Raw genomic sequence first — 144,179 nt, 5'->3', positions numbered from 1 at the left:
GTAACAGCTACTAAAGCAAAACTAAACATGCTCATAGAGGGCAACGTACTTCTAAATAGCTGCTAGCACTGAATTTTTAATATTTTCGATTGAATTTGTTTTGTTGATTTATTATACATAATATTTATTGCTTCACAAGTATTGTAAAATTAAAAAAAAAAATTAATGCGTGCTTTATTATTATTTTTATTTAACCAGACTGAGCCACAGCAACGTGTGGTTGAATACAGATTGTACAAATTTGTTAAATATTACTGTAATTTGCCCACACTAGTCACATACATTCTCATTTTCTTCACCATAATAAGAAAATTGTATAAAAGAAATCACATAATATGCTTTAATTGTGGAGTGATTCTGAAATTTAGTTTCTGTCTTTTTATTAAGTTTGAATATTTATTACATATTTTCATCCATTTTAACTTGCGATTTTCTATATAGTAACTTTGCTGCTAAAAATTACGATAGAGCTTAAACTATTCCAATAGACAAACATCTACACAGTGCCATATCGACAAAGTTGCTATCCCCGAACATTTTGCACAAAATGTTGCTAAAAATTGAGGTTGCACCTAAACCATTCCAAAAGACAAACATCTATACAGTACCAGACCTACAATGTTGCATTTGCCACACTCGCCCAGGCACATTCTTACAAGGGAAGGAAGAATAATTTGATCGTAACTTCTTATTCCAGTCCTTTAAAAGTAAGTTACAATGCTCTAGATCCTGAGTTGTAAACCCTTGACTAATAACGTAATTGGTCGACGGACATTTCGCCGGACAGGAATATGGCAAAACGGACATATCGCTCACTCCTTTTAACGACGTCATCAAAAAACTTGATTTTTCAGCTTACCTTACTACCTACCTCTACTGCTTACCCTAATTAATTCTCTGTGCACGCCACTGCACATACACACACGTGTGTATTGTATATATATCGCTCACTCCTTTAAACAGCGTCATATATAAATAAAAAAATGATTTTTCAGGATATCGTTTATAAAGTTCTAAAGTTTAAAAATATAATAAAATAAAATGTTTTAAAAATAAATATCAAGCCACTTATTTAACTTTTCACTTTGCAACAGATCTTTTTAGGTAAAATCTGAAGGTTTTTTTCCATTTGAAAAATATTTACTTTATTAAAAAATATAATTACACCATACATTTTCTTCAAAATGCAAAAACAACACCTTTTGCCCTGTAGTGGGTAAATATTATGTTAAAAATATGCCGCTTTCGCTGGGATATAGTACATTTTTAGGACATTCCGAAAAAATGGACAAATGAAAATTGACGATTTTTGATATATGACGTTGTTGAAAGGAGTAAGCGATATGATCGAATGAAATTGCCTATCTGTACTATGTGTTATAAAATTATATATCAAAATATGTAATGAGATAAAAAAATAACAACCTTTCTTAGCATTTATTTAATAATTTAGATTTTTTAATATCATTAAGCGTGATAAGTCACAAATTAATATAAAATAACAAGGATGCTTAAAAAAATCAAGTTTAAAATTTCAACACATTAAAATATAACTGTGTGGAATTGAAAGTCTTATTATTAAAATTTTGCTTTATGTATGATTGCACTCAAATTATGACTTAATTTTAAAGAGTAAAAAAAAACATCGATGTTTTCTGCTATGCGGATGACGCAGTTGTATTCGCAGAGACTGAAAGGTACCTGCAATTACTCACGCATTCCATCACGTCAAAAATACAATATGACTATATTCGCTACAAAGACTAAGAGCATGGTGTTCTCTCGGATCCCAGTGAGATGTAGCGTGACTGTGGATGGCATCTTATTAGAACAGGTGGAAAAGTTTAAATACCTGGGTGTGGACCTGTGTGGTCAAACGGATCTGCGACGTAGACAAACGTAGACTTTAGCACTGTAGACAAACGCACTAACCATTATACCACAGAGGTAGATTCTTGACTAGGTAATTGGCTAGGTAATAGTTTTACCAAACGACAAACAATTTGGCTTGATTCAATATAAGTCACTCTTTTGAGAGCAAAGTCGTGGATCATAGTGTATTTTCGCACGACATATAATACATTAACGTTTTGTCGGTGTATTTAGCGACGCATCGCCTGAATTTCATGCGACGATAACGATTTTCACTTTATGAAGATCGTCACACCGATACCGTGCCAAAGTGTTGGGAATTAAATCACTTTATTATTAACCCCAGTTTATACGTGTAAGGAATTTTAATACCATTATTTTTCCCCTGATAACTCGACGGTTTTATTGCGTCGGCGATAAAGGCGGCGGTGTTATCTTGAGGCTTGTGCTGTATCAGATGAGGGTTTTATCGCGGCCATTGTCACCTGGTCTCGGGGGATAATCTTCTCCTTATCGAGGTTTTGCGCAAAGTAATTGTGCGGGAACGTTATCAGAAATGGACTGTCATAAATTACGCCGGAATTAGGAAACGCCAATATGAAGAAGGCCTAACCCGGAAATTAAGAAAAAGTTAATTAATCAATATTTTCTTTAAATATTTTGTATGTTAAAAGCATTGTTAATTTTTTGATATGGAAATGTAATACTCTCCATCATTTAAAGTGAAAATACAAAAAGTGAAAGATGAATGATAAGGATAGTGTTTTTTTATATAATGACATGTTGATTATTTTACACATTAAAGACATTTTTTTAAGTACACTAAACCATATATAAACACCCTTAACATAAAATTTTGAAATAAGCATCGCATGTTTATTTATTATCATCCCTTAAACATTGAATTATAATAATTTAAGTGGAGATTTTTTAAATCTTAAAACAATCCTAAAAAACCCTTTTTACATGTAAAGCACCGACTGGATTTAATTATTAGAAAAATAATCATAAACGGTTTCTGTGTTACATTGTTAAATATATTTTATTTCAATACTTTGTGTTTGGTTGAAAAACAAGACCCTTTCAAGTCAACATGAAATATTTTCCAGCCGTTCAGAAAATTTGAAAAGGGTTGGAACAATTAGATTACTTTGAATGTTTTGTTCGTACATTACTCACTCTTAAGTTCGTTTTATACACTCATTCATTCATTAAAGGATTCGGGACGTTAATTACCGCCTAAATGTAACCGCATAAATATGGATCAAAAGAAAAAGCTCCGGGCATTCAGGAGATGGCATTAACAAAAGCCTTGATTAAATGTCGTTCCGTTAGCATTGCAATTAAAAGCCTTACATTTTGCAGGGTTCAGTCATTACTAATGCCATTTTTTCGCTTCCTCCTCCGTGGTAAATGGCCAGGGATGAAAGACAGCCACCCCACTCAGCCTTATACAAACGGAGACATAATAAATCTAAAACTAATTTGAGGCTTTTCATCCGCCGAAGATCCTCTGGTGTATGTCTGCGAGACAATTCCGGACAAAGCAACTCATTTTTTTCGATTCTACTGGCTTTATCAAACCGACACGAAGGTTGTCCATCTTTTGATGGAAAATTTCAAAAGGATATTATTTGCTCCTCGTTCTAAAGAATTTCACTCAGTTACTTGACCCCGAAATCTTTTTCAAAAATCCACACTTCTTATCTTTGAAGTTTTTTTCTTTGTATTCTTCTAAAATTAACCGTCCATGAAACTTCTCTATTTTTTTTGTTGTATTCTCGTATATAAAAAAACATTTTGATTTATTCATTAAATATTCATCACATTACAGAGAAAATGTTGTCAACAAAATAAAAACATAAGTGTATAGTCCAAAAAATAAATATTTTTTGTCCACGTGACATAATTATCATCTTTTGTAATTCATGTTTTTTTTATATCTTAATTTGTAATATATGTTTTTTTTAATGTTCAAGTACTATCTACCCTCTGATTGCAAACAGCTATACATGGTATCTAACGTTTTGATCAATATCACAAGTCTGTTTTTGGTGGGTTGGAATATATTGCTTTTTAGCAATAAACCCGCCTATGTACTTATTTATTTTCTTTACATGAATTTTAAATTAATAAATAAATTTTCTTATTTAGAATACGTCTTGCCTTATAACATTATTAATATTGAATTATCAATAAACAGCTACCGTTTTCTCTTATTCACATATTTATTATTTATTATAAATATATTTAACATTTTAAAAAAGTAATGTAAATAATTAATATTAACAACAATGCATAGAAAATTTCAACAATTATCTTTGTTTTTCTAAGAAAAATCTATTAATATTTTTTAAAGGATAAAATACTATAAAATACCTTAAAAAACTTTAAAAAAAACTTTTGTTATTCCTATAGAGTAACTCATGTATTATTATTAAACATATATAAGAGACGTAAAAAATCATGATGCTTAAATAAAACAATTAAATAATATCATACCTTTACACCCTTGGCACTATTTTATCATTATATAATATACTACTACTACTACTACTACTACCATTACGCCGTTTCCCCGCAGGGGTAGGCAGAGAGGATGGAACGCCACACTCTTCTGTCCTGACATACACTCCTCGCCTCCTTCACATCCATACATCTAGTCATACATGCCCTCCGATTACGCAGACTTTTGACACCGCCAGATTTTAGGTTCTGATTGATCTGATCGTGCCAAGTCTTTTTCGGTCGTCCACGTTCTGTTTTCCCTCTCACATTCGCCACATATATTTTCTTAGTCATTCTCTCGCTATCCATTCGCTCCACATGTCCATACCACCGCAAAGAGCTTTTTCTAATCTTTTCAATTATTCCTCGTTCAGCCTTACATTCCTTTCTTATATCTTCGTTTTTAATTCTGTCATACAATGATTTTCTACACATTCGTCTGAGGAAGCGCATTTCAACAGCATTCACTCTGCTTTCATCCTTCCTTTGCCAGCTCCATGTTTCGCTTCCATACATTAGTGTCGGTACTAGCACGCCGTTGTGAACCGCTAGCTTGGCTTCCATGGACATATTCTTATTCCCAATCACTCTGTTAAAAGCACCATTTATTATATTCCCTGCATTCACTCTTCTCTCAATATCCTTATCCACTTTTCCATCCCTTGTGAACATGCTTCCTAGATATAAAATTTTTTTTTTTAAATTTTTTTTTTATAAAATATACAATACATATAAATACAAACATGATATGTATTACAGATCTTATGAATATGAAATATTCAGTTTTATATGTATTATAGAATATGAAAGTGTTTTGCAATTACATTAACGAACAATTTGAAGAATAACACATTTACATAAATCAAACTCCATGCATGTTTTTAAAAATGTATTAATTTGTGTGACAGCTTTTTTCGGGTATTAAAGTTTTATTTATGAATATTATTTTTTGACATTTCATCAAAGATGAAGAAGAATATGGAAATCTGGGCATTTACGGGGCTTACGACCGTCATAGGCTGGTTTGAGTGATCACTTTACACACGTGTAACATTCACCAATTCTACCCATTATTGACAACCACACTACTCAAATTTATTTATGAAAATGGTATGGTTTATTTATAATGCTTTAAGAAGGTAAAACACTTGCCATGAATAAATCATAAAAGTTTATATAATTATTCAAGTAATTAGTTATTGATTTAATAAAAATAATTGTGCCGTATTTATGTTCTTACAAATACATGGACATACATAAAAGACTGGAGATATGTACAACTAAAATTATATTAACAGAAGCATGACTAACAATATAAATAAAGCATAAAATCACTGTTTATCTTTTTTATCTTTACTATTATATAATATCTACAGGATTCGAAGCAAATAGCTTATTCCTGAGGTTAAATTTATATTTTATGAGTTTAATGATATTATTGAGAAAGAAACTGTCTGGATCGAAACAGATCGACATTGTTATAAAAGAAAACTTTGTTTTAAAGTAAATTAAACTATCCTCACCCAAATATTCCTTAAAGTATGCATACTCTTAAGGAAGGTTTTTAAAAGACCCCAGTTATATTCATAGAAACATTGCATGTAATATGGAACTTGCTACAAACGACAGTAGTACGTTCACAGAATGACTGCGAAAATGGTGGAGTGAGTGATTGGAAGACATTTTATAATTGCTGTCCTACTTCCACAATGTTGTGGCACGCAGTAGTTATAATGAAGTAAATTAGATGATTAAAATAATCATAAACAACACACAATGACATGGTTAGCTCGACCATTTGATGACCATCAATCGCGGGAAAATTGATCAAAACAATTAATTGATGATCACACGGTTTGAATATTTTAAAAACAAAAAAATACAGAGAATTGCTGAAATACATAATGAAAGATTAAAAAAAATATTAAAGAAAAGTTTTCTCAAATTAATATCGAGTTTTCGATTGGGACGTTTTAATGGAGTTTTTTTGAAAGAGGAATATTTGTGTTTTTATTATTTACACAAAGATTTCATTTTCATACTATTTCTGTGAGCCTAAGCGGCTCATTATTAGAAATAGGTATTAAATTGGGGTAGAGTTTGTTAGAACCGAGAAACTCTGACTTAAGAGACCGCGACCCTAACCACGGGACCACAACCCGACACTTTCTCTGTTTATTGGGACCTGGTAAGTAAAAGTAAAGTTATTTTGAAAATTAGTTATTATATCAAGTCTGGCTGCTCGTCTTGGAACTATTATCATGAAAAAAAATATTTCTACGAAATAGATATTAAAGCTCGTCTAGACTTTAGGGGATAAATTGAAGAGAAAATCTAAAGGTCATGCATGGCATTAACACTCCAGTGGTTAAGGGAATGTTGTATTGAATTATATGCTTTGTAAGGTGGTCAAAAGCAAGCAAAGGGGAAAGCAAATAAAATAAATAAACCTCTAGCCTGAAGAAAAGTCCGAATAATATAATGAACTTCAATCAACAAAAATTAAACCAAAATTCTCTTTGATATCACGTATCAGTGAGCACGCACTTTTTGGTCACCCTTGTTTCCAGCCAAATTTTCCAAGCGTGAATCCTCATCAAAAATTTTCAGGAAAATGGACTTTCTGAAACGGGGTACTTATTTATAAGTTTAAATGTGATGAAATTTTAATTGCCCTCCAGTTTGGTAAAACGTTTCAATTAGCCGGTTGAATTTATTGATTCGTGAAATAAAATTAGGAACTCCGAAAGATGATCGCTAAGTGAATTGAGAAACTAGAGAAGAAAGATGAAGAAACGACTACATTTTTCGCTTGCAGAGAGTTAAAAAACATTTTTAGAAAAGTATAGTCTGATATGGCAATTCAATCAATTTCGTGAAAGTGATTCAAAATGAACCATATCCTCATTCACTTATTCCTTTAAATTTACTCAAAAATATCCTTTGTAGAGACTTCCATAATCAATGTACTTGCAAAATCCTTATGAGCTAAATGTAATGGGACTTTTGCAGAAGATGTCATTACTATTAAAACAAAAATGATTTATTTCCATGTTACTTAAACCTCAAAATAATTATTTTTGTTATGATGTTATTTAGATGTGAGCACGGAAATCTGAGGATTCAAAGTGCTAACGACATATCAATGACGTACATACGTGTTTCATCTTTCTGCCCATGATTGATAATCATACGTTTAAGAAACGAAAATTTTCATTAAAATAACATTTACAATAATTAAAGAAAACACTTCGTTTTTTACCACTTGAGTTTTATTATAGACTACATGTTTCAGAAGTTAAACTTCCATCATTCAGGTCTGTATAATAACTAAAATATAAAATATAAAATTTTTCTATAAATAAGGAGAGGGGAAAGTAAGGGGAAGGGGTTAGTCAAGGAACGGAGTTTGAAAACAAAGGAAAAATTGAAAGCAATGAAAAAAAATTGAAAAATTTACTCTCATAAATTAAAATTATTACACCTTGTTCCATATAAAGGCCAAATTATGAATTATCTTGAAAATTTAGAAATACAAAAAAACCTGAATTCTAATAATAATTTATTAAATAATATATTGTTTCAAAATTCTTCGCCATTGCTTTCAATTTTTCCTTTGTTTTCAAACTCCGTTCCTTGACTAACCCCTTCCCCTTACTTTCCCCTCTCCTTATTTATAGAAAAATTTTATATTTTATATTTTAGTTATTATACAGACCTGAATGATGGAAGTTTAACTTCTGAAACATGTAGTCTATAATAAAACTCAAGTGGTAAAAAACGAAGTGTTTTCTTTAATTATTGCAACATGTCTTACCACAAAGTTAATGCCGAAACAATAAATAAAATAACATTTGCAAAATACCTGTCTTGATTATTTGAATATAAGCACGACTTGTTTAAAAAACTACAGCTATTTTCTATTATCACCCCTCTTTAGTCATCACAATAATTAATATAATTTTTACTTTTAACATTTGTTTTTAAAAGACATTAACTAGAATTATTGGTAACTTAGTACTTAAATATCTTATTATTCTATCGCACATATGTGTCAAATACTAAAAAAGGCTTAATTCAAAATCAAAACATTTTTTAAATGCGGGATATTTTTACATTAATCTCGAAGTAATATTTTGGTGCAGATTTCCTATTTGAAATTTAATTTAGTTTCGTTTGAATCTGGGCAACACTCCAAATAACTCGGTCGATACTTTAAGGAAGTAAAAAAACAAATCTTGAATAATTTTTTCAAACAAACTAACTAAAGTTAAACCGGTGAATAAGAAGTGGAACGTGTAAGTCATTAACCTATTCGAATATTATTACTTAATAAGATAATATTGTATGACACAAATATATTTTAACTTACAAATATATATATTTTTCAATGTTGTCCTGGAATATCAATATTGTAAGAATCCATATATATTTAATTACTGATATCTCAAAATAACTCGAAAAGAATACGGATATTTGCTCATTTACCGGGCTTACGAACTGCCATTGGCTGCTTTCAGTGATCCACGTGCAATAACAGTCACCATTCTTTTTTTCTTTGATTCACTCTTCATTTCATCCACAATATAATAAAGATTACGTATTTTTCAATTACATAACTTTTTTAATATCAACAAAGATGAAGAAGAATATGGAAATCTGGGTATTAACGGGGCTTACGACCGTCATAGGCTGGTTTAATTATTACTTTACACACGTGTAACATTTAGTAATTCTACCCACGATTGACAACCACACTAATAAAATTCTGAGATGTTCTATATGATTCAATTTTGAAAAATTGTGCTTGAATTGTGCGTGAGATGAAAGAAACTTTTTACTAAGCAGAAACTCTTTCAATTATTGTTTTATAATTACTTACATGCTTCTTTTGTTTCTCAACTTTTGCATTAAAACAAAGAAAACATGCGTCGTGCTATTCTCCCCATTATTGAATATCCATATTGCATTAATTATTGAAACCGAGTTAATATAATATTTATCATCTATAGCAATGTTCCGCAAACACCAAAGAAAAAAACAGTTAATTTAAAATTGATTTTTTATTAAATTGAATAAAATCTGAAAACAAATATAACATTTGATGTTTAACGAGAAATGTGAGCCTACTTAACTGAGTACAGGTGGTAAAAATTTGAAGCAATTGTTGGAAAGGCTGCTCTCACCTCTTCGTTGATCGTCCTCAGGCGTTCTCTTTTTTTATTATTTAATGGTAGTTAGAGTCGAAAATCCTAATTCGCAAGCTCTTTGCGCAATAAAGTACCTCGCTCGCAAATATTTCCGCTATTTTTAGGTGTGTCGTCTATACAAAACTAGACTTTTTTTCCGCGGCACAAAAAATAATCACCACGGCACAACAGTGTGCCGCGGCACACACTTTGCGAAACACTGATCTAAAGGATGAATAATCATATATCAGTGAATAAATACTACAATAATTTATTATTTAAAATATTCTCAATAGCGTTTCTCCATTTTGGTACGCATGTTTTTTTTCGCTTCATCCAAATTGAATTAAAAACATTGATGGATATCAAATCGTAACACCATTCATATCATCCAAGCATGGGTATCATCTAGCATGTTCTGCGCAACCAAAACATAATATATTGAAATGATCTATTTATAATCACCGTGTGTTAACAATACAAGGCGTATTCTCGAGGCAAAAGCCCTAAGTGTAATTTATCTTGGGAACCAATATATTTATATTGATCACACTGCTACTTTGGGGTATCATTAATCAGAATAATGTGTAATTGCCTGCAGATCATGACCTTGCGGTAGATACACAATAGCTAATATTCCTTTATCTATTACAGACTATATTCACCACGACAGTACTACGTATATAACAAAAAATATATACATACTAAAGAATTACCAGTATCAGTTTTAGGGTTTTTTTTCTTCGTAAACGAAACGTTACAAAAAAATCTCATTTCATTATTTTAAAAAATAACACTCTTATGACTTGTCGCCTTCTACTATTAATGCTATTTGTTTATGATGACTTCTTCTTCAGTTGGTTACTTTTTAAAGTTATTTTATAAAATGTTTATAATAGATTTAGAGGCTTGTCCACATTAATTCATTGTTAAAAATAAAGATGAATTATAATATCAGTACATATGTTTGCTTCTAATTATGATAAATATTTATGTATTTTTACATAAATAAAAACATGTGTTTATCACTAAACGTATGCATGTTTATATTTATATATGTATTTATTATTTATTTTCATATAATTTAATCATTTTTATATTATTTATTAACTTATTTTTTAGTTAGATTTGTATTAGATTATTTATTTATTATAATTTACTTTTTTTCTACTCTGCTACTCAATTTCTATTAAAATTACTTAACAAAATAAAATTTTAGTAGTTTTTTTGTCAGAATAATATCTCAACATGAGAGTGACTATTCAAACGAGCCGTCATTATTTAAAAAAAAAATGTGTGCCAATTTGCTACTTTCTCAAGACATTCCAGTGAAAATCAGTAGTTCTTTTAAATTTCAAACTAAGTTTAAGCCAAGGACCATTCAAAAACCAATAAGACATTATAAAAACTGACAAAAATCTTAAAAGCTATAAACAGACACTAGACTTTTTGTCGAAGCATAAAAACGATTGACCTTGATCTCAGAGAAAATAACGGTCGAGTGTTCCTAAAAAAAATAAAGCAATAAGCAGAGAAACTCGTTTATATTTTATATACTAAATCTCATTTTTAGGACATTTAATACTTACTTTGTACCTTGATTAAATATTTATTTATTTTAATTTCAAACTTGAGGTGAAGTGTGCAAACCTCTAAGGGTAATTTTGCTGTAAAAACAATTTAAAAAAATAACATTGAATAAAAATGTCAAAATCAAATAACAGTTTATTTAATATTCTAGATTATTACGAACATCGATATGTCACTCCAAAAGATACATTAATCTTAAAGCATAGAATAAAATATTGAAAATTTACAATGATAAGAAAACAATTTTAATTTGTATGTTTTATTAGATTTTTTCCTTAATATTATAATAAAATGCAAAATTTTCAACCTAGAATCTGTGAACAACCGAGAAAGATATTTTTTTGTTGTTGTATTATCGATAAACAGAGCCACGATTCATACATTACAAATAAAATGTAGGTACAATTCAAACCTTAATTTTTACGCCTTAAGCTTTACATATTTAAAATTTCCTTTTATACTCCAATAGACACAATACAAGTCACAATTACTGTATTCCTCGATATAATACTTTTTATTAGACACTTAATAATTTTCAATAGAGTGCTCTCAGCCCCATAAATTAAATAAAAAGAAACAATGAGATTTACAGTATCGAACCGATTAATTGAAACAAATCTTTTTTGTCGTATTTTCAACACCCTCTAAAAAGATGTTTTTGGAATGTTTCTCATATTATGGACCAGGGCTGCTTCTTTCAGTGACTAAAATGATGAATAGCGAGAAGTATCACCCAATTCTTCTGGAAAATATACTACCAGAGATACAAAAACGAAGGTCAAATGGTAATGGAATATTTCAGTAGATTTAACTCCCCCAAATCCAAAAAACGATAAAATCTTTCACACAAAAACAATGAATTGTGTTGGACTGGTCAAGAATTTTGCCAAACATAAACTTAATTGAAAATCTATCGACACTCTGTAAGAATTGACTCTCCAAAATTGATTGCGCTACGGTGGAAAAGCTCATTTTGTCCATAATTCAAGTACGGTTTCAAGACAAAAAAATGGCATCTACGTGCCAAAACCTTATACAATAGATGCCAAGAAGAGTAAAATCTTTGATTGAAACCAAATGAGATCACATAAAATATTAATTTGTTATATAACTAATAAACAAAATATTTTACAAAACTGTGAAAATACAACAATAAATATTTGTTTCAATTAATCTGTTCGATACTGTATATAAACTAACACGTTTGTTGTATGTTGCAAAGAATGTTCAGACAAAAAGCAAAAAGCATTACGTCACAGGGGTGTACATAAAACGTTTTTTACTACCTCGGACATAAACACAGTAAAAATGAGATTTTTAAAATTTAATGTAATTGTATTACGTCCATTCAGTCGTTTTTTGCGAGAAATCACGGCTGTAAATTCAGAACATGACAGCTCAGTGTGATGTCATCCCCGAATGGCGGGAGAGTTCTCTTGTCCAGTAATAAAAGGCATTAAGGACTCTCCTCCATAACTCCGAGCTTAGTTTGAGACCTACTTAATGATCAATGGTACTATTACTATGAAGACTGGAGAACGCGAATAGCCATAAAGTAACAGTTTTTAAGAGGACTCGTTTTGTTGTCCAAATCTATGGTTAAGTTGAGTAAGCTTTATATGCATCGGAGACCCTTATAATAATATTTTTATGATTATTCCATACTAGGAGATCCCTTAAAACAAGATTTAAATTTTTTTTATCAATATTTTAAATTGTTATGTTATTCAAAATATTATTTTAAAATTTAAACACATGTATAATACCACTTTTTGAGTTTTATTTCATTACACATGACTAGTTTCGAAAACTACAGTTGTTCTCATCGACAGGTCAATTATTAAAACTAACGAGCAAAAAAAAATTTTCAGGCATACTTGTATATAGGTAGAGGTTGGTGGGGTAATCATTAGAGGGGGGCCTTAAGGGGCGGGACTTTTTGTAATGGGAACAAAGATGATCATTGTGACTTATTTTGGAAAAGCATATTATTAAATAATGCTTTTTCAGAGTTTATTTTTTTATACATTTTTTTTTAATTTTCTTAATTGTTCATCAATATGTCATTCTACAAATTTAATGGCGAATCAATTTTACATTTTGAGTGTGTCCAAATACTTGTTCACAAAATCTGGATTATCTCCAATTACAGGAGTTATTTTCATATTATTTTTTGACATCTCATCAAAAATGAAGAAGAATATGGAAGTCTGGGCATTTGCGGGGCTGACGACCGTCATAGCCTGGTTTAAGTGATAACTTTCCACACGTAATTTTAAATTATCTGGTCAAATTATAAGCTTAAATAATAATAATGAAAATGATATTTTCTGGCGTTTCTCATGTGTGATTATAATCCAGGATTCGGACCTCATATACTATTAAAAGAAATTCTGCTCAATAAAATGGTTCTTTTTATCTCACCAATAGATGTCTCTAGTGAAGTTCTAGTGATTCGAGAATGATGTTTCAAAATTGGTTCATATATATATATATATATATATATATATATATATATATATATATATATATATATATATATATATATATATATATATATATATATATATATATATATATATATATATATATATATATATATATATATAGAACTTCCAAGAATTTGAATAGTGTGGCTGTCAATAATGGGTAGAATTGGTGAATGTTACACGTGTGTAAAGTGATCACTTGAACCAACCTATGACGGTCGTCAGCCCCGTAAATTCCCACACTTCTATATTCTTCTTCATCTTTGATGAGATGTAAAAAAAAAATAAAAAAAAATAAAAATATGAAATTATAATTCGCAATATATTTTTTGTATACAAATATTTCTTCACAAATCTCGGTTTCTTCATTTGAGAGTTATTCATATTGACATCTCAACATAGAAGATGAAGAATACAGAAGTCTCAGTATTTACGGAGCTTTCTCTTTAAGTTATCTGAAAACTTATATTATAAAAGCATTCAACATCAATGAAAATATGCATCTCTTTTTATAGTTTGAAATAATTTATCTGTTTTCTTGGACGCTGTGCCGTCCGCACGTCTTATCGGAATTCTCTTGTTTGGCGCCTGAAGGACTGGTTCATCTCATTTTACTTGTCGCCGGCAGTTTTTCAAGTTTTGGTCAAGTTTCGCAAATCTGATCGTCATTTTTCGTTAGTTCTATATCTTGTTCCTCTATTTTCGCGGAATTTTGATTTTTTTTTTATTGATTTATTTTTACAAAATAATAATAATAAAACCCTTACCGCACCCAATGGTGCATAGGGCACTGTTTCACATAAACGCAGTGTTATCTCGATCGATTACACATGAAGGAAAGGTGATCAGCCCTCCACTTCAGGTACCAGTCCAGTGTAATATTGAATAAATATTAGAGTGAAAAAAATCACTTATAGTGTAATATTGAATAAATATTAGAGTGAAAAAATCCCATATATTTATCAAACCCCCCTGGGAATCAAACCCGGGACCTCCAGAACGGTAGCCGTGCATGCTGACCATTACACTACGGAGGTGGACAAAATACATATTTAAATAATACAAAATAGTTGGTAAATATACAATACATTTCAAATATAACGTTTCTACCTCTCGAATAAAGTAGTTTAGAGAAGGAGTTCATTTTTCAAATATTTTATTTTATTTTTATAAACAAAGTAAATTATAATTATAATTAAAAATTAACAAAATAAATAAAAATAAAAAAGTTAATTTTAAAAAAATACCTACATACGTATAATGGTTAAACGTTGCTGTGGTTTTACATTTATGCAATATTAGAAAATGTAGTCTGTTTTACATCTGAAATCTATTAAATTATTATATGATATTGGGTAATGTCACCGGCACCTCGATAGTTATGCGCACGAAACCAATATGGTGATGCATTAGCCCGACAGTTTTCTTGGAAAACCAACGTGGTATCACCGGGTGGCACATGTATGTTAAACAGTTTATATTATAACAAACTCATTTGTGGTATGAGGAAAGAATGTAAGGTTTAAATAAGAATTATCGATAAAATGAAGAATGGTGTGTTTATAGCAGTTTGGGTTTGTGAATTAAATGAGTGAAAATAAAACAGTGAAACAAATTTATGAGGTGAATCTAGTTGTTTATAAAAGCAGAAAATTACCAAAAAACTTGCTCAAGTTATCAAATATTTTAAATACGATTCAGAATAAGCAAAACAAATGTTATAATATGAGGAGATAAATGAATGTGGAAGAGGGTATTGTTAGCTAAGACAGAGTTGTATGGCATTCTATTCTCTCTACTTGCCTTAACTGAAAAGCGGTACGATAGTTAGTTTGTTGGTAAGAAGGAATTATTCACCAATTTTCACTTTTAGTTAGTTACTTTCGTTAGCTTTTCAAATCTGCTTCGTACACCCCTTTATTAATGTTTTGCTTAAGATGACTTAAAATAAATATAATTTTATTTGCAAAAATACAATGCTATTTAATTTATAAAAGATGTTTAAACAAGGACTATCCACTTATGCCTTTATGCGATGAGACATTCTTTAGTTTCGCTTTACAAGAGAAGAAGAATACTGACAACTTTATTATTTAATCATTTGAAATAAACATTTCTTGGGTCCTGTCACATAAATCCTAATTTTATTCCTCGAGAACGAGTCTACTTAGGATATTATAATCAGTTGCATTTCAAGTTGAGGGTTGAAAAGGTCTAAGCGTTTTAAAATCTCATAAATTAAAAACAAAACTTATTATTATTAAGTTCATAAAATATGTCAAAGACCACTAGTTTGGAAATGTGGAACGAATAAGTGAGGAACGAACTGTATAAAAATTTTATGAAGCAAATGTTTCGAACCAAAGGAAGAACGAGGAAAACTTGGAATGATCAAGTATTGCAAGCACTTGAAAGTGTTTTTAATTTAAATTTTGCATGGTAAATACCACTGTTTCTCGAAATCTTTTATGATATGTATTTCGATGAATTCCACTCATCATTTTCAAACATCAACAAAAAAATGGTGTTTTAAAATGATGCGGAATGCATTAAGACACATATCATGATAAATTTTAAGAAATAATGATATAAACCAAAAAATAAATTAAATCAGATATGGGTAGATAACACAAAGTGACTGCCAAATCAATTCATGAAAATACTTGAATGTGGTCAGGACAGGAGTCAGAATAATTGGTGGGTGTGTATGTCGCGATGCATGAATGTGGAAGAAGTGAAATTAGTTTGCAAACACAAAGTGGTGTGGCTTTCTTTTCTCTCTGCCTATCCCTGCGTGGAAGTGGCCTGATAGTTATCAAATTTAAATTTAATTATCAATTTTAACTAAAAAGAAATAATTACGACTTGATTGGATAATATTGAGAAGATAAGTTGTTTCTAGAACAAGTAACTCAAATTCAATTAAAAAATTGATCAGTAAAATGAATTCAATTAAGTTTTTTATATTTTTTGACAAAATTCTTTTTCACAAAAAAACTCCGAATTGGACCGTTCTTCCTTAAAACAATTTCCACGCTGTGAGACATAAATAAAAACGAGATTTCTTCAATTTGACGAATCTCTTGAATAAATTGAATTTTTCGTAGATTCGCTGGCGTCTCCGAATTCAAATTGTATCTTGCTCTTGTCATTACAATAAATAATTTACTTTCTTTAAAATCTCTTTAAACAATTATGCAAACGAATTCATAACATTCTCGCTGCGTATTTATGATAGATTATTCAACCGGTAATTGAATTCTAGTTACTTACGGCGCCGTAGGGCTCTTGTAACGCAAGGTACATTAAAAGCTTCAGAGTTATGAAGCAACATTCTTAGCGTAGTTGCGATGTTGCGCCCCACGCATTTTCCTTGAAAACTACCCCTTCCAAGTATGCCAAATAAAAGTCTTTTAACCCCTTAAGCTGGGAAAGCCTCGTTAACACGCGCTCCTTCAGAACTTTTTTGCATTCAAACACAAATGAAATTTCATTACATTCGGGTTATTTTTGAAGCAAAGTTTTGTCATGAGTTTAAGAAGGTGTTTTCTTATGTTATAATAATTTAAGATGCATAAAAATAACAAATAAACAACTGTTATTTTTTCACTCATTAAATAGGGATTTGGCATTTTAATGTTACATAGGTATGAAACATGGCACCTTACAAAGACCCAGAGCATATGTATACTCAACATTGAAAATTTGAGCGTGTGGTGGTTTGACTTCTTAAAGAACAATGAAATTTTCTAATTACAAGAAATATTTACTAAGAGACTCAATACAAACATGATTCGGTGTAGGATGCAGCAACCCATGGTCACAACTGGTATCAAGAAAGACGATTAAGATGGCTAAGACGTGTTCTTCACATGTCTCCTGAGAGCCGCCATCAAGCTTGACCCTTTTACAAGGAGAATAAGGTTCCCGCTGACCAGGATGTCCACTGATTACTATTTGTCGGTAGTTATCGTCGGAACAACGGGATTTGGACCTAACTTTGGTGGTTGCAAAGAAGCTGGCTGCCGACAGGAGTGTATGCGTATAGTATATGAACTATTTTATTTATTGTTTCGGCATTTACTTTGCGGTAAGACATGTTGAAATTATTAAAGAAACCAGTTGTTTTTTTACCACTTGAGGTTATTTATGACAACTAGATTCGGAAGCTAAGCTACCATCTTTAGGTTTAAAATACATCTTAGTTTACATTTAGACCTGAAGGTGGTAGCTAAGCTTCCGAAATTAGTTGTCATAAATAAACTCAAGTGCTAAAAAAACAAGTCTTTTTTTTTAAAAATTGTATATGAACTACATAAAACGTGAAGTTTTACTGCGAATTAAAAATAATAATAAATAACTGAAAACATTGTAAAATGAATGGTATTATTGCAAAAAAACTTTGTTCATATATGATTCATCTCAAATATGTTATAATTTAGTAGCGAAGACAAAATAATCTATATGATTAAGTTAATAAAATAATTACTAAAGCATCGGGATTCTTTACAAAAGAAGATACGTATGAAATAATCACAAGTAAGCATTTTTATTATATCTACTGGTATTCCACTACACGACAAATTTATTTTTTATTATATTTTTGATTTAACATATTGAGTACTAATTAAAATAAAGTTAATTTTTTAATAAAATATAGAATTTCTAAAGCATTGGATTTTTTTGCACAAAGAAGCTTTACCCATAAGAATATATATATTTAGACAGAATGTTTTAATTTAATACCGAAGACTACTTATGAAAAAAACCGTTCTATTATACGTATCTATTGATATTGCAGTACATGATCGAATATTTTTGATTAAATATGTTTAGTACACAATCAAATAAATTGAACCTTTTATCATTCAAATAATTTCAAAAAAAATTTTTTAATGTTTTTTGCAGATACTTTGTGGCACATTTTATAAAATTAATAAAATTCAACAACTTTGTTTTAATCAGTTTTTTATTATTAGTACACTTTAACCAACCGGTTTCGACAAGAACCTTGAACAAAACATGAAATCTTTAGAAATGAAGTTTATTTACCTTGCAAGAAAATTTATTTATACAGAATATCCAATTACACGGTAAGGAAAATCAAACGAGTGATTCTTTTCCGCCCGCGATCGTAACTCACCCGCCGGTCTCGAAATTCTGTCACCTCGTGTCACCTCATTTGTGTTAATAACTCCGTTGTGGGTTTACGGGAACCCTTCTTCCGTACACCCCGTTCGGTGTGTACTCTGCACTGTTTGCCGTATGCCCGCCTACCTGATGAGGAGTGACACATTTGCGAGAAGTGTGATATAATGATACCCGCATAAACCACTTTCCTCGTTGCTTGTCACATCCGCCCCGCCGTAATTCCGGGTTTACAAGCCACTGACTATATTCGCCCGCTGATTATGATACTAAAGATTGCAATGAACGTAAATCGGCCGGGGCGGATGCCCGATTTGTGAATATTCGGGTTAATGCTCTAATAACTACCCGCCAACTGCGACCAGCAAGATCATAAACAATTTTCGAATTTGTCAGGGTGTCTAATAGACGAACATCAATTATTGTTGATTTTCGAATTTGTAGTGTAGAGTTCGATTGAATACTAAAACTAAATTACTGACCATCATGCCACATCCCCGCAAGGGTATCCAAAAAAAAATAACGCCACACCACTCTTTGCAAACAATATTCGCCACATCCACATAATTCATAATTCTCCTCGTGAATGTAAAAGAGGCAACTATGGATCTGATGACTTTCAATTATTTGGAATATTTGATAGTGCTAATTTTTTTTACATCCTCTTCTGGTCCTATATTCAACTTAATTCACCTAATAAATTTATTTTACAGTTTTTTCTCATTCATTCGTTACTAAAGTCCAAATCGTCTCAATACACCATTCATAATTTCATCGATAGGGCTTATCTAGCATTCACGGTTTTGCCTTTCATTCGTCTAAGACAATGCATTTTTACTGTATTCAATCTACGTTCATCTTCTTGCCAATTCCTTACATGAGGGTTGATTTAACAAGAGTCTTCTTGTGTAATTTTTAATTTGTTTTTTTAATATATACGCCTTAAATGTTTGTTTGTAATGTATATATTAATTATTGAATAAATTGAATTGAATTGAATTGAATTGAATTGAAATTCCAGGATATTATTGTACACTGTTCAGCTTAGCTTTTGTTATTCGTTATTGGCTTTTATTTGCTTTAATTTCAAGTAAGAGTATTTTTTTAACTAAATTTAGCTTACAAATTTGATGGTTCCCTTTAGAGAAACAACATGTTTTAGCATACATGTTATTTCTCATGTGAGGTATGACATCAACATACTCAGAATATTCGTATAAACTTACTTTTGTAGGTACATTAAGTGAACAGGGTTGTGACAAGTTCTTTTATTAGGCCTTTCAGACCCCTTCTCAGAAATGTTTCTTTACACGTGTCATGTAGTTCTATAATTGAAAAAAGGTACCTTCAAATGGAAATAAACTAAAATATCCTGTACATAAAAAAATGAGTACTTGTCTTCAACGTTTGATTAACAAACGTTCCCCAATAAAACTATATTTTACAACAATTTGTGTGTGTGAATCCTTGTTCACGGATCTGGGTTTCTTCACTCAGGGGCTATTATCACATTAATTGATTCGGCAGTCACTTTGTGGTAAAATCTATCCATTTTTAATTACTTAGTGAATACCACTATTTCTTAAAATCTACAGTAGATTTTAAGAAATAGTGGTATTTACTAAGTAAAGCTATTCTTACATTTGATATTTCAACAAAGATGAAGAATATGGGACCTTTAGTATTTACAGGGCATATGAACTATCATAGGCTGGTCAAGTGATCACTTTCTACACACGTAATATTCACCATATACCAATGAATGTAAACCACACAATTTAATTTTTTGGAACTCAAACATATATCATAAATCTCATGTCGCTTCATAATAGAATTTGAGGTGGCATCTGGAGTTGTTTTGAGACAGCTTTTTACAAGCGGAGACCCTTTTATTTAAATGTATTTAAGATTTTTACTAGTTTATTTTACATACTAGGAGAGCATGAAAAACCATTTTTTTAAATAATCAGAATTTTATTAAGTGATTTTCTAATTTTGTAATATTTTTACAAAATCCACGTCTTAAGTGTAATGTTTATCACGTTTACCTACCGTACTTCAGGCTTGATGTTCGATTCCCAGAGGAGAGAGTTTAGAGAAGAGGGGAGAGTTAAGAGGAAACGACGTTTCCATTTAATATTTATGTAATATTACCCTAAATGAGTTCTGAAGCGCAGGATTGATCATGTCCTTATTATGTAAGAATCGATCATAAAAAACACTGCATCTAAACGATTCAGTGGCTAATGCACCATTAGTGAGAATAGCTGTTGCAATAATAATAAACTTTTTCAAATATTCTGAAAATGATGAAAAAATTCAAAAATTTATGGAAAATTAAATTTGAATTTTTGAAGAGTTTGTGTCAGAGATTTTCGGTTCGAACCCACTCTTCCACAATTTGATAACAATTTTTGTAAATAATAAAAACACAAATATTTCTCTTTTCTTTAAAAAAATTAAGATTGTAGATTATTTTAAGTGGTTCCTTAAACCATAAACATAAAAACATTAAGTATTTTTTATAACTGGAGTTAGGATCAAGCATTTAGTATGTGTGGACTGGTGTGTGAACGAAGAGGCGTGTGTCGGCAATGCGTCTTGGGCCAGAATAAGTTTTATAGGTATTATGCGAACAACCTCTGCTTTTACTGTCCGCATTTTCCTCAGTAGGCTTTATGTTGATTTATTCCCTGGATTTATATGGAGGCACTTGACGACCCTTATTCCGCTACGCATCAAAACTATTTGGTTACAAGAATTGCGAAAAAAAAAATCAAGGACAACATGATTTATTTTATTAAGCTTATAATAAAAATAATAAATTATTCTAGGGCTTTCTTGGATGTTCTAGTCTGACAACTGCTTCACGCTCTGTTTCATGTAAATTTATTGTACGTCAGAGATATACAAACTCTTTTTTCTGTATAAAAACGACAAATTTAAGGAAATATATGTATGTATTTAACCTGTGTTTTTACTTGTTACTGTAAGTTTGTTGTGTTCTCCTCTAGTTGATGAAAAACCTCATAACAATTTATATTGGACTGTATTTCAATAAATGTTTTATATATTTTATTGATTGTGAATCACAAATAAATAAAATGAATTTTTCAAAGCATTTACCCTATTAAAAAATGATAACCTTAAAGACAGGTTTTTAAGTATTTTTGTTATTCATACAATTATGTTTCGGCAATTTGGCTTCAAATATGAATATAAATTATTAATTACAATAACCATACATCAATATTATACCGACATCTTAATAAAGACACAAAACTAAATGAGATAAAATATTGAAATGTGGGTATTAACAAGGTTAACGACCTATCATTGGCTGGTTTGAGAGGTCGCTTTGCGCACTTTGCAACACTAATCATTTTAATTAAAGTTAAAACCATATTACCTTATATTTTAGCACGTTGTCATTAGGGCCTTTCTAAATCATATTACGTCAAAATTGGCGTCTTTATATAAATGAATTATTCGTTTCGTTTTTTCGAAATAAAATAAAAAATGCACATATTTTAATCTTTTTTTTACCATCATATCATTATTCCTTGTTGTTCTGTTCCTCCCCATTAAACTTCTTACCGAATCCTTCTTCTTTTGCCATTTTTTTTTTCATAAATTTACAGTTTAATTAATATATATTTCATGTTGTACTATTTTACTATCCGTACTTTAATTATTAGTAAATTTTTAAAAAAATCATATCCATTTTAAAGAATTTCAGCCCTCAATGGTAGATGAAAGTAACGTTGTGTCGCTTTGCACTTTCAAATATGGTAAGTTTCGCGCAATGTCATTATCGATGTTACTTAAATTTCGAAGGTTGTGATACAAAAGTTTTCTAAACAAATTTTGATACTGGCACCTTTGGTTGGAAGTTATAAGTAAAGTAATATATTTTATTTATTTATTCAAGAGATGATATAGATTTTTCAACATACTTAATTCTGTTACATTGGCTGCCTTCATGCTGTAGTATAAAGTGCGCACGGTTACCGTGATGGAGATCCCGGGTTCGATTCCAAAGGAAGGATTATAATAGACAACTGTGATTTTTAAGCTCTTATACTTTTTTATTTTCACCTTGGAGTGGCAACTGGAGTGTAGAACTGGTCACTTTGCCTTTGTGTTATTAACTACTAGGATAAAATCTTCTCGATGCTTTTCAGTGCTCTAAACACCATAAGTTTAGAAGGAGACATTTATTTATTAATATTTATACAGCATTTTAAGTGTGTCCAAATACTTGTTCACAAAATCTGGATAATTTCCAATTAAAGGAGTTATTTTCATATTATTTTTTGACATCTCATCAAAGACGAAGAAGAATATGGAAGTACAGGCAATTAGGCTGGTTCAAGTGATCAATTTACACACGTGTAACATTGTGGTATTTTCTGATTATATTATATTATGTGATTATAATCCAGGATTCGGATCTCACATACTAATAAAAGAGTTTCTGCTCAATAAAAAAGCTTCTTTTCATCTCACCGATAGATGTCTCTAGTGAAGTTCTAATGATTCAAGAACAAGGTTTCTAAACTGGTTCATATATACAGAACTTCCAAGAATTTGAGTAGTGTGGTTGTCAATAATGGGTAGAATTGGTGAATGTTACACATGTGTCAAGTGATCACTTAAACCAGCTAATGACGGTCGTCAGCCCCGTAAATGCCCAGACTTCCATATTCTTCTTCATCTTTGAAGAGATGTCAAAAAATTGTTTATTTATAAATTGAGATACTTTTTATAGATGCTTTTCTTATTCACCCATCAATAATTGAGTACATTTTAATTTCACAATATTGCAAAAGAACATAGAATTCATGTATTTTTTTAATTGGGCACTAATGGAATCAAGACCAGTGAGATATACATATACTGACAACTCTATAGATATACATAACTTGTTCATTTTTTTAAAAATAATCCCTACAAAAGATAAAAACAGCAATCCGACAGAAAATTTATAGGTTATGAAGTACGAAAATTGTCTTTTTTTCCTTTAAGGGACGCAACAAAATCGGAATAAAGCCATTTCGCTCTTCGGAAACCAGCCCGAGGCATAACGTAAAAAAGGGTTGCCACCCTCGTAATGCAAGGGATGATATGAAAGTTACAGACCTTCAAAGGGTGATTTTCTTAGACATGCTTTTATTTTATACATACATAAGATATTTTTTCTCAATGTCGCAAAACTCGAGGATATTATGATTTAAGATTAAACTTTTTTTTTTAAACTATTTTTTACTTATATCTTATTTAAAATATATTTTCATTTCAATTGATATTCTCTTACCCCGATAAAACTTGCTTTTATCTATTTTTACTCTTTGAAGTAAAAAAAAATATGTTTAATTTTTTGACATTTGACTATTTACATATTATCTTACCTCATTTCTTATAAAGTTTTTTTTTTAAATTTTTTTATTGAATTATTTTTGTTTGTTAATCGCGTGGTGATTTGTTTCGTTAAAATCTTGACAACTGATTTTGTATCTTAGTTGGAAATACCATATATTAAGAGCTTTGTGAATAACATTTTTTTTGTACCCATATGATTATAATTTTCTAAATAATAAAACATATGGTCTTGATATTAAGCCTTATCGGACAAACCTAATTTTCAAGTAAAATATTTTAGATAAGCGCTTTGGTGTTATGTAGACGCTCGCCTGCGAAACCGATTTTCACCTGTTGCAAAAATAATTTCAAGAAACATTTATTTACTAGGTCCTGGATAAAAACATTTTTTTTTAACATTGCCTTTCCTATGCTTACTAATCTCCCTACAAACAAGCCACTAAAAGTAGAGTCTTTACGGGTTAGTAAAAAGTATTATCAAATAAATATTTTCGATATTGTTACGAAAATCTTATTTAATTATCATGCAATCTTGTTTCAATAAATGGTAAATAACTCTCTCTTTATTATTTATTATTCACTTTGTATAATACCATTTTTAGTGTTATATAACCATACCACAATGTTAACGACGCTTTTGATATACAATACAATGGTAAACGTTTTAATGATTTTTAAAACTAGCTAATACTAACTGACTAAATTTGTATATTTAAAATAATCATATTTTTACCTCAAAACCAACGTTTTCCTTTAGAGATATCAAAAAATAAAATAAAAATATTTTGTCATAAATTTACGTCGAAAATTTTGGTTTATTTAAAATAAGAAAGCCACAATCCCCATCATTCCTACATTTTCGAATAACAACATGTTAAGTTCCATACTATTCTTCATGAATGCACTCCGCATAAATCGTTGTTTTGTATATTCATGCAAGTTTCGTATTTCCTTGCTTGGAAATTTCAATATAAATGCATCATGGCTTTTGCGGCTACCCACGCCTCCCGCCCGCGCATCCGCCAAGTAGGATTTTACCGACTTAGTGACATAAAATTTTCATTCACTCATAGTTACGATCATTCTCTCGTCGTAAACCAAACCAAATTACAGCAAGTAACGCACATCTTCATACTCAACGAGGATTGAGAGGAACCCACATGTAGAAATTATTATATCATTTATTATTCATATTTAAAGTAGATGTTTTTATGAAAATGCTTAAATACTCGTGAAAAATAAATGTGCCACTTAACTATATTTTAAGAAATTTACTATTTATGTTTTACAAAATATAAATTGTATTTTTAATAATTTAACTTTTCAATGTTGTGAATCAAATAATCTGGATTCGGATCTTGCAACCAAGTAAACAGGTCTTTGCTAAACAAAAGCTTTTTAAATACAATTATAGGTGGCTGATGTGAATTGAATTATGGAACGTCAAGAGATTATAAATTAATGATTTCCAAAATAGTACTATTGCGGTTGTCAATCTTTGATAGAATGGTGAATGTAACACATGTCGCTCACTCCTTTCAACAACGTCAAATATAAAAAATCGTCAATTTTCAGTTGTGCAAGTTTTTGGAATGCTCAGAAAATGTACTATATCCCAGTAAAAGCGGCCAATTTTTAACTAAATATTTACCCGCTACAGGGCAAAAATTGTTGTTTTTTCATTTTGATGAAAAGGTTTTGTTTAATTATTTGTTTTTAAATATACCTACTTAATATTTCTCAAATGTAGAAAAACCATTCAGGTTTTACCTAAAAAGGTTTGTTGTATAGTAAAAAGTTTTATAAGTGGCTTGATATTTATTTTTTTTACATTTTATTATATTTTTAAACTTTAAAAACAATCTCCTGAAAAATCAAGTTTTTTATTTATGACGTTGTTGAAAGGCGTGCGCGATGTGTAAAGTGATCTTAACCAGCCTATGCCAGGCTACGAAAACCAAGACTTTTATATTTTTCTTCATCTTTGTTGAGATGTCGTTAAACTATGTATCTTTAAACCAATGTAATATTGAATGAAATACTTGATGTTATATAAAAAAGCAATGCAAAATTAAACAAAAATGAAATTTTATATAATATCAAAATTTTATTCTAAGTTGAAATTGATGTTATATTTATTATTAAAAGAAATAAAAGTGTCAATTTAAATTACTTGAAAAATCCAGTAACCTTTTTCTTTTCAATAAAAACATTTGGAAATAACAAAATATCACAAACACCATATATTTTTGTATCAATGGAATTGAATTTTTCACATTTAAGATGTTATTTTTTATCACGACGGAATTTAATCTGTCACACAAAATCTAAAATTCGATATTTAGTATCAAAGTAAATATCATCAATCAATCATAAAAATCGCCTTCAGTCTTTTGAACGATTCAGAAATCTTTTAACTTGAATAAGTACTTTTCCAAGTACTATTTTATTCCTTTACAAATAATATTCGCCGTCCATCTATCTCCCACTTTCTGAGATCTCTTTGTGGCGTCCATTAGAAAAGGAGGTAGCGAAGGGACGGGACCTTTTCCTTTGACAGTTCGTACTATGCCTTACCTACACATACTCTACACTCCAAACGAAATATTCCTTGGGAAATACTTTAAATCGTTCCGATATTTCGAGGAGGACGCTACAAGGCGGTGTGATGGCATTTTAATATGAGGCATTTATGTACCTTCACTTATATGTATGTTACGTACGATCAGGTCTGAAAATCTTCTGAAATGTTAACGATAATACGTATCTGTGTAATACCATATTTTCACTCATACGTTCTTAGTCGAAATATTCCTTTAGAAATAATTTAAATCGTTCTGATATTTTGAAGAGATTAGTACAATGTGGTGTGTTGAAATTTTTATGTGAGATATGTGCCGTCACACATATGTATGTCACGTACAATTAGGTCTGAAAAACTTGTTTAATCTTGTGTATCTGTGTAAAATAAGTCTGTGTAATATAAGTCGAAATATTCCTTAAAAAATATTTTAAATCGTTCTGATATTTCGAGGACGCTACAAAGAGGTATAATGGCATTTTAATATGACATGATGTGCCTTCACTTATATTTATGTACGTTACGTACAATTAGGTATGAAAAACTTCAGAAATGTAAACGATAATACGTTCCTATGCAATACCATATTTTCACTCATACGTTAATTTTTATTTCTCACAAAACTCCTTTTTTTCGAAGACATAACGTATGCATTACAAACAACCTGACCTTCTTTAAAAGTTATTTCCAGATGGGTTTGAAAATATGACACAACCTTGCATTTGCTATGACACAGGTGAAAACCTGATTTTAAAAAAAAATAAAAAAATCATCACAATGGGAGCACCATCTATTGAGCATAACAGTGACACACGGAATACTTAATATTTCTCATTGTGATCAGCGTGCTTCTTGACAGATGTTGTAATTTAGTTTTTTTTTTAATTTGTGAATTGCATTGTTATTATTTTTTTATATTTATACTTTTTTAATCTAACCCTTATCCGCACCCAATGGTGCATAGGGTACTCCATCGTATTGACGCAGTGTTATTTTGATCGTTACTTACATGAAGGCAAAGTAATCACTTCTATGCTTTAGGGAAGGTAAATGTTAAATAAATATTATAGTGTAAAATCACATATTTCTTTTTACTTCCCCCCCCTGGGAATCGAACCTGGTACTTCCGGCACGGAAGCCAAACACGCTGATGACATCACTACTGAAGCGGACTTTTTGAAATTGTACATATTCAAAATGTGTGTTTTCTTTTGTCTTTCTTTTATATTCAACAAGGCTGAGCTACAGCAAAGTGTGGCTGGGGACAGCTAGTATATGATTTATGTTACATATCTATATATTTTTTTTTAAATATTAAGTAGTAAAATTATTCACATTTAACCTTTTTTTTCAAATACATCATTCAATTTCCTTGATATAATATTTACAAAGCTGATATAACCATTTTGTTAACGGGTAAAAGCAGGGTGTAATTGGATGAAAAACGAGTGGAAATATACTGAGACTTTATGTCAATATTACATTTATTTCATTTATAAAATCTGAGTATATTATACACGAGTATATTTATATACATACATATGTTAATATCTACTCAAGCACTTCTAGCACTCAGATTTGTAACATAAATTTAAATAATCAAGATTTATCGCTGAAAACACAACATTTCACGTAACTTACATATTTTTAGCTTATTCACATCAAAGAATTTCGAAAATGTTTATCGAAAAAAAAACATTTGAGAAATGAATAAATTATTAACTTGTTTTCCAAATCAAGTCTAAAATCAGTATCAAGTAGGTAAATTTTATATACGAGTAGGAATAAGTATAAAAATTTAAGACTTTTATGATATATTTTGTCCGCCTACGTAGTGTAATTGGTCAACACGCTCGGCTGCCGTTCTGGAGGTCCCGGGTTCGATTCCCAAGGGGGGTAAAATAAATGTGAGTGATTTTTTTCACTGTCACATTTATTCAATATTACCCTGGACTGGTACCTGAAGCAAATTCCTTCATGTGTAAACGATCAAGATAACACTGCGTTTATATGACGCAGTGCCCTATGCACCATTGGGGTGCGGATAAGGGTTTTATTTTTATTATTATGATATCACTTTTGAGTATATTAGTGTAAACACGACTATTATATGAAAACAATTGTCGTTTTCGAAACCAGTCGTAAATAAAAATAAAACTCGATAAAAAGGATTATTCATGTGTTTAATTTTAATAAAATAATCATGTCATTCCTCAAAGTTAATGCCGAATCAATAAATAAATAATATTTTACTTGGTCAATACCACGATATCTTAAAATCTACTGTGACACGTGTTTCGATGCATTCCGCATCATTTTCAAACACCGTACGTAAATGATGCGGAACGCATCGAAACACGTGTCACAGTAGATTTTAAGAAATAGTGGTATTTACTAAGTAAAACATTAATTAAAAATGGATAAATTTTACTACAAAGTGACTGCCTAATCAATTAATGAAATTAAATAATTTAATCCTGGGCAACTGGGTTTCGTCGTAGCAGACATCAGACTGCTGGTCGTTTTACCAGTCTGTTGATGTTAGTTACAACGAAACCTGGTTGCTGGTCAAATAAAATTAACAGTTGATCTAAAAAACTAGATAGCTGTTATTTTATTCTTTAAATAAATATCAATTTAAATTTGAAACAATGTTTTTTATATGCATGGGGTTTAGATATGAATAATTCATTGGCAAACTTTGGGCTTTAGAACACGTGATCACAACTGGTCTTACAAGTAACAAGGGGATAGTATTCCTGCGTTAACTGGTGTGTTAATTAATGAATAATGAATATGCAGCACCTGTTTATAATGTTCGTTGCATATTATGCACCGGATATCCGTACACAAGCGTAAAATCAACATGATGCATCCATTGTTATTATTATAATTTAACATCGCCTGTACCCTAAGATAGAACACTAAATAACATAACTATCATATTCATACCCCTTAGATGTTTTCCTCCGTAATGTAATAGTCAGCACGCTCCGCTACCGTACTGGAGGTCCCAGGTTTGATTCCCAGGGGGGCCCAAACAAATGTAAGTGATTTTTTCACTGTAATATTTATTCAATATTAGCCTGGACTGGTACCTTAAGCGAAGGGCTGATTATTTCCTTCGTGTGTTAACGATCAAGATAACACTGCGTTTACGAGTATATCCGTCCGCCTCCGTGGTGTAATGGTCAGCGTGTTTAGCTACCGTGCTGGAGTTCCCGGGTTCGATTCCCAGGGGGGGGTGAAAATAAATATTGGTGATTTTACACTGTAAAATTTATTTGATATTACCCTGGACTGGTTCCTGAAGCGCAATAGTGATCACCTTGACTTCGTGTAAGTAATGATCAAGATAACACTGACTCAATTCGATGCAGTGCCCTATGCACCTTGGGTGCGGATAAGGGTTATAAGTAATAAGTTACGAGTATATGATGCAGTTGGTTATACACCATCGGGTGCAGATAAGGGTTTGAATGAATGAATGAGATTTTTAATAAGAATCTAGAAATCATTGATTTATTTTCGATATAAAAAATATGCAAAATAGTGAAATAACATAGAAACAGAAATAAATTCTTTCGAAAAAACATTTTTTAAATTGAAATTTCGATCTCACTCGCCTCCAAATAATACATTGCATCAACTCGATCGTTGACTACATGAAAGTAAGGTGATCAGTATTGCGCTCCTGATCCATTAATAAAATGAAAAATAATTAAAGGAAAACATTTCACAAAGAAAAATAATAATAAAAATAGAAATTGTAAATTACATGAAACTTTTTTTGTCAAATGGTAAATTTATCATATTTTTTCACATTCAAATTTCAATTGTCTTTCAAAAACAATAGTCACTTTACCCAATTAATTTGACGTTATTGTTACATTGATTAATTTTATTTTTAAGTTTAACGTGTGCCATAAAAATAAATTTATATTCAAGTCTGAGTTAAAAAACACCTCATTTAATTTCAAAATGATTTTTGGTTGATAATTCTTAAAATGCGTCTTTATTTTTCCTCCTTTAATAAACCACGAGCAAAAAAAATTTAATTGTTTCGTGAAACAATCAGTTTTAAATGAAGCACAATTTTGGATTTAAAAAAACATTTATATCCAATTATTTAAGTTGTTGCTTGTAAAATAATAAAACATGGCAGCTATTATAAAACTCAAAGGTTTGTTAAATATCGTTTTTTTTCAACCGTAAAATATTTAAATTATTTTGATTATTTAAAAGTCATTTATATGTTCTGTCTACAAAAGCATGGCCAATTTTAAAATGTTTAAACGAATAAATAAGTTATTTTTAATATTTAAGGCATTTATTTCATGGTTAGTTATTTTTGCTTTATTTTTTTTTACAAAAACTATGTATCGTTAGTATATTAGCACTCCCCAGTGAGTAGTTACTTACAAGTATACTTAAATCACTAATGTTTTTGTAAAAAAAGTTTATGAAAGTGTTTTAACAAAAATTTTATAAAACGTTAAAAAAACAAAATTTATTTATATATGGTTCACAAACAGTAAGAAATACATTACATGAAATGAAATACAGTGCAATACAAATCGAACACAACCAACTTACAGAAACAAGTGAAAGTACAAATTTAAATTAATTAAATTTTGGTCTTAAATAAAGAGTTATAATAATAAAACGTAATGAGATAAAAAAAATAAGTAAAAATAAAAAATCGAGAATAAACTAAGCTAAATAATGAAGGTGAAAAATTCAAGATTTAATTTCAACTCTATTTCACCAATCTGGTTAAAGACCTCTTGTATTTCTCAATACCATCATTAAAAATAAAAAATGTAAAAATTGCAAATTTTGAAACCAATTAAACCCATTGTCATAGTTTCAAGTATTTATTTACGTAGATACGTAGTTATATTGAGAATCGCTTGACACATTTATTAATTTATTTTCAGGAGAGGGGTTTGTCGGAAATTAATTACAGTCAAAACTTTCTGTCAAAGACAGAACAACGCTGATTGATGACACTCCCCCAAGTTATGAATATGCACAACAAAAATTGCCGCACCGTCGCGCGTCGCTTAGAGTAGTTCAGTTTCAGGTTTAGGTTCAGCGAATGGCGTATATTTTGATACATATGGAATACATTACAATTAATAAGTGATAGGATTTGTAAAAATCGTATTCTTTAATATATGATAATTTTGTTAACGTTTACATTCATCTTTAAATGTGTGGATGTATGCAAATAAATAGGACGAATTTTGAAGTAAAAGAGAGTAAAGCTAGTTTTTTCTTATAATTTATAATATATTTGAAGCACTAACATAGTGATCTTCCACTTTGTTTTAAACTCACTATTAATAATAAATTTAAAGTATATTTAAAGTGATTTTAAACAAAGTTATATATGTTAATAATAGTTTTTTCTCCTTTTTATTTTTTTTTTGCCAACCAAATAAAAAATTTAAAAACACTACAGGGCGAACCAAATAAAAATTAAAAAATATTTGCTAGTTTTTTGAGTTTATAAATGTAAACATATATCAATACTAAATTATTCGTTTTTACAAACGTTTTTCATGGCAGACAGCATGCTTTCGGACAGTTGCGGTCAGTTAGCATTTTCAATGTATTTGATTATTCGTTGTTTTGCATTTGTTTTCATTGCTTCACACGCATCGGGAAATTAAACGTATTAGAATTATATGCTTTCTTTTTCAGACCGTCTGTATTTAAAATAATTTGTCAATTAAAAATGTGAAACGCATAATAAATAAATATGATACAAAATGTATTACTTTACACTAGCAGACCGTACATTTTACCATATAAATTAAAAATTAAATACATAATTTATATTACTGTTTATAGAGATGAAAATATTTTTTTTCGTTTGTGTTTGAATTCATTTTTGTTATATAATTATTTTTCTTCGAGGAACAAAAATATATTTATTTTAAATATCTTGAAGCACTTAGCTATCTTTTCCATAATATTCATATAATAAAACAAACAAATTTCAATTTGGAGGCTAATTTAAGACAATATTAAAAATTCATTCCGAAACAGAAAACCGTTTTGTGTACGTTACTTTTATTATTTTACAAAATTAAAAGCTGTAAAAATATTTGAAATAGATGCCTTTTTTTCTGAAATAAATCTCGTTTTTATTTTTTTTTCTCATGGCCAACTACGTAAATCTAAAAATCTCCAAAAACAACAAGAAATCACCCAATTAAAAAATAAATAAATAAAACGTCAAAATAAAGAGGAATTTAGGCTGAAATTTATGAAATTGTTATAAAAATTCCTCGAAACACAAGTTATTTTAAATCAACATGCTATTTTTAGTGGAAAGCTAAATATTGTAAAGTATAAAACTCGATTGAAATGATAAAAACAAGAAGGAAACACTAAAAAAACGCTTAATATATATATTTTTTAATTCATAAAAACACATTTTTTTCTTGAATGTTTTTCGCAGATAGCTTGTGGCACATTTTATATAATTAAAAAACTTTGTTTGAACCAATTTTTTTAAAAAGTGTTTATAACAAAGAAATTTAATTTTATAAATAATGAAAACACATTTATATTTATTCAATGATCTTTTTATGTTATTCCAAAAACGTTAGTGTTTGGTGAATTGAAGTATATTGCATTGAACATTGAAGGATAAGGAAGGGGAAAACAAAGAAGTACGTGTAATAATAAAAAACAACAAAGTATTAATTCGTGGTAAATAATTAAGGTTAAAATTAATTTACCTTATATTAAATCGAATCAATTCAATTGAAATTGTTTGTACTACTTTAATGTTATTTCGATTCTTTACTCAATTATCAATGTCCTCAAAACCAAACGACACACCTGCTTCGTGAGTTACATACAATCCTAAATAAAAAATGAAAAACACTTATTTTTACCACTTGAGTTTATGTACAGTTTAAAATTAGACCTAAAGATGGAAGCGTAGCTTCCGAAACAAGTCGTTATAAAATAAATCAAGTTGTAAAAAAATTAGTGTTTTAAATTTTTCAGTGAAAATTACATCATGTCTTACCACAAAGTGAATGCCGAAACAACGAAGAAAACATACAATTTTGCATAAGGTTTGAAAATATACAATGCAAAGTTAGTATTCAATTAACACTTCAATAAAAATTTATACAGTTACCTTATAAAACAATAAATCAAGTTTATAATAGAGTGTTACTACCTTTCAAATGATTTTGATAAAAACTATTGTATTTTTATTTTGTTATTTAACACGAAAAATCTGATACTTGAGTGAAAAATCACTGACGTTTATTTTGATTCTTCTGCAAATCAAACCCGAAACCACCAACATGGTAGCTAAATATAAAGACTACTGTATTGCGGAAGCAGACTACATATACATATATTAAAGCAATCTCTAATTTACTAAGGTTATATCGATTTCTTTTCGGTAAAAATGTTAAAAAGATAATATTAAAACACCTCATTGTTTAATAAAAGTACCAAATCTGATTTATATTCAATCAAAATCCAAGGCTAAAACCTTCACGAGTTCAAAAGAATATTTTTACGTTCGTTTGTATTCAAAATCGCGAACAAAAACACACTACATTCGTCGAATAATAAATATTCCGTAACATTCCCTGAAAACTGAAAACCCTGAAAAACATTGAAATATAAACAGAGCAAGGTGGTGCTCTCTGCAGTAGACGCTATCATAAACAATGAATAAACACTCGTATCAATCACCAACAACATGCTCCTTCCGGTTGTATAAGAAAATAATAATACGTACAACTGTTCGCGGCAAATGCGAAAGGGTACGGGAATGGCAACGTATTTCATACCGCATTTGTGCTCCGCAGTAAAAATTCACGGAATGCCCAACAATTTAATATTGTTGCCGGACCTTTTTCTGTTAAGGAATTCGTAATTTTTAGATATGAGATTTAATATGAATCATTTTTTTTCCTCGTAAAAACCTTAAAGGATATATGTTAATTTGTAATATTTGAATAAAATCAAATTATTCATGTAGGAATATAATCCTCACAACATCGTCAACTTAATAATATTATCAATAATTAGAATACACATTTTTTTCAGTTTGTTGACATTTTTTTATTTTCTTTTTTACTTAATTAAAATTCATAAACATTTATTTTCACCCCCTTCGGAAATCAAACCCGGAGCCTCCAGCACGGTTTCTTAACATGCTAAGAGGTAGACAACAACACTTAAAAATTAAATGAAATTTATATGTAGATATTGATATATAAATATATATATATATATATTTCCAAAGCTTTCTAGGTATTTATTTTGTATATTAAAAGCATTGATAACTTTGTTGTATGATAATAAAAAAAATACTCTCTTTATCTTCCTTTGTTCACTTTGTGTAATATCACTTTTTTTAAATACTTATTCGTGACTACCGGTTTGTAAAATCATTCCATCATCAGGTCATTAAAATAAAACTGTTCTGAGAAATGATTAAAATTTAAAAATAATCGGAGCATTAACTACGCTTGTGATTTATCTTTGGCTAGTTTAAGTTATCAGTTTATATTGTTAATATACACCCACACACACACACATATATATATATATATATATATATATACATATATATATATATATATATATATATATATATATATATATATATATATATATATATATATATATATATATATATATATATATATATATATATATATATATATATATATATATATATATATATATATATATATATATATATATATAAATATATATATATATATATAAATATATTATCCGATTATCATATTCCTATCTCACAAGAATTCAGCTACCTTGTTATAACTATGATTGATATAATAAAGCCAAAATATATAAAAACTACAAACATGCCCATAGAAAATTGAAAAAAATACCTTTAGAAAAAAAATATTTCTTCTTATCATCCATTGCTCATTTTTTGTAATACAACTTTTATAAACATTTTTTCGTGACTACCGGTTTCAGAAAATCATTTCATCACCAGATAATTAAAATAAAATTATAAAGGTTTGACATTTGTATAACATTTTTTATAAATAATAATTTGAATTTTTAAATTTTAATCATTTCTCAGAACAGTTTTATTTTGATGACCTGATGATGGAATGATTTTACAAACCGGTAGTCACGAATAAGTATTTAAAAAAAGTGATATTACACAAAGTGAACAAAGGAAGATAAAGAGAGTATTTTTTTTATTATCATACAACAAAGTTATCAATGCTTTTAATATACAAAATAAATACCTAGAAAGCTTTGGAAATATAAGCCGAAAACTGGATTTACGTACAATATATAAACTTTGTTAGAAATAAAAACGTGTGAATTGAGTCGCAATAGGTCCTGATATCCTGAATTATAAATATATGGTGTTAGACCGGCTGGGTACCATTCTGAAAATTTATGAAATCAACCCTGCCTGTCTCTTTAACCTACCCCTGGCTTAGGGCTGTTGACGACCTTCCATCGACTGTACTCGGTCGCTATTTGAGATAAAAACAGACCTGGGAAGGTGTAATAGAGATGACAAAGGGTGAAATAGCTAGGGGATGGTTCGTGGTTACTACATCCCCACGCAACAAATGAAAATAAGGTAAATCATTAATAATTTATAAGTATTTTTGCTTTGTTTTACTAATTCATGAGAATTTGTGACATAAACCTAAATTAATTTTTAGAATTACTTAATTCGGACGCCCTTGGCTATGTTTCATTCTTTGATTAAGGGAATATTTTTATTTTAAGCGTCTCAACTTGAAATGAAACTTCTATAATTTTACAATGATTAAAGAAAACACTTCGTTTTTTATCACTTGAGTTTTATTATAGACTACATGTTTCAGAAGTTAAACTTCCATCATTCAGGTCTGTATAATAACTGTACAGTTATTATACAGCCCTGAATGATGGAAGTTTAACTTCTGAAACATTTAGTCTTTAACAAAACTCAAGTGGTAAAAAACGAAGTGTTTTCTTTGATCATTGTAACATGTCTTACCACAAAGTTAATGCCGAAACAATAAATAAAATATTGTATAATTTTCATTTGAGAGAAGATGAAAGTCTGAGTCTAGTGGGATGAGGAACTATAAAATTAACTACCATAGATGGCTTTTATGAACTTGCACATACTGTTTGAGGAGTGTTATCATATATTATACCTATACGTTTTTAAAAAAATGAGTAGGGTGGTTGGCAATCATTGGTAGAATTGGTGAATGTTATGCGTGCGTAAAGTGATTAACCAACTAGACCAGCCTGTGACGGTCGTAAGCCTTGTAAATACCAATACTTTCATATTCTTCTTCATCTTTGCTGAAATATAAAAAAAATAATACAAAAAATATCTCCTAATTGGAGATAATCCAGATTTGTGAACAAGTGTTTGGACACACTCAAAATGTTGTAAAATAAACATTAATTATCAACTCTTAACTGTACACTTTGTAACATTTATCAATTGTCGAATGATAAGGGGATTGTTATTTATCATTATTAAAACCTCAAAAAATATTATTTAGAAGTTGTTATCGAAATAAGTCGGGTTTACATGTCTAAACTCAAACGTGGTCTTGTACATAAAATTTAATTTTTTTATTTATTTATAAAATGAATTTATTTTTTTGAGGTCAACACTCAACAAAAATATTTAAATATTTATACAAATATATTTGGAAATTTAATATTTGTTTAAACATTTAGAGCCCATATGTTTGACATCTTTGAATACACATATATTTGTCTTGCTTGAGTATTTCCTTGTCGTTTTGTTCAATTTTAATTCCAATTTAACTCAATCGGATGTTTTACATTATATAAATACGTACATCAGTCAAAAAGGTCTATTAGAAATGAGTTCAAAGTAACGTAATAAATCTTTCTGAATAAGCATTCCTTTAATACGGATGCCTCACGAATAAATGAGTATAAATTAATTCTGCCTTAAAGGAAATTTCCGAACCAGCCCAATGCAATTAAATGGACCCCTGGTCGTTAGTGACCGTAGGGTGGATTACATACAAGACTCGAATAATTCTAGGAAGATCTATTTGCATTACAATCAAGGGTCGAGGAAATTAAACTTGAGATGCATGTCCTGCTCTATGTTCTTGTAAAGACAATTTGACAACCTGGCAATTTGAATTTTTTTTTAATTAAAACATTTGCAACATTTTGAGTGTGTCCAAATACTTGTTCACAAAATCTGGATTATCTCCAATTACATGAGTTATTTTCATATTATTTTTTGAAATCAAAGAGTAGTGAGTAATTTAAGTAGTGTGGATGTCAATAATGGGTACAATTGGTGAATGTTACACGTGTGTAAAGTGATCACTTAAATCAGCCTATGACGGTCGTCAGCCCTGTAAATGCCCAGACTTCCATATTCTTCTCTTCATCTTTTATGAGAAGTCAAAAAATAATTAAAACATTATTCAATATTAAAAACTTGTATTAAACTTTTAATTGATTTTTTTTCATATGATTAGTTTCAAAAGTCTGCCTCCATAGTGTAGTGGTAAGCGCGCTAGGCTACTTTGCTGGAGAATATCATATCAAAACGAGCAAAAAATCATTCGCTTATTGATAGAGGTATGCAGGGTAATAACTACATGGGCAGTCAAGGAGTGGGACTTAGTTTAATGGGAATATAGACAATAATGGTGAGGAATTTTGGAAACACGTAGTATTAATTAATATTTATCACCATTATTTTATGTATTAATAAAATTCATGATATGCCCTGTATACGTGACTGAGTGTAATAATTTGAATAACTGTGAGTTATTGGTTTCCATTATATCATTCGCGAACTCCGAAAAATAATTACTAGTAAGACCACGGCTTTCATTCAATTTTTTAGATATTTTGCAGTTTGGCTAAGGCAAATATTTTTTTATTGCAGTCTCCACAAGAAATTTTATTTACACCGCTTCAATCTTATTAATATTTATTCATTAAACTTTGATTTTGAATTACCAAGAATTTTATTTAATTATTATTAGTAAATAATATTATGAAAACATGATTGTATCAAGCTAAATAATATATTTTATATTTTAATGTTTTATTATTTATTGTATTAAATCCCCAAACCCAAGATGGCAAGTATTGGAACACTCTGGGATGAACCCTCTAAGCATAGCAGACTCTCCTAAGCAGCCTGTGGGTACGGTCGACTGGGAATTACAGACTACCACTGTTCATACGGGACTTTGCCTTTCCGCTCATAGGTAAAATAATAAATATTATTAATATTCTTAATAAATAAAGCATTCATATTGTTTTAAGTAGTTTTTACTTTTTTACAAAAATGTTAGTAACATTTGTTAATTTTATTTATTCAAACTTCATGTACAGAAAAAAATAAGTACATTAGCGGGCTTATTGCTAAAAAGCGATATCCTCTAAACAACCTAAAACAGACTAGTGATATTAGTCAAAACGTTTGATATCATATATTCTTTGCTACTGTTTGCAATCAGAGGGTAGATAGTACTTGAATATAATTAAAAAAAACATAAATTACAAATCGTTAGAAATGTTTAGAAAATTGATTAAAATTGCAAAAAATATTGTAACCATATTAAACAAATAAAAAATATACAAACCTTCAGTGTGAATACCTGCTTACTATAAAATTTATTCTTCAGACAATCAAGTGCATTAGAGGTCAAGTTAACAAGCCTGCGCGGCGCGCTGTCATAGTCTGTGCGCGCGATGTGTACTGAAGTTTTCAGGCAAGATCTTTTATACTACTTGAATTATGAGGACTACTAAGAATGTGTTTATTTTAATTAAAATTTTGTGAAAATAATGCAATATGACGTCTAATTTGAGCTGTAAAATGTGTCATTTGATGTATAAGGCGTACAATTTGATTTGTATAACCTCCAATTTGTTTTATAAAACTATTTTGAAGTGAAAAACCTGTAAAGAAAACGGTTACCGTAGAACGGGCTACTTGAACTTTGATGTGTAACTTGAGCCCAGTACAATTTATTTTATTTAGATCTGTATTTGGTATACAATAATGAACTTATCGACTTGATTCATTGTTTCCCTAACAAGTGACACTTATTGTCACGCTACGTTCATTATTGTACAACAAATACAGATTTAATTTTTTTTTATACTGGGCTCAGGTAACACATCAAAGTTCAAGTAGCCCCGTTTTACGGTACTTTCTCTGGATTTTAATATTACTAAGTAATGTTCGTAATTGTAACCGTCCTTAGCAGGAATTCAATCGCATTCTAAAATGTTATTATTCTACAATCTGTGAAAAAAGCCGTTGCAAAGATTTAAAACGGCGACTTTGTTTGTTTCCAATGCTCATTAAATTTAATGTTGTATACAGACCCGTATTGGGTTCGCTAAATGACGTCACAAAACTAATTTCGGGTTCTCTACACATTACCACCCCGTCCTTGGTTAGGGATGATCAAATCCAAGTAGCTTTAAATAATTCCTAATTTGATTATCGCGAGGAGCCGAAGGGAAAACAAGAAAAAATATAATAGAGGAAATTCGTATTCCGGTGGGTTTCATTAAATTTATTATGGGCCAACAAACGGCCGCTGTTTGGGGTGACCAACTTTTTATACCACGATCTCGCAGTATGAGTACGGTTTGCCTTGGGAAATAATCTGTCGACAGTGGAAATCCAAAACGCCTGAAGCGGCACATATTCAAGCACTATCAACTGTAAATAAGTAATTAGGATCATATGATGACTGTTTTGAATAGGCTGTTAATTTTATTTTTAAATTAATATTAAACGTTTTCATTTTTTATTAGTTGCTTTGTGGTAATATTTATTTATAGACACATGTTTCGATGCTTTCCTATTTATTTTCAATCTCCATATCTCCGTGTTTAAAAATAATGCGGAATCCATCGAAACACGTGTCACAAAAGATTTCAAGAAATAATTGTACTAATTATATGAAGTTCTAATTTAAGATCAATCAATCTATAAAATATAATATAATCAATCTTTAAATGACAAGGGAGGTAATTTTTTTCAGTACACGTTTGTAGTGTAGTGGATAGTGCTTTTGAACGCCAACATCTCAAAAACAAGTCGTTTTGTGGTAATATCTCTCCATTTTCAATTTTTATTTTACTTAAAGTGTAAAATAAAAACACTTAAGTTTTTTAGCACTTTAGTTTATTTTATTATAGCGACTAGTTTTGTAAGCTTTTTTTCCATCTTCAGGTCTGTATATAAACTTAAACATAAATAATTATCTATTCTACAAATAAGGAGGTTAGTCAAGGGTAGAGTTTGGAAACAAAGCAAAAATGGAAAGGAATCGTAAAGAATTTTGAAAAAATGTATTATTTGTTAAATAATTATTTATTTTATTCAGTAAACACCGTTTTTTGTCTAATCTATTGTGACGCGCGTTTTGATCACAATAAAATTTTAATCCTAAATATTAATTATATAGTACGAAAAGTCATAAACATCGACAATTTTTAAACAATAGAAATTCGTAAATACAAAAATAAAAACAAGCCATTTATTAAAACAATGTGACAATGACAAAACTCTCTCCCGTTTATCCATATTCCCATTGGTGAAGCATGAGTCACCACTTCTACCTCCTCTTCATCTTTAAACATCTTAATGGTAGGTACAACCCTAAAATTTGCACTTATCTTCACATATGGTATTCGATAACGATGCTGAATACACTGAAAAACGAGCCATAATAGATTTTTAGAAAAATTGTCATTGACATATTTTAAACAAACTTCAAACGAAATCGTATTTTTCTTTACTTTATCCTACAAGAAATATTAAATTGAACCATTATACGCAACCAACGGTGCAAAGGGTACAGCATTTGATGTATGCAGAATTAAGTTAAATATACGTTTATTACTGACGTAAAGACAGGATTTTACTAAATAAATAAATATAAAGTAGAAAAAGTACATTTCTATTTTACAGTACCTACTACACTACGAAGGTTTTTTTATGAAAAAAAAAATGTAAAAAAAATGTAAAAAACTACAACTAAGGTTAAAAATGCCTTTTCAACCCTTTTGGCTTTCCAACTTCGATGTTATTTTTTTGTTGAAGGTTAAACGTTATCGGAATAAATAAATATTTACTACGCTATATGCCAATATCATCTGGAGCACAAAGTTATGGGACGGGGAGGTACTTGTGATTCATATCACAAAATGCAATCATCAAAACTATTTAAGCCTTCGAATAAAGCCATGTGTAAAATGGTGAAATTCTACGCTGAAAAATCCTGAAATTAACAAAAAATTATTTCTAATAAAAAATGACTTGATAAACACTTTGAATAAACATATCAACTTTTATCAACATTTGAGTTATATGGTTATGAAACTTAAAATGAATGGTGAATTTTGTCTAATATACAAAATGATCACCTAAACACATAAAGCCAAGTCGAAAGCTCTGTAAATATCCTTATATCTACATTCCCACCATAACTTTATCATATGCTTTAAGATATCATCATTTATTGATTTAAATAAGATTATATTACCTTGCCGCCACCCCCATAGTGTGGTGGCCGACAGATTGGCCACAGTGCTGGAGGTTCGATTCCCTGAAGGAGTAAAAAAAATGTAACTGATTGTCTACTCCTATATTAATTTAATATTACCTTGAACTGGTGTCTGAAACGAAGAGTCAATCGTTTTCCCATTAGGGTGACAGACAATAAACGTTAGAGTGAAAATCTCACATTTTACTTGACCCACGTGTGAATCGAACTCAGGATGGCCTGTAAGGTGGCTAAACGAAGTAAGCACTACCACTCTAGAGGTAGATAATTTTTTTTATTACATAAATTATATCATAAATCGATTAGGTTCTTTTGTATAATTTTGTATTAATATACAATAATAAAGGAATATTATTTTTTGACATCTCATCAAAGATGAAGAAGTATATGGAAGTCTAAGCATTTACGGGGCTGACGACCGTCATCGGCTGGTTTAAGTGATCACTTTACACAATAGATGTCTCTAGTGAAGTTCTAGTGAATCAAGAACAAGGTTTCTAAATTGGTTCATATATATAGAACTTCCAAGATTTGAGTAGTGTGGTTGTCAATAATGGGTAGAATTGGTGAATGTTACACGTGAGTAAAGTGATCACTTAAACCAGCCGATGACGGTCGTCAGCCCCGTAAATGCCCAGACTTCCATATACTTCTTCATCTTTGATGAGATGTCAAAAAATAATATGAAAATAACTACTGTAATTGGAGATAATCCAGATTTTGTGAACAATTATTTGGACACACTCAAAATGTTGTAAATAAAGGAATAGAAAACCGAATTTCACCAAACAGTAAAAAAATGAGAATTATGCTATTATGCGGATTGCACGCGTGTTTATAACCGAGATCTCCTGTTTAGATATGGAACAACGCTGCGACATAAGGCCTTCTCAAATAGAGCTATCCGTTCTCTAAGTAAGGGTGTCCCTCACTTAAGTCGAGGATCCCTTGGTGTAGCGTTAGGTATCCCTTATCGCCGGGACCATCAAATGAGTCTGTCTAGTTTGGGGAAAACGACGAGATACATTCTTTGATAGCGACGGTTAAACGTAAATAAGTGATACAAATTTCTCTTAAGGCCGATCTTTGTTTATGTTTATCTGGAGAACGTACTTCGCGCACGTACTTGAAACTTGAAATTAAATAGGGAAGCCAGGCTTAGTACCGGGGAGTTGGGAGATAACACGGCACGTCTTAACGTGCCAAGTATTTGATAAACTTAACGTGATAGGAAATTCTGAAGATGCTTAAAATATAAGTCAGCCTAAATGGAGGCGTGTTTGTGAAATGCAAATAATTCGACGCCAAAGGTTTAATTTCCTTTGAAAAGTATATGCCTTTTTATTTGAAAAAATACTGCTTAACTTTCTAATATGTATTTATTTAAATGGTCACAAAATATTGATTGATATTGTGAATTTTACTAATATATTTATAGTTATACTGTTTGATACGGTTAGAAACAAGTGCTGGGCCCAACTACGTATTGTTTGGCTGCTGTGTTGAAGACCCCGGGTTCGATTCCCAGACGGGTTCAAAATAGATATTATTGATTTTTTACTCTAACATTTATTTGAAATTACCCTGTACTGGTAGATACATGAAGCGCAAAAGTGATCATCTTGCTTTCATATGAGTAACGATCAAGATAACACAACCTCAAAGGTAAGAAGAGGAAATAAATAATATAGCATAAAGTAAATGTCAAAAAATTATTTTTATTCTAGGTTATTCTTTATATTATTTTATTATTATTATTATTATTATTATTATTTTTATTTTTATTATTATTATTATTATTTTTATTGATGGTGAATAGGTGAATCCTTTGTAAACAATCTCCTTTACATTCATCGTTCTTTTTGTGCAATACCACTTTAAAAATAAAAATAAAAATATGTAAATGTCAAACAGTAACAATATAATTTTAATCTACATTTGACCTGACGATTTAATGATTATTCCGATACCAGTAGTCACGAAGTAGTGTTTTTTAATGTTTTTTAAAGTGGTATTACACAAAATGAACAATAAATGATATGGAGAGTGTTAAATTACTACACCACAAAGTTAACAATGCTTTTTTTATACACAATAGATTCTTTGTTAGTTTAATACATATCAGAAAAAGAATTAATGTTTAGTTTCTACATGTAAAAATAATTTTTCTTTGGTGAGAAAAAACATTGTTCGGAAAAGTATTAGGGACATGAAAAACAGAAGATATTTTCTGGAAATGCCTTGCTGACGGACGGATACCCCAGTCATACAAGGCACTGTATCAGAAGTGTTCTTCCCTTTGGCCAACATATAACAAGAAATGACTAAGCATAAAAATGGTCATAAACCGCTCGCATGGCGAGCGACGATTATTTATGTCGAAGCGTAACACGAAATAGAAACAATTCAGCGACTGAAAACGGTGGAATTGGGACAAATGTGTTGTATAATATAAACAAGTACTTCACATATGTAATGATGCGGACAATATACACACAATAAAGAATTGTGTAGAGGGGAATACTGAAAGTGGAATTAGTTCCGGTTCATATTTTCAGCGGATGACAGAATTGACTTTTTATTGACGTGACAAATATGATCATTTTCGTTTCGTATTAAAATTTTGGCAATAACTCAATTCCAGAGAAAACGAGAGCAGTTTTTTAGAGTAATTATTTTCTTACAAATACAATAAAAAAATGTATGTAAGCAGAATTCCGTGAAATTCTTTTTAAAGATTAAAAAATATTTTTTTTTTAGAACGCCTGAACTAATTATTTTATAACTTTCAATATCTTTGAACAATGAATACTCCTCTACTATATTAATTTCTTCTTGATACAGTTCCTCCTTTTCACTAAAATTTGACAACATTATCATTATTTTCAGTAAGTCCATATTCCCCATATATCATCACTTATGTATATGGTAAAGGTATCTTTACACTTACACATTATCTACACATGAAGTCTGAAAGCTTCTGCCATATTACAAGTACCAATGTAGAAACTCTAAGCTTGAATTGTCAAACTATATAATATCTCACAGCTACGTTATTGAGCTTTTTTCATTGATCCAGTTTCCTGCAAGTTTTATACAAAGTTTTAAAATGATTTCTGCATCGCCACAAAGATACTTTTTTTTTTCGTATATACTTTTTTAACTCTGTCGGCAATTTGGTTTCATTTCAGTATCAACAAGTATTGAGAAATGAGAATTTTTTGTAATTTCATACCGAGGCACCTATATTTGACTTTACTATACATTATTCTGAAAGGCCCCCCCACATTCCTGGGTCCAGTATAGAAACTACTGATTTCATTAATTGATTCGGCAGTCACTTTGTGGTAAAATCAATCCCTTTTTAATTTTAGTTTAACTTAGTAAAAATAGTGTTTGAAAATAATGCGAGATGCATCGAAACACGTGTAACAGTAGATTTTTAGAAATAGTGGCAATTACTAAGTTAAACTTAAATTAAACATAGAAACTATTGGTTTACTTTTGGACACATCGCTCACTTGTTTCAACAACGTCATTTTATAAAAAAAACTTGATTTATGAGGAGATCGTTTTTTAAGTTCAAGAATATAGTAAAATGTATTAAAAATAAATATGAAGCCACTTATTGAACTTTTTACAGATATTTTTAGGAAAAACCTGAAGGTTTTTCCTCCATTTGAAAAATTTTTAGTTCATTTAAAAAAATATTATAATAATTAAACAATACCTTTTCTTCAAAATGCAAAAACAACATTTTTTGCCCTATAGCGGGTAAATATTGAGTTAAAAATATGCATCTTTTGCTGGGATATAGTACATTTTTGGGCATTCTGAAAACATGCACAACTGAAAATTGACGATTTTTGATATATGACGTTGTTGAAAGGAGTGAGTGACAACAATTTAAAAAACTTTTCTTTTCTATATATATCGGCATATATTATTTTCTCTACATTCTATATATTAACCATACAGTTAACCCCCCTATAACGTGAGGATAGGTACTGCGTTATCTGAGCGAACGTTAAAGGGGGGTTAATGTTTCAAAATTGTGTTTTAATTTTAATTGACTTATTTCAGTCATTCCCCCTAGTTAAAATGTACAAATATAATTTAAAATATAAACCCCCTTTAACGTTCCCTTCGATAACGCGGTACCTATCTCTACATTGTAGGGAGTTTTTTTTTGTATATTACTGTAGGAAGTTCCCAATGTACATTTCGAACAATCGACTTTATTGTTCAATAAATACGGATATATCCAATGAATATAATGATTATTTTGTTATCAAAGTATTCCCTATTCCAATTTTACGTCGTACATAATATCAATAGCCTTTGAAGTTCATATTAGAGACACGCCATGTGAATTTTCAAAAGTTCTTGATTTCTGAGGTACCTTAATAAATATAACTTTCTACGCGTTAAGAATCCAGTCATTAAAATTAAATATTAATTTTAATGAAATTATGGATTAAACGTTCATAAAAGGTTTACAAAGTAATATAAATACAGTCATAAGTGCAGTCAATAAACTTCTTGCGGAACAATATTTTCTAATAACATAGTATTTAACACTTATTTAGCAAACACACGTCGCTCTTGGAACTGCAATTTTCAATGTCATCTTAATTTTGTAGACTCAGTGATCAAAACTTGGTAAGAATTCTCATTACCAAGTTTGGATCACTAAGTATCCTGAACTGACACTTGAAGAGAAGGTCTTCATGTAATTAACGATCTACATAATACTGCGTTGGTACCATGAAGTGCCTTATGCACTATTCTATGCGGATGAAGATTAAAATGTAAAAAAGGGTCGATGAAGTATGGGCAGAAGGTTAATCTCCTTGCTCCGAAATAAATGAGGTCGAATGGGGAACAGAAAAGTTGAGGTGATACTTCGAGCTACCTGAGACAGGGATACATACACTTAAGTGATTGTCGACTGTTTAAAAGAAGCACATTTATATCAAACAAAACTGAAATCTGATCCTCAGCTACAACAACCTCATAAACAGGAAATTTCTTTACTATACTATGAATATTTGGGACCAGAGATAAAAAAAGATGATCTTTAATACGCCATTGATTAAATAACCTTAAAAATCACAACATTTTGTCCAAATCCTTCTTCGCAAATTTTGTTAAACACCTAGGAGTTATTTTCATATGTAAAACACCGTAATTAAGAAATGTGCGGAACGCATCGAAACACGTGTCACAATTGATTTAACAAAAAAAGAAGTATTTACTATCAGGTATGCCAAATACTTGAATGTGGTCAGGTTAGGAGTCGTAACAATCGGCGGGTATGTATGAGGAGATGCATGAACGTGGAAGAGGCGAAGAATGTTTGCAAAGACAGAGTGGTGTGGCGTTCTATTATCTCTGCTTACCCCTGCGGTGAAGTGCCGTGATGGTTAGTTAGTTAGTTAGTAGTATTTACCAAGTAAAACTTCTTAAAAACAATTCTAGGCATTTTTTTATTAGGATAAATATGTTAATTACAAACCTCTTAATGGAAAGTACACGCGTCTTAGTAATTCTTCGCTTAGGCTTTTCAAAATTCACATATGTATTATTTAATTCAATAAATGCTTCAAGAACATTTTAAATGTCTAATTTGACATAAGGGTACGTCGGAATAAGATTTGAAGCATTTCACAAGAGTATCTTGAGAAACATTAATGGTATTCTGTTTTATCAAAATTATTTGTAGAATGCCTTCAGTTGACAGTACAAGAAAGGTATATAGTATACAGACTTAAAGATATAATATCCCCTTAGTATTTCGTATGAACGTCTTATGTATTTGTACTTTCTTGATCATTATTTTGGTGTATATGGAATTTAACTAAATAAGCTTTAGTCGAAATCTCGTATTATTATATTTGGAATTACAATTTGATTCCTAGATTCAAATGCAATCCGCCTTGGCGTACAAAATAATTAATTTCATTGATTGATTTTACTTTATGGTAATATGTAACCATTTTCGATTTTATTTGTTCTTGATGACTACTACTAGTTCTTAAAATCTATTGTGCACGGTACAAATCGAATATGGTGTTAAAAATTATACTTTATTGTGGTATTTACTAAGTATTATTTTTTTTTAATACAAAAAAAATGTCCGCCTCCGTGATGTAATCTGTGACGGTCAGGGTGATTAGCTACCGTGCTGAGGATTCCGGGTTCGATTCCCAGGAGGGGTGAAAATAAATATTAGTGATTTTACACTGTGATATTTATTTAAATCACCCGGACTGGTTCCTGAAGCGCAAGAGTGATAACTTTGCCATCATGTAAGTAATGATCAAGATAACACTGCGTCTATTCGATGCAGTGCCCTATGCACCGTTGGATGCGGATAAGGGTTATAAAAAATAAAACTTAGGGTAATATTTATTCTGCATAATTATTCTTCTAGGCATTATTATTACCCAATGGGGCATTAGAAACTGCATCAATTTAATGCTATATATAGTTAATCATAAATTCAATGAAGGCAAGGTGATCAGTCTCACGCTTCAGATCTAGAATTATCAATGTAAGTAAAAATAAAAAATATGTCTATCCATTTTTATCCTTGCAACTCCTTCTCAGAATATTGAAAAAAGCTGTGCATTTCAGACAAATTGGCTGATGAGTTCTAATACTTCGAATATCTACAAGTGCCATTGCTATATTTATTTGCCAGCTTGCAATCAGCGCACAAAATTAAGCTAGCCTTTTGCTCTTTGCCAAGGCTAGGAAAGCTCTTCTACTACCGACTTTTCGAAACTGCAAAAGTGAGATGATATTTTGACACCATCAAAATAACTAGATACAATTTTTTTAGAAAAATATTTATTAAAGTACTAAACGATATTTCAGTTCTTTAAAAAAAATATTCTTTTCTATGTTCGCTCCTTTAGTGGAAAATATGGCCTACATGAGACGTCTCCAAGTCACGCGCCATCTCCTTGGTTTCTTCCCAGATCAGTCCGGCATCCCAAATTTCCGCTGGGTATAGTTAGTGAATAGTCATCAGCAGTCTTCTAGGGCACTGGAATCCTCGGGGTTGGAAGAAGAAACATGAGAAGAAACATGATGAAACACGTCAATCTTCTCCTCATCAGGACTTCTTATATGAGAAGCTGTTAGATTCTTCTCCGTGCGTCCTCATTCCTGGCGAAGTCATACCACTTTTCACCCACTATTTGCCTCAGGCACCTATTTTCAAAACTTCCAGTTTTTTGTTCGAAGAAAATAATAACAAAAGTATTGAAAAGGAACCAATGTGTGGATGATACTTGATAGGGAAACGCTTCAATATTTCGTATTAATTAATGAATCTCACACAAACATCTTTGGAATAACATACATATTATACATACAATAGCAATATTCTGTATTTAGTAATAATGTGTTAACGATATTCGATATATAATGATAATATGTTATGTATGATATTCGATGTATGTTTATACAAGGCTACAAATTTAATATGATGACCTATCAAAATTCACAATTATGTTATTAGCTCTGAGGAGATAAACACATTCATGCTTTAATCCGTTACGACTGAGAGTCAGTTTTAATTTGTTCCACTATATTAACAATTTAATAGTGAATTGAGTTTCTAATAAATAGTTCAATATTTATATTCTTCAAACTCTCATTTGCACCCGATGGTGCATAGAACATTGCATGATATAAACGCAGTGTTATCTTCATCGTTAACACATGAAGAAAATGTGATCAGCCTTCCGCTTCCGGTAAAATCACTCGTCCAGGGTAATATTGAATATATTCGCTCACTCCTTTCAAGAACGTCATAAATCAAAAAAACTTGATTTTTCAGGAGAACGTTTTTAAAGTTTAAAAATATAACACAATGTATTAAAAATAAATATCAAGCTATTTATTGAACTTTTTACTATGCAACAGATCTTTCTAGTTAAAACCTGAAGGTTTTTTCTCCATTTGAAAAATGTTAAGTATATTTTTAAAAAATAATTAAACAATACCTTTTCTTCAAAATGCAAAAACAATATTTTCTGCCCTGTAGCGGGTAAATATAAAATTAAAAATATGCCTCTTTTGCTGGGATATAGTACGTTTTCTGGGCTTTCCGAAAACATGCACAACTAAAAATTGTCGATTTTTGATTTATGACGTTCTTGAAAGGAGTGAGCGAAATATAAGGGAGAAAAAAATCACTTATATTTATTTGACCCACTCCCTGGGAATTGAATCTGGGACCTCCAGTACTGTTACACTACGGAGGCCGACAAAATATTTTATAAAATACGAGTACACTATTACAATTCTAAAAACGGTGTACAAACAGTCTACATAGTGTAGGATAGTGAATGTTACACGTGTGGAACGTCATCACTTAACCAGTAGGGGAGAGTGCCCATGGATGGGACGTTTTTGATTTTGCCTCTCTAGTTCTTCTCTGTAAAATAAATCACAAAAAGTAAACGTGGTTTCTCTTTATTCAATCTTTTAGCTACAAATATGCCGTACTTTGTTTTCTAAAAAAATTAACCTAACTGCCTGAAAAATCGATTTCAAATCATGTCCTAAAATGTCCCATTCATAAACACCCTCCCATGAGAGGGACACCAGTATACCATGAATAGGACATTAATTAAAATGCTAGATTAATGGAATAATTCTATTTTAAAACAAAAATCATCTGTAGACACTTTCGTATAATACGTAGACACATGTAAAAGAAATTTTATTTAACATTTTTGCAACATTTTTGGCAATTTTTTTTTTTTCATGTGCCACAAAATTTACATTTAAGCCATTGCATAAAACTATATTGATATTCTCCTTCACATATGTGACACTTATTATCCTCCTGTCCTTTTGTTTTTGTCAGTGATACACCTTCTATTTCAAGTGATTTATCTGAACTGATCTCTGTCATCACTCATTGAAATATTTTGTTGAAAACTGAGTTTTTTTTTAAACTCTTTTAGCGTTAGGCTTATTTTATGGTCTATCTATAGGTTTTCATTTTCCATTCTTCAATAATTGTATTTTCAAAAACTTGTCCTTTTCTGAAGTGTCAGATATTATACTTGATTTCCCCTTACTGATTTATTTCTGTACTGTAGAACATATTCTTCCAGCTGAATTTAAATACGTGGAAAGTATTTTTTCTCGCTTCAGACTGAACTAACTAACTAAAAAAACTAACTTACTATCACGCCGCTTCCCCGCAGGGATAGGTAGAAAGAATATAACGCCACACCACTCTGTCTTTGCAAACATTCTTTTCGCCTCTTCCACGTTCATGCATCTCCTCACTCATACCCGCCGATTGTTACGACTCCAACCTGACCACTTGCAACTATTTGGCTTACCTGATCGTGCCATGTTTTTCTCAGTCTTTCTCTGCTCCTTTTTCCAATAACATTCGCCTAGTAAATTTGTTTAACCGTTTTATCCTCACTCATTCGTTCTACATGTCCAAACCATCTCAACACATTTTTCTTAATTTTATCGATTATGCTTATCTCAGCTTTGCATTCCTTCCTTATTTCACTATTCGAACATCTATCATACATCGTTTTGTCGCACATTCTTCTGAGAGATCGCATTTCGACTGCATTCAGTCTACTTTCATCCTTATTTTGCCAACTCCATGTTTCACTTCCATACATTAGAGTTAGAACCAGGACTCCGTTATGCACTGCCAGTTTAGCTTCCGCTGATAGGCTTTTTTATTTTCTATCAGCCTTTACTTGTTTGACATGTCTATAAAGAGAAGATTTTCCTATTGCATATGTCTTTGCAACCGACCTAATATTTTGCTTTTATTTAAAACCTCTTCTACAGCAGCTTCAATTAGAACGTTGGTGATTAATGGTTGGTGAACGATGCCGTGTTTTTGGCATTATAACCTAAAAACAATATAATGTTTACAATGCGTGTAATACAAACGAGTACAAACGATTTTTAATATAAATTAAAAGTATTCGCCATGAATGGGGCAATTTTCCCTTGAGTGGGACCGTCCCATTCATGATCACTGCGTGCGTCCCATTCAAGAAAATGCGTGATTTTTAGAAAAATAGATAAATCGATACATTTATTCTAAAGTAAATTTGATGAAACATATTTTATAATATCCTGAGAGAACCAACTGAAATAATTGTATTTATCAATTGCAGCACTTATCATAACCTATATGTACAAACAAAATCAAATTGCAATATATAATTTACTTTTTGACGCAAAAAAATTGTAACACGTCTTACTCGCTTTACTGTCAGTCGAGAACTAAGGTTTGAGGATTAATCTGTCTAATATCGTAGCGTTAATGTTGGGTAATTTTTAATTTTTTTTTGTAATAATAGTTTGGGCTGGAGGACGATTGTCCCATTCATCCTCTGTCCCACTCGTGGGCACTCTCCCCTACTTGAGAGATCTCACGCCCTGTAAATACCCGTATTTATATATTTTTCTTCATTTATGTTGAGATGTCAATACGCACAAATATTTATTTAAATAAGATATAAATTATCACATCTTTTTTTTATTTTACCAGTGACCGAGTTTCGTCGTTACCGACATTATCAGACGGACTAGATTTATTTTAGAGATTTTTTTTCGTTGTTATATAAAAGATCCATTTAATTCAGTATCAATAATGAAACTATGTTTTAACAACATTTTGACTCTCACACACTTAAATTATCACACTCTGTTACGAATAAAGATCAAGTCATCAATAATTTAGAAAATTTAGAAATACATATAAATTTTATTTCAGATAAAACTTAAATTAATAATATACTGTTTCAAAACACGTCACCATTATTATTAATATTTCTTTTACAAAAAATCTTGTTCCTTAACCCCCCCACCCTTCCCTTTATTTATTAACCTATATATACCCCTTAATATGTTTTTTATTTGTTAGTTTTAATTTTTATCAGAAGATGAAATCATCTGTAAGTTTTCTAAACTAGTCGTTTGTAAAAATAAAACTCATTAAAGTGGTATATTGAAGTGTTTAATTTTTAAAAAAATAATCAATATTTTGAGTGTGTCCAAATACTTGTTCACAATTCCGAATGGCCTAAAATTTGTGAATAATTAATTTTTATAATTATAAGTAAAGTGTCAAAAAATAATAAACTATGTTATTATTTAGTACGTGAAAAGAAAGTGCTTAGATCTGAAAGGGTCGATTTGAAATATGAAGCGAATAGCATAATTTTGTCGCCTACTTTCAAAATCCGCCAGATCCATGCAAGTCAATTTTCTAAAAAATTCAAAATTCACCGGGTAACACTTATGTTTTAAAATATTTGTCTATCTTTAGATAAAATATTATGAAATAAAAAATTTTAACATTATAAAGATTTTTTTTTCAGTATTTAAAAAAATACACGAGACACAAACTGATAATGACGTCATCTTAATTTTTGACCTATCTCCGCTCTCTGATTGGCCGATATAGGTCAAAAGGCAAGTTCCATGAATATAGCGGAATTTGAAATACAACGCTGTTTTTAAGTATTTTTAGCAGGGTTTTCAAGTTTATGAATATTTTAAACAATAAAACCCACAATTGGCATTCCGATAGAGTATTTATTTTTAAATCTTATAAAATTGGATCTGGCGGATTTTGAAAGTAGGTGACATAATTTGAATACATGTACGGTATGTAAGTTCATGATTTACAGACACGTTGTATATTAAATGCCCAATGTTTATCTCTAGACGCTTCCGTCGCCCTGTTACCCTAGTATAACAGTTCAGTGATCTGCACTACCGATACTGTATTAATTATAACAATAATTCACACACAAATGTCACATGATAGTCCACACTTCATTAAGATGAAAAAAAAAAGAGAATAAGATAACTAACAACGTATAAGTATTTTTTATATAAAAAGCAATGTTGACTTTATGGTGCTTTTGTCCGCCTCTGTAGTGTAATGGTCAGCACGCTCGGCTACCGTTCTGGAGGTCTCGGGTTCGATTCCCAGGGGGTCAAATAAATAAAAGTGTTTTTTTTACTCTAAAATTTTTCAATATTACTCTGGACTAGTACCTGAAGCGGAGGGCTGATCACGTTTCCTTCGTGTGTTAACGATCAAGATAACACTGTGTTTATACAATGCAGTGCCCTATGCACCATTCTGGAGGTCTCGGGTTCGATTCCCAGGGAGTCAAATAAATATAAGTGTTTTTTTCAATCCAATTTTTTTTTCATATTACCCTGGACTAGTATCTGAAGCGGAGGGCTGATCACGTTTCCTTCGTTTGTTAACGATCAAGATAACACTGTGTTTATAAAATGCAGTGCCCTATGCACCATTGGGGTGCTGATAAGGGTATGAATTTGAATTAACTTTGTGGTATGGTAATATAACACACATCATTCATCGTTCACTTTGTTTTATAAACACTAATCGAACCCGGGATTTCCAGCACGGTAGCTAAAGACGCTAACTATTCCACTTCGAACACTAATATTTGACAAATTTGCGTCTAAATATTGTTTAAAACCTAATTGATGTTGAGTCAAAAGCGGTTTAATATTACCGAGCTCATTTAGAATGAATGGCCTTAGTGGTTCAGTCATAACTATTTATTAATCTAATTCATCTGGCATTGCATATTGTTTTCCTGTCACACGGATGGCCAGAATTTAATCATGAACAATTTGTTCAGCCAATAATCCGTCACCATTAAATCGGTCATTCTATAGCACAATGCTTGCTGTGAAAAATAGATGAACTCAACGACTCAAAGAGCTTTTATTCGCTATTCTCTGAATTGTGATATAACTTTGTACATTATCGTAATAAACCATGTCAAACATTTCGCTTTATTGCGCTTCAACACTCATCGTAAATTAATTTTTGTTTTCGGAGATTAAAACTTTCCTTTTATGCAGGAAATACCAAACATATATTTCTGTTCATTTTATTTATTTATTGTGATCATTATTTGATTGTTATGATATCCATAAAAATCGCACACTGTATCGAGTTGAAAATATACGGTAAAATAATCGGTGCATAGGGCACTTCATTACAAGACCCAGTATTATCAATTTTGGTTGTTCAATTCAGCGCCTCAGAAAAAATACAGTAAATAAAAATCATTTTTATTTTTATTTCATCATCTTTATTTTCATTGCCATGGAATCGAATCTTAGACTTCTAGTTCGGAAATCAAACGTGCTCTACTTTACAATAGATTCGGATAAATTATTAAAAAAATTTTTTAAATAATTTGTATAAATAAATATATGTATACACATACACATAAATATATATAAACATATAGAATGGGACCATCTAGACTACCCCATATTTCATTGCACTGCCAACTCTTAGGTGGACTACTCCTGGGCAGACCACCAAAGAGATGGATTGATAGCTGGGAATCGACATCGCAGGATGCTAATCCCTCTTAAAAACACGTAGGAGAAGAATGTGAATATATATATATATATATATATATATATATATATATATATATATATATATATATATATATATATATATATATATATATATATATATATATAAATATATATACACACATATATATATATATATATATATATATATATATATATATATATATATATATATATATATATATATATATATATATATATATATATATATATATATATATATATATATATGTATATATACATATATAAATGTATATATACACATATATACTTATAAATATATTTATATACAGACATATACGTAAACAAAGTTATATTTACAGCTTATAACATCAAATAAGCTTATTGGAAGATAAAAAATCGAAAAATAATAATTTTGAAATAACTAGTGTCATTCATCATCGTTCTTTATTACTTCAATAATTCTCTAACAAGGAAACGGAAAAATAACCATACTGTCTTTATTCCTATTTTTCTCTTGCCCCGAGCCTCGAAGTACAATATTAAGCACCCTTAAATATTATAACCCGGTTTATTGTTTGCAAATAATTCATACAAAGATAAATTAGGTTTTATGTTACATATACGGTTCACATATAAAGAGTAATCTGCTTGGATCTCCGTAGAATCCAATTAGCTAAAGGAGCGACACTTAATATTTTCACAACACAGGCTTATTTTTATATCAAGTTTTGTCAAACTACTTCTCTTTTTCTTACTTAAACATCACAGCATATATATGTGTGAGGCGTCACGGGTTATGGTCCGTTTTTCAATCGAGGTTAAACTTCTATATTGTTCTAGTATGCTAGACCGCACTTAACAAGTACCCAAAGATACCTAACAATGGGATGGGTGGGTGGCACAAGATCTGAAAGAGTAGGGAATTTTAAGTTTGTTTTTTTTTTAAAACCCTTATCCGCACCCCAGTAGTGCATAGGGAACTGCGTCATATAAACGCAGTGTTATCTTGATCGTTTATACATGAAGGAAAGGTGATCAGCCCGCCGCTTCAAGTACCAGTCCAGGGTAATATTGAATAAATATTACAGTGAAAAAATACCACTATTTCGAAGTAAATACCACTATTTCTTAAAATCTTTGAAACACCGTATGTGAACACATACGGTGTTTGAAAATGATGCGGAATGCATCTAAACACGTGTCACAGTAGATTTTAAGAAAAAGTGGTATTTACTAAGTAAAATATTGATTAAAAAAATATAGATTTTACCACAAAATGACTGCCGAATCAATTAATGAAAATATAGAGAAGCCCTAAAAAGTGAAATGTTTGAAAATCCAAATTTACCATGAGTAAGAATTTAAGTTCTATTCTTTGTTGATTTTGGTGAAATACAAATAGTTTGTATTTTCACTTGTTTTTGAAAATATCTATAGTTCTCGGAACAAGCAGTGTTAACATTGATAAACATAAAAAAAGTGAGCTTAAACAGTTGTTTTATATCTTATATGTGTATTGAAATGGAATTTTTTCACAAAACAAATGCCGGAATTTATGCCTTTTGAAATTTAATAATGAATCGTGAAATATATAAAAATGTATATTTTACTTTTTTTTAAGCCATTGTGATATTACGATATAACAATAAATAGCGTAGTTTTTATTTAATTAATTTGGTTATTTGGTCAAGAATAATCGCAATTTTCATTCGGTTTTCTTCATTAAATCGATCAATATCGCACTTTCTATCATACTTTTGCTTCAAATCGAAACATGTTAATCAATACCCCTATTCCATTAACCGAAACGTTAAACCGTAGAATTGCTTTAGTAAACTTTACATCATTAGATAATCGATGATAAACCAAACTAACTCTAATTAACATTGAGTATATACCAATATATACTTAAGTTTTTGTAATGTATGGTGTGTACACATATTTGATATGGATCGTTAAATCATAATTTGTAAATAAAAGTAACAAATAAATTAACAAAAGAAAGATCTATTAAACAATTGAGTTTATCAATATTCAAAACAAGTTTAATTTTTTGCTGTCATATTAGAAATAAAAATTATATTGCATGAATTAAGTTGTTTAACTCGAAACAAAGCATTGGGAATATTTAACGACTTTATTTAATATATTTGTATAAAAAAACATGTAATTCCTACCTTATTTGTTGTTATCAGCAGGAACTCGTACAAAATGGACTCACTGAAACAAGAAAATATATTATGAAACATACAAAAAATAAATAAACCTTAATAATTCCCAACACATATAAAACCGACTGTACAGTTTTTGTTATATCACATAAGTTTTTCGTACAACATGACAAAATGGCTAACTTTTTCTCACCAAACTCAACTTTCTTTCACCAAAATTATTTGATTAAAAAACCTGCCCTGGGGGTGGAAGAAGCCGTCACGGGGGGTGTGTGGGATGGGAGGGAGCGAGAGGCGCGCGTCGCTCGCCTTGCCTCCAGTAGGCGTCCCGACGTCACCAGCAAAACATGCGTCGGCGCCGCGGCGGTGCGTAAACATTTTGTTTAATCAACGAACACCGCTCAAATAAATCATCGAAATATATTGTGCGAAACACGGATGCAAAGTGATATTAAATCCAGGATTAATCTTGTTGGAAAAATAAATTTACGACCGAATTAGAGCGTATCCTTAGAGTGTGACATTTCGGGTGAAATATTTTTTAAGAGAATTGTCATTAGTGTTACAGTAAACTAGACACTTAGTTTATTAAGAAAGAGAATAAATAAATAGTTTCAAGTGTAAACTATTGATTTTAATCAATAAAAAACAATAAATAAGTGTAGTTTATCATAAATATCAGTTGTATAGTTTAAAAAATTGTGTTAAATTACAATAAATTTCGAAAATTGCTTTCATACCATGTGATAAATAACAGTTAAAATATAAACAGTGTTATTGTAACTTATTACTATGTTTCTATAATATAAAGTTAACAACAATGTGTATTTATTTTCAATCTAAGATGATAGTGAAGTGATTTGACATTTTTATAAATTAGCCAATTGTGGCTTTAACAATTTTTAAAATCATGCAGAAGATTATTCTCCTCGTGGTGCTATATATAAGAACTTGTAAGTATCAAAAATAAGGTATTCATATAAACATTTTCATTAATTTATAAGTTTTTTTTTTGAAGAATGAGTTAATATATCGGCAGAGAGAAATATTTATTTATGGCACCGAATGCTATGTTAGACTATATATTAGGTACATTATACGTTTAAATTATTATTATTCAAGTAATGCTCTTTTTTTCGATGGAAAGATTCTTTAAACGTTTTTTCAACAAATTTATTTTATATTTAGTATACAAAAGCAATTAATTAATGTGAAAAAAGTCATGTCAAAAATAAAATTGAAAAGTTATCTGCTAAATGTTTTTTTTATTTGTCATTGATACAACATATAAATGATTTAAACAAAAATATTGTCAACCATGGTTCAACGAATAATTACATATTTCTTACATTTTATGGTGTCATTATATTTAAAAGGTCAATTTATTATGATAGTTATTTATTATTGCATTTTTCAATATTCATAATAATATTTGGTAAATTAAATACATAAATAAATAATCTGTATTTGTAAACAATCATTGCCTCTTCCGCATTCATGCATATCCTCAAACATACCCGATATTTTTTTTTTTTAATTTGTTAAATTTGTTTTACTCTTGATTATTGACTCATTTGCTCTACATGCTCATGCTTATCTTAGCCTTCGAAAATCTATCAAACAAAATTTTGCCGTACATAAAACTTCTACTAATATTATTACCATCACACCGTTCTACCGCAGGGTAGGTAGAGGGGATGGAACGCCACACTTTTCTATCATGACATACACTCTTAGTTTCCTTCACATCCATATTTGCCCTCCGATTTCGTTGACTATCGACACTAAAAAATTTTAGGTCCTGATTGATCTGGCTGTGCCAAGTCTTTTTCGGCCGTCCTCGTTCTGTTCTCCTGCCCTCATCTATTATACATCGTTTTGCAGTAAATTATGTATATATATATATATATATATATATATATATATATATATATATATATATATATATATATATATATATATATATATATATATATATATATATATATATATATATATATATATATATATATATATATATATATATATATATATATGTATATATATATATATATATATATATATATATATATATATATATATATATATATATATATATATATATATATATAAATACATAAATATATATATTATATATGTATATATATATATATATATATATATATATATATATATATATATATATATATATATATATATATATATATATATATATATATATATATATATATATGTATATTTATTTATATATATCGTGGGTGTACCGTCAAAAAACGTTTATTCGAAATTATGCAATTTTGACTTAAAAAGCGGGTATTTTATTAAGGCACAGCCTTTATTAAGCTTCAAATAAAAGAAACGATTCAAACAGGGATTTTAGAGTTATCGTTTTGTTGCCAGTAAACCCACGATATAAACCTCTTGCTAACCAATATATTGTTCAAAACACAAAATCAAAAACACATGTCAAAACTTTATATATTCGAGTATCTACACACTAAACCAAAAGTTATCGAAAAATCTTATTTATATTACTGTATTTTTTCATATAATATATGATAACAAAGAATGCCCCTGAGAAACTTTATAAGATAAGGTCATGTGTAAGTTTTCTAGGCTGAATTTATTTTAAAATATTAGATATTGAGAGCTTAGCTTCGAAATTTTTCGGCTTTTTTACCATACAACCATATAAGTTACTAGGGCATGGATGGCCAACATTTTCAGCAGCCGGGCCAGATTTAAGAAATGAGATTTCCTACCGGACGGTAAAACAAAATTAATTTTATTGTTCAAAGCAAACAAGATAAGTACTTACACACACACACATATATATATATATATATATATATATATATATATATATATATATATATATATATATATATATATATATATATATATATATGTATATATATATATATATATATATATATATATATATATATATATATATATGTATATATATATATATATATATATATATATATATATATATATGTATATATATATATATATATATATGTATATATATATATATATATATATATATATATATATATATATATATATATATATATATATATATATATATATATATATATATATATATATATATATATATATATATATATATATATATATATATATATATATATATATATATATATATATATATATATATATATATATATATATATATATATATATATATATATATATATATATATATATATATATATATAAATATGTGAAAATATATTTATTTGCTACTTTTCAATCTTAGTTGCATGTTTAGCCTCGTAATGCCGTTTAATGTTATACTTTTTCAAGAAACAGAATCACTGCATTTATAGTTTAAAGTCCATCTGTCTTAAAAACTTATCAGTTCATCTGTTTCTCTTCTCTTCTTTGGTCCAATGTTTTTACTAGTTGACGCCATTATGGGTCTTGAAATTGCCAGGATAGCGAAATACACCCATATATGGGATATTATGCGAACCACGTTTTGGTGGTTTTGTGGACACTTAAGGAAAAAATGTGTGATTTGCTCCGCGGGCCGCAAGTAGACAACCGGTGGGCCACATGCGGCCCGCGGGCCGTGGCTTGGCCACCCTTGCACTAGGGGAATCTTCCACTCTGTCCTACGGCATACTAGGTACATATTTGTCATATCTCTTGTGTTATCACTAGCTGATATTTTCTGTTTTCTTTCTTTCTTCGCGTCCTCGCTTTTGACAAAGTCTAACCACCCACTCTCCTTGTGAAACTTCCCTCAGGCGTATCTTTTCAAGGAATATTGCCTTTTTCTGTTTTAATCCTGACTTTCGTAAGTTGGCGAAATTTGATACGATGAATAACTAACCTACTTATCAAACAAAACTTGTTTTGATAGGCTGGTTTACATACGTATAATAAGGTTGAATTAGAGTTTGCAAAACCCTTTTTCAATTTTATCTTCTTTTTCTTTTTATTTATCACACAAATGCATGTCTCAAATAGGTGATCAGTTAATTTGATGAATATACATATATCATATATCATGTGAAAAATATTATACATATGAGTAACAAAATTTTGAGTATTACAACTATTTCTAATTTATTTAGTTATTTGTCTGACTTTATACTGTAGTGGTAAGAGCATTTTGCTACCGTACCGCAGGTCTCGGGTTCGATTTCTAGTGAGCTTAAAATAAATATATTCGATTTCTTTACTAAAATATATTTTTACGTCTTTCTGTACTGATACTTGAAGAGCAAAACTGATTTAATTAACAATCCACTCAGCATTACATCAATTCGATGGAGTGTCCTATGCACTATCGGGTAAAGATGAAGTTCAGTAGGAGTAGTCAGAAGTACTATCCGCCTCTGTTATGTAATGGTCAGCATACTCCACTACCGTTCTGGAGGTCCCGGGTTCGATTCCCAGGGGGGGGGGTCAAATAAATATGAATGATTTTTTTACTCAAATATTTATTCAATATTACCCTGGACTGGTATCTGAAGCGGAGAGCTGAACAAGTTTTTTTCATGTATTTACGATCAAAATAATACCGTGTTTATATGATGCAGTGCCCTATGCATCATTGAGTGCGGATTAGGGCTTGAATAAAAAAGGAGCACTAGTTATAGAAAATAACACAATAAAATGATAACAATCTACATATGTATGGTTTTAAACCAGCCCATGACAGGTCGTAAACCCTGTAAATATCGAGACTTTCATATTCTTCTTTATTTATGTTGAGATTTGTTGATATTATGTAATCATTCATTTTCATTTTAAAACTATAACTGTAAGGACACGCATACTCCTATTACTATATTGCGTTTTCCGATCAATATCCTTAAGTGGAACGTATCAATACAAGATAAATTATTCATTGTAATAAAGATCCATAACCCTTTTCCCCAAAGAATTTTATATCGCGTTGTTAGCTATACAAAACTGTATTTACCCAATTTTCTGGTCTTTAATCAGGCTTCTGCTCCACTTAAAAAAATGTCAACAGAAAAATGCGAAGTAAACGCGATCATATTTTTTTTTTATCAAAATTTATCTGCATGTTCTCGTATATATCCGCAATGGAGCAAAAAATGAAGTCGCGTACAGATTTTTAGAATATAATAAAGTTCGAATCCCTAAGGGCCTCAGACTTTCTACTCCAGCAATCCCATTATCCCTAAACCTGGTTTTGTGATATTTGTAGGTACTTATAAGAAATCAATATAAAGAACCTTGAGTACAAAAGTAAAAACAGGAATCTTAAAAAAATATAAAAAGAATATAAGTACATATTTGAATAATTTTAAATAGTATACAACATTTTGAGTGCGTCAAAATACTTGTTCATAAATCTGGATTATCTCCAATTATACGAGTTATTTTTCATATAATTTTTTGACATCTCAACATAGATGAAGACAAATATGGAAGTTTGGGCATTTACAGGGCTTAAAACCTGTCAAAAACTTGGTTGAGGGATCACTTTACATACATGTAACAATCACCAATGCTATCCAAGATTTACAATTACGTTACTCAAATTCATGCGCCCTTAAATAACCAGACTTCTATATTCTTCATCGTATATGTTATGTCAAAAAACTGTTTAAAAAGAACTCCTAAGTATAGATAATCCAGATTTGTGAACACGTTTACAGACACACTCAAAATGTTGGTAGTAAAATGTTTGCTGGCACTCTTTTTTTTTAATAATAAGAAATATTTGTGTATATATTATTAACACAAATATTTCAATTTCAAATTTTCAAATTTCAATTTCCGTGTGCTCATTATTAGAAATAGATATCAAATTGTGGTAGAGTGAGTTCGAACCGAGAAACTCTGACTTAAGAGTCCGCGACACTGACCACGGGACCACAACCCGACATTTTATAACAAAATAAAGGTGGTTTGCAGTAGTACGTAGTGCATTGAGGAAGTTATCTACATTCTGCAAAGGTTTGCACAAAGACATCTACTCAAAATTCTTCACAACTCATTGGAGCAAAATAAGAGTCGAGACAGAATCCATGATTTGAGGGGCACATGAGTTGAAGTATTCTCTGGTGAAAGCACAAAAGTAGTTTCATGGGTTTCTCTACATGAGGTAGACATTACTCGTGGTTGAAATTGTCCTGGGAATACATGGTTACAATAATAGCTTGAAGACTCGTCTATGAGCGGATTCAAATAAAATGTACCCAATTCCACTATCTATGAATTTAAAGAAAAAAAAACAACGTCATATAACAACAATAAAAATTCTTCGAAATATGAATCGTAATTAATTGATTTCAATATTTTTAAGAACTGAATATAATTTTAAAATTAAAATGTAACTTTGTTTTAAAATCACTTTGAATATTTTATTGTAACTTAATTATAATGTGTTCCGGTTTCGAAGCTAACCGCTTCTTTATCAAGACGCGGTTTGCTTCGAAACCGGTAGACATTATAATTAAGTTAAAATAAAATATTCATAGTGATTTTAGAGCAAAGTAACATTTTAATTATAAACTAAACATAAATTTGGATTTGTTTCATTTTCATAAGCGTCGAAAATTTTATGATTTTTTTTAATGGAATCATTTTGTATTGTACTTTAGTGAAAATAACCTTTAAAATGTTTTATTTCACATTATTTTTATACAAACAGTAATTTTATCTTAGGAAAAACAATTTTTTTATTTTACTAAACTTTAGGACGAATCAGTTAGAAGGTTTATTCAGTACTCTATACAAAAAAGCTTCCTTAAATTAAATCACAAAGCTTATATGGTATGTATAAAATGTGACTTAAATTTATTAAATGCGTGTAATTTGGAGGTAGAGATTTTTTACGAATAGTATTTTATCTGAAATATAATGCAGCAATTTTTTTGTTGTTCTCTTATTACGTTATAAAAATCACCCCTATTTGAAGCAAAATTTTTAGGAACCCGCTGATTAAATTAAATTTTAAATAATTCTGTTGATTGTTTTTATTTTTCACAAAATGAATGTTTTTTTACTCCTATCAGGTTTGGATGATTATGTGTTTATAAAAATATATTTGTTTGAATTCTCCTATAAGCTAGAGAGTTTATTAAATAGTTGGTAATTATATTAATAAAATAAATATTCACGTTTTCTTTGGAATCGTTAGCAATCTTTAAAATTGGAATGATATTACTAGAAAGAGACTTAAACTTAGAACTTTTAAACATTCAATTGTAAACAAGAATTAAGGCTAAGAGGACATTTTTACTCTAGGTATATACAGAGGAAAATAATAATTATAATATGTCAACATCTCCATCAAAGCATTTAGAATCAAAGATAACTTTCTAAGAAATAGGATGATAAACCAAAATGTATATTAATATTTCTCAGTACATTGAATTTTTTCTTGTATTTCACTGATTATATTTGAATATATGTCTAAATTTAGACCAAAGATGTTTTTTTGGGATACAAACCATGCCTTTCGAATGAAAAATAACCCACTAGACCCATATTCCAAGCCACATCAACGAAGGGAGATGGGGGGATGTAATTTCATTCATATCACGCATAGACATTTTATATATATCCGAGAATTTAGGCGCTGGCGTTGTCCGGAGTCCCTCGGGTCTTAACATAGGTTTACCGCTATTATTATATGGATATGTATATATTTTACTATAAAGAAGGTATCCCTAAATGCACGTATAGTTATAAAGAAAAAATATTTGATATTAAGTATTTAATATTTGATATTTTGTATGAAAAAGGTATCCCTACATGCAAGTGTAGTTTTATAGAAAAAATTGACATTTTGTAAAAGAAAAATATATCTTTATACAAAAGTCAAATCGTAATAATTTTATTTTAATGACCTGACGATGGCATGATTTTCCGAAACCGGTGGTCACAAATAAAATAAAATGGTATTACGCAAAGTAAACAATGGATGAAAAGGAGAGTGTTTTAAAATACTTGATTACTGAATTTAATCACAAAAACGTTACAACACACATTTTTCAGAAAAAAAGTTCAGCATATGCAATAAATTTATGTGAATAAATAAATTTATCTTCAATAAAAAATTATTCGATATCACCCAGGAAGCGTTGCTATTTTTTTTTATTGCATAGTCAACTGTTTTAGGCTATCGCGAGAAAGAAGGTAGAGTGTGGAATACGAGAAGGCTTTTCACGACCCCAAAACAAGATTTACCAAGAATTTTATAGCTTCCGTAGAATGTAAAATTATATAAAATATGTATACAAATGAATATATTATTCAACAAGAACCACTAATACCACCGAAAAATTTATCGAATAACGCCTTACAAAATGAATTAAGTACATTAAAGAAAAATATTCCCTTCACTTTTCGACCTGTAAATAAAAGTGACAAAAATATTTACATTTTTTTTAATTATACTGACAGAGTAAAACCTGTCATAGGCTGGTTAAGTGATCACTTTTCACTTGTTTTTTACCACTTGAGTTATATTTATTTTAACGACTGGTTTTGGATGCTAGAGATGATTTTGTTACCGGGACTGAATATAAAAAGGAATAAATTATAATTAGACCAGAAGATGGAAGCATCTGTAGCTTCCAAAATAAGTCGTTAGAATAAATATTACTTTATTAGTAAAAAACAAGTGTTTTCATTTACAATTTCATCATATCTTACCACGAAGTGAATGCCGAAACAATATATAACATTTCATTTGACACACTGTCAATATCCAAACTCTCATATTCTTCTTCATTAATGTTGAGATGTCAAAATACATAAAAATTACTCCTAAGTGGGATAAGAATAGATTTGAAAAAATAGACACACAATATTGTTGTGAAAAAACAATAAGTTAAATCCTGTTATCTGCATCTTATACTAAATAAAATTAATGAATTTGTAAAATAAATAAAAATAAGACAAAAAAATACGGCTCGTCCTTTAAATGGTGGGTACAATACTAAGTAATGGAACATATTACTTTTGTAATAAAATAAAAATATCAAAATAACAATGAAAAAAATATAAATATCGTAGCAGCGTAATTCTAGACAGTTTATGTTAGAATATCAGCTCTCTGATAAACGGAACACTGAGCTACAGTGTTGCCACACTTCCATTCTCCATTTATGCTCCATAAACAGTTATATTATTTATGATGGAGTTGGTGATATTCATCAGTCTCCCGGAAGCATGTGACTCTATGTCTTGTTAGCCTATACCAGTATGTGAACCGTAAACATACTACAAATGCTACAAAAAATATAAATGAATTTAATTTACTTCCTGAATTTTTTGGTTGAAATATATTTATTATCATTATTTTATTATTATTTGAAACAAGTGAAATTGGAATGTTCGAAACCAAACCACAAATAATCTTTGAATTATATTTTTTTTAATTTTGAAATAAGACATTTTTTAACATAAAGAAACATACTTTTTTTGACATCTCTACATAGATGAAGAAGAAATAATATGTAAGTTTGGGCATTTACAGGGCTTACGTACGTCGAAGGCTGGTTTAAGTGATCTCTTTACACGTGTAACATTGTACAATTCTACATGATTGACAATCACACTACTCAAATTCTTGAAACTAATAATGTGAAGAATAACCCTTTTTTAGACATAGGAGTATTTCAAAGATTTAATTTCTGAAACCTGGCCTAAATACAGGATTGTCCTAATAATATTCTGAAATATATCTAAAATACTCGCGAGCGTCACATCCCGACGGACCATATTCCATTGAAATGCCTTAAATTTCTCAGTCAATCGCATCAAATTAATAAAACCACAACATTTTTGCTTTTTCTTGAAAAATAAGCCTCGAAATGATTTATCAAAAATATATACTGCTAAATTATTTATTAAATATATTTCTTAATATTTCAACATATTACCAAAATTTCTTTGTAAATGTTTTTTTTCTATACCAAAAGGATACTTAATAATAAAGTATCCTTAGTATTTTCTAAACTAAAACTCCATTTTCAATAAATTAGTTTGCAGACTTAATGGGCAGACAACGGAAATTTATTAATAAAATGGAAATGAAGTATTTTCTACTATTGCAGTGGTATGTGAAATCATAGCATAGTGTTTTCCAATATTATTATAATTATATTTTTACTTTAATGTATATACACCTGCAAGATTTATAAGTTAAACTAAGTGCACGTAGATAAGAAAAAAGCTCATGTCGCGCTTTTAATATCGTTCGTAAAAAGGAAAATAATGTCTTAATAAAATAAAAATGTAAATTTAAAAAAAACCTTTGATATAATCAATCGGCCCTAAAAAATGACAACATTCATTATTATACGTGCTTAAGCGACAAACTGATATAAGCATTAAACTTTTGAACATGTTGTATACGAACCATACAATTTAATTAATTTATAAATATACGTTTCAAAATATAAATTCCTTACCCGGTTTCAAGTTTTAGGTAAAAGGATTCAAACAAGGTTATTCTATGTTAATCACAACGTTTTTATATGAAATAACCGTCTTTCCTCTATAATTAAAATGATATCAGTACTATTACTAAACTTTATTAGTGCCCTTGGAAAATACCTCTACTTAACCTAGTTTCAAAGTAAGGAGAATATTTATTATGTTATTATTTGAGGATATTGAGATACGAGCAATTTTATTATATGTTTTTAATTTACAATGTTTGATAACATAATTTAAGAATTAATTTATAATAAACGTAAATTTGAAGAAAAAAAATCCATATTTGAATGTTATGGTATTCACAAATAGATTGATTATTCGTTAATGAAAATAATAAAAGAAAAATGTTTGTGTTTTTATTTATTTTTTAAATACTTCAATTTCATACTATTTCTGTGAGCCTAAGCGGGTCATTATTAGAAATAGGTAACGAATTGTGGTAGAGTGGATTCGAACCGAGAAACTCTGATTTAAGAGTCTGTGGCACTAACCACGGGACCACAACCTGACACTGTGTATAGAAGTATTTTATTGATGTACCTGCAAATTTAAGAATAAAATACACATTTTTTAAGTAAATACCTACACATTTAACTATAGAAAATATCTTTTAGAGTATGAACCTACACGTTAATTATAAGCTTTCAAGTTTAACAAAAGAATATTTATTTTAAAATATGTACCTACATGTTTTACAATATATCTTTTAAATAGAGTGAAATTTTACTTCCTAATAATGTTTTACATTTTAGGAAGTAAAATTTCACTTTACTACCCTTACAAGATCCTTTTTACGAACCCCATAGTACTTTTATTGTAATCAATCGTGGTAATTGAACCTCAATCTATAAACCCTACGGCACCAAGAAGAGATTTACATTACATTTTTTTATACATCCTGCGTATTTTTCTAACGGGTCGTATCTACAGTTGACGATTTAAAATTGCAATAACACGACTTAATATATTATAAGAAAATATCTGAGAATACAGTAAACTCTAAAATATAGACAGCTCTCAGTTTGACTTTACCGCACAACCTTGTATTATACTTTTTCGTTCATGACATTGAACTTTTAAAGTACACTTATGGGGCATTTTAAACACGTCATTACTTTATTGGCCACCAGTACAACTTAAGTAATAAATCTTAAAAGTATTCTTGGAGACTTATATGGTTATTTTATTGTTAAACTTTTACACATCATTCAATTTTTACACGTTTCAACCATTTACGAGAACTTTTGAATTTATTTCTAAATACCTCGACAAATATTTAATATTAATTTCGGGAATTTCCAAACTTAATTACATTTCTTGAAAGCGCTTAATTTTACACACAGTTGTTTCGTGAAAATAACTTTGATATTTTAAGGGAATAAGTATTTATTTTTAAAATAAATTTTACTTCTTCCTAGTACAACAGTTAGTGTGTATAATGGTCGTACGTATGAGATTTATTTTTAGATTAAATTGCCATCTTACCATTATTACTACTACTACCACTATCATCACGCCGTTTTTCCGTAGGTGTAGGCAGAGAGGATGGAATGTCACATTTTTAATCTCATAATATACACTCCTTGCTTCCTTTACATCTATGTAGTTGTACATACCCTCCGATTACGCAGAGTTTTGATGTCACCAGATTTTAGGTTCCGATTGACCTGATCTTATCAATTATTTATCAAACATCTTCGTTGTGTTATCCCACTCACATTCGCCAATTTTTTTTGGTCATTCTCTCGTTATCCATTCGCTCCATATGTCCATCAACATATTTAGCGATGGAAGTTTAAAAAACTCTCAAAATGACTAAAAGGTATTTTCACTTGAGTGCGAACTTTGAGAGATAATAATCAATTAATTATAATTTATATTTAAAGCAGTTAGTTTGTGATTTACCATTTTATAATTAAAATATAATTTGGTTTTAAAATCACTGTTAATATATATTTGAAGTGATTTTAAAACGAAGTTATATTTTATTAATAAAATGGAAAATCACAAAGTTAGTGCTTAAAATATAAATTATACTCTCTAAGCGAGTACGGCTAAATAAGTAAAAAAAATGTAGTGAAATAAAAACAGAGTTATATTTTAATTATAATCCATTTATTATCCACTTGTAATTTAACATTTTTACTTGGTTAATACCACTGTCTCTTAAATTTTATTATGAAACATATTAAGATCAGTATCAAATATGACAATGACGGTAATTTTATGGGAAAGTGTTATTTATCAGAATTTTTTTTTTTTATGTTTCTTGTGAGCTGTACACATATTTTTTTTTAAATCCCATTACATATTCTTAAAAAGCAGTATCGTACTAGACTCTGATAAAATTAATAATAAAATTATTAAATAAAACACTTGTTTTTTTACAATTTGAGTTTATTTATGACTACTAAGTTTCCATCTTTAGGTCTAAATTTAACTAAAACGTAATAAATAAAAAAAAACTGTTCTTTAAATAATTGACTAACTCCCCCTCCCCTTAACTTACCCCTCTCCTTATTTATAGAACAGTTTTTTATTAATTATGTTTTAGTTATTATTTAGACCTGAAGATGGAAGCTTAGCTTCCGAAACTAGTAGTGATAAATAAACTCACAGTGGTAAAAAAATAAGTGTTATATTTAATAATTTTAACATGTTTTACCACAAAGTAAACGCCGAAAAAATAAATAAAATAATTTATATAAAAAAAAAATATTGACATCTCACATTTTTTGTCGTTAGCCCCGTTAATGCCCAGACTTCCATTTTCTTCTTCATCTTTGATGAGATGTAAAAAAATAATATAGAAAAATAACTCCTATAATTGGAGATAATCCAGATTTGTGAACAAGTATTTGGACACACTGAAGAGGTTGTAAATTAATTTTCATTTAACTCCCTTTAATGGCGTCATTAGTTTTGCTGGAATTTCCTATTATTTTATCCGTAACAAATTAAGACCCTGTTGGCACAGAATTATAGTAATTCGCATTCCCAGCAATGCAAATCACACCCGCTATGAATTCTCACCATTACCGCGCTTCACAGTAACTGCTAAATGGTTAAAATTCGTCGAAACTTTCGAATTCAACATTTCAATTAAATATTACCGAAACTTCTAAAGCCTCTGCAAGCTTCGACGGGAAGCAAATCGACCGCGGGAGATCCCGATATTGAGAAATTCACGGTACATTTCTCCAATTAGCTAACTTTATTGAAATTTTAATTAAGGGATCGGCGGAAAAAAGAGAAAATCCCGTTCGGCACTTAATCTAAACCATAAATCTGGCAAGTGTCATATACATACATTAAGGGAAAAGTAAAATGATGATAATATTGGAAAATACTATGCTATCATTTTGCATACTACAGCAATAGTAAAGTATACTTTATTTATATTTTATTAACGCGTTGACTGCAACGGCTTTTTTCAGAATTAATCGGTCTAAAAAGCCGATTTCATTTTATCATATTATATTCCTTAATGAAATTAGCCTCTTGATTTTGCATTTTTTTTAGTAATTATATTTTTTTGTTTACTGATTAATAAATTTTCTTTTCTTGATTGTTATTTGGAGATACTTTGTGGCGCATTTTATGAACTTTATAAAATAAAACAAACTTTGTTATAACCACTTTTTATTGGTACACTTTTTCCAACCAGTTTTGACAAGAACCTTGTCACCCTCAGGTTTTATGTACTAATTCTAAAACATTGAAATACTCATAGTTAGGTTATTATTTACTATGAGTATTTCAATGTTTTAGAATTAGTACATAAACCCTGAGGATGACAAGGTTCTTGTCGAAACCGATTGGAAAAAGTGTACCAATAAAAAGTGGTTAAATAAAAGTTGTTTTATTTTATAAAGTACAGAAGTCACCTATCCATATTCGCACTGATATAATACGAATCTATCCATATTAGCACCTATCCATATAAGCACTGATATAATCGTAGCTGGATGAATATGGCAAGTAAACACAGTACGAGATAACTCGTAGTCACCGTCCTAGCAAAGAACGCAATCTACGAGTTATCTCGTAGTTGGCTGTCTATGTGTTAATTACCTTCTATTGTGTGCCAATTTTGCCTGCAAACCATTTTTTTGAAAATGGAATTCTTGTAGAGAAAAATAATGAGAATATTTTATTATTTAGGAAACTTTTTGTAAAGAAAAAAAACATTGAAAAGTCACTTTTGTGATGTGCAATATCATTTTAAAAAATGGTTTCTGAATTATATATCCTTAGATGTTTTTTGTTGATCATTTTGTCAGGGTTGTCCGTAAAGCATCTATTACCACAGACTATTAAGGATTATTTTTTTAGGAAAACGTGAAAAATTATAATTGTCCGCCTCCATGATGTAATGATCAACACGCTCGGCTACCGTACTAGAGGTTCCGGGTTCGATTCCTAGGAGAAGGAGTCAAATAAAAATAATTGATTTCTTCTCTGTAATATTTATTAAATATTACCCTGGCTGGTACCTGAAGCGGAGGGCTGATCACCTTTCCTTCATGTATGAACGATCAAGATAACACTGCGTTTATTTGGTGCAGTGCCCTATGCATAATTGGGGTGCGGACAAGTGTTTGAAGAATATTATCTTAAAATGGGTTGTAGTAGAAAAACCAAATGCAAATCTTAAATCAATCATTTAAACCAGTGATTCCCAAAGTGGTCTATATCGACCCCCAGGGGTCTATGACAACTTGCAAGGGGTCTATGTTTTAATTTGAATTTAAAATATAAATGTATAAAACCTAACATGTGTGGTTCAAAGTGAGTAACAATACATATACCAGCTGTCAAAAATACATTTGAAGTTAATGAATTTGATAAAAATCAATACCAGGTAAGACAAGGGGTCTACGAGATAAAAGAGTTTGGGAACCTCTGATTTAAACCATATAAAACTACTTAAAACAGCAGTAACACACTAACGTACGTAACGATTAACGTACTAAACGTAAACGTCAAATGCTCGCTTTGAATTATCATAATATTTGTTTCCTTGAAATGGAAAAGGCAATTAATCACCTATGAACATCATGTAAACAATATTGTTTTGTTGACATGAGATTAATAATTTCTGAATACCGGCATGCATACAGAATGGTATTATGAGGGTGAGTGGGTAATCTCACGATGAACGACGAGCACCCATGAATTCAAAGTAACTCAGGGAAGCATGCTTATAATCGTACCTTGAACATGATAATAAATGTGGTAAGAGCAGCTCAATGAAAAGTCAAAACAATACTCGTTTATGTGAGAAGGGGATGGAAATGTTCCATTGCAAATTAAACTAGTATCAACAACTTTTTTAAAGTGAAATATGTTTTTATCATTTACACAATTATTTCAATTTCATACTATTTCTGTGAGCCTAAGCGGCTCATTATTAGAAATTGGTATCAAATTGTGGTAGAGTGGGATGGGACTACGGGACCACAGCTTCGGGTCTAAGTATAAAAGATAGAAGCATTTGTCGCTTCCGAAACTTCTGTAACCGAAAAGTCGTAAAAACCAAGTGTTTTCATTTACAACTTTTGTGAATAAGTATTGGGACAAAATGTTGCAATAAAAATAACTATTCACGTTTCTCAGTATGGAAAAATAATCAAAAACTTTCCACTTAGTAAAAAGTTACTAAATCCAACATAGATGACTGTTGTGAACTCATGTCCTGAGATTGATCATATATCTAGGAGTAAAAAAAAATAATAGTGTGGATGTCAATCATTGGTAGATTGGTGAATGTTTCACGCGTGCAAAGTGATCACTTAACCAGTCTATGACAGTTTGTAATCCCTGTAAATACCCAGACTGCCATATTCGTCTCCTGTATGTTGAGATGGCAAAAAATAAATTTATAAGTATTATCTTGTCCGTTTATTAAATAATTATCTAATTTTATATTCCTAACAAGGAGTATCAACCCAAAAGTATAGACGTAAGCATGCGATTAGCAAAAGAAGGATGAAAGTAGAATGAATGCAGTCAAATTCGATCTCTCAGATAAATTTGTGGCAAAACGATGTATGATAGATGTTCGAATGGTGGTTTAAGGAATGAATGCAAGGCTGAGATAAGCATTATTGATAAAATTGAGAAAGGTGTGTTGAGATGGTTTGGGCATGTAGAATAAATGAATGAAGAAAGGACTGTAAAAAAATTAGGAGCAATGGAGCAGAAGAAAACTGAAGATAACTTGGCATGATCAAACATTTGTTTCTTTTGTACCATAGTAACATTCGAATTAAATTAATTCATACTGTGAAATATAATATTTTATGTATGACACGCAGATTCCAGATTGTTATTTATTGCTTATTAGAAACGTGAACGATTTTTTGGAAAATACGGATTTTCTGAATCTAAAAATAAAAATGTATTTCATTTCTCATTTTACACGCTATCGAAAAAACTCATCAAGCATAAATTTCTTTGAAATCCTTGACAAATTTGAATTTCGTTTGATAACATTGATAGATTGAACTTTTTTCATACTGTCACGAACTTTTTATACTATTATAAATGTTGTGTCGTTTTTTCTTTATTCAACTCACATAGTTCTGTTCCAAAAATCCTAAAATGGTTATACTTTTTTAATATTATTTTCACTATATTGCTTTATTTTAAAAAAACCTTAAATGTCCAAAAAAAGTTATTTTAAATAGAGTTTTGGTAATTACGACGAAGCTTTAAAGTGTGTGAATTAGTTTATTAATCCGAATCCTGGATTTTAATGACATACCATTTATTTATTTTTATTTTAGCTTAAAATTTGACCAGTTGAATTTATTTATAAGATTTTGAGTGTGTTCACAAATCTGGATTATCTCCTTGTCATAATCATGTATGTGAATATAATCCAGGATTCGGACTTCAAATACAAATAAAAGAGTTTTTGCTCAAAAAGAAAGCTTCTTTCTCACCAATAGATGTCTCTTGTGAAATTCTGGTGAACTCAAACACAATGTTTTGAATTTGAACAATATGTTATATATAGAAATTCCAATAATTTGAGTAGTGTGGTTGTCAATCATGGGTAGAATTGGTAAATGTTACTTGTGTGTAGAGTGATCACTTTAAACAGCCTATAACGTTCGTATGCCCTGTAAATGCCCAGACTTTCATATTCTTCTTCATTTGTGTTGAGATATCAAAATTTAAAAAAAAAATCGATTTTAAAAAAACATTGTGAATGATTAAATCAATCATTGATAGGTCGTTAGCCTTGATAATTGACATACTTTTTCTTTTCATTTTTGTCTCTCATGAGACAAAAAAGCTCAAAAATCTTTTGACTTTTTTAAAATATTATTTCTTCCAAATTACTAAACAAATCAAATACATTTATCCTGTGTATTGACTTTGAAACTGCTATAGAATAAACCTTAAATCTGGTTAAGAACATATTTCAACTCTAATATATTCTCTAATGGCTCTCAGATTAATAAACGGAGTATAAAATTCACTACTTTTTAGATGGTTTGGTCAAATTGTATTACTTCGAATTCCATATTTTATGAAACTTAAGCGCATTAGCGGAACCCTGAAAGCTTTAATCATAAAGTAATCGATATAATTTGAATAAATGTAAAACTGACGAATAATTTTTTAAACATTCCAAAATAAAACAACTTTGTTTTAACCACTTTTTATTGGTACACTTTTTCCAACAGGTTTCAACATGAACCTTGATTTTTTTAAAGTTAATTTTTGAGTTGATTTCTTAAGTGGTATTACAAAAAATGAACGATGAACGAAAAAGAGAGTGTTGTGAGAATGTAATTTAAATCATAAGCCAGTGGTTTTTGCGCTGTACACTGTTTGTTGATGTAAATAAAAACCTAACAACCTTATATGACCCTTTGGAAGTTGTTTTGAATGTTCACAGACGTCTCCCTTAAAATAGGATCAAAGACTTAAAGTTGTTTAAACTAATTTTAAAAGTACATCGGAACTCTCACATCAAAGAATTTGACGTTTCATTTTTCGGAATTTCAAAAGCACCCAGGCCAGGAGACTTACGAGTGGAAGGAAAAATGATTTTTCAAACGGAATAATTTCCAACAAGTTCCACGAAATTTGTGTAACATAATCCGAAAAAACTCCCCAAGTTACCCACTTAGACATAGATTGAGTTCAGAAAACTCAATTTACTCCTGCTAGATATAGCACAACCTTTTAATAACACCCTATTTCATTATAAACTTTCCGTGATATTTTAATTCGCTGCATAATCAATTGGTGGAATTTTACTCATAGTGTAAATTAAAATTTACCTCTTTCAAAGCGATTTTAGTTGCCACTTTAAGTAAATTTTCTCAAAGGATTCCGAAAAATGTTACAAAGGACAAAGCCATCAAAAATATTTGGATATTATTTCTTGCAGAAAAGAAAAACTATAAAGAGTATAAATATATATCTTTTTATCTATATAACTGGCAAAAAAATTTACTAAAGTAAACTAAATTCTAAATTTAACCACTGAAATTAATCCATTATAAACGTAGTGGTTTTTCACAATTCATTTTAATTTATTTTTCAAACAAAATATAATTCAATCTTCGGATAAAATATCAAAAATCTTTCGTTTTTATGTGAAAGAAGTTATAAGTTTGAGCATCTAGGTCGTTAGCCCCGCAATGCTAAGACTTACATATTTTTCACACAACAACCATAAAATCATTAGAATTTTCACCAGTGACATCTATTGGTGAGATGAAGAAGCTTTTTTATTGAGCAGAAACTGTTATACTGAAATACTTATATGATAAATAACTCCTATAATTGTAGAAAATCCAGATTTGTGCACAAGTATTAGGTCACATTAAAAATGTTGTCAAAAATGGTTGAATGTATTGAACCATTTCAAACTGCAGGTCCGCTTGGGTATTCTTTTTATAATGTTAGTATAGAACTTTGTTATTTGTATTTGAAATAATTACAGCTAGTTACTAACTGCTGCATAAAGTTATCCTCACTAGCTGCACCCCCAACCAGCCCTTCCTGCAAACACCGAACTTTATATTTCCCTTAAGTCTGTCTGCGATATTCTATTCTCTGGAAGGATGACTTAAAGTTCCACCTTGTGTTTAGATTGCTTAATAATCTGCATAATTGCGTTGTCTAATGAACTCACAACGGGAAATTTACTTAGACATAAAGTTTATTTGAAGGTTACCTCGTTTGGAGAAACATACATAAATTATAACCGTAATGTGAATAACGAGCAAATGTGAAGGGTGTACACTCAAATATATGTGTCGCCTACTTTCAAAATCCATCAGATCCAATTTTATAAGATTTTAAAATAAGTATACTCTATAGGAGTGCCAAGGGTGTACTCTCAAATATATGTGTCGCCTACTTTCAAAATCCATCAGATCCAATTTTATAAGATTTTAAAATAAATATACTCTATAGGAGTGCCAAGGGTGTACACTCAAATATGTGTCACCTACTTTCAAAATCCATCAGATACAATTTTATAAGATTTTAAAATAAATATACTCTATAGGAGTGCCAAGGGTGTACTCTCAAATATATGTGTCGCTTATTTTCAAAATACATCAGATCCAATTTATAAGATTCTAAAATAAATTTACTCTATAGGAGTGCCAAGTCTAAGTTTTATTGTTAAAAATATTTATATACTTGAAAACGCTGCTAAAAAATACTTAAAAATAGCATTGTACTTCAAATTCCGCTATATTCATGAAACTTGCCTTCTGACACATATCGGCAAATTAGACAGCGAGGATAGGTCAACAAATAATATGACGTCATTATCGGTTTGTGTCTCGTTTTTTTTTTTTAATTCTGAAAAAAATCTAAAAAAATAGGAAAATTCTCTATTTTATAATATTTTATCTAAAGATAGACAAATCTTTGTAACGTAAATGTTACCCGGAGAATTCTGCATTTTTTTGTAAAATCGACTTACATGGATCTGGTGGATTTTTAAAGTAGGCGACACATATAAAGTCAGAATACGACCGGCTCCGGGGGAATCCACACGTGTTAAAATATGTATTGAAATTAAAAACATTTTTTTATAATTTTAAAAACATGGATACATGTATTTCGAAGAACAAGTTATTTTATCTATACAATAACGGTGTTTTAAGCAAAAATACAATAACGTTAAATTTTACCAAAGTTTAAGTAAATTACCTTAAATAAGTAATAATAATTAATTTAAATAAGTTACCTAAGTTTAAATTATATATCTTACCTTCACAAACATTCATTAAAAAAAAGCAATCTTTATCTTTTTATGACATATTTCTTAAACCAATGTGTATTGTAACATTGTAAGATGTCTTTAATCGGAATTACTGATAGACTGCAGGGCTGAGATAGGCGTTATCGATCAGGTGAAGAGGGGGGCATAAAGATATATAGAGGCATGTGGAGAAAAGAAATAATGATTGATCGTTAAAATAGATTTACGAAAGAGAGTGTGAGTGGAATATCGAGGGAGACAAAATAACATGGTATGATCAACTACAATAAATACTGAAATGTCAGAAGTCGGAAAAATGGACTTGTAATATTTGGATGTGGAAGAAGCTAAGCGTGTTTGCAAAGGTTCGCGATCGCTTTTACGGGTATACAGCGTTATGGTTAGTTAGTTAACTAGTTATATACGAAAACAAATTTGTTATGGTCTTATATATTCTTCTTCAAACCCTTATCCGCACCCCAGTGGTGCATAGGGCACTGCATATAAACGCAGTGTTATCGTGATCATTAATACATGAAGGAAAGGTGATCAGCCCTCCGCTTCAGGTACCAGTCCAGGGTGATATTGAATAAATATTAGAGTGAAAAAATCACTTGTATTTATTTGACCCCCCCTTGGAATCGAACCCGGGACCTCCAGAACGGTAGCCGAGCGTGTTACCGTTACACTATGGAGGCGGACAAAAGCGGACTGCCTTATATATATATATATATATATATATATATATATATATATATATATATATATATATATATATATATATATATATATATATATATATATATATATATATATATATATATATATATATATATATATATATATATATATATACATATATATATATATATATATGTTTATATATATATTTTTATATATATATATAAATATATATATATATATATATATATATATATGTATATATATATATATATATATATATATATATATATATACATATATATATATATATATATATATATATATATATATATATATATATATATGCACGAATAGTAACGTGTATGTGTGTGTGTGTGTGTGTGTTTAGGAATCTTTTGAATCAAAATATTTGTTCGAAACTCTGTTTCGTAAACTTTTAAGTGTAAGATATGTTGATGGTTTTGTTAATTAAAAAAAATTAACTTTATAACATATTTTCATAGTTAAGATACGAAATGAGATAATATTGAAATAATGGAAATAAAAAAATAATAAAAACAAAACAAATTGTAAAATACAAACGGCATTTCAGTTAACAATATATTTAATCGTTCACCCAAAGGGGTCTAATTATTTAAATATGTACATAATTAATACTTTGTCTGAATGAGGTTCAGGTTTATTAAAAACCGGCATACAATAAGTTTTTTTTATCAATCGTTGATTTGAAATAGTATTAAATCTGAAAAATAAGCTAACCTGTATGGTTAAACTTTCTTCGCTCTGTTGTAACCTTACAACCTTTTTTATTATTATTGAGTCATATCAAAGCTGCTACTATTAGATCCATACAATGTACACGTTGACTTCCGTGTCACAGCTGTGCGGAAGCTCGATCAATCTATTTTCCATTTGGTGCTGAGACGATCAGTTTTCGATTAAGTAATAAACATTTTATAAAATTAATGTCACTGCCTCTATAATGCCATGACCAAATATTTTCATCACAGTAAATAAATATGTAGTATCCAATTATTCAATATCTATTTCAATACACATTTTTTTTTAAATTTGATATTTTTGAGGAAGGTATTTTAAAACTTTTATTTAACTAATAATTCATATTTTAAAAAAATCTTTCGCAGATATTTTGTGGCACATTTTATGGAAGTTTTTGGTATCGCAATGGAAGGGTAATTAACTATAACCTCACTATGAGTATTTCCATGTTTTAGAATTAGTACATAAACCCTGAGGATTAATGTACTAATTATTGTCGAAACCGGTTGGAAAAAGTGTACCATTAAAAAGAAGTTAAAACAAAGTTATTTAATTTTATGTTTAGTATAAAAAAAATTAAACACTTGTTTAATTCCACTTATTAAGTTTTATTTCATTACACAATAAACTATATAAGTGTTTATTTTTTTTTAAATCAACACATCATTCCACTAAGTAAATTTCGAATCAATAAATAATATAAAAAATAATCTATTTTTTACGTTTAAACATAGACAAAGAAGAATTTGAAATTTCGGATAATGGATGTCTGTAAGCTTTTTAAACACCCAGACTTCTATATTCTTCTATAATCACGTATATTAAGATGTCAAAAATGTATATTGTTTATACTTAAAATAGAAGAAAATATTTTAATTAAAAATACTTTTGATGTTTTGATCCCTTTCAAATATAATACTCTCCTTATCATTCATCATACAATTTGTGTAATACAATTTTTTTTTTAAATCATTCCATCATCAGCTCAAATACAGATTGAAATTAAATGGTAACGGTCTGAAATATAAACACAAATAAAATTTTGAAAGAGAGAAAGAAGGCAAACGAATCACAATGAGAATATTTTTGATATGCCTACCATATATGCTAAATAATTACTAATTCAGCATTAATCCGGTATGGAACTTCATAGAAAAAAACTTAAAAAATAAAATTTTGTTTATTTTGTAGGTTATTATTTAAGAAAATTGTGAATTTTTAGTTAAATACATATCACGGTGGCGTTATAAATGTACATAGGTAGTTTATCTCACTAATTAACATCACTTAGGAAATAATTAGACGAGAGTGAAGCCATTAAACGACCGTTTTAGGCTCTTTTCTTACATACATACGAGTATATACGAGATAGGTACGGTATTAAGTAATTCACCATTTCGCATTAAGAATTCCGGATTTACGATTACGCTTAGCGATTTAGCTTTCATAAGCCTGCCTTTGAAATGTAAGATAAAATACGCGTGAATCAAAGTCGCAGAAATTAGGATAATACCATCAGAGGGATTTAACAATTTATAATTCTGAACGGAAAAGCTTCTTTTTTTATTGTTTGATATATATAGGAAGACTTTTTTGTATTCAGTAAAAAAATAATGAGTGGAAATTAAAAAATTTAAGTTTTATTTAGTATTTACCACTTTTAAAACTTATATAGGTACTAGATAAAACTCAAATGAAATATGGAGAGATTTTACCACAAAGTGACTGCCGAATCAATTAATGAAAATAATTTAAACAAATAAATTTGGGCTGAAGTCGAAAGCTAAAGTATCTTACCTCGAGATGAAAACAGTGTCAGCCCATTGATTATACATGAAAAGTACCGTTTTAACGATAAAGTGTTTTTATCTATTCACTAAAAAACAAATATTCAATGAATTTTTCGGTTTTATTTATATTCTGACAAAACAGGCAAAATTCGTTAAATAAAATTTAGAAGTAAATGTTAAATTACACATCGTAGTTAACGCGTTAACTTTCCTATGGAATTAGTGCCTTTGCACTTAAAATACACAAATAGAATACATTTTTAATGTTACTCTGGTTAACGAAAAAAATATATTACAAACAAAATTTCACAAATGTAATAATAACGTCAAATATTTTACGAAATAATTTGACAGTGTATTTCTTATAAACGAAGATATTTATATTCTTTTTCATATATTTTCAGATGTCAATATAAATACTAAACATTTCTATTTCTGTTGAGAAACTGATAAAAATCTTGATTAAAACCAATATGTAGGGTAAAATCTACCATTTGTGACCCAAAATTAAGAAACAGTAAAAAATTATTTTACCGATTGTTTTTTTATCATCTTTTTTATAAAAGTTTGCTTAGGACTTACTGATTGAAAAAATAATTATTGGAAATATAGAAGTATATTTATTTAACATAATTTCGTATTAATTTGATAAATTACGAGGACAACATTTTGATTCGATTGATATTTACTTTGTGAAAAAATAATCAGACTTTCTCTCAGAAGCTTTATGTGCTAAGAATTTAGTAAATGTAAATAATATTTTTTTTTTTATGAAAAGGTGAATTATTTTGAGAATAATAATTTAGATTTCCATTGATCAAAATAGAAATTATGTAGAAATTATTAACCTGATAAATCTACATCGAAATTTATTATGAAAAACACAGTTTTTTTATTTATTGATTCGGCAATTACTTTATAGTAATGTCTCTCCATTTTTAATTTAATTTAAATACTATTTAAATAAAAAACACGATTGATTTAAATGTAAAACGAGTTTTGACGCATAAAGTATTGGATCAGTTGTGCTTTTGGAACGTTGAAGGGTAACATTGAAGAAGATGATAAAAAAAAAGTTGAAGCTGTCTTATTTTTTATCAGTGGAAATATGGGCAATAGGGGGGAGGTTTAAGTCATTATCATATTGTTATATGTACGTGGTTTATTATTTATGAAATATTAATATTTTTTTATTATGAAAAAATGTTTGAGCTTAAAACTTTTCGTATTAATATATTTAGAATTTCAACGATGATGTTATTATATGTGTAGTTTTTACGTACTGGATACAAGAATTTGTAAATTCAAAAATAATATTGTTGAAAATTGATACGTATTCCCTGATTCATGTTATGAATTTTAGGGGAGTAATACCAATGTAAGAACTTTATTGTTATTTTTTAATAAAGCTGAATGCATCGAAACACGTGTTATATTTTTTTTATATTTACCGATTAAAACTTGAATAAAAAACAAAATACTCGATATTGAAAAGAAAACAGCTACAATGTGATTGAATGACTTAAAGTAAAATGTTAGTTCACAAGATTATTAGAGAAATGAATATTATATTACTAAAATACCTTTACCAGGTATTTTAAATTTTATGCAATGGTAAGGTTGCTTATTTTCCAAGTTTTTCTAGGTAATAAAATAAATAAATTGGAGAATCGCTTAATTGTATAATTTAATTAAGTGTAAAATCAATTAATTATTTTAAACGTACACGTACATATATATATTGAAAAAAAAAAGATGATTTTTTTTTAAAAATTTTATACTCATATAATCATTATTTATTGTTATTGTAAAAAAAGAACGGTCTTTATCGTTATTTGCATTTAAGTCTTGTCTTATCCCTAGAGTAAAGATACGGCAGAGAAAGAGAACCACAGCCTACATAAATCACGTATCTAATACTTCAAAATTATCTAAATCACCCCAGTTTGCAACTTCGCGTAGTTTGAGACAACAAATATTTATTCCAATATTATTAATCCAGCAAGATATAAATTATAAACCAATATTTAAAAAAAGACGTAGTCACCATCACGCCGCTCCCCCGAAGGTGTATGTACGCAGAGACAATACAACGCCACATTAATCAATCTTAGCACGCAATCTTCGTCTCTTCCATATTTATACATCTTATCATACATATACGTCTATTATTCCGACCAATATTTATTATTCTGACCTGACCACTTTTAGGTATTTGAAATACTCAATCATGCCATGCGATCAGTATCCTTGGCCACCTTTGTTTCTATTACCAACCACATGCGCCTCATAAATTTGTTTAATTAAGCTAACCAATATTATTTTTTGACATCTCATCAAAGATGAAGAAGAATATGGAAGTCTGGGCATTTACGGAGCTGACGACCGTCATAGGCTGGTTTATGTGATCACTTTAAACACGTGTAACATTCACCAATTCTACCCATTATTGACAACCACACTACTCAAATTCTTCGAAGTTCTATATATATGAACCAATTTAGAAACCTTGTTCTTGAATCACTAGAACTTCACAAGAGACATCTATTGGTGAGATGTAAAGAAGTATTTTTATGAACAAGTATTTGGACACACTCAAAATGTTGTATGCTAACCAATAATAAGATTTCACATAAACAAATTTTAGATAAATATCAATCTTTATTTTTATTTCTTCGCCTCATCCACATTCATTCATACCCGCCGATTATTCTAAATCCTGACTTAACCGTGACCTTAATATATTACCTTGACCTGTCTATGACAATTTTCACTATTAACCTGACATGATCTTATAAAAATTTTCTTGGTCTTACTGTGCTCCTATTTCCAAGTACATTAACATTAAAAATTTGTTTATTACATATTATAGTAAAATAAGTAAAGGAGTTCATAGTAAAGGCCTTACTTGTAATAATAGAATTCAGTTAGCGTCCGGAAGTGCTGAGAAACGGAGGTCAGTTCACGGCCATTTAAAAAAAATAAATGTATTGAATTTTTTCATTGATATTGTTGAATGTATTGAAATTTTTATTTGTTACAAAAACAAAAACAATTTTTTGTAACTGCAAACAGTTGGTAGAATTTCACATTGAATTGTTGGGTAATATGTGCAAAATTAAACACGGTTTTTGGATTGAATTCTTCTTTTATTTACATATACATATGATATGTGACGCATTTCGTCTTATTAAGATATTATCAAACACTTTTGACTATCAAACAAACTCTTGTGTTTGATAATATCTTTTATTTACGTATATGATATGTGACGAAACACGTCACATATCATATATGTAAATAAAAGTAGAATTCAATCCAATAACCGTGTTTAATTTTGGATATATTACCCAAGAAAATCAATGTTTTAAAAACAATCAATTATGTCAAATGTTACCTGAGTTTAAATAAAAAAATGGCGATTTATCAAATTCTGGGACATAATAGCAGAATTAGTCATTCAATTAATTAATAAAAGCATATGTTAGGTATGTGAATATATTTATCAATATCAAGATAAGATCAGAAATTAGTGGTCCTCACTCTAATTCTTTCGTTTTTTTCAGATTCTTCAGGAAATTACATCTACACCGAAGATCCCCCTATGTACCCAGATCACCAGAGTGAAGGGTTTGATGAAATAGAAGAGAATCTGGTCCATGCTGATCATGGACCATACTTCGACACATCTGTGTCCAAAAACGTCACAGCTCTAGTTGGCAAGACGTCATACTTAAACTGTAGGATAAGAAACCTTGGAAATAAGACAGTGAGTACAAAAAATATATCACATCGGTCACTCCGTTCAACAACGTCATACATCAAAAATCGTCAATTTTCAGTTTGGCATGTTTTCGAAATTCCCTGAAAATTTACTATATCCCAGCAAAAGCAGCATATTTTTAACTCAATATTTACCCGCTACAGGGCAGAAAGTGTTGTTTTTGCATTTTGAAGAAAAAGAATTGTTCAATTATTTTTTTGGAAATACTCAATATTTTTCTAATGAAGAAAAACCTTCAGGTTTTACCAAAAAAAATCTGTTGCACAGTAAAAAGTTCAAAAAGTGGCTTAATATTTATTTTAACTACATTGTATAATGTTTTTAAACTTTCAAAACGATCTCCTAAAATCAAGTTTTTTGAAATATGACGTTGTTGAAAGGAGTGAACGACATGTTTTATCATTTGTAGAGGTCCGCACCAAAACGTTACATTTCCATTATAAATGATTTTTAATAATCAGGAATAAATGGATATCCAGCACGGTAGCTTAATATTCTAACTACTATACTAAGGAGGCAAACAAAATTTAAAAATAGAGGAATTACTAATAATATTATTTTAATACTAAAAAACTCACCCTTTTCCGCTTTTCTTCGTCGCCATACAAAGGGATGTCAACACCTGCTTTTTCGAGAAATGCACTTGACACAGCACTATTTTCACTATGAACCTCATACACAACTTTTAACTATTTTTCCCACCCACACATTTTTTAATATATTTGGCTTGATTACATAGTAAACCTCATATAACACCACTGTTGTATATGACAAAATGTAATGTAAACGAATATGAAACTTTAAATTTAACACTGAATTTACGCGATACAGTTCCCTTTTCACCATAAAAAGTGTACAAGGGTTTCAAAAAGAAGAAGGGTTTACTTAACTTATTTTTAATTGCGCCTCCATGGTGTAGTGGTTAGTACATTTGGCTACCATGCTGGAGGTCCCGGGTTTGATTCCCAGGGGGATCAAATTTGATAAATTTTCTCACTAACATTTATTTAATTTTACACTGGAATGGAACCTGAAACCCAGAACTGATCACCTTGTTATTATTTAATATATGATCTTATTAACAAAACATAAATGTGATATAGTGCCCTATGCAAAAAAAGGTGTGTATGCGGGTCTGTAGTAGTATTTATTTTACCATAAGTATTTTCAATTTAAGTTTTACAAAGTTCATACCACTGCTTCATAAAATCTATTGTGCCACGTGTTTCGATGCATTCCGCATCGTTTTCACACGGTATTTGAAAATGATGCGAAATTCATTGAAACACGTGTCACAATAGATTTTAGGTAATAGAGACATTTACCAAGTAAAACTTATATTATAAATGGATTGATATTACAACAACGTGACTGCCAAATCATTTTTTAAGATCTATAGTGTTTATAGCGCATAAAAAATAAATTATAATATTTTAAAACTTCACTAACAGCGTTTAAACACAGCATTTCACTTTCCTAACAAAAAAATGCTTTAATTTTATTAAATGTATGTATTGAACAATGATGGCGCAATCTTTTTTAAAACTTTTAATTTTTATTATAACTTAACGTTCAAACACAACACGGTACACATTAACAAGATCACAGTAATTTGAAAACGACACGATCCGATATTTATTTTTATTGAAAATATTTTTTCAATTAATTATTAAATAAATATATGTTCATGACTTTCCCGACCGACCGTTCCTAACAAAGACACGTGAAAAACTACCTAATAATAAAACAACACAAGCAATTCTAAAAATAATTGCCGCAAGAAGGAATTTTGTAACAATATTGTGTTTACCAAAATCATCAAAAACAAAATTTCACATTTCTATCTGGTACGTGACTCCTAACAAGTAAGAATTGGCAAAACCTCGTAATGTTAAGGTATTTTTGTTTTATTACTTTTCGGCTCTTAATTCCGCATTGAGTACTCAAGTAGAGTTGAATTTGATGAATTTTAAGCAGTGTAATATTGATCGTTAAATACAAGAAGGAAAGGTGATCAAGCCGTTGCTTCAGTTACCAGTCTGGGATAATATAAAATAAATTGTTGAGTGTAAAATCACAAGTATTTATTTTGACCCCTCTAAGAATCGAAACCAGCATGGTAGCCTAACGCACTAACCACTGCGCTATGGAGGCAGGCAAATTTGATCAGTCAACGAATCGGATATTATAAAATCTCTCATTTTATTTCATATGTTTTAATGCAATATTGGATCAATATTTTTAATCAAAAAATTACTAACAAAATATTAGTTACATTAAGCAAGCGTTTATTGTTCACCTCCATGGTGAAATGGTTAGCGTATTTGGCTACCATGCTAAATATTCCGGGTTCGATTAAAGGGGTTTAAAATAAACACATCATATTCTTTGTAATATATCTTAATTATCATTCTTGAATGGCCTAGGACTAGTTACGTTGCCTTTTTACCTTATATTGCAGTTTTGTTTTCGATTGGTTGGAAAATACTGTTTCATAGCAATTAACCCCCTTATGTACATTTACAATTTACAAGATGTTTTATGAATATGCGAATACTCGTGTTTTTAGAATAGACACTTAGAAAACCTATATACCAATATTCCTTACTCTGACTACACAAAAAATGGAAAGAGATCAATGATTTATGACATGACTTAAAAATCAAGTTCTTTTTCTACATCTCTTATGATGTATGATACCTTTCAACCCTTTCCTTTTCCAGTTCATGTAGCTATTGTCTATTCCACAGTTTCCCAAAGTAGTCTGTATGGACCCCTAAGGGTATATATCAATTTGCAGGGGGTCAGCGAGAATAGAAAATAAGGGTGCACGAGGGTATACTTGAGAGGATCCCATTTATGCAGATCATTATTAGTATTTAAGCATCCTGTAACTGTCTTATAAGACCTAACACATTGTCTTTACATGATATTTATACATACTTATTTCGAAAATACTTCATATTTCATGAATTTTTCTGCTTTGCGTTTGTTAGGTTTATATGAAAGTATTTATATTTTTCTTATACAGGCAGTGACGCATCGGGCGGTGAGGACATTTGTATAGACTTCCACCAAAAACACAGTTTTCCAAAGACTTGTTTGATTCCTATAAAGGTTAAAGCTGAGATTTTAGGCATTCAAATCATAATTTGGCTGCGCTGAGGGCTAGACGCTCTTTCTTCACGTTCACGCTCACGCTCTTTTTTTTAGAATTTGACTTTCGTTATTAGAATATACATTGAAAATTTATTTTAACATTTATTATTTTCACTCCTTACCTTTCAATACATCTCTTATTTTCGAAACCAAATAAATTATTTATTTCTAAGAAAAAAAAATTCTACTTAAAATTGGTGTTTTATGAAAAAAAATTACCTTAATTAATTAATTAAATGTTACCTGGGATAAGAGGAAATAAATTTACAATTTATCGTAAATTGGTCCTCAACAAAACTCTGTGAGATGTTAAAAAAACACATTTGAAGTCAATAAGTGTAGCTAAATTCAATATTAGGCAAGCAAGGGGTCTACGGAAAACAAAACATTTGACAATCGGTCTACGCGGTGAAAAAGTTTGAGAAACCATGGTCTTGTCCAGTGGTTGGCAACCTACTACCCGTGGGAATTACAAACTACGACATTTCTAACTATCCACCATGAAAATATAATGATGATATTTTTTTAAAATTATTTATTAATAAAAAATAACATCAATTACAAAAGTAATGTGAATAAGTTTAAATGTTTTTTAATACTTAATAATTTAAGATAAATAACTAAAGGTCAATTCTTTGTACGGTTATAATCGAAAGTGAAATGGCGACCTTCCCTTACTGATGTGACACCGACAGTTCTCTCGCCAACATTCACTGATCAGTTCCGTGGGTCTATCAAACAATGATGTGTCTCCTTCAAAAACTGCTGTTAACAAATATCCACGTCGAAGCCAATAAATAAAACAACGAAATTTTACCAACTAACTCGTATAAATGAAATTTATACTTTATCTCTTAAAAGGTTGCTGATCACTGGTCTAGGCGTTAGTTTTCAAGTACAAAATGTTCCTAATGAATTTGTTTTGTTTGATTTAGGTTTCCTGGATACGCCACAGGGATTTACACTTACTGACTGTAGGGAGGTCCACCTACACATCCGACCAGAGATTTCAAAGTGTCCACAATCCACAAACAGAAGACTGGATTCTAAGGGTGAGATTTATTCGTACCGTAGAACAAATAAAAATACGTTGTACATTTTCTCTTGTTTATTGTATGTATTATATTAAAAAATTTAATTTGTAATAAAAAAATCAGTTAGCAGATAGAAATTATTGTGCCAGTTTATTTAAAATCTTAAATAATCCACTAGTTGCTTTTCAATTTCAATAAAACATTACATTCAAATACGCACGTGTTTTTATATCACAAACAAATTTTTTTTTTAAACAACGATTTTGAACTATGTGGCAGCGCCATCTGTTCAACGTAAAAGCAACACATGCAAATCTTAAAATTATTCATGACAAACATCTTTCTTCTTGACATTTGTTAGAATATTGTATTCCCATTGTGACAAAAAAAATTGAAAATGTAAAAATGTAAAAATCTTTTCTTTCTTTTCCACTCCATCCATATAGAGCCGCAATAGTGCGTGGCTAGGTACTGCTAGTAAAATATGTATTTTTTAATCACTATTCTGTTTTTGATACATAAACGAAGTTTAATATTAATTGTATTTACTTATTAAAGGATGTTTTGTATTTTAAAAGCATTGTTAACTTTGTGGTATGGTAATATATTACTCTCCTAATCATTCATCGTTCACTTTGGGCAACTTGAAAAAGTCTATAGTTGACCTTATGATGGAATAATTATTCTTAAAGCGGTAATAATAATAATAAAATTGGATAACTTATATAGCGCCATTTTCGTAAAAAAATACCTCAAGGGCGCTTCACTGTGAATGAATTGGGGAAAATATTATGGTGGAAATGATTTAGCAAACAAATGTGTTTTTAGTCTTTTTCTAAAGATCATCTCACTCTCACTATTTCTAACCATTGGTGGAAGAGCATTCCACGCCGTCGGTCCTGCAACAGCAAAGGCACGCTCGCCAAATTTAGTGCGTTGGTTGCGAGCTGGTAAGATAACTTTGCCCATTGCAGATGTTGTAGCCGATCGAGGCGTGAGACGTCTGTCAACCAATTCATCTGGAATACACAGCTCCTTAAGATACTCTGGAGCCATATTGTGTATTGATTTATACATGAGTAGGCAGAGTTTATACTCAACCCTTTCGGGAAAGCGTAACCAGTGGAGTTTGTGAAGTAGTGGGGTGATGTGACTGAATTTAGAAATTCCAAAAATTAGTCTCGCTGCTGCGTTTAACACTGATTGCAGTCGAGTCATTTTATTGTTTGGTAGACCCGTGTATATACCGTTACAATAATCGGTAGTCGTGAGATTTTAGGTGGTATTACATAAAGTAAACGATGAATGATAAGAAGATTGTTATCTGAGAATGGCTAACAAATGGCGAAAGCTATCATTTTGGTAAGAAAAACTGTAGAAAATTACCAAAAAATCATCAAATTTTTACTGGTAATTCTTCGCAGAGAGTGCTTACCGCGTTCTTTACTTTCATCGTTACTATTTAAACAAATTTATTGTTGCATTAATTTCTTCAACAACACGTGTTGTTTACTGAAGCCTTCCTCATAAAGCTTTAGAGTGAAGCGGGGAATGAGGAGGGACGCGGTGATGTTTACATTATTTATTGCAGGGCTGTCCAAACCAGATACGGTACCGAGCCAATCCAAATTACCAAATAGATTGCAGGGTCCCAAAAACAAAATCTTTAAATTTTCAAAGAAACAGTAAAAATACGGTGTCAACGTTATGAAACTAACTAACTAACTTACCATCACGCCGCTTCTCCATATAATAGAAAGCTACACAAATCTGTCTTTGCAAACAATTTTCGTCCATATTCATGCATTTCCTCATATATACGCGCCGATTATTTTGACTCCTAATCTGACTACATTCAAGAATTTTAAATTGTTGACCACGCCAAGTTTTACTCGGTGTTCCTTTGCTAAAAACCACAACCGCATCATAAATTTCAGACGAATGTGTAGCAAAACGTTATTTGATATGTCTTCGAATGGTGATATAAGGAAAGAATGGTAGGTTGAAGTAAGCATTATAGACAAAATTAAGAAAGGTGTGTTAAGATAGTTTGGACATGTGAATCGAATGAGTGAATAAAAAACAAATTGATGGATTATGATATGAAAATGATTGATAAAAAAAATAATAATGAAAACGTCGTACATAGGCTGAGTCTGAAGGGAGGAAAGTGGAATCGCCGTATTATTGCGCCTTCTTCTCGGTATTCTTGGGCTAAAGCATGGCCAAAATATTGGCCAGAACGTCTTCCTGAGCGATGGTCGCGTCAGAAAGCAGCTTGTTGAGCTCCCTTCATTGTGGATAGTCAACTGCAGACGGCGGGAGTGATGCTGGTCTTCTTGTTGTATCTGGTGGCATTGCCGGGCATCTCCAGCACTTTGACAGCCAGGTACTCCATGACGGCGGCGAGGTATACGGGCGCACAAGCCTCAACTTTCTCAACGTAGTAGATGTATAAGACGCGTTTAAGCGTTTCTCGCAAACAATGTGATTAGATTTTAAATTCATTAAGGAAACACTTGTTTTTATACCACTTGAGTTTATTAATGACTACTAGTTTAGACTACTGTTCAATAAATAAGGAGAGGGGTAAGTTAGGGAGAGGGGGTTAGTCACGGGGGCGGAGATTAAGAATAAAAGAAAAATGGAAAGCAAAGGTGTAGAATTTTGAAAAAATGTAATATTTAATAAATTACTATCAGAATTTAGGTTTTTTTTGGATTTCTAATTTTTCCAAACAACTCATCATTTTGCCTTTATGTAACTTACCCCTCTCCGTATTTATTAAACAGTTTTATTTTTATTTTATCTTGTAGTTATTATTCAGACCTGATGATGGAAGTTTAGCTTCCGAAACTAGTAGAAATTAATAAACTCAAGTGATATAAAAACAAGTGTTTCCTTAATCATTTAAACATGTCTTACCACAAAGTAAATGCCGAAACGATAAATAAATAGGTTTTAGATTAGTACAAAAACAAAAACCAAAACGTCGCAGGCCGCAAAAATATGTATAATCCACGGGTTACGCGTTGAATAGCCCTGATTCAATATATTTTTAGCAGGTAAAGTAGGTATATTAGTCACATCAAATTATTCCCACCTGTTCAGTACCTGTGTAAACAAGATTGTAAGAAATTTCCACAATTATTTAACAAAATAATATGAACAATATTTAACAGTTATGATTCGTGTTCCTGTATTCGCAACTTCTTTGCGGGTCACAATCCGTGTGATGATTGATTTACTTCTTTTGTGGTCAGTCTCCATCCTCCTCTATCATCCCCTTGTCTCTTCAACCATCCATGGTTGAGTAAAGAAGCTTTTTATTTAGCAGATACCTTCATTAAATGTATGTAAGATTCTTACCAAATAATTTTAGAACGCCTGAAAACATGTTTTTAAATTTTACCAGTCATTTTATTTACAATATTCCAGTATTTCCAAATTTTGGACACACTCTATGTTTGGAAATGAATCAAGAAGTTGGAAAAAAAGAACAAAAATAGACTGATTGCAGTCGTTATGCGTTCCCTTAGACGAACGTCTGGCAAAACGTTGTATAATAATTGTTCGAATGGTGATTTAAGGATAGAATACAAGGCTGAGTTAAGCATTGTCGATAAAATTTAGAAAGGTGTACTAATGTGGTTTGGGCATGAAAATCAAATGACTGAAGAAAAGATATTTTAAACAAACGTTTGAGGTGAATGTGGTTGGTAATAGAAGCAGAGGAAAATCGAGGAAAACTTGGCATTATCAAGTATTTCAAATATTTGAAAGTGGTCTGGTCAGGAGTTGGAATAATCGGCGTATACGTATAATAAGATGTACGAATGTAGAAGATGCGAAAATTATGTGCAAAGACATATTGGTGTGGCGTTCTATTCTCTCTGTCTACCCCTGGGGAAAAGTGGCGTGATGTTAAGTTAGTTAAGTCAATCAATTACGCCTATGAAAACTAATAAAGTATTCTGAATTCTCCGTTGTCTGCCTCCGTGGTGTAATGTTTAGCTACCGTGCTGAAGGTCCCGGGTTCGTTTCTCAGGTAGTAAAAAAAAAGTTTGTCATTTCACACTCTAATATTAATTAAATGTTACACTGGACTGGTACCTAAAGTGCAGGAACGATCACCTTGCCTTCATATAAGTAACGATCAAGATAATATTCAGTTAATACGATGTAAAGCCCTATACACCATTGGGTGTAAATAAGGGAAAAAGAAGAATAATATAAGAAAAAAATTGTTTCGGATTGAACCGTAGTTATTTTTTGGACACACTCAAAATATTGCAAACCAGTGTTATTTAAAACTCATTAGCTTAAATATAAGTAAAATCAAAAAGCTGTTCAGCATATTTTTACCCAAACCAAACTGTAAATTACTCCCAGTATATGATATTAGCTGCCCCGCACGGCCTAATTCCTTCGTTAGGTACATTCCTATCTACTCTCGGAGATGACTTGCACCCTAGCTGGATAGGGGTAGGCTAATTCAGTCAATAAGGCTGCCACGTGCCCCTGAAATATTACGCTTTGCCAACTATAAGGTCCGTAATTTTGGGTTTAGCCCTCAACCGTATGGGGGAATATTCTAATACGTATTTAATCGTGCATTCGGGGACTAGAATTTAAATAGTCCACCAAATTAACATAATTTTGCTTTTTTAAGTAAATTAATGAATGGCGCATAGATTGTGCCCCTGAAATATTACGCTTTGTCGAGTATTAGTTCCGTAATTTCGGGTTAAGCCCTCAATATTTTAGAATATTCTAGTAAGTAATAGTGCGTTCGGAGACTAGAATTTAAATATTCAACCAAATAACCGTGATTTTGCTGTTTTAAGTAAATCAATGAATGGTGCATTAAAATGTGCCCCTGAAATATTATGCTTTGCCAACTATAAGGTCCGTAATTTCGGGTTTAGCCCTCAACCGTATGGGGGAATATTCTAATACGTATTTAATCGTGCATTCGGGGACTAGAATTCAAATACTCAACCAAATTAACAAAATTTTGTTTTTTTTTTAGAAAATCAATAAATGGTGCATTAGTGCCCTTGAAATATAACGCTTTTACAAGTATAAGGTCCGTAATTTTGGGTTTAGCCCTCAATATATTAGAATATTCAAGTACATATTTAATAATGAATTCGGGGACTAGAATTTAAATATTCAACCAAATAACCATAATTTTGCTGTTTTAAGTAAATCAATGAATGTTACATTAAATGTGCCTATGGAAATTATGCTTTGCTAAGTATAAGGTCCGCAATTTCGGGTTTAGCCCTCAACCGTATAGGAGAATATTCTAATATGTATTTAATAGTACATTCGGGGACTAGAATTTAAGTTTTCAACCAATTGAAAATAATTTTGTTTTTTAAAGTGAATCAATGAATGGTACATCAGATGTGTCTCTAAAATATTATCCTTTGCCAACTATTAGGTTCGTAATTTCAAATTTAGCCCTTAACCATATAGAAATATATTCTGATACGTATTTATTTAATCGTGCATTTTTGTACTACAATTTAAATATTTAAAAAAACCAACAAAGTTTTGATTTTTTAAGTTAATTAATTACACATATGAAAAAAATATGTGTAATTCTCTGAATGTACTATTTTTTTGTTTTGTGTATAGGGTGCACATATTGACGCAATGTTATCTTGATCGTTAATTATATGAAGGCAAGGTGATCACTCCTGCGGTTCAGGGACCAGTAGTAATATTAAATAAATATTAGAGTGTTAAATCACTGATATTTATTCTCACCCCCCCTGGGAATCAAACCTGGGACCTCCAGCGCGGTAGCTAAACACGCTGACCATTACACCACAGAGGTGGGCTATCAGGTTGGTTATTAGTCAAAATAATTCATAAGTTTTTCTTGTTTTCATACATTCACCTTGCACAATATTTCCATACGTACGTTTCTATCTTGTATACTCATTCCCGTTTAGTTTCTGCTTACGAGTAATTTGTTCTCGATTCCAGGTCCTATCTCCGCAGCACCGAGACTCCGGAACATACGAGTGCCAAGTCAGCACCACTCCTCCCATGGGCCATATCATGTCATTACTCGTAGTGGGTGAGTACAACTATACTTACTATACATCCTTTCCAGTATAATCAGGACAAACTAATCTAGATTACAGGAGATAATCGAGATTTGTGAACAAGTATTTGGACACACTCAAAATGTTGTAAACAAACTAATAGTTTTTTTTTTAACTTTATATATAATCAACAACATTTGAGCATCCTAGGTCGATAGCCCCGGAATGTTAAGACTATCTTTTTCACAAAAAAAAACATAGAATCACTAGAATTTTCACCAGTGACATCTATTGGTGAGATGAAGAAGCTTTTTTATTTCTCTTATACTAAAATACTTATATGATAAGTAACTCCTATAATTGGAGAAAATCCAGATTTGTGAACAAGTATTTGGACACACTCAAAATTTTGTAAGCAAACTAATAGTTTTTTTTTACTTTATATATAATCAACAACAATTTGAGTGCGTACAAATACTTGTTCACAAATCTGGATAATCTCCAATTATAGGAGTTATTTTATCTATTTTTTTTTGAAATCTCAACGAAGGTGAAGGAAAATATGAATATCCCTAAGTATTTGGACACACTCAAAATGTTATTAAAAAATTATCTGGTCAAATTATAAGCTAAAATAATAAAAATTGAAATGATTTTTCCTGGCATTTCTCATGTGTGTTATCATAATCCAGTATTCAGACATCACATATCGTAGTCGTACAGGAGAAAGTGACGAACTAACAAAACTTAAGATGTTCAGGAGGGACATTTAAGTCACTTTTGCTTGGTAAGAAAATAAACATCAATGCAATTCATAAATAGTCATTTTTAACAAATCAATATATAATACTTCCGAGTTTAAAATCCTGTGGGATTTTTTTTAGGGCAATATTAAGCAAGTAAGATATCAAATAGTTATTGATCACGGTTTTGTAAAAAAATGCACTTGGTCACTTTCTCCTGTATGACTACGATATAAATATAAGGGTTTCTGCTCAAAAAAAATCTTCTTCGTCTCACAATTAGATGTCACTAGTGATAATTCTAGCGATTCTTAAACAATGCTTAGAAATAGGGTCTTATATATGGAAATTTCGAGAATTTGAGTATTGTGGTTGTCAATCATGCATTACTTAAACCAGCTTATGACGGTCATAAGCCCTGTAAATTCCCAGACTTCCATATTCTTCTTCATCTATGTTGAGTATTAAAAATTATATATAATCGTAATCTACCGTCCTGAAAGGTTATATACATATTCATTTGTATGTATATCTTCTTATTCTTCTTGATTTAGGCCTAGTGGCCTATTTTTAAGAGGGTTTAGCCTCCTGAGATGTTGATTCCCAGCTGTCAATCCATCTCTTTGGTGGTCTGCCCGGGAGCTGTATATATGTACCTATATATGAATGTGTATTTATCTGGTTAAAACTCAAAGATAAAATAAATACTCTTTAAATATAAAATATTGTTAGATCTAACAGAGGTGGATTTGCAACCCCCTGCATAATATAAATATTTGGTGATAAACGCATATAAAATCCGTAATATTAGAACTAACATTTGTTACATTAATTTGGACTTACATGTCTTATAAAAAATTGTCACCGCCATCGTTATTTTATTTAAGTGCCTCCTAGACTCAATTAATTATAAATTTAGGTACTACGAGTATATGTATTTACTCTTCAACATGGTCAATATATTTTTTTATTATATCAAGTTATTAAAAAAAAATTACTTTGCTTTAAAACTGTTCCAATATAATATTTTATAATAAATAAGAAATTAACTGATTGGGTCTAAATAAAAATGTAATGGAAAATAATCCTTTTTTTTATTTTTTTACTTCAAGGTAGTACCAACTTATTTATTTAGTTTTTACGAATGTTTGCACAGACAGATTGGTATGGCGTACTATTTTCTCTACCAACCCCTGCGGAAAAGCATCATGTCAGTTGGTTATTTTTTATTTGTTTTATATATTTTTCGTTGAGTTTATATTAAAAGATAACTTCTCTGACTACTAATAACATGTTCCTTGTTGTCGGTAAACACACTCTCGAGTTAATTTATCAAATAAACATTTGTCGCTAATGTGAAATTATGTAAAAGTATAAATGTTTTAATACGATAACAAAATAATTCGAAAGACAAAAGGGCTTCTGCAAAACTTAATTTTATGAAAATAATATCAAGAGAGACAAAAAGTGTATGGTTACGATAGGCGAATACCCGGTTTATTCGAAATTCGCACATTTAGGGGCAAAAGTTACCACGAGTGGAACAATTTAAAATAATAATACGCATCAAGAGATCCGCGTAAACTAAAGTCTAATGCCCTCCATTCCGTTTAAAGGCCCTATAATTGTGGGGGGCCAAATAAGAGCGAGCATTTTGGCATACGAAAAATCATAAAGACCTCTTAGGTTATAGCCCAGGCTAGATAAAAATGAATTTCGTGCTGTTAAATATATTTTATATCGTGAAAATTTTACGCGCAAACCGCAAACGGAAAAGTCCGACTGAAATAAACGGAGCTTTACATTTTACAAAGAAGAAAAAAAACACGAAACAATTTTTTTTCATGTAGGTACTTCTGATGGAAAAAATGTGTTTTTATCTCTAGATTACGGGACATTCGTAAAATTTACGACGGAAATCCAATCTGTATGGAGCACCAAGGCAATTTATCGAAATAACGTTATGACTAATGCATGCATCCTAATTTTTTACGGAAATTTATTTCTTTTAAAAATGCTTTTAATGCCTTTTTATTATACCTGTTTATTGTTTTTACATTTTTTCAATAGTTTTGGTAATTTTTTAAATCTTTTTTGTAACTTTATTATAATATTTGTGTTTCAGTCTTGTTAACCTCAGTCCCATGTCCCAAAATGAGAAATAGAAATTACTCATCGGGAATATTATACATATGACTTATGTGTGTCATATGTTTTGAAAAATAAATAAATAAAAATGCTTATTTTATATATATTTTTTTAAAGTTCCACTTATTTATAAAACTTTTTTGGTTATCGTTTTTAGTGAAATGTGAGTTTTTCTTATTGTTGTACATTTTACGATAGTCCTGTTTTAAGGTGCATTGAAACAAATCCTTTAGTCTAGGATTAAGTCCAATATAAAGTTTAAGAAGAAAATTTAATAATGTGTTTGATGCATTCAAGATGTAGTGTCATCGTACGCTTCACACATTACGAATGCGAGATATAATAATATCGCTATTGTTTACTTGTTTAGAGACGCGGTATTAAAGGGAGCATTTCGCTCACTCCTTTCAAGAACGTTATAAATCAACAAACTTGATTTTTCAGGAGAACGTTTTATAAGCTTAAAAATATAACACAATGTATTAAAAATGAATATCAAGCCACTTTTTGAACTTTTTACTGTGCAACAGATCTTTTTAGGTAAAACCTGAAGGTTTTTTCTCCATTTGAAAAATATTTAGTATATCTAAAAAAAAATTAAACAATACCTTTTCTTCGACATGCATATACAACACTTTCTGCCCTGTAGCGTAAATATTAAGTTAAAAATATGCCTTTTTTACTGTGATATAGTACATTTTCTGGGCATTCCGGAAACATGCACGACTAAAAATTGGCGATTTTTGATTTATGACGTTCTTGAAAGAAGTGAGTGATTTGTGCACATAAAAAAGGAGCTCAATACAAAGCAAACTCGTAAATAGTGGACCAAGCAAGTCCGAGGTATAACCGTACATCAACTGCAAGTCGCTTTAAACAATACCTAGGGTCACAAGGTGTGGAGACAGACAGTGAGCGCTAAACAATGCCCACGGTCACAGAGTGTAGAACAGGCAGTAGGTACTGTAGTATAGTGTAGTTATAGAAACGCATCAAAGGACTACGACAATCAGTAATGAGCTGGAGGACAAAGTAAGTACAAAGCTGTAAATTAACGCTTGCCCTATAATCTTATTGAAATCTAAGACTTCAATTATTAAGATGAACGTTGTGTTTTAAATTGATGTTATGTTTACTATTTTTTGACATCTCTGACATCTTTTTGAAGTCTGGGCATTTACGTGGGTGACGTCCGTCATAGGCTGGTTTAAGTGATCACTTTACTCACGTGTAACATTCACCAATTCTACCCATTATTGACAACCACACTACTCAAATTCTTGGTAGTTCTATGTATATGAACCAAATTAGAAACCTTGTTCTTGAATCACTAGAACTCCACTAAAGACATCTGCTGGTGAGATGTTAAGAAGCTTTTTACTAAACAGAAACTCTTATATTAGTATTATTATTATTATTATTGATTTTATGTATTTTCAATTTCAGTTTTAATTAATCAACTCCACTAATGTGGTATTTACTAGGTAAAACCTAAATTAAAAATTGATACATTTTACCACAAGGTGACTGCCGAATCAATTAATGATACCAGATAATTTAGGATTTCGCGGATATTGTCGTGTGAAGTACAATCGGGTCCTATATAGGATGACGTAACCAAAGGAACCAAGGTTAAAGGAAATGACTGCCGCATAGAACAGTATATGGAGGAGGATATTGGATTTAATTACTTTAGAAGATGATAAGGAGTATAGCAGAAATGTCTAAGCGCTCAGGATTGCAACCCTTACTCTTATGATCTCGTATAAAATCAAATAGCATTAATTTTTACTAGTCTTTTGAAAACATTTGATAAATGGAATAATTTATACACTTTTTGGAAATGTACATAGAACTACAAAATCGAAATTATTTTACAGAAACACATCAAACAAAAGCTAATACATATCCCTTTTGGATAAGAGTACTTCGATCATTTTGCAATATTGTTGTACAACCTGCTTCTATTTTCTATAATGTCATTAAATAACTAAACTAAGTATAAGAGAGCTTTTTCTAAAAATGGATAGTGGAGGTTGGCAGAATTAAAATAGATCATATCATTCGGCCATGTCATGTGTAATAGCATATCATTAACAATTCTCGTTTCATATAATTTTATGAATGACTATTAAAACATGTGCCCTTGGCACGGGAAAAGTTGGGGGGCATTTTTTTTATTTAAATTTGTAATTATGTATGTATATGTTGTAAAATGAATAAATAATTATATTTCAGCAACTTTTACGTCAGAATGTGTCAGAGTCATTAGGTGACTTTTTAGTCTTGCAACTGATCATGACACCGAAAAATGTGTGTCAATGTGTTAAAATGTTTGAAAATAGGAGGCTTCATTAAGTTTTCATCAAACCTTCCATTATATCCTCATCGGTAGGCAGCGATTCCATCTTGTTTATTATTTACGTTTATTTACCGTCGCTTTTCAGTGTTTTACGTTACGTAAAAGTTTTGTTTTTCTGCACAAAAAGCATTTTGTAACAACTGAAAATAATCCTTTGAAAGTAATAATACAATAACGATGAAATAATACTTTAAATTAAATAATACCTCGCTTATAATGTATTTCAAATTGATAACGTACATTAACAAATATAAATTGAAATCTGAATAGACTGACAATATTATAAAGTACTATTTATTTATATATACACAGGGGTGTGCATTCCACATAGACTGAAAAGCAGTGCCTATCCTAACTTACCCGAGTGACATTTAAAAATGCCTACCATACCTTACTTAATAATAGCTAGCTTACCGTACTACCTACCTCTTCTGACTGGCTTAATTTATTTCCTGTACACGCCACTGTACTTGTATATATCTGCTTCCGTAACTGTTGTATCGTAAATATCTATTAAAATATCAAAAAAAAATTAACAAACCTTTTTTTTGTAAGAAATATGAATTAAATTTTCTTTAAATTAATGCAGTAATTAATAACTTGGCATTTTACGTAAGATAAGCCTAATTAAATTTGAAAACCAATGCGTCAATATTCCGCATTTGGTATTTTGAACACTGGTCTAAGCATCATAAAATTAGACATACAATATTAAAAACGATTGCTTTCTGCTTTCTTTCTATTTCTTTAATCAGACTGAGGCACACCTACGCATGGTCAGGCACAGGCAATAGTCAACAAATTTATTATACAGTACCTGCGAGCATTTAAAGGTACGAAACGATACCTCTGTAATTTTGCGAGGATAGTCATAGGGTAAATAACCCATCAGGCCTCCTCTGCTTCCAAGGGTAAATGAAAATGATTAATAATATCACCACAACCTACTTCAATAAACGAAATGGTGGCCTACCATAAATTATGTTGTCGATTCCATTACGCTTTATTATGAATATAAACCCGCACGGCTTTGTGCGACGATCAATTATTACATAACAAAGGAGACCTATATTATTTAAAATCAGGACGAGGGGTCGTGTATAATATCTGTTTTGGTCATGTCTGCGTGACAAGGTACGTCTTTTGTAATCTCGTAAGAGCTACATTCAACCAGGCTTAAAAAATGGTAGATTTATCGTGCACCAAGATGTTTTTTCATCGTGTTATTATGAATGTATATTTTTACACAAAATTATATGATAGATGAAATATTTATAATAATAATAACAAATTTGGATAATTTATATGGTACTATTCTCGTAAAATACTATCTCTAGGGCGCTTCTATGACATATCTGTTAATACGTCTGTAATAATGAGATGATTAGATAATTTTATAGGACTAAAAGCACTTTTGAAACTATCCAAAATTATTTTAAAATATTATAAAATTATAATAGTTATACGAATTGAGATATAAACAAAGAATGCAAGGAATAGTTTTTTTATATAGATATCCACTAAAGCCTCCATTTTTGGTGTGTAAAATATATTACAAATACTCAGATCAATTTAAAATCAATATTTTAAAAATTCATTCTGCAGTCGATGGAAATTAAACCCTACGCCGATTTCGAAGTCAAGTAGATGCTTGTAGACGCCACAGCACCTACTTCTATTATTTTGTTTATTTAATTATTAATAATTTATGAAAAAATAAATAAGAGCAGGCCTTTTATTCATGTTATTTTTTACGATATCTCAATATACAATAGATGAGCGATAATATGATTTAAAGGCATTTATAGTGACAACGACCCGTCATAAGCCAAGTTAATTATTTTATGCACGTGTTACATTTACCATTTTACCGATGGTTTAATTCCTTAACTTTGTATTAGAGACATCTATAAAACAATTAGTTTTAAATAATAAGAAAAATAGGAACTTATTGTGAATATCTCTCTATTAAAAACAGTGTAATTTTAGGAATTTCTTTGTTGCATTAACATTTTGATTTTAAAAACAAAATTACAGTAATTGCAGCAAAATTAAAGGAAAAATATAAGTCCTTAATTGTTATAATTGACTGATAACGTGATTTGAAGGAATGACAAAAATAATCAGAAAGCGAATAGAAATAATACGTTTTTTATTGATTATCTGAAATGGTATTTGAGAAAAGTGAAATGAAATAAAAATAATTGAAGGCTCGTTTCAGAGACAAAATCCTTCGAGTGAGTTTACTCACAAAAAAACTGACTGCTCCATATATTTCAGCGAGTGATTCATACCTTTTTTTTACTTTTTGACGTAAAATTCTTTTTATTAAAGTTAGTCAATAAACTCTTTTATTTTAGAAAAAAACTCAATCAAAGTTTTTATCTTGAGTTATAACAAGGAATACAAAGAAATCTCTGTAAATGATGAATGACTTTTCTAACAATTTTTATAAAGACAATTGAGATTTTTCACCTTATAACATATAAATTATATGGTTTGGTAGAGGTTTTTGTTATAAATAATAACTTTTTTATTCAGTACTCACTTTGTGATAAAATCTACTAACTTTTAATTAAAAATATAATTTTTGAAAACCACTAATTTACATATCAGAAAAGTAGATTTTACAAAGTTAAACAAAAATACTGTGCTTAAAGCCTTGTGTTTAAGCTTATTCTTTGTTTCAACATTGCATACAAAGTTATACTCTAAACACGTGAACACCAATCTACCCATGATTGGAAACCACGCCATTCATATGTCGTTTTATATTTGTCCACTAATTGACACCTTCCTTCACATACGAGTTCTTGGCACCATCTTCGGATTAGTTGAGTAAGTTTTTTTTTATTGTGTAAAGACCATCATGAAATGTGTAAGTTTCTCCCCGAATTGGTTTACTTGCTAAGAGACAGACACCTGAAAACATGATTTTTCTTTAAACGAATTTATTCACAAAATTTTAAGTGTGTTCAAATCTGAGTTTGTTATTTATATTGACATCTCAACAAAGATGAAGAATACCATGCAAATATCTAGGGCTCGCAACCTGTCATAGGCTAATTTAAGTAATCACGTTGGATCACACGTGTTACGTTCGCCATTACAGGACACAAGCTCTGTTAATACCCAGACTTGCTTATTCTTCTCCATCTTTGTTGACATGTCAATAAAATCGATTTACTATAATAGAATTCCAGTAGTGATCATGTATTTAAGAACAGTGCCCATCGATGGTTGCTTCTCGTTGGAAGGGATAAGGTAGAAAGTGAATTAATCAAAGTCCAGATGAAATTATTTTTTTTTTTTAATTAATGTTTTACTTAGTAAATACCACTATTTCTTAAAATCTACTGTGACACGTGTTTCGATGCATTCCGCATCATTTTCAAACACCGTATGATGCGGAATGCATCGAAACACGTGTCACAGTAGATTTTAAGAAATAGTGGTATTTACTAAGTAAAACATTAATTAAAAATGGATAGATTTTACCACAAAGTGACTGCCGAATCAATTAATGAAATTATTTTATTGTTAAACCTTTATACTGTAAATTGTTATTGTTTCTATTTTATGGAATGTATTTAATCTAATAATTATTTTTAAAAAAACAATTAAAAATATAAAAAATTTAAATGTAATAACATGTTAATATTTTGGCTCAACACATGCCTTGCCTAAAGAGCCATAATACATTTAGTAAAAAAATGTATGTTTAAGAGAAAAAAAAAGGAAGCAAAAAAAAGAAATTCGAAGATAGATGATAGAAGAGTAAAACCATATCGTACGATAATTAAAATCAAGTTCAGCATGCATAACAAACCTATCATACAAATTATATCATTATGCTTTACGATATGACGAAACGAGGGAAAACGAGTATCGCATATCTCATGATATCGTGGGTAAATTGAAACGACCGCCATATTGTCTTATATAAAGGTTATGAAAAATGAAAAACAGATGTTTTATTTGAGAATTCTGAACAAAACTTTTAATGATATGTACCCAGCATTGTGTACATGCCACGTTTATACAAGCGAGTGGTTTCCAACAAAAAAAAAGAGATTATACAAATGGAAAAACTCCAACCTATGGATTTTTATTCATAAATGTCATCTTTTTATAATACACCGGCTGTGCTGTGGCTCAGTCTAATCAAATAAAAAAATATTTTAAAAAGTTTGCAAAGCTTTGAAAATATAATATATCTACGTAACAAAAATGTAATCCAGAAATATGATTACAACATTTTGAGTGTGTTCAAATACTTGTTCACAAAAATATGATTCGGACCTCACATACCAATATAAGTGTTTCTGCTTGATAAAAAAGCTTCTTTACATCTCACCAATAGATGTCTCTATAGAAGTTCTAGTGATTCAAGAACAAGGTTTCTAAATTGGTTCATATATATAGAAATTCCAATAAATTGAGTAGTGTGGTTGTCAATAATGGGTAGAATTGGTGAATGTTACACGTGTGTAAGCGATCACTTAAACCAGCCTATGACGGTTGTCAGCCCCGTAAATGCCCAGACTTCCATATTCTTCTTCATTTTTGATGAGATGTCAAAAAATAATATGAGAAATATGATAATGCCATGTTTTGATCTATATGATTATGATAAGTTTAAAGTTTTGTATTGACATTTCTTGGTGGAACTGCATTTTGTTTAATAAAATAACTAATTTTTCAAATTTTTAAATTTATTTTATTTTACCAATGATCTGGGTTTGCTGTGACCGACTAAAACAAAATATTATACGAAAAACATATAAGTAAAAAAAACTGTACCCATTTGTGAGCTATAAATAAACACATATCATGACGGTGAATGATTTATGAATGCGTTATTTCTATTTTGTGCATGACTGGTCAAATATTAGTTTTGATTGAATTCTAAATAAACCATAAATGTTAACGTGAATATTTTATTTATTTCAATTTTATTTTTTTAAGTCAAAGTGAATTATTTCAAAGTAAAATGTTTTTTTACAAAAATATCAATAAGATTTTTATGTCTACCGGTTTTGAGACGTACCCGTCTCTTCGTCAGGACAATCACTACCACAGTACGCAATATTGTTTGCATGCTGTGGTAGTGATTGTCCAGACAAAGAGACGGGTACATCTCGAAACCGGTAGATATAAAAATGTTGGTAAGCGGTTATATACTAATATTATTAACATTTTTGTAAAAAAAAATAAGTAAAAATGACTAACCACAAAGTAAATGCTTTAAATATTAATAATATTTTGGTAATATTTAGCTTTAAAAAAAAACACCTTACTCAATATACCACTTTTATTTGATATCTATGGAAAAAGGTTCCAACTATACATTATATATCCCAACCATCTTTGAAGCGGATTGTTATGTTATCATGTTAACGTGTAGAGGTCTTTTGAATGATGTATTTTTCTTCTTTGCGTTTTTTTCGCCTTCATATGATCCAATTGCGTTTTTATGCTATAAAATAAATGCTCGCTTATTCAGGTCATCACAATCATCATAGAATTAAATGAAAAAAATATAGACAGTCTCACTATTATTACCGATATATTGCAGTCTACAATGCAATTTTAAACAAAAACATAAAGATAATCTAGCATAAATCAAAGATCCCGTTATATTAACTTCTGTTTCATTTAATAATTTATTATGATTATAAATATTTATAATTATTGTTTTTGTTTAATACAAAGAGTTAATGTTTTATCCAAACATCATCTCAAGAATTATTCCGAAAAACACTAAAGAACAGCGAGATTAACTCGCAAGGTGTCTCAAAGCTTGACTTGTGAGATCCTAAAAACCTTTTACGGACCAATAAATTAAGGCATTATTTCCTTTCTTGTCTCCTGTTTGCGTCGCCATTAATTTCATATACTTCTCCTGGATTCCCATTTAAATTAACATTAAGTCTCAAAGAAAATATGTCCTTTAGGTGGAATCTGGGATTCGGAAGAACACGGCTTCTATTATATTCCCGTAACTCACCCGTATCAAGGGAATTGGTCGACAAGGGAGGCAAAATAAAGCCTCACTGCGCATATGTAGGAAAATGTCGACACTCCTACAAGGGGAATTGTTCTAATATAAATTTTCGTCCGCATAAAAACCCGCCGGTGTCACCATTACTTGCATTTGACTAGCGTCAGCCATTTTATAAGATGTAGAATTTTGAAACGTATATTTCATAATTTTTAATTATTCATAATATATAATATATAATTATTGTTTTTTTCTGTAATTTAATTTATCACTTTATACTTTTGTAAGAACTATTTTTTCTCTGTTTAATTATGTATTCTTTCTTTTTACATAGGCTAAGGGATCCTAAGGGGTGGGGACGAAGTCTTGGCCTTTGTCCATACATCATCCTCCTCCCTCATTTATCTGCATAGAGTTTTTATTCCTTAAGAATGAATTAAAATTATTCATCTATGCGCAGCTGACAGAGTCCCCCAAGACTTTATAACCGCAGCGGGTAGATGGTGGCTTTAGCTTTAAAAAAAACATAGTTAACAACATATAATTATTGTTTTTTCTGTAATTTAATTTATCATTTACAATTTCCAAAACTATCACAATTGGGTGTGAACAGTTTCATACCAGGGACTTACCCTAGTTAGACAGGCAAAAAAGTTATTGTGACATACCTGTGTGTTGACATCGAAAGTATTTGATCTCTGTGTTTGTTATCAAATAAATAATTACTGTGTCGAGTTGTGGTAACGTGGTTAGTGTCCCAGACTCTTGAGTCAGAGTTTCTGGTTTCGAATGTGTGTTTTTTTTTATGAAAGTATTTTTTGATAAACAAATTTAAAGAATCATGCCACTGTTCAATTAACTTCAATTCCATATAATTACCACTAATATTAAGATATCTCTTCACTCGTGTCATATCGAACTTCAAGCTATTGTATAACGTCGTGATAGAAGTTTGACGCCGCCGCCGTTAAGACGCTGCCTCAACGTTTGGTTTTAAGCGTCTCCGTCAACATTTTTGGCACCCATCGTGAGCAAAGCTTTCGATAGTTTAAGCGTTTGGTAACAATTTCATAGAGAATGCTTCTTATAATTTGAGAGCACTACTCTTCTGATGAAGAAATCACAAATCTTCTATTTTCCACTTTTTCCAACGACTTTCTGCACCAAATCGTCAGTGATAACTGAGGGTCACCCACGTAATATTTCATTACCCAGAATAAATATATGAAATTACTTTTTAGACTTATTAAAAATGTCTAAATATATAAAAAAAAACAATTTATTGAGAGTTCACAAATCTGGGTTTGATCACTTAAGAGTTATTTGTATTGACATTTTGACATGGATGAACAAGAATACGGATGTCTGGGTATTTACAGGGCTGTAATCATATAATGTTGGTATTTATTACTTCCTCATTGCTCCTTTCCTGTTTCAAATATCTATATAACATCCAAATTTATCTCCTAAGCTCTTAGTAATATATCTCCTAAAATATTTAGTATTTTAAGTAATATTAATATCAAAATCGTAACTCCCAAGCGCTTTATTTAAATTGCGATAAAAAATAAATCATGATGTTATTCCTCCGATGGGATCTTTATATAGGTACATAAACACAAAAGTTAATATTTTGTTGTATAATTGATAAAAAGCGAAACATATTTCATTCACTCTTTGCGCTTATTTTTTTTAGTATACCCACATTTGCAAATACAGTTTGACGCAAAAATATCCTACATACTTTTAAAAAAGCACTGGAAAAGTATAGGGCTCGAACACATGTGTAAACTTTATTCTCAATTAGTGGCCTGCATAATTTTTACTCTTCTAGTATACTTTGTTTGGACCATTGAATATCGGTTCTTAAATATATTATATAAAAAATCGATGGGTTAAAAATGACCAAATATTATTTAATAATAACTTACAGTACCCGGCCACGCATTGCTGTGGCTCTATCGTGTTATATGGAAAAGAAAAAATGTTGATTGGAGACATTTCTGAATGATTTCTTTTATAATACTAATAAAGCAATGAAAACCACAATATTCTAATAAATAACATTAAATGCAAAGTGAGCTGTACCAAGAAACACTGTATTCGATATAAACATTTTGAAGAATTCCTTGTGTTGGTGTTAAGTTCAAAAGATGGCGTTGAAATTTCGGTTAATAAACTATTCTTCAAAAAAGGCAAATTAAACATCGGAAAAAAGATATTTTTATCAATTTAAATAAAAACAAGCGCATTCTCAAATGCAACGCTGTATCAAAATTTCAAAGCAATCAGTGAATTCATACCAGAGATTTGAGTTTTCAAACAAACAATAACATTTTGAGTGTGTTCAAATACTTGTTCACAAATCTAGATTATCTCCAATTATATACATATATGTATATGTATATATATATATGTATATATATATATATATATATATATATATATATATATATATATATATATATATATATATATATATATATATATATATATATATATATATATATATATATATATATATATATATATATATATATATATATATATATTTATATATATATATATATATATATTTATATATATATATATATATATATATATATATATATATATATATATATATATATATATATATATATATATATATATATATATATATATATATATATATATATATATATATATATATATATATATATATATATATTTATATTAAAGCATATTTTTAATAAGAATTATTAAAGCATAATTTTTTTGTAATAATTTTATCTGAGGGATTTACTGTAGCATCATACTGTTATTTTATAAAAGGTTATTTCCCAAGGATAAATATCACGATAGTTAGTAGAGTTATTTTCGGTTGAGTAATTTTAATAGATCTTAACTTGGGTTATTTTACTAAGTAAGGTAAGGTTATTTTATTCATGGGCAAAAAAACGCTTGCTTAAGATTATTTTGAGTTTATTAATGTAAACATGACTTGTTTTGAGAAATACAGATGTTCTCATCAAGGTACAAATACAAATAAAAAACACTCTGTATTATCACATCTTGATGCATAATGTAACGATCTCGAAAACAGTTATTTTAGTTAATGTCAATTCTATAAATAAAACATACTTATTTTTAATTTAAGTTTTACTTGGTTAATACCATATTTCTTAAAATGTCTTGTGATACGTGTTTCGATGCATTCTTCATCATTTTCAAACACTGTATGTGAAGCTAAGTCTAAATATGTTTAATAAATATATTTTAAATCCATTTAAGTATAAATTCAACCAAACTTTATTAAAAATAGATAGTTATTACTACAATATGACTGTCGAATCAAGCAATGACATGTTATTAGATATTTTTTGTGACAACTCATTGTCGTTGAAAAGGCATATAAAACGTTTGGAAAACCAAAATTGTTTAAAATCTGCACATATGAACCAGTAAAATTATTTAATGCATTAATGATCCAGCACTAAACTAAATATTTTACATTTGGGAAAAAAATTTAATTTCTGGTAGTAAAACAGACATTTTATAATTTTATGGTGAAAATAAAAAAGTCAATGTTATTCCTCCCGAATGGATTTATGTACTAAAAACTTTCAAATTTATTTCAAACGAATAAATTATCCCACTGACTGTATGAAAGAGGGTTGTTACACATAGGCAGTATTCAATACCCATGGGGTCCATTGGTCATCCTTTGAATTCAAAAACATAAGGAAAATCTTTACGTTTCTAGGGGTTGATCAGCGTCAAACAAATTCACAAAGTAAACAAATTGAGAGACAAAATAAATTAAAAAGCTGATAGGACAATATATATGTAAACTTCATCATTATATTTTATTTTGGCTTATCTTTTTCATTATATTATATTTGTGGCTTATCTTCAGGTTAGATAGTATAAAGACGAAAAGTTTGAATTGGAAAAAAAAATAAAAATACACTTAAAGAAATTGATAACTCGCAAAGCTTTCAATTATGTAACTTATCTTTAGAATAGAAAGTATGGAATGGAGAAATATGTATTAAAAATACTTAATATATATTTTTTAAATACATAAACCGCAAAGCTTTTATTTGTATTGCTTACCTTAAGGTAAAATAATATGAAGAGGGAAAGTTTATATTAAAAATACATAACAAACACCCAGACTTATTAATTAGTCTAAAATTCATTGAATTCACTTTAGCGGGTGTGAATTTGGGGGGAGCCAAACTTGCGACATCTAACTACTCCGCAGTGGCTTTTTTTACTTTAATACAAAATATTGTAATACCATATTTATCTTCAAACTAACCTATTCACACTAAAATATTCATTTTTCGGACTACTTCACTATAAATATATATACTATATTTCACAAATTCTCAACTGAGGTCACCACCGTCATTAAATATTTTCCCCTTTCTTCCTGACTATTAACAATGGACTTGAGTGACTGCTGAATCAATTTAGGAATATCTTTTTATTTATATTTCAAAGAACATATGAGTATTAAATGCATATTTAGCACTATGTTTTACGGTACAAAAATGTGGAAACGTGTTTTGATATTCATTTATACAATCTTCAAATTGTATTTTATAATATTCCTCTGATATTTCATAAAAATCTTGTTCCTCGTTTCTCAACGGCGGTGTTTGAAGGATAATGACGAAAATCAACAAAAACACCAGACTCTAATGCATATTCTTTCCACTCGCCACGTTTTCCCGAGTTCTTAAATTTAAAGGATTATTTTCCTAAGAGCGGTCGTTTTTTCCCTACTCATAACTCATTATTTATCATGACTTCGAGCATTTCCTCGGCTTTTCAAAATGGAAGAAGATTTGTAGCAGTAAAAGTAAACGAGGCTATCGATTCTTCGCTTCCTCCTCTATTCATATAATCGTATAATCCATAAAATAAAATTTATCGCTACCCGAAAAATATTTGGCCCCTAGTTTATGTAAAAGAAAACCTAAAAGCTAGTGACATAGATGCAACCATTCATTTATTTACTTTTTTTTCTTATCCTTTTAACTTATTTATTCCATTATTTTATAATTGGGCATTAATTTTGTAGAGTAACATGATGATTAAAGAGTCATGACAATAGTCTTTGAGATATGATAAGGACCACCAGGATAAAAGGAATATGCGAGATCAAAGATATCGCTAGGTGGGAAGGCAACGAAGAAGACAATTGTATGCGCACGTGAGGAGAACGGAACCATCCAGACTCCCCCACGTTGCATTGCACGGCCAACCCCAAGGTAGACTTCCAGGTTAACCACCAAAGAGATGGATTGACAACTGGGAATCGACATCATAGGAGGCTAATCCCTCATAAAACACGCCACAACACCTTCACCAAGAAGGAAAATGGAAGAAGAAAAACACGATTATTTAAATATTAAACTTAAACACACGAAGAAAATCATTTTCTATGTTTATTAATAAAAACACATCTTTGTTTGTATCGGTTTTGTTTTTTTGTTGTAATTATCTGTCGATGAAAACATTTGTAGTTTTTTAAACTAGCCGTGTGAAATGAAACTCATTTAGTAGTATTTTGTTTTTATCCAAAACTAAGATATGAAAATTGAACCAGTCAATGACAGGTCGTTAGTCCTATAAATGCCCAGAAATCAATCTTCTTCTTCATCTTTGCATATAAAAATCTTGATATAAATAAAACTCCTAAGTGAAGCTTAACACAGAATTTGTGAACAAAGATATCGTAAATGTACTTTTGATCATCCATTTTGCAGATCTCCAAAACTTTTAATATACGTAGTGCTTTACTCCTCCTTATCTTAATCTCTGTCTCAATATACAAACAATCTTCTTCATCTCCGTCTTATTCCTTATTACTAAGGGTTGTGACCCTTACATAAGCAATGACTCTTCTCCAGTTTTCTCTACTTGACTGCGCTGCACGTAGCGCTCCAACCACTGCGGTGCCTGCTGCTGCCTTAATTTTGCTAAGAATGAAAGTTTATATAGCATTAAAACAATGTTTTTAATGCCATATAAACTTTCATTCTGAGTTTTTTTTACATCAACCCTAATAATATAAAAAGGTTAAATAAATGACTACCTTTTACATAGTAAATTATTCATAAGCTTATTTTTTAATTGAAATAAAATAACCATAAAATAATGACTATCAAAATACATCCTCATATCCACTGGTCTCCATAAACTGTCATAAAGTGACAAACGTGACGTCGTAAATTTGAAAGTATGATGTCAAAATTCCGAGTGCATAACTTGTAAATTTTTGGTCAAATTCATTTCATGAATATCAGAAAATAATGTTCAGTGAAAATACATTGTACGCGATATTGCGGCGGCTAAAACAATATATATTTTTCGAATTATACTTTTATTATGTACGAACAAAAGTGGTTTTTGAAACGGAATTAATTACTCGGTTAAAATGCTTGAATAGAGATTATTCACGTTACACCATTTTGATTTTAAATAATTGAAAGTTCCTTATAAAATCATACTAGCTTTTGATAATTTATCCTAAAATAGTTGAACCAATATGCTCCTAAAAAGGTAAGTTTTTTTTTTTGGAATAAAATCATTTTCCTATGGTATTTCTTTTGGGTTTTATGAAGTTTAAATCATAAAATATTATTTTTATTTATTTTAAATTCTCGGTTTCTTCGAATGTTTAAACGGTTTTGAGATATACCGTTAAAACACTTACATAAGTTTTTTTCTTTTTGGAACTTTTTTATATTATACATACTATATATATATATATATATATATATATATATATATATATATATATATATATATATATATATATATATATATATATATATATATATATATATATATATATATATATATATATATATATATATATATATATATATATATATATATATATATATATATATATATATATATATATATATATATATATATATATATATATATATATATATATATATATATATATATATATATATATATATATTTATATATATATGTATGTATATATATGTAATAAAATACCTAGGTACCTACCTATACATTTTATTAAGTACTTACAAAAAGTACCTACATAAAACAGTTCTACCACCAGATGCCGCATGCGTCGCTCAGGAGAAAACAAAAGACTTACGATAATATTATTAACTGTCAGAATCAGATAGATAGATAGATAGATAGATATAAAAATGATTATAAAGATAAATTAAGAATAAACTTTAATTACAAAGCAACACATTGTTTATTTTATTATTATACACCCACTTTACATATTATTTACACTTAATTTTCAAAAGGAAAATATTACCACGTTATAAAACGACAATTTCGTTAATTGGAAATGGATTATGAAACATTAGATGTATTAAAACAATTACTACAATATGTTCGGAGTGAGAGAGAAAAATTAGAAGATGATCAAAGAAAACGATTAGAAGATAATCAAAGAAGACGTGGAAATTTAAGAACTAGTGATAAAATTAAAAATAAAAATCATGTGAAAAAAATTTCTACAAAATATAAAATAAAATATACTCCAGAAAAGAAGAATTTCGAAGCAGATTGTGTGAGCAGGAATCCAGTAATAGAATCGAAGGAAAATGCAAATGAACAATTAAAAGTTGTAAATTTGGTTAAATTAGAAGATATTTTAAAAGATCAGAATAAAAATGAAGACATACAAATAACACAGAAACAGTGCTTGAAAAATGAAAATAAAAATAAAGTAGAAAAAACTTCTACGAAAGATAAAATAAAATATACTCCAGGAAAGAAGAATTTAGAAGTAGATTGTCTAAGCAGGAATCCAGTATTAAAATCGAATGAAAATGCAGATGAACAATTAAAAGTTGTAAATTTGGTTAAATTAGAAGATATTTTAAAAGATCAGAATAAAAATGAAGACATACAAATAACACAGAAACAGTGCTTGAAAAATGAAAATAAAAATAAAGTAGAAAAAACTTCTACGAAAGATGAAATAAAATATACTCCAGGAAAGAAAAATTTAGAAGTAGATTGTCTAAGCCGGAACCCAGTTTTAGAATCGAATAAAAATGCAGATGAACAATTAAAAGTTGTTATATTAGAAGATACTTTAAGAGATCTGAATAAAAATGAAGGAATTCAAAAGAAAAAAACAAATGGATTGAGAAAAACTGTGTCTACTTTAAAAGGGTCAAGAAGAAAAAAAAAATACAAAAAAAAGAAAGAAAAAAAAGAACGGAAAAAAAGAAAAAAAAAGAAAGAAAGAAAAAAAAACAAGAAAGAAAAAAAGAAAGAAAAAAAAAGAAGGACAAAAGATAGGAGGAAAAAATAAAAAAAAACTTTATCATATCACTAAACTTATACCAGTCCCTTCACTACAAGAAGATGATCCGGAGGACGAGTGAAAATTTTACTATGAATTTTCATCCCCAAGGGGGGAGATGTAATAAAATACCTAGGTACCTACCTATACATTTTATTAAGTACTTACAAAAAGTACCTACATAAAACAGTTCTACCACCAGATGCCGCATGCGTCGCTCAGGAGAAAACAAAAGACTTACGATAATATTATTAACTGTCAGAATCAGATAGATAGATAGATAGATAGATATAAAAATGATTATAAAGATAAATTAAGAATAAACTTTAATTACAAAGCAACACATTGTTTATTTTATTATTATACACCCACTTTACATATTATTTACACTTAATTTTCAAAAGGAAAATATTACCACGTTATATATATATATATATATATATATATATACATAATGTATATACATATTCCTTAATGGCAGTGGTTAAACGCAACAGCAACGCACGCAATTCTTAACATTTCTCATAGCAGACAGCATGTTTCTTGACAGCTGCTCTCATTTGGAATTTTTAATGCTTTCGATTGTATTGTTGTTTCACAGTTTTTGATATATTCATTTCTTCACTAACATTGTGAAAACAAAAATTAGAAATGTGTCCTTTAAATTTTCTTTATTTTCCACTTATTCAGACTGAGTTACAGCGACACGTGGCAGGTATAGGTAATCATTAATTTCACTTAAATTTATATACTACCTCAATTATTTCTTACCTTAAAACCTACATTTAGTGTACGTGTTCGCAAACGGTCCTTTATTTATATAAACTGAAGTGAAATAGTCAAATTCGATATAAGAATGCAAGAGCAGTAACATAAATAAAGTCTCGGATTGTTTTACCCCCATTGCCGAGTAGGTTCTAGCTTCCTCTCGTACCTAAGTGCCGCCTCTTTCTCGTTATATGGCTGTAGTCATTTTCTCTTCTTTGTGTTCTCTGAAAAAACGGAAACCGGTTTTTCAAACAAGCCCCAGATTACCCAATACAGCGCGCGGAGGAAGGAACATTTCCATTTAGGATCGTCCCGCTGCGCACGTCCTTACGAAGTAGCATTTCCCACACAAATTGGCCTCCATTCTCTATACTTCTACGGCATTGTGAATCCAGTGCCACGGTAATTTTTTAACCTTAGACCACGGAACTTGTTTCATTTCAAATATTTTAAGGATTAAATAGTGTTAAACAAAAATTTTCATCAACATATAACTAGAAATAAGGACAGAATAAGACTGCTATTGTTGAAAAAAAATGACTCACAAAATTGTTCAATTTATAAGGGTTTCAAAATGTATTATGAGATGCCTGAATGTATGAAGAATGAAGAGTCTGAAAGAATTTTGATATAAGTATAATATAAGCTAATTAAAGAAATAAATAAATGAAAATTGTGCCAAAAGTCTACGTGATTGGAGGGCATCTATGACTAAATGTATGGATGTGAAGGAAGGTAGGAATAAAATTACACTCTCCTTATCATTCATCATTCACTTTGTGCAATAACACTTTTAAAAACACTACTTCGTGATAACCGGTTTCTGAATAATCATTCCATTATCAGGTCGAATGTAGATTAAAATGAAATTATATTTTGTATAATAAAATTATTGTTGATTTTGTGTTATGGTAATATAACACTCTCTTTATCATTCATCGTTCGCTTTGTGTAATACCAAAGTATTAAAGTGGTATTACACAAAAATGATAAAGAGAGTGTTAAAATAAAAAAATTACGGTCTGAAATTTCAAAATTAAAATTAAAATATCTACATTTGACCTGATGATGGAATGACTGTAGTAGCAGAATTAGTACTTTTTAAAGTGGTATTACACAAAGTGAAAGATGAATGATAAAGAGAAAGTGATATTACCATACCACAAAGTTAACAATACTTTTAATATACAAAATAGAGTGTATGTCAGGATAGAACAGTGTGACGTTCCATCCTTTCTGCCTACCCCTGTAGTTGTAGTAGCATATTCATTATCCATGTTGAGATCTTAAATATTTACATTATAAATAACTCCTATGTAGACAAACAACGCAGATAATTTGTGAACGAACATACTCAAAAAATTGTTATGTTTTATTAGTCATATAGCGCACGGATATATTAATATTTATATGTATGTGTGTAAACTTTCATATTATTTTTTGACATCTTAACAAAGATGAAAAATAATAAGAAGTCTGTGCATTTTCGGGGCTAACGGCCTTTTTTCTACTCAAATAAAAAGCTTCTTTCATCTAACCAATAGATGTCTCTAGTGAAATTCTTGTGATTCAAACACTACGTTTCAAAATTGAACCATATATGTAAATAGAAGTATAATCGGTAGAATTGGCGAATGTTACACGTGTATAAAAAGATCACTTAAACCGGCCTATGATGGTCGTAGGCCCCGTAAATGTCCAGACATCCATATTCTTCTTCATCTATGTTAAGATATCAAAATATAATATAAATAACTCCTATGTGGAAAAACCCAGATTTATACATACACACGTAATAAAAATTTTAACGTACTCAAAATATTGTCATATTTCATCATATAGTACGTAGCATACATTGATTTTTATGCGTATCTGTGTATGTAACAAACTATATTATTTATCAGAATTTAAAATATATGTTTGGGAATTTTTAAAATAATATATCCTGGTCTAAGATAAGTATTCATCTGAGAAAAAAAAGAGAGATCTGCTTTGGCAATATACGAGTGTACCCTCGACGGTAATAATCCAACCCCGTGCCACAATCATTCCTGTCAACACCCTTTCACTTGCGTGGAGAATTTATACTAAGGTGGCCATTCACGACGCATCAGGCCGCGCTGCGGGCGCGCGGTTACACCCGTCATGATTTATTGCTTTGTATTTCGACTACTGTAATTCCAGCACATTATTGCTCCGGCTTGATATTTTTTAGAGCCCCTACGGGAAGCTGTAACATCATCCTTGCTCGAGCAAAAAGTAACTAACACACTAAAATCAGCCTATCTTGCCATATAGCACAAAACTGCAAAATACATTGCATTGAAACCACGTAAAACTCCTCAGGAGAAGCCGGATTTAGGCTTACTTCTTAAATTTTGATGTTTTATGTTGACAAATAGGTCAGTATCTAACTTTTTGTCTGCCTCCGAAGTGTAATGGTCAGCACGCTCTGCTACCGTTCTGGTGGTCCTGGGTTCCATTTCCAAGGGGGGGGGAGTATAATTAATGAAAGTGTTTTTTTTTTCACTCCAATATTTATTTAATATTACACTGAAGCTGAGGGCTGGTCACCTTTTCAAAATAAACAAACTTACTAACTAACCATCATTATCCTGGGCACGGTAGCTAAACACGCAGATGTTTGTTGACATGCCAAAATTACAGATCATTTTTTGTTTAATAATAACCACATATATTTTTTCATATATCTTTTAAAATAAAAGACTCTTTAGCTGTAACGAAAATCATATTTTATTGTTTTTTTTCAGTGATTCGAGTCAACAAACTGATTTATATATTGTATTTACTTTACATAAATATTATACATAGATTTTTTGTTGTCATCAAAATGTATTTGTTTATTTATTAAAGAAATGAATATTTTTTTCTTACAGAACCAATCACAATGATTGTCGGTGGACCAGACCTGTACATCAACACGGGAAGCACCCTCAATCTGACTTGCATCGTGAGGCATTCTCCAGAACCGCCCCCACACATTTTCTGGACACACGATAATGTGGTAAGATATTAATTTTTCAAATTATTTATTTATTATACATTTAAGGTGCTTCATTTAAATACATGTTTTATTTTAATAAAATCTTTAAAGTATCCTAAAAACCAACCCGTTTGTTTTGAAATTTTGACACAATGTTGCGTTCGAATTAAGAGAGATCGAAAGATTAACATATGCTTTCTTAAGACAACTTTTTTACCAATATGGCAGCGTCATCTATTCAACGTAACAGGAATACATGTGAAACCATCATACTCTTAGCGGAGAGCGTTATTTTTGATAGCTACTACCATTAAGCATTACCTATATTTTCGAATGCAAAGTTGTTTTCTTTAATATTTTCATCGCTTCAAAGGTATTGTCAAATTAAATATATTAGATATGTGTGCATTTCATTTTTTTTCCTCATTAAATCAAACTTATTTACGGTAATGCGTGGTTAATACAGCTTTAAAATAATAATATTTAAAAATTAAATACAGAACGAAAACCACTAAAAGATCTTTGTAATAAAAATCGCATGTAGGCTGTGCCTATAAATATCTTGTCGATCAATTCTAAGTACTCTTCAAATAAATTCATTATTATAAAACCTTTATTCACCATATTGAATTGTATGAAGAGATCACAGAGAATTTATTTTTTATTTTTCGTCGAAATAACTAACAGCTACAGATCTTAACAATTCTTATTAAAAAGTTTGAGTACGATTTGAGTAAAAAAGTAAGAAAAATGTACTTTTTATTCCATTTAAGGTAAAAAATCTAATTAATTTTATAACTTTCATTCGTTGATTACGCTGTCACTTTGTGAAAATATTTATTCATTTTTAATTTGAATTTTTATTTGATAAAAACATTATTTCTTAAAACATTGGATTATGTTTTTTTATAACGACGTTGAATGTATTGAAACATGTAACACAATATATTTTTAAAAATAACGATGTTTACCACGTAAAATGTAAATAAAACATATATTTAAAAAAAAGTTAATGTAAAAAATACTTACCCCATTGAGTAAGTGATATTTATAAATAAATAAAATACCTACATGAATAAATAATTTTACGTTTTTAAGAAGTCTCAGGAGATCAAAACAGTTCTATCGTTCTTAACGTATATCAATAGAGCTGTTTAATTCACAGGACATGAAATCAAGGAAATGAAAAAGTCTATATTTCCTTTATCCGTGTGAGGCGCTGATTTTTTAGCGTTACGTGAGAAAAAACATTGACAATTAAATTTCCACAACATAAATGAAATATGATTTCAATTTTATATCATTAATATTTGATCGTTTACGTACATTTTATCTTAAAGGAATAAGTTTTCTTTTTAAAATAGAATCTTTTCATCTTCACAAAACCAATTTATGTATGTTTTTTTATATATGACTCATTGCGTCATTGACTCAACCTAATGGTTGTAAATGATGCGTAAATGGTTCGTGTAAGAAAATATGTAATTTTTGCAAAAAAATATGTCTTGGTCGAATGTATAAAATCTCATTTCTTACATAATTCAATGAACGAAAATTTTCACAACCCGCTTATTGAAAAAATTTTATCATTTATATTTCATCGAAACATTAAAAAAATATTTACTTCATTATGTCATATTATTTCATGTAAAATTAAAATATATTTGAAATTTAATTTAACCTCCATGGAAAGGTCTTCTTCTTCTTCCTTCTTATAGATCCAAGAATATGTGTGTTTCGTTATCCGTCTCTTGTGACGTGGACTGCCAGCTGTCACGCCAGCGCTTTGGAGGTCTTCCATCTATGTAGGTTCTCTTGAAGAGCAATCGGGCTAGTCTATTTTCTTGCATTCTATTGACATAGGCATTCCAGAATCGTCTTTATTGTCTTCCCTATCGGATTATATCCTCCGTACTACACATTTACTGAATTTCCTTGTTCCTTATTCGGTCTTTTAACGTGTTATACACATCAATGTCCTCATTTCTAAAATTTTTAGAAGAGATTCGGTTTATCGGTAGGTGATCCGACCAAACGACATCTTACATAACGTTGATTTCCGTTACTAAAGTGTTAAGGCTCTTTAACATAATACAATGATTTAACCCAATTTGTATTACCGTAAACGTTATGATTCATATCCGTAGAAAGAAGCCATGTTTTCTAAATAAAAATGACGTCATATTGGCTGTAAAATCTCGCATGTATGTATTTTTCTGTACTTTTTACTGAAAAGCTGTTGAATGATATTATTTTATGATAAAGGTATATATTTATTTAATGTCTTCCGACTGTTATAACATTTTTGAAAAATTACGCGTTTTGACCAATTTTTGCCATATCATAATTGTTCAATTTGAGATTCCGCCAAAATTGTATTAATGATTTTGAAGTTACCTGACTTTTTCTAATTATATACGAATAAAACAGTTGTAGTATTTAAAACAATCCGTATACTCCTTAAAATACACTGAAAAAAAATAATGGATACTCTAAATAAAAGCTTATTTAAATATTTTGTTTCACTTGTTAAATACGACTTTTATACAAATTATTAATATACCTAATTAAAAATATACAACTCGCTTTTGTGAAAAAATTAATGATTGTTTTGATTAATTTTACCAAAATAACTGTAAATGCTGCGCCCACTCTTAGAAATACACTCAAAATATAAAATATATTAATAAACAATGAATAAATTTAGGATACGTCAAATCAAGACCTTATTTTCAGATATATATATTTTTTAAATTCTATATTAAAATATCTCATTTCTTATCAAATTTAATACAAACTACTCGTATATCACACAATGACAAATTTAAAACTCATTAATTGAAATATTAAATAGTTTATATTTAAATTACCAAAATAACTTAATGTTCAATCGAATCCATCATTAAGTCAAGGGCGTATTGTATATGGTAATAATATTTTTGTCCATGAATATTCGTACGTAAGTAGATATCATTTGATTCTCAAGGGAAACTAAAAACAATTATTATTGGTTACGTTCAAAAGACTTATTTAGCAAAAGCTGAATTATTAAACAACACCAAAAAAGGTCGTCATATTACATAAACTTTAATGAATTTACGAAAAGTTTGTAATTAAATGCTGAATTTTAATGGAATGCGTGGGTTGAACGGAGACCGTCATATTATTTGACAGGTAATGGAGACCGTTATCATCGATTGGATTTAAGAGTAAACAAAGAGATAAGCATTTCCATATAGGCAATATTAAGGAATATTTAAAAGTGTACGGCAAAAAAAATATATTTTTAAACTAAACTCATTTATATTATTTTTTGACATCTCATCAAAGATGAAGAAGAATATGGAAGTCTGGGCATTGACGGGGCTTACGACCGTCATAGGCTGGTTTAAGTGATCACTTTACACACGTGAAACATTCACCAATTCTACCCATTATTGACAACCACACTACTCAAATTCTCGGAAGTTTTATACACATTAACCAATTTAGAAACCTTGTTCATGAATCACTAGAACTTCACTAGAGACATCTATTGAGATGTAAGCCCCGTAAATGCCCAGACTTCCATATTCTTCTTCATCTTTGATGAGATGTCAAAAAATAATATGAAAATAACTCCTGTAATTGGAGATAATCCAGATTTTATGAACAAGTATTTGGACACATTCAAAATGTTGTAAATAAATTATCTGGTCAAATTATAAGCTTAATAATGAAAATGAAAATGGTATTTTCTGACGTTTCTCATGTGTGTGATTATAATCCAGGATTCGGATCTCACATACTAATATAAGAGTTTCTGCTTAATAAAAAGCTTCTTTACATCTCACCAATAGATGTCTCTAGTGAAGTTCTAGTGATTCATGAACAAGGTTTCTAAATTGGTTCATATATATAGAACTTCCAAGAATTTGAGTAGTGTGGTTGTCAATAATGGGTAGAATTGGTGAATGTTACACGTGTGTAAAGTGATCACTTAAACCAGCCTATGACGGTCGTAAGCCCCGTAAATGCCCAGACTTCCATATTCTTCTTCATCTTTGATGAGATGTCAAAAAATAATATGAAAATAACTCCTGTAATTGGAGATAATCCAGATTTTGTGAACAAGTATTTGGACACACTCAAAATGTTGTAAACTCATTTATGTTGAAACTTACTTAAAATATAAATCAAAATTTGTTTTTAAAAACATTTTTAACAGAAAAAGCCAGTTATATTAAATGTCGACCAGAATGTAGCGTGACAAGAATTTAAAAAGAAGAAAAAAACTAAAAGCTTCTCAGGACAACCTGAAGTCGATGATCATCAGGGGTTGAATTTAGAATTTTAAAAGTGAATGTGGGTCGAGGGGATATCGTAAAAGAAAGCTTTTTCTCATCGTCTAAAACCTTTTCCTCATTATCACTTTATTTATCTACCATGAAAAACAAAACTTAAGTAAACCTCTTTTTACCAAATATAAATAATAATTCTACTAATATACCTACATGTATTTTATTTATTGTTTCGGCATTTATTTTGTGGTAAGACATTATGAAATTGTAAAAGAAAAGCGCTGGTTTTTTACCACATGAGTTTATTTAATTACGACAACTGGTTTCGAAAGCTATACTTCCATCTTCAAGTCTAAATATAAACTGAAAAATGAATAAGCGTAGTTTCCAAAACTATTCGTCAAAATAAAATATACTCATGTGGTAAAAAAACTGGTGTTTTTCTTTAACGATATACATGCATAAAATAAGTCTACACTAAATTTTTACATCTCATCAAAGAATAAGAAGAATTTGGAAGTCTGGGCATTTACGGGGCTGACGACCGTCATAACCTGGTTTAAGTGATCACTTTACACACGTGTAACGTTCACCAATTCAACCCATTATTGACAACCACACTTTTCAAATTCTTGGAAAATCTATATATATATATATGAACCAATTTCGAAACGTTGTTCTTGAATTATTAGAATAACCCTAGAGACATCTATTATTGAGACGAAAAGAAACTTTTTTATCAAGCTCTTTACACATCATGATATGATTCCACCACATGTACCATACTCCATGTATATATACCATGGTAAATATATACAAACATATACCAAGGTATATGAACCACACTCTATTTCACTCGTCTAGTTCATTAGCAATCTCATTCCATTTGATAATAATTAATCCTGACATTTTAACAAAACAATTTTCATCTTACCAAGTATTATTAACATGATTTTTTAATCCTAAATTCTAGTCCCTTATCTTTGTGTACAAAATCGTATGACTGAAATATTAACATTGCAGCGAAATTTTAGTAGGAAGAGTTATTTTACTAAGACCAGTGATATCGGTATGCGAGACAATTTAGAGTTCATACCTGAGAATTTAATTAATTCCGGTCAAAATCTTCCAACCTCTGTGGAAATGAAATTCCAGAACAAATGAGTTTCAATCTAAACAATTGTGTGAGCAAAATAAATCTACTATGCTCAAAATATACTAGACACTTAAAACATGAAACATACTAGACATTTAAAACACAAATAACTTCCAATATTGAAAACAAATAACATTGAATTATTTTTAGATATCTAAACATACATAAAGAAGAATATAGAAGTCTGGTTATTTACAGGGCTTAGGATATGTCATAACCTGGCTAAGTGATCACTTTACACACTTGAAACATTTACCATTATACCCATGATTGAAAACCACACAAATCAAATTTTGGAAATCATACACATGTCATCAATCTCATGACGTTCCATGATTGAGTTCACAACAGCCATCTTTGATTGGATTTAGAAAGTTTTGTTATTGAGATGTCAAAAATGTAAGATAACTCTTAAGTGGAAAAAACTAGATTTGAGAACAAGTATCTGGATACACTTAAAATATTTGCAGTAATAACAGTAGATTTTTTTTTAGTTTTTGAAAATTTAATTATTTTCAGTACTATCCCACAAAAACGAACGGCATGGCTACGATAATGCAATAAAGTTATTTGACCAAAAAATTTATAAAAATTCAAACGTAGGTGATATGATTACAAGATAAATTTGTATTGTATTATTTTTTGTTTCAGCAATCACTTTGTGATATTTCATGATTTAATTACAAAAAAACACTTGTTTTTTACCATTTGAGTATTATATTTTGTTAAGACTAGTTTTGGAAGTTAGAGATAAGTATAAGTACAGATGCTAATACAGTTTATATTTAAACCTGTAGATGGAAGCATCTGTAACTTTCAAAACTAGTCGTGACAAAATATAATATTCAATTAGTAAAATACAAGTATTTTTTCGTTTATTTTATAATTAAAAGAGAATTAATTTAAATATATTGTGGAAATAAGCAAGAAGTAAATTTTGGAATACCTCTCTTCGTGTGACATTTATTATGCCCTAACTCTTTTGGGTTGTTTTATTGCTAAAATATGTGTATAAACCATTCTTTTCTATTTTCAAACATCACGAACAAATAGTTAATCAAAATAATAGCCCTTGAAGGGAAGGAAATTCATTATTTTAAGAGTAAATCGTCCGGAGAGAAGCCTTTACTTGGGGGCAAAATAGTGGTAACAACTGAAAACATAAGTTTCCACACCAGAATAGCCCGTAGCTAAGCTAAAATTAAGTTTATTACTATGGAAAGAATCGTAGTTCGTGAATGTTTAAAGGAAACTTTTATTTTCTTTATTATTACATATTATATATACATTGTGAATTCAAAAAAAAGTTCTGGAAATATTTTAATTACGTTTTGAGGTATTTCGTTATAACTCAATTTCTAACACAATTTGAAAAATTAAACACTTCTATAATACCACTTTTTGAGTTATATTTCATTTCGTTATTTTTAATTCATTTGTTTACTTCTCACCTGTCGATAAAAACAGCTGCAGTTTTCGAAACTAGTCGTGTATAGTGAAATAAAACTCAATAAGTTAAATACTCAACATGTCATTCTACAATGTTGAATATCGAAAATCAAAATACTCTCAAGCCATTTAAAAAAGGCTAATAATTTGAATATCGACGTACGTTCATGAATTTAACTTTAGCGTGAAAAATAAAATAAAAACTTTTTTTTTATTTTCTTAAGGAAATAGATTTCAGGCTACCGATGTATTAAGTACAATGTATATCATGACAACGCAGATTCGTTTGTTGCAAAAGAAATTCAACTCAAACAAAAAAGTGTAAATATTTTCTTTAAAATAAATTTGTATTGATATTTCAACATGATAAAGGTGAAGATTCTTTTTTAAATGAAAATATGGTTGTCTGGGTATTTAAATAGCTGACGATTGTTGTAGACGGTTTTAAGTAATTCCTGTATACGCTGTGTAGCATTTACCATTTGACACCTAATTTATAACCATATTTCAAACAAACGAGATTGGAATGTGCATCATTTGATGCATCGTTTTCGATGTATGATGGATATGTGAATGGTGAAATAAGCAAAAAAGTCAGACCTGAGTTGACCGTTGTCGATACAATTAAGAAGGGTGTAAAAAGATGGTTTAGACATGTGAAACGAATGAGTGAGAAAAAAACACTTAGTGATATGACATGATTAAATTACAAAAAACACCTGTTTCTTTACCATTTGAGTATTATATTTTGTTACGACTATTTTTTTAAAGTTAGAGATGCATAAGTTTAGATGCAAATAGAGTTTATATTTATACCTGTAGATGGAAGCATATGTAGCTTTCAAAATAAGTCGTAATAAAATGTAATATTCAAGTGGTAAAAAACATTTTTTTTGTAACTAACTAACCATCACGCCGCTTCCCCGCAGGGGTAGGCAGAGAGAATCGAACGCCACACAACTCTGTCTTTGCAAACATTCTTTGCCTCTTCTACATTCATGCATCTCCTCATACATACCCGACGATTATTACGACTCCTGACCCGGCCGCTTTCAAGTATTTGACATACCTGATTGTGCCAAGTTTTCCTCGGTCGTCCTCTGCTTCTTTTTCCAACTACATTCGCCTCATAAATTTGTTTAACCATTTACATTACATTTTTTTTTGTAAGTACAGTAAAACAAATTTATGAGGCGAAAGTGGTTGGAAAAAGTAGCAGAGTACCTAAAAAAAACTTAACATGTTCAACTATTAAAAAAAAATTGCTGGTCAGGTCAGTAGTCAAAACAATCAATGGGTATGTGTGAGAAGATGCATGAATATGGAAAAGGCGAAGATTGTTTGCAAATACAGTGGTGTGGCGATATTTTCTCTCTGCCTGGTTAATTAGTTAGTTATAATATCAAAACAAACCGTCTAAAAATATGTGTACTCGTGAAACACAATAGAGTTTGAAGAGTTGGTCCAGGGCATGTGTAAAATACGTAAGATAATTTACACCTGCTCTGTTTGCCCTTTGTCGGCGATATCAAGCATAGCACGCATTCCCCCAAAGCAACGCAGGGTTCCGTTGTTCTGCGGCCGAAATGCCTATAAAAAGACAAACATGAACATTGTATGTAGCGACCCGTTGTAATATTGTATGCGCTCCGACCGCAACTCGAGGAGAAGTTATACTTAGTACTGTGTACCATAGTACCTGCGAGCCAGAGTATGAGGACTGTAGAGTGCGGCGCTTTAAGTGTAGGGGGAAATCATCCCGTTTTAATTTAAGTTTTACTTGGTATTTACAACTTTTTCTTCAAATATATTTTTACAATATTTCGGTGCATTTTGCGACATTTTCAAACACTGTTTCAAAACCGAAAATGGTGTGGGATGCATCGAAACACATCGCTCACTCCTTTCAACAAAGACATTTATCAAAAATCTTGATTTTTCAGGAGATCGTTTTTAATGTTTAAAAGTATAATAAAATGTATTAAAAATAAATATCAAGCCACTTATTGATCTTTTTACTGTGCAACAGATGTGTTTAGGTAAAACCTGAATGTTTTTTCTCCATTTGAAAAATATTTATTATAATAAAAAAAATAATCAAGCAATACTTATTCTTCAAAATACAAAAACTACACTTTATGCCCTGTAGCGGGTAAATATTGAGTGAAAAATGTGCTGATTTTGCTGGGTAAAAGTACGTTTTTGGGCATTCCGAAAACATGCACAACTGAAAATTCACAATTTTTTACATATGACGTTGTTGAAAGACATGTCACAAAAGATTTAAAGAAATAGCAATTTTACCGATTAAAATTTTAAATAAAAAAAGATAGATATTACCATAAAGCGACTGCCTTACCACTTTATGAAAAATATCCCATTTATCCAGTTTGAAATTCTTATTTAAAATTTTTATGAACAATCCAAAATACAAATATAAATATAAAGATATTTTCTTGCCATTTTCAATGCTGCATGTTTTATTATTGATGTCTTTAGTTGGGATGAAACGTGTACAGGGTTTTTTTTTGTGAAGGAAGATGGAAATCTGAGCATCTCATAGCTTACGACTTGATCACTTTAAACATTAGTGTAACGTTCACCATTCTGCCCATTATTTAAACACTCTCAAGTATCAACCCAGTGTCTTATAAATAAAGTATAATAAACTACTACATATTTCGTTAAACGTCAAGAAAAATATTTATATTCCTGACTTCCTTAAAAATAAAATAAGATTCGCTTTAATATAAAACCCAGAATTTCATTTTAAAAACACCATAAATATTTTCTTTTAATTTTAAAAGAATTCACATATTAAAACAGTATTATATGCAAACATATTTTTTCGTTAAAATATGAATTATGTCATTAAAAAAATATCATATTTTATATGACGAAATCATACATTCTTAATTTTTTTTCTCAGAATTTTCCCAGAAAGAATTTTCTCATCGCCTTTTGTTTATATACGTATAATTGAATGATGTATCTTAGTTACCAAACGAGATTATTTTTGTCAAATAACTTCCTCATATTGACTTTAATATTATGGAAACTATTATATTAATATTCCAAAAATGTATATGTGGTGCGAGTAAAAAAAGATTATAAATTATCCCCGAATGATGTAAACTTACAGAAACGACGCAATTTTTTACACTTGATTTTTGATATGTATAAATATTAACGAGTTTGAAGTTTGAAGACATTTTGTACATGTTCACTTTTTAAACAGTCAAAAAAATATTTGAAAACATGGGCGGAATGGTGAACTTTATACGAGTCAATTAAGTTTTTACTTTAACCAGCTGATGATATGCCTTTACTACAATTACTCAATATTTTAGGGTGATTTATAGCCATTTTTGAATTGCGTAATATTCGTCTATCGCAATTCGTATTGATATTTTTTTTTCTAAATATTTTCTAATGCTATTCAAGATGAATTTATTATACTCGTATCTCCTGGGGGGACCTATTCTTGGAAAACATTACGTGAGACGTTTTAACAAAATCTGTTTTCTTTTATTCTAGAAAATAAGTAAACATGACATTTGCACGGAATATAAATTAGGTATTTAGAATAGAGTATAGATTTATGAGTAGAATTTTACGTACGTCTTGATATTTCCCTAAAATGAAAAACAAAATTTGCGTGAATTACGATTTTTCTGAACATACTAACATATTACATTATTGAAAAATTTTGGAATATAAAATCTGTGATTCATTTTTCTGATATTCGGTAATTTAAAAAAAAAATATTGGAAATAAAATAGAGATTTAAACTCTGTTACAATTCTAATTAATTAAACTAATATTTATTCATTTTCATATTCTTATCTTTATGCGCACTCAATGATACATAGAACATTGTATCGCATCGCTATAGTACTATGTTGATTGTTAATTGCATTAAAGCATGGTGATCAGTCCTACTCTTCTGGTACCACTTCAGGGTGAAATTGAATACATATGAAGGTGAAAATCACATAAATTTATTTTGACTCCCCTAAAAATCGAACCCGGATGCTTTAGCATAATAAACTAACCCGCTTACCACTAAAATAGCTCAGCGGATATTTTTTTATAGATGTCACAAAATATGTATATATTTTTTTTGAAAATGATACATTGAAAATGACGTGAGATTGGATGTCATAAAGTCTGAGCATTTAAGACACCTGATCTCTCATCGGCTAGTTTATGTGATCGTTGATAACAGTATGTACATAATTTTGTTGTTTTCAGAATATTTTGTGGTATAAATCCAATATATAATCCAGTAGTTAAAAATATAGATATATTACGTGTATATTATCTGCATAATTATATAATAATTTATACAAGCAGATAGTTCTTGAGGCAGACACCGTAGTGCCAGAAAATTTTGCTCTTACAAAATTCAAACAGAGGCTTTACTAAGCGCACTTATTATTTAAGGACCAGATACAAAAAAGAAGCTCTCTGTGAAATAATTAATTTTACTTTCTCCGTCACCTTCAGAGTACAAAGAAGGATCTGGAAGAGGGGCGGATTCCGCGTTCACTTATTTATACCCAGTCGTTATTGTCAGGGATATCACAGTTACAGTTCATTAAGCCGTCGGTACAGTGGCAGGCAAGCCGCGGCAGAAACAGGTCTAGCTCAAATGTGGAGGTCCTCACCAAAAAGTTACTTTTCCAATATTGCAAAAATACATGATTAAAATAGTGAAGGATATTGGTAACATAAACCAAGCTAGGACACAAAATGCCGAACCCTCTTCTAGTGGGACGGAAGGTTTGTTGATGACAGTCAACAGTCCGCCTTCTCCTGAGGAGTTTTAAACGGTTTCCTCTCAGCAATGAGCAAATGCTGAGAAGTTCCTGATTGGCTTACATTAGATTATCCCTCTTGTTCCCAACTCAAATAAAAACACATTTTTTTAGTTAGAAGAAACAAAAATCATTTAATTGATCTATAAACCTTGTACATAATAAGCAAGGTAAATAATGAATGAAAATCCCATGTAAAAAAAAATACTGCACAAAGAAATCCTTAATATACAAATCTGTTCTGTTTACTGTATTCTATCGAAATCAGAATGAAGGATGCGACAAAACGTGATTAATCCTGCGTTGAACCAATATGTTATCATTAAATCGCAGAAAAACGTAAGAATTTTACAAGCTAGAATTCCTGATTACATAAAATCATTTATAATGGAAATGTAACGTTTTGGTGAGGACCTCCACAAATGTATTAAACCGTTTATTTATCTCTTTTCACATCCCTGGCACTCAGCGTGAGAGGGAACATGTTGAGAATTTGTACTTCGCGTTCACCATCAAAGTTGGTTCTTGGAACAAAATATTAAACTTAATAAGTTGGGACTTAGTTCTAATGAAAATTCGAGCCCACTCGACTTGGTATTCATTTATGGTTAGTTTACTTCTCGCAACAATTAAGACGTTCCCGAAATATAACAATGAACGTTCATGAATAAACACAGATATTCATATCACTCACTCTTTTCAACAACGTTATAAACCAAAAATCGACAATTTTTAGTTGTGCGGAATGCCCAGAAAATCTACTATATCCTAGAAAAAGAGGCATATTTTTAACATAATATTTACCCGCTACGGGGCAGAAAGTGATGTTTTTGCAATCTGAAGAAAATGTTTGTGAATTTTTTTTTAAATAAACTAAATATTTTTCAAATGGAGAAAAAACCTTCAGGTCTTACCTTAAAAGATCTGTTGCACAGAAAAAGTTCAAAAAGTGACTTCATATTTATTTGTAATACATTTTATTATATTTTTAAACTTTAAAAACAATATCCTGAAAAATCAAGTTTTTTTATATATGACGTTGTTAAAAGGAGTGAGCGATATGTATACACATTTCACGTTAATTTGAATCTGTTAAGTTTAAAAAAATTCCTTTGAAATGCTTGCTTCACATATATTTTGATTCGATATTTTCCCTAAGCAATCAATATTCATCGCGATTCATACAACTTACTCTCATATTATAAATCATGAATGGTCTGACTATGGTGTGATGCTGTTATGGGCAAGGTGTATAATAGAGCGGTGTTGTGGTCCTCAGGAAATCAACTACGACTCGCCGCGCGGCGGAGTGAGCGTGATCACGGAGAAGGGCGACATCACCACCTCGTACCTGCTGATCCAGCGCGCGCGCGCCCCCGACTCGGGCAAGTACACTTGCAGCCCGTCCAACGCCAACCCGCGCACCGTGGTGGTCCACGTACTCAATGGTGAGATATTTAAAGAGTCCTTTCAAACAAAGTGATGTGGTGTAATTTTCACTCTGCCTGTTAATTACTTGGTTATTATATCAAAACAAACCGACCAAAAATATGTGTATCATGAAGCACAATAAATTTATAGATTTGCGTTTAATTTAAAATCAATCACTGATTTTCGTAATCCACTTTTGTATTTTATTATTTAAAAAATAGTAAAATAAAGTTTGTAACAGTTGTTTTGCCTTGGTATGCCATTTTCAAACTAATGTCATTATTTCCATGTGTTTTTAATATAATAATAAAATATAATTATTTAGACTCTAAAAATCAGCGTTTGATTTCGATATTTAATAAATAAAAATAAGTTTAATAGAGTTTGAAGAGTTGGTTCAGGGTATTTGTAAAATACCTAAGATAAATTACACCTGCTGTATAAGATAAATTACCATTTGTCTTAACAAACGTTTGATTGAGTTCAAATACCTAAGTATTGTAAGCTTAAATAGTAAATGTTCTTTTTAAATTTGCCTTTTATTTATTTAACAGAACAACAAAAAATATACGTGAGAATTTGGCGCTAAAAGAAAAACTTTTTAGGTTCTAGAAACAGTTGATTTTATGCATTTTTTTAAGATTTTATTATTTTAAGATTAGATACTGGTTATGTGTAATGATTATGTGGAATTCAACTGTAGAAAAGCTTTGATTAAATACATCTTTCATTCATCAATTACCATTAATTCATACTCTAAAAAATAAATGATAGGTTTATATGATATAAATAGTTTGTACTGCTAATTCTCTAAATAACTACAAAATACTAGGTCGATGGAAGTGCCTGATCTGATTGTAAACAATTTTAACAGGGATCATTTATATCAATACTTATTTGACAATTTAATTAATTGTCTCTTGTACATTTGACTGCTATTGGTTGACACAAGATATATCTCACTTAATGCATAAATGGTGAAGTCCCATAAAATAGATTTTTTTTTTATTTCTATAAAAAGCTTATATTACACTAATATAAACTATTATTTACACTTCATTTACATCATATATGTACATATTTATATCTTCTTACAGTAAACAAAACATTTATTTTATCTCATTTCTAGTAATATGTTCTTGAAAATTTTTGTTTAACACTATATTATGCTTTAAATATTTATAATACATCGTTTAAAATTTTTAAGCGATAAATTATCCTTAGGTTAATAATCGTTTAATTTTTTTATATAAAAATCAGCTTACTTAATTTTAGTTTCTTTTTTTAAAATAAGATTAAAAATGTTTATTAAATTTTTCTACTGCTATATTTTGTTCATGCCTTTTTAAGCTGTATTATGTGTTACTCTGTCCATAATATAATCAATTCTCGAATGTTTTCTATCAAAAGTCTCTTCATCTCTCGTGTTTCAAGTTGGTACATATCAAAGTTTTAATTAACAACTTTACTATAGTAAATTACGTTACATTATACGTTGTACCAATATATCACGTATGTACATGTATTGGATATTCGATGACCGAAACCGAGTTCCGGTTTGTTTGCTCCATCTGATATGGTTTCTAGGGTGTTTGCTTATAAAAGGATGCTAGAGCTATAAACGAGTTCATACGTAGGTATGTAGTACCCACATATTGACCCTTCTAACGTAAACTATCGTAAGCCACAAAATGAGCATTTATAGAAAAAGGCTTAAAATATATTTTTTCTGATGCAGTTGTACTGATATGCCAAGGTTTTCATTTAAAAAAATATAAAATTAGATAATTTTTTTGTTATTTATATTAATATTTTACATAACATGCAACTCCATTTTGACACTTCATATTTAAGTGTGTTATGGTTTTTATCAGTTTTTTTTTGTTGACAAAAAAAGCTAATATGTTGTTTTTAAGATTTTAACAAAAAAAGCGATATTTTTTCATTTAATGTTGATCAGGAATTAAAGAAAATTAATGAATAACATTTGTATGCACGTATAATAATCCTCAACTGTCAATGTGACGTTTTCATTACGAACAAAAGCAAGGAGGAAGGAAGTATACACATTTAAGAATATTTAAAAAATTCTGCCATTTGTAATATCGAATTTTACGCAGAATTATTTGATCAAAGGATTTCTATATTGCTATCTTAATATTTTCTTTAATCAAAAAGTTATTCATGTTCATCCAAACATAACATATATGCACAAACTAGTGTGTATCGGAAGGATCGATAAACTTGTAAACCATTTCATTGTCCTCAAAATATACTCTTTTACGTCAAAACACTAGTGTAAGAAAATAATTCTGATGGTTTGTTAAGTATTAATATAAACCAACTTCCTATGAGAACAACTTAAAGAAATCTTTGTTAGAAAAGAGTGACAATATGAAACTTTGGATACGTTTTTATTCAATTCTGCTTTAATAACAATGTCTTTTGCAAAGTTTTTTTTTTATAAAAAAGGTGATCAATTGTATCATAGTAAGATTCATCACCTTTTTTTATAAAGTACGACAAAGAAAGTTAAATACGTTGAAAAAAAAGCTTTGGTTCTTTAATTGAATTTACCTAAGATTTAAATTTTCCTTTAAGCTTTAACAATTTTCAAAGATTTTTCTATGTTCTAGAATAAATTTAAAACTTTTAACCAAAACAGGGTTTTTTATTAGTAATAAAAATCAGTTTTTTAATTACTTAAAATATACAAGCCTGTACAGATAGTAAAAACTGTTATTCAATCACATCAAATTATTTAATATTCTAAATGAAAATATATTTTCAACTGAAATAATGAAAAGTTAAAGCTTTTTTTTGTTTTTCCTCTGAATAAAGCACCTACAATCTTGATTGGATTACAAATAAAAGAATTTTACTCAATTTAGGATTGAACAGGTTGAATTTTAAAATCATTTAATTTTACATATTAAAAAAAAAACAATTAAATAAAATTGACAAAATGTGAAAAAAATGGCAATATGTGATAAAGAGCGCAATTTTGGCGACTAATTAATTTTTCTCGTAGTTTTTTCTTTTTGAAGTTTGAAGTGAATTCTGACAGTCTATTTGGTGATAGATGATTAGAAATAAGTACTTACTTAATTAAAAGGAGCAAACTGCTACGCAGTTTGCTCCTTTTAATTAAGTAAGTACTTATTTCTACGTATCTGAGTAACCATGCAGTTTCTCAAAACTGCATGGTTACTCAGATACGATCAGCTAACAACAGATTGCAGTGAAAATCACTCCACTTTTTGTTCATTTACCTATGTTATGTTGTTCGCCTCCATAGTGTAAAGCACTCAGCACTCTCGCTCACCATTCTGGAGGTCCCGGGTTCGATTCCATGGGGTGGGGCAAATAAATATAAGTGATTTTTTCACTCTCAAATTTATAAAATATTACTCTAGACTGGTACTTGAAGCGCAAGGCTGATTACTTTTTCTTCATGTGTTAACGATCAATATAACACTGCATGTATATGATGCAGTGCTCTATACACCATTGGAGTGCGGATGGGATTTGAATGAAATGTTTTATTAAAATCCATCCATTTGGTATCTAAACATTAACAGTAATGGCAGAGCCATCTGTTGAACGTAACTACAACACACGGAATACTAAACATTAGGCAGGCAGCGTACCTCTTGACCAAGCATTAAGTATTTTCAATAATTTCGTTAGTATTATTGTTTTAATTTTTTTATCTTTTCAATTGTATAATTAAACATGTTAAAATTGTTGCTTTCTGTTGTCTTTCTTTTACATTTAACCGGCAAAGAGTAGCTGAGTCGAGCTAATATTCGATAAAAGCATTAATAAGTACATAATTCATAATAACAAATTGATTCACTTTTAAATATTCAGAATTCTGTAAACATAAATTATTAGGGCAGAGGACGGTTTGAATATAAGATCGGAGAAGATTTATATTAAATCGTCTTGTAGAAATTAATCTTAAGCTAACTCAAGTTTATTAACTGTTGAGGAGAGCTATTTTAAGATTTATTTGCCATTTACAAATGATTTAAAATTAACGAAAATAAAATACGCTGAGCCAAAATATAAAATATATTTTGAAGATAAATTTTGTCGGAGCTTTTTATTCCAGAATTATTTTCAAGTTTAAATCTTCTTTATGTATTTTTTTACCAGTTCAAACGATTAAGGAATTACCTGCAAATATGACAGTTATTTTCAAATCTTAAAAATGTTATAAATATAAAATATATTTTCTTTTATGTTTATTTTTTAAGATTCTAAAATCATATGTAATTACTCGATTACTTTGAAATCTTGACAGAATAATTCATTGACTTTACCTATGACAGATAAAATTATGTTTTTGAAGGTTTTTTTTTTTAATTACACCAATAGCAGGGACATCTTTTAAACGTGACAACAATACAACGAATACTAGACATTGATCATGGTAGACAGAGTGCTTCTTGTTAGCTGTTGTCACCTTAGCATAGTTGTTTCATACATTTTTAATATTTTCAATGCTTGAGAAACATTTTGATACTAAACGTATTGGGAATGTGTAAATTTAACTTGATTTATTTTCCATTATTCAGACAACCACAAAAATGCAAGGCCGGGTACAGCTAGTAGCGAAATAAATTATCTAATGTGTTTTCTTGCTTATTACTAATTAAAAAAACTATTTTTAATTTAACTTGGCAAATACTACACTATTTTTTTTAATGTATTGTGACACGTGGTTTGATGCATTCCGTATCATTTTCGAACACCGTATTGTATCGAAAAAAAATGCATCAAAACACATGCCATAATGGATTTTAAGAAAAAGTGGTAAATACCAAGTAAACCTTTCATTTAATAAAATATATTGTTAACTGTTTACTTTATCAAATCACTGTTCATATCTTTACTCGTATTATTTATCACCCCTTTGTACATAGTGTATTTCAGACAATTTCCAAAGATGAAGAAAAATCTTCGTATTCAATTTACCGAAATATTACATTTTTTAATATCTACATTTTTAAAATATAAAATAACATATTTCCGCAGTATTCTCTGCATAAATAATTATATACAAATAACATTTTGTATTTTTTTTTCAGGAGAACAGCCCGCGGCTATCCAGCATGGTGTGAAACTGTCCATCGACCATCCAATCATGGTCTTTCTATTTGGACTAGTATTAGCTTTTCTAGGCTTCCAGTTTCATATAATTTAAGTGTTATAATAATAATGTAATTCATACGAAAAATAGGTTTAAAAGTGATTTCGGAACTTATCCAAAGTACGTGCGAATCGACCTATGGGCGTAGGTTTATTGTTACGATGTATAATTAATTTTATTCAAATATTTAAGTACCCATATTATTTATAGATTGATTGTAAATACATAATTATAAAATATTTGTTTAAAATAAAATTAAAAATAACCAAAAACACTTAATTTATTTATTAGACACCTTAATTCTAAAACCAAGTTTTACTTGAAAAAAATGTGTAAAAAATGTGAAACAGATTTAAATTTCAAAACACGCTTAGAACTGTTTTTTTTTGGTTTATTATTTTTTGTTTAAGCTATCAAGTAATTTCTTCAAAAAATACCCAATCGTTTATATTTTAAAACATTTTTAAACATGTAGAAGACAATAAACACAAATAAGTCTACCCAAATGCAAATTTTTATTTTTTTTAAATATGGAAAATAAAATAAAGGAGAATAATAATTACAATAATAAAATTTTAAACAAAAAAATTATTCATGTGTGTGTAAAGTTCTCAATTTTTTCTGTAAAAATAACATTTTTTCACCAAAAAACATAGATTTTCAAATTTCATTTCATTTAAAATTATTTTTCATTCCTTCACTTTATTAGGCAATTTTTCCACCACCTTTTTCGCTTCATACGTTAACAAATTCTTGGATTCTTGGATTTGGATGTTTTGCATAATGAATGTCTCAATTCTTTTATATATTTTAAATGAATTTTAATATTCTTCTGAAACCTTTGTTCTTAAAAAATGTTTTACTTAATTTTTCTTTCATTTTATTAAATTAAAGTAAATATGTAAAACCAAATGTTCAAGTAAAACAATAATACTTTATTTTTAATTTTCATAAAAAAAAGAGCGTGGCTGCTATTTTCCTTCAAACTCATTAACAAATAATTGTAAGTAATAATTATTAATGTACAAATTTGATATATTATAAAAGTACAATATTTTACATTGTAAGACATATCGCTCACTCCTTTCAAGAACGTCATAAATAAATAAAAAACTTGATTTTCAGGAGAACGTTTTTAAAGTTTGAAAATATAAAACAAATTATAAAAAATAAATATCAAGCCACTTATTGAACTTTTTACTGTGCAACGGATCTTTTAAGGTGAAACCTGAAGGTATTTTCTCCATTTGAAAAATATTCAGTACATTGAAAAAAATAATCAAACAATATCTTTTCTTCGAAATGCAAAAACAACACTTTCTGTCCTGTAGCGGGTAAATATTAAGTTAAAAATATGCCTCTTTTGCTGAGATATAGTACATTTTCTGGGCATTCCGAAAACATGGACAACTGAAAGTTGATGATTTTTTATTTATGACGTTCTTGAAAGGAGTGAGCGATATGTGAATAAAGGGTGTGGGAAAAGGAACTGAGAATCATACGTGCCAACATCACATGTCCTTGTCAAGAATCGTCACGTTTGTTAATCAGTCTCTGGATGTAAGGGGAGATACCAATATGAGGACAAGGAATGGGGTATTGTGTAATAAACCATTGCCATTGTAGTGAACAGTTAACTCCATTTACAACTTTTAGACACATTCGTGATTTATTTTATTTTACATTCCAGAAATTCTAAAACTTTTTTTAACGATTTAAAAATTATTTTCATCGATTTTACGTAAAGAAGAAAAAATGCATGAAAATATTCTGACAAAAATATGTCTCCATAACAAATACGTTTCATCACTTACTAATAAATATTTCAAAAAATAAACTACAAACTAAAAATTCGTACAAATAATGAAAATGAGTGTAGCTTTTTATACATTATGTAATAAATGTGTAATTTTTATAATTAAACTTGGTTTACCTTGGTGTAACTGCATTATACGAGTATAAAATAATAAAACAATATCTATAAAGCTTTCTCTATTTTTTTATTTGGCCAGTGACTGATTTCGTTGCTACCAACATCATCAAACGAGTAAGAAGCTAGAAAAATTACATTTATCATACTTAATAAGGTAGGAGTTTCTGAACCGATATTTTATATAATTTTTCGAAAAAAATAGTCACTGGTCAAATAAAATAAAAGTGAAAAAAATATTTTTTGTTCTTGTTCAAAGATAAAATATTTTAATGTTTTTTCAGAAATTACATTTTCATTAATTACATTTTCATAAATTACATACAAATAAAATAATCCAAATAAAATTTTACAAGCGAAAAAATACAAATAAAATCCTAAAATTGCGCAAACTTGGAGTGTTTGGGAAAAAATGCGTATAAGAAAATAGCGTTCTCTTAACAACAAAAAAATGTTTTCGAGAAATGAAAAATTACATTTCCATATATTATTTCTCAAACGTTTTTCTCTGAAATTATTGATGTCATTAGTTCAATACCCCCCGTGAACTCTGTCTTTACATTTTCATCCATTTATTTAACGGTGTCGATTGTAATATATTGCTTCGTACCGAGATTTGAAGCGTAACCTCGCTTTCATGAAATTTACAGTCTAGATGACACCATTGGGTGCGAAGGGAAGAAAAAACTAGTTCTATTTTGTCGATAAGGATACATAAATAATACAACCAGGGCTTTATCGTGGGGCTTGGGTGGATACTTCGAAGTAAAAAAAAACGTTATTATCGTTTTTCTGTGAAATAAGAATGAACAATAGATGTCACCAGCTATTCTAGTTTTGGCTGGAGGGTATTGTGCCCTGGAGGAATACAACACAACCGCAAAAAAATGAAAGAAAACACGGAGAAAAATAAAACAAAGCATCTCAGTTTGCATTGCATATCAAGGGTTCTATCGATTTTCCTATAAAAACTGCCGAATTTCAGCTTGTTTTCCAGAAATTTTTGAATATGGTTTAATATATATGAGCCTTATCGATTTAAATATAAAAGTTGTATCGAGATGGTTTGGACATCTAGAACGGGTAACTGAAGAACGAACGGTAAAACAATTTTTTTAGACTAATGTTGTTGAAAATGGGATCAGAGTAAGAATGAAGAAAATTTCGTGTGATAAAGATGTTCAAATACTTGAATGTGGTCAGGTCAGGAGTTGGAATATTCAACAGGCATCAATGAGACAATGCATGAATGTGGAATAGGGTAAGGTTGTTTGGAAATATAGATTGATGCGGCGTCATCTTTGCCTACCCTTGCGGTGAAGCGGCGTGATGGTAAGTTAGTTCGTTAGTTATGTACCACTATATCTTATTACAAATTGTTGTATATGGCTTAAATTTTTGAACAGCATCAATGGTCTGTTTTTTGTTGAGTTTAAGATATTGCTTCTTAGAAATGAGCTCGCTATGTACACTTTCAGTGTACAAGAAGCTTAAATACATGAATAAGTAACATTTTGACGTAACGTCACCATTTCAGGATATGAAACAGTTCTTGAACCATGATAAGCGCCGAATGTACGCTCGAAACACTAGTTGTAATGTGCACAATTTGGGGTAGACGTCTACTTGTAATTCCAGTTAGAGTTATTCATAATGAGGCGTTTTCCGAGACGTGCAATGTATGAAACATCTCGACTAGATGAGGGCTGAGCAACATGACTGTATTATTCAAATTTAGTCTCAGGGTGAATTGTCAAGGTCTTCTATCATAAAAAAAAACTATTATTAATAATAAGAATGTGCGACCAAACTATGCATGGTAGAGGTTTGAAAAGTAAAATTATAAAATAATACAAAAAACTTTTTAATTAAATACAATTTTTATCAAAAAGTTTTTTAAAATCATATTTTTTTAAATCATATTTTCATATGGTGTATGGAGTGCGTGGAAGTTTTCGGCATCGTAAGGGAAGGGCTATTAACTTTAACCTAACTATTTCAATGTTTTAGAATTGGTACATAAACCCTGAGGATGACAAGGTTCTTGTCGAAACCGGTTGGAAAAAGTATACCAATAAAAAGTAGTTAAAACAAAGAAGTTGTATTTTATAAAGTTTATAAATTGTACCATAAATTGTTAAATGGTATGACAGAAACTTAACGATGAATAATAAAAAGAGTGTTTTACGTATGTAACCATACCAAGAATGCTTTTAATATACGATACAAAATAAAATACAAAATGAGATAAACATAATAAGTTTTCTCGTATTCTCTGTGTTACACGCTTATGATCTTGCTACATTTTTTTACTCATTATAAATTTCAAATTTCAAATACGAAACTTCTCGTGGTGCGAATAAAAAATGATTTTTATTAAAAAATTACGATTACGGTTTTGATAAATGTACTATTTGTACTTATTTGGAAGAAATACTATACGCTGATGTCAATTAATGAAGAATAGTTTTAAATCACTTATTAAGTGAGGAAAGCTTATCAGTCCTGTGTTTTTTTTTTTAATAAAAAAATTATATACATATTTATGAAATACAAATGACAGTTACAGACACAGAAAAAGGAGCGTCATGAATTGGATGTATAAAAAAAGAAAAAAATTAATATGAAAACTGGCATCACAGATTCAAGACTAGCTAGTTGGATAATAAAAAAATAGTAAAAAAAACTTTTTTTTTTCGACGATCGGAAGACGATGAACGTAAAAAAATATACATATTTAAATTCTTTACCTTCCATTTGTTATATTTTGATATTTAATACAAATTTTCTGTTTCTGTTGGCTGACTAAACTCACTCACGTTTGATATATTTTATATATTTGTAACTTTATACCAGACACGTGCGATCGATTTTTTTAAATAAGTCCTCACTTCGTTCGGTTTTTTGGATTCGATCGCTCAAAGCTAATGACGCCAATCAGTACACAAATCTAGTTGTGTATTGCGTATTTCTGTTCCTGGTATATTTCACAATTTGACACAAAAACCGTAAGCTGGAAAATACAACGAATACCATCCCAATTGGGCAACTAAAAAAATAACACTTACTCATTAGGCACAACTCTAGGAAATATATATTTTAATAGGGCTGCCAAAATATGTATACTTAGCTTTTGAAAAAGATTACAATGATATTTTGCGAAACCGTTTTTTTTTAATAAGGTAAAAAGATATATGAAAAACATTCCTTCCTCTCCATTTTCATCGTCATTAGCAATAAGCCTCTTTTATTAAGAATCTATGATATATTGAAAACATGGCATGATCAAGTATTTCAAAGTACTTGAAAGTAATTATATGAGAAGATGCATGAATGTGAAAGAGGCGAATCTTGATTGAAGACGGATTGGCCTAGCGTTATTTTCTCTCTGCCTACCCTTGAGAGGAAGTGGCGTGATGGTTAGTGCTTTAATTCGTTTTTGGGATGTATTGAAGGTTCAAGGAAAAAAAGTTTCACTGATAATGTACAATAATATTTCACTAAGACCAGTTAAATGCCAAAAAAGGGATTAAAAAACCAGCTAAGATATTTATCAAATGATGAATAAGTGAATTTAATTGTGCCAGAAATGAAGACTCTAAGGAGTATATTTTTTAATAGTTTACGAGATAAAATAAAAAACACCAGGATAAGAGAAATTTGCGAGATCCAAGACGTCGTTAGATGGGCAAGACAACGTAGTGGAAAATGGTTTGCGCATGGGAGGAGAACGGAACCATCCTGACTCTCTTACATCACACTACACGGTCAACCCCAAGGTAGAAGACTCCCGAACAGACTACCAAAGAGATGGAATGACAGCTGAGAATCAACATCGCTGGAGGCTAATCCCTATTTTAAAACAGGCCACAAGGCCTACACTAAGAAGAAAAATAAGAAAATAAGTTAAAAAAAGGGTACAAGTGCAACTTTGAACACCTACATCAAGAAGAAGAAGGAGAAGATGAAAAATTATTTAATTTTAGTCATACCAATGGTTTTCAAACTTTATAAAGCTATATTAGTGGATTCGTATATTTTTCGATGACTTAAGTAATCTTTATGCCTATTGTTTATTCATTATCTGTTATATTGGTGTCGAAAGGAAAAGGGGTGTTTCCGAACAACCGTGAAAATTGGTTTAAAAAATGGCCTTTCACTTTTCCGCCCCTTTTGATGCTCCACACCCTCCCAGGGGTTCGATACAGCCCCTATCCGAACTCAGAATGATAAATATTTTTGTAGTATACCAAAAAATAAACAAACAAAACACTCGACAAAACTCTTGGATATTTTTAATAATAAATATTTTTCCGTATTATTTTTATTTTGCTTTGAACGTGTCAATACCAGAAGTGCTTTGGTGGAGGTCTTTTTTTTCAATAGATTGTATGTAGATATTCTCGTGTGTACGTACAAAGATTTGTATATTTTTTTCTATTTACAAGTATTTTGAATAAATACTTTTTTTATATATTTCAAACAAATTAAGTAACTCCTGTAATTGGAGATAATCCAGATTTTGTGAACAAGTATTTGGACACACTCAAAATGTTGTAAATAAATTATCTGGTCAAATTATAAGCTTAAATAAAAATGAAAATGGTATTTTCTGGCGTTTCTTATGTGTGTGATTGTAATCCAGGATTCGGACCTCA

At 29.8% G+C, this 144,179-nt stretch overlaps 1 protein-coding gene across 1 annotated transcript; it reads left to right on the top strand.

Annotated features, from left to right (window-relative positions):
• The first annotated feature begins 58,263 nt into the window (after window positions 1-58,263).
• On the top strand, window positions 58,264-137,849 carry LOC148311738 (neurotrimin-like). The gene is made up of 7 exons (XM_088278435.1): window positions 58,264-58,898; window positions 85,482-85,684; window positions 89,794-89,910; window positions 95,893-95,986; window positions 119,191-119,318; window positions 132,282-132,450; window positions 137,530-137,849. The coding sequence occupies exons 1-7, from the start codon at window positions 58,856-58,858 to the stop codon at window positions 137,643-137,645; spliced, it is 870 nt and encodes a 289-aa protein (XP_088134561.1). The 5' UTR covers window positions 58,264-58,855; the 3' UTR covers window positions 137,646-137,849.
• The last annotated feature ends 6,330 nt before the right edge of the window (window positions 137,850-144,179 follow it).

This window comes from Brachycentrus maculatus, unplaced genomic scaffold (genome assembly GCF_059751285.1).
Source record: "Brachycentrus maculatus isolate JH-2025_06_01 unplaced genomic scaffold, ASM5975128v1 h1tg000057l, whole genome shotgun sequence".
Lineage (NCBI taxonomy): Eukaryota > Metazoa > Arthropoda > Insecta > Trichoptera > Brachycentridae > Brachycentrus > Brachycentrus maculatus.
The sequence above is the reverse complement of the archived record's forward strand: the minus strand, read 5'-3'. Positions and strand labels throughout refer to the sequence as shown.

What these genes read in the sequence shown, in the direction of transcription:
- LOC148311738 (XM_088278435.1), top strand. Translation starts at nt 58,856, where the DNA reads ATGCAGAAGATTATTCTCCTCGTGGTGCTATATATAAGAACTT. An exon ending in GGTGCTATATATAAGAACTT is followed by an intron (nt 58,899 to 85,481) that starts GTAAGTATCAAA and finishes CGTTTTTTTCAG; the next exon opens with ATTCTTCAGGAAATTACATC. An exon ending in TCTGGACACACGATAATGTG is followed by an intron (nt 119,319 to 132,281) that starts GTAAGATATTAA and finishes TGTGGTCCTCAG; the next exon opens with GAAATCAACTACGACTCGCC.